Source organism: Amblyomma mixtum, chromosome 2, assembly GCF_055824585.1.
Source record: "Amblyomma mixtum isolate Tamu chromosome 2, ASM5582458v1, whole genome shotgun sequence".
Taxonomy (NCBI): Eukaryota; Metazoa; Arthropoda; class Arachnida; order Ixodida; family Ixodidae; genus Amblyomma; species Amblyomma mixtum.
Window position 1 is genome coordinate 64,065,880 of NC_143013.1, and position 144,179 is coordinate 64,210,058.

At 45.4% G+C, this 144,179-nt stretch overlaps 5 protein-coding genes and 1 pseudogene across 8 annotated transcripts in view; 2 read left to right on the forward strand and 4 right to left on the reverse strand.

Moving 5' to 3' along the window:
* Nucleotides 1-23,222: 23,222 nt before the first annotated feature.
* LOC149359550 (uncharacterized) lies at nt 23,223-36,459 on the reverse strand. Its single transcript, XM_089567701.1, has 5 exons — nt 36,370-36,459; nt 32,543-32,694; nt 29,739-29,821; nt 25,645-25,722; nt 23,223-23,362 (listed from the first exon to the last, which is right to left on the reverse strand). Exons 1-5 carry the CDS (start codon nt 36,457-36,459, stop codon nt 23,223-23,225), a joined length of 543 nt encoding a protein of 180 aa, XP_089423827.1.
* Nucleotides 36,460-43,838: 7,379 nt separating this feature from the next.
* Nucleotides 43,839-48,649, reverse strand: LOC149359551 (tetraspanin-33-like). The gene is made up of 3 exons (XM_089567702.1): nt 48,623-48,649; nt 46,106-46,278; nt 43,839-44,199 (listed from the first exon to the last, which is right to left on the reverse strand). Exons 1-3 carry the CDS (start codon nt 48,647-48,649, stop codon nt 43,839-43,841), a joined length of 561 nt encoding a protein of 186 aa, XP_089423828.1.
* A 21,710-nt stretch (nt 48,650-70,359) lies between these two features.
* Nucleotides 70,360-78,396, reverse strand: LOC149359552 (uncharacterized). Its single transcript, XM_089567703.1, has 3 exons — nt 78,375-78,396; nt 76,874-76,951; nt 70,360-70,499 (listed from the first exon to the last, which is right to left on the reverse strand). Exons 1-3 carry the CDS (start codon nt 78,394-78,396, stop codon nt 70,360-70,362), a joined length of 240 nt encoding a protein of 79 aa, XP_089423829.1.
* Nucleotides 78,397-94,024: 15,628 nt separating this feature from the next.
* LOC149359553 (uncharacterized) lies at nt 94,025-95,998 on the forward strand (annotated as a pseudogene).
* Nucleotides 95,999-106,765: 10,767 nt separating this feature from the next.
* Nucleotides 106,766-116,683, forward strand: LOC149359554 (tudor and KH domain-containing protein homolog). The gene is made up of 4 exons (XM_089571734.1): nt 106,766-107,181; nt 107,536-107,713; nt 109,727-109,979; nt 114,901-116,683. Exons 1-4 carry the CDS (start codon nt 106,923-106,925, stop codon nt 115,573-115,575), a joined length of 1,365 nt encoding a protein of 454 aa, XP_089427860.1. The 5' UTR covers nt 106,766-106,922; the 3' UTR covers nt 115,576-116,683.
* Nucleotides 116,684-127,916: 11,233 nt separating this feature from the next.
* Nucleotides 127,917-144,179, reverse strand: part of LOC149359555 (beta-1,4-N-acetylgalactosaminyltransferase bre-4-like) — a 17,855-nt gene continuing 1,592 nt past the window's right edge. The window contains exons 2-8 of one of the 4 annotated variants that reach the window (XM_089571736.1): nt 142,961-143,150; nt 141,463-141,695; nt 137,369-137,556; nt 134,335-134,457; nt 132,482-132,577; nt 130,893-131,005; nt 130,259-130,328 (exon numbers count right to left, since the gene is read on the reverse strand). In XM_089571736.1, the coding sequence (XP_089427862.1) occupies nt 130,294-130,328; nt 130,893-131,005; nt 132,482-132,577; nt 134,335-134,457; nt 137,369-137,556; nt 141,463-141,695; nt 142,961-143,150 (978 nt within the window). In that variant the 3' untranslated portion in view covers nt 130,259-130,293. Of the gene's footprint in view, nt 129,790-130,218; nt 131,006-132,366; nt 132,578-134,334; nt 134,458-137,368; nt 137,557-141,462; nt 141,696-142,960; nt 143,151-144,179 lie in introns of those variants that run through there. The other 3 variants (XM_089571737.1, XR_016288786.1, XM_089571735.1) reach the window with 3 other exon arrangements.

The following is a 144,179-nucleotide window of genomic DNA, read 5'->3' on the forward strand; positions in this document are numbered from 1 at the left end:
TCTGTGCGACCAGCTGCGAACTCCCTACACCGCTTGCGGAAGTTTTTAACATCCATGCAAGACTCTCCGTACACTTCCGTCAATTGGCAATAATTTTCGATTGGTTGAACGCCATTTGCATGAACGTCGCTCCTGGCGGTAGCGACAAACGGGAGCTCCATTCCAAATGGTTGCCGGGCCAAGACTGACAGTCCTTTCGCGCTGAGTCATGGCTTGTTTGGAAGACGGGGAACAATGAACACAGCAGTATGGCGAGCAGCCACGTATATAGTTTCCCTGCGGCCGCAGCCCTTTGGAGGCCTTACTTTTGGGATTGCCCTCGTAAATATACTGCTGACACAAACAGTTGCAAAAGAAACAACAAAAGACAGCCAGTTCAGCCAGACGCCAGCAGGCTCAGCCGATGTTTTTCGTTTTATTTTGAAGTCACGTGATGCACCGAAGGAATTCAAGCCTATTTTACAAGCGAAGAACTTTCCTCGAAGGCGGTTTATGAGCAAGTATAATATTTTCCACCGTAAGATTGATGTTTTCTACCCAATTGGTCAGCAGCGGTAGTTTCGTTAGGAAGGCTTTGCAGAGGTCCTCAGTGTGACTGCGGTCTTCTCTCTCGCAAATGAACTCCGGACATTGCTGAGAATAGGGAAGAAGGGCTGAAACCACCATGTTGCATAGCTTGCTGCTTCTGCGGGAACTCATGATAACCGGTCTTCGGATCTTTTCTTGCGTTTGTGGTGCACAGCGGCACGCAGCAGTTGCGTGGCATGGTGTCGCATGCGCTTAGGACGCTGTCGACACAGGCACCGATGACAAGCACGCAGAACTAGCAGAGACAAGCGGTCATGCCGAGCAGTTACAGCGAAAACACGAGCCAGCACAGCCAGCGCACTCCTTCCGCGTCGTCTGGCCGTCCTAAAGTCCCTTTATGAGCTTTTCTAAAAAAAGCTAAGTACCGAAAACGTTTGCGGCGCCGCCGACGCACACTATTGGACAGCGCCCACTTCCGGTTGGGAACTAGTTCCGTTCCGCCATGTTCTTCCTAAGTCGTCCGGCTGCATAGTTTGACGGCGCTTGCACGCTACGTTTCTTCGTGACGCGAGAAGCGCCTGGACTAACCTCCACTGATCGCAGTCGTGCAGAGCTGCATCTACGTTTTTCCAGATTACTGTAGATGATCCTGACCTGGTTGTCTCGAAGTTTCCTTGCCGGCTTTAAATTGAGCGATGCCGCGAGCGGCCGGCATTTCGTAGTTCGGCTACTGACGAGCACGTCTGTTGCTTACGGCGCCGCCGAGTGATTCAGTTGTTTTGCGGGCGCAAGTCAGCACAAATAAAGAGCTTCGATTGCAAGTTTTGTTGCTGTCTTCCTGACCGCTGGACTGCCGTCACTACAACGTGACAGTATAGTTGTGCTGGCCACGGACATTCAGTGGAGGTGACTTTATATTTGTCGCTGTTTGCTGGAAGTCACTTTAGTTTATCGGGCTCTTTTTTTGTGTCCGCAGCAGCAGCCGAAATTTCGGGCTGTTGCACCTTCGGGTACTCAACCCAGTCAGGAAAAGGTCTCGCGTTGTTTTCAGTGCCGCTGGCGAAGAACGATATTGTGCGACAGAAAGCGTGGCTCCACAGGATTGGGAGAAAAAATTTCAAGCTGACGAATTCTAGCAAGTTATACGATGTAAGCACAATTCCTGTTTTCCATCGTTGAGATTCGATGCTCTAGTAGCAAACTTTGGCTGGCGAGTCAGAATTGCTAAAGCTCCCAGCTCGCACTATGCTTGACGATTGTTTGATTACGCGCTGCTGTCCGCCTTTGTCATTTCGTAAACATACATGTCAGTGCAAGTATGCGCGCGTATTTCAGCCTACGGCCCCACTCCGGCACCTACTGCAGCTGGTCCATTGAGATCAAGTAGCCAAAACCTTTTCGCTCAGTAATGCGCCCTGAAACCGTAACCTCTTGCGAAGTGTTCTGCGGTACGCCCTGCCAATTCTTTAATAGTACCGCGCGACCGTCGACCAGCCGGCTTGTCAGCGCCTGATGACAGCGCTGAGCGGCAAAACGAGCGAGAACCAGTGCATCTGAAACAAATGCGCTTATTCTCGCTTGATTCGCGCTCCGCGCCATGATAAGGCGTTGTCCAGTCGACGCTCGCGCGGTACTATTAAAGATTGGCGGTGTGTACATAACTCGCGCTCCAATTAGATGAATTTACATGTGTTCACACTCGCGCATAGCATGTCTGATTTATTGGAGTGTCTGCTGCACAAGTGCTCTACGTGTCAAAAGTTTGTGACGCGGGCGCAAAGGAATTTTATTGCTGTGCGAAACCAACGGTCAGTCTCAGCATCCAGTGCCCATAATATTCCTTTCATTCTATTCCCACCATACAAGTAATCCGCGAGGCAGCACCGTAATTATTTCGTGCATACCGGCACCCCGCAGACATCGGCTTCCGTCTGTCCTAGAAATTCATGAAGGGACTTCAGTGTGTTCACCTGCACAGCTAGGTTTTTGTATTTTTCATCTTCATATATATTCCTAATACGACTACCCTTCTTTAAAGCTCAAAATGGAGCTTCAGTCAGTCAATTCGAGCCCATAATTCTGAGGAAGCTTAGCATAAAGAAACAAAGGCACTGCTGTCCCGTCAATATTCTCTCACCGGCCAGCAAAACTGCCCCGCAAACCGCCACAAACCGCCGTTGGTAGTCTTTGCAATAATATGCTATATATAAAGTTGCACGCGTGTCCGTGTTCTCTCGCGAACTGGCCGCCGCACCACAACTGCAGTTTTGCCGCACTCGCTGTCTCCGACAAAACTGAACGCAAATCACATTCGGAGCGCATTACTGGCACGTTTCCCTTCTTCTCATACCAAGCTCATTTACTACATTTTTCACTGCCCCTTACAGCAAAGCCGCGACTCTGCAAGGTCCGCCGTTCCAGTGCATACAACCGCGCCATCGGAGCGCGTCAGGAAGAACATGGCGGACGACGCGAGCCGCAGGGGAAAGGGCGGTAGGAGAGGAGGGACTTGCCGCTACTTAGCAAAGCTGATCTAGGGACTTTAGGCCGTCCGTACCGGCGGCGGCATGTCACGGAGTGGTGGCGCCCCCGCGGAGAATAACGGCGGAAACTTGAACTTCTCCCAATACGCGCTTCCCCAGCCATTGAGGCGCGACGCGGCGGGCCGCACCAAGTGCGCCTCCATTGAGCGGCCGTGCCACAGCACTGCTGCCGAATGGGCCTTCCTTCGGTGTTCTGTGAGTCCTCACTCTGCTTTAAATTCACGACTGTCATGTCGCGAGATGAAACAGAGTTTGCTGGGCGACGAGACGCAGCCGTAGCCGTCAAGGTGTACAAGTTGCGGAAAAAGGCATATCATACAAGAGTAATATTAAGTCGCGTATGGTTGTGTTAATACAGCATTAAGAATATACATTCTAGTGAGAAAAAGTTGTTTTCGTCGTGGTCCCTATGTCTAAGTCATCCGGCTCAGTTTTTGCAAAATATTTTGCGAAAACAGTGAACGCAACATACAGCTATTGAAGGAGCTTTACTTCCGGTTTTATAGCCTTTCATAGCGATTTATTTTTCAAAGGCAAGAAAATTTAGAATTTTAAACTTCGTCAACCCACATCTAAGCAGGGAAAAAAAGTTTCCTACCCCGCGTCCACATTTGGGCACATCGTGACGGGGCAATTCGTTCAAGTTTCGGTTATGCTCGTTAAGAGTCATTTATGTAAGAAGTTTTTATGCCAGAAAATCAGTACATACCGCTCATGCTTGCATGCAAATCAAATGAAGGTAGGCACTCTCCAAAACTTTTGTAAAGGTGGGGCTTACATCTTAAAAGAGATTATCCGTGTTGATCGAGTACCTGATAAAAATAGCGGCACGCTGTTCTTCGCAAAACGGTCCAGATAAAATTCGCTGCTCTATCCGACACAAATGCAGGGCAGGTACTGGGAGCGCACTTCTCTTCGGTGTAATAGTTACGCGGCCGCCATATGAACCACCTCATGGAGCGCCTTTGCCAAAAGTAACCAGGCAACGGGCATGTTCTTTTGCTGTCTAGCGGAGCATTTATCGCATCTCTTAAAGGAAAACTGGGTCACTAGTTAAGAATTCTGCGATATTGAAGAATTGAAAAGAATTGAAATGTATACATGCTGCAGGTAGACCGTGCAATGTTTTTTGGTTTGGTTTGGTTTATTGGGGTTTAACGTCCCAAAGCGACTGAGGCTATGAGAGACGCCGTAGTGAAGGGCTCCGGAAATTTCGACCACATGGGGTTCTTTAACAATGTTTTTTTGAGCTAGAATTTGAAGTGATGAAGTGATTGACGATTAAGGCTTCCCCTCATAGCAATCAAAGTGTGCGGAGAAGCTTGGTCTAACGACACGGACGGCGAGGTTTCAAATTTCCTGCAGCGCCAACCACATCCTGCAAACAAAGCGTTCATGCACTGGTAATGTACTAATACCTTAAATAATAACATGCGCCCTTCACTTGGTGCTGTGTGCTACGGAGAAGTTTCAAGGCAATCGTGATTTAATTTGGTTTTGAGGTGTAGCGCAAGGCTCCACATACGACTGAAGGCCAGTTCTGCTGCCTGGTTACTTTTGGCAGAGGCAGTACCTGCCCCCTCGCCGTAACGCATTGAGAGACGAAGCTGTTCCCTACCGGTAGCTACAGCTAGACACCTTCCCCTCACCCAAAACGAATACTTCAGCCGCAACAAAGAGCCCCACTATCTTGTAGCCTCTGCGCACGCCCCTCTCTATCAAAAAGTCGGGGAATGTGGGAGCCTCGTTGAAGCACTGGCTGTCCCTCCCTTCCTCCTCCGGCCACCACCTCCTGCTGGCCTCCAGCAGTGTGGGCAATCACAGCCAGCGCCCGGCTTCTGAATTAAAAGGAGCATCCTCATTGGAAAAAATTTCAATTCATACTCTCACTATCTTTTCATACGCGTAAATTCCGTTGTGAACATTGTTTTCTAATATTTCTGTAGCTGTATCAATAAATGTTTTGTTCACATGCTTCTGCTATGATTTTACGGGTTCTTTCCTAGTTGTGACTGGATAATTTCTAGCCTCTGTATTGCATATGGTTACGCCGTGCTATATGAAAGGGCCATTGCGGCCATTGCATAGAGAGGGGGTTTATTAATAAAAAACAGAGCAGATTCAGTCGAATGAGTGAATAAATTGCTCACTGATACTCGGCAACAGTTGCTGCGGCATGACTGGAAATATTCGCTTCAGTATTCACTTTTATTACCGTTTGGTCCTGAAACCATCAGTCCATAAAATTGTCATTGATACGATACAAGGCAAAAATAAAAATTAAGACTCCAGAAGAATATTTCGCCTAAACTCTTCCGGCGTTGAAATTTCCTGCTCTTCTTTCTCCATGTCAACGGCAGTTCCGACTCGACTTTTCTGAAGGGACTCTCTGTGTGTTTCTGCAAGTGGCCATCCAGTAAACCCTGTGTGTTGTTCCTCTGCAGATATTTTCGTACATCTTCAAGCACTCTTCAATTGGACCGTCAATAAAATAATCCCACACAAGAAGCTCGCACCCAGTAAACAGTTGAGGCGAAACACCTGCAATCCAAATCAAAAGGGTAAGGTGCGTAAAACAAACTAACCGGAGGAGTACTAAAGGACAGCCACTGAAGAAGAGCGGTGGGGTCGCGATTTACAAACAGCTATCGCGCCGTAGATGTGTTCGCTTTCGATAGCTTCAGTTCAGGGCTCCCAAGCAAATAGCCTTCAGCTCCAATTCGAAACACGACGCCGTTCGCCTTTGTGACCATGCTCTAGAAGTTTCTTAATGAACGTTTACCAGAGAACTGCGTACTTGCTCCTACTCTTCACTCCTGTATGAATACCTGTTAAATACTTCAAAAATAATTATGCGATTTTCCTTCAAGTTACGCAAAGCAGCCTGCTGTAAGTCATGCCGCTCCACATCACGCATCACTTCCGCCGCCGACCTCGCCGACACGCGCACTGAGGCAGACATTGCACATGCGCATGAGCCAACGCCAGCAGCAGTAGCCAAGCACTTAAATAACATTGGCGGCACTGCTCGAGGGCGCGCTCCCTGGATGTCGCTCATTCCGCCGCTCTTTTGTTTTAAGGATTTGAGCCCTCTCTTTTTAAGCGTTATCGACGTGCCATGGGTGACCACGACGCCAGAACAAAGTAGAACACTGAGGCGAACCTAACGAACTTTGGCGAAGCTTTCAGTCCGCCTGGTGCTACGTCCTGAGTGCCACCGGACCACCGCACGCGTCAACAGCGCGATGCGAAAGAGCGTATGTTCTGCCCTGCAGCCTGAGAAGCGCAAGTGCAGTCCTGGTAGCACATGATAAGCTAGGCGAGAGGGCAGCATGAGTTGCCGTCACTGCGTAATACCCGTGAACTCGAGAAAGGGAATTTAAGAACACAGGTCCCGTGGCGCCATCTATCAGCACGGCCAGTAAGCATCTATTTTCTCGTTCTTCGACGCAGTGGCCTGCGGATGCAGGCGGGGACGGCGGCGTAGTAGTAGTAGTGGTTTTATTGTTACATTTCATATGGAAGGTAAAAGAATGTTTGCTGCCCCGGCATCTGCTATCGCGGCTGGAAGCACCTGGACTGGGGCAGCGAAATAAAGGATAGCAGGCAGTGTGTGCAAGTGAAAGGAAAGGAGTGAGGGGATAGTAGAAAGGACAGGGGAAGCCGTACACTGTCAATAAATCTATTTACATATCTACATGATAAATATAAATATATACACAGGTCGCACGCGCGTGAAGATCTGGTAGATTACAGTACAATCACACGCGCACGACACAACGCACAAAACAGCTGAAGTGGGGGCGTCCAGCTGTTCATGCTCCGAGGTAGCACACGCGGTGCGTTCGGTCACTGCACGTAACTACCTGGCGGAGAACAGGCGGGACGTCAAGCCCGCTTGTTCGAGGAATGCACAAAGGCTCACCATTGTTCGCTCACGGGTGCGCGCACTGCCCTGCGGCCACAATAGCGTTGTGAGGGAGTCGGAAGAATGCCCAGCGCCCTGTAGGCCGCAAGCATGTCGCGACGGGCATCAGCGAACGCGGTGCCAACCATGATAAGAGTGCAGATTGCATCTAGTGCTACGTAAATCACGAGGCACGCGCGCCTTATCCGAAACCAATCACCGAACTAATTTTGAAAGCGTGGTCATCAACATGGGCATAAACATGAAACATCTGCGCTGCTCATATGCGCTAAGCTCCGGATTGAAACCCTGCACTTGGAAATTTATGGTTTCAGCACTTTTCGTTTGCCCCCCAAAAGTGTTAATAGGCCTCATATGAAGCATACTAGCTAGCATTATTTGGCCATTTTAAAAGGAAATACAGCGCGAACAGAGACGACGGACGAAGAATAATTGCACAAGTGCACTTCTGCTTCTGTCGTCTCTGTTCGCTCTGCATTTTTATTTTAAAATGCAGGTAACCCAATTAGCCCAACTTGCCATCCTACAACAGCAACATATTTGGCCGTTGTGCACTTCTTGCACTCTATTTCATTTGAGTCCAGAAAACCAATAAAACTCATAGTATGAAATACCGTCTGGCCGATTTTCCAGCACTGCAAAGTCAGTAGTGCAAAGTTAACACTATAAAATTGTCCTATAAGCAAATATCAGATGACTAAAAAATTCCTCACAATATTTCGAACAACCTTCACCGTGCTCTAAACGAAGGTCGCCGACGGCATCTTTGCATGGTTGACGAAGCGCCCGCAGGGGTGACCTACCTAGTGCCACCACCCACACTTGAAAACTGGAACATGACCTAGTGACTGGTCAAGATGCGCTGCACCGGGCCTTGAAACTAATTTTTACCGTCGAACGTACTGTGGCTTCTCTTTGTTAGATTTCGCTCTCGAGAGTGAAGGATAATCCAAAAAACGCACCACTTCGGCTGTAAGCATTGTCCTTGCCTTGGGTGGGAATGGCGTGGATAAATGCGGCCGGTATGACATGTGTCACGCAAAAATTAAAATTTCCGGTAGTGACGCGCCTATTCAGAAATTTGTAACATAAGAAACGTCGTCAAGGTCTATTACCAGCACTCGACGTATGGCCGACTCAAGTGTCAGCAGAAATAAAATGAGCCCCAGTTACTAGTCGGTGTTCTAGATGCCTGACTACACGGATCAGATGACAGCAGAACAAAATGCCAAGAATTGATCAGTCTAAACAAGTGAGCACTTACCTAGTTTATAGAATGTCAAAACACCACAACGATCTTGACGGTACCATGCTCTCAGTGTGTACATTAGCTCCGGTTCTCCTAGAAAGCAAAATATATTTTAAGCCCGGTGGATGGCGTGGGTGTTGCAAGCTAAGATGACCTCGCGATTTACATGGGTGGCTTTGCAGGTTGCATGCTATTCATAGGTACCATAGGGGTCGACGTTTTTTATTTTGATTTCTGGCAATTCGAATGACTTTTCTCGGTGCTTATTTAAGAACGGGATTTCCGGATTTTTTCGGTGATTTTTTCGGAAGGTTCGGTGCGCGCCGGGACAAGGTTGACCAAGAAAACGCCACAGGGGCGTCACGTATGGATGTCCTAGAAAGAGAGCTAGCGGTATGAAAGGCCGAAAAGCGAAAACTCTAGGAAAAGCTTGCTCAAATGGAAGCAAAAATGGCTGACACCACCATCATTGACCGCAACAGTGGAGATTTTTTTTTTAGATAGATAGATATGTTTACTTGAGTGTTCCTCAACAGCCAAGTGGCCTAAACGAGCGCACACTAGGTTAGATACATCAGAATGACCACTTAAAAACATTTAAAACCAGGCATGAAAACAACAATTAGGCAAATATGTGTTGTGTTGGGTTTAATAGCACATAGGCAGCTAAGGCCATCATGCGCGAAGCACAAGGTATAGGAAATGTTTTCTGCACGAATTAATAAAAATGTGAAAAGTGATCAGTGGTGTAAAGCAGGGGCGTAGCCAGGGAGGGGGGGGGGGGGGGGCTTATAGGGCTTGAGCCCCCCCCCCCCCCCCCCCCCCCCCCCCCCGCCGAAATTTTTTCGAACTGTCACGCACAGCTGAACAAAACAACCGCCGGAAGTCATTCTGGATTTCGTCACCTGCGTCTTTTTCAGACCAGACAAGACATTTTCGCGCGAACATGCTAACTCGGTTGGATTTCATGGCAACGACCATGCACCTGCAGTCACGTAACGCAAAGAGCCCTGTCCTAGCGCAAACTTTTCAAGGGCCTATCGACGGCAAGCTATGGCAAGCGAACTCGCCGCGGCATCTCGCGGCGGCCGTGGAGTCTACGCAGCCACGCATTTCAATTCCGAAACATAATGGGCACTAAGTTCCCATAAACTTTTGACGCGAAAGCTGCACTGACACTTGGAAATTCGTGCTTCAGATTTACAAATAGGGAACTTCAATTAATTTAATATTCTTAGAAACTTTTGAGCCAAAGTTGGTTTGGTTTGGTTTAGTTTATGGGGTTTAACGTCCCAAAGCGACTAAGGCTATGAGAGACGCCGTAGTGGAGGGCTCCGGAAATTTCGACCACCTGGGGTTCTTTAACGTGCACTGACATCGCACAGCACACGAGCCTCTAGAATTTCTCCTCCAAAGAAATTCAACCGCCGCGGCCGGGGTCGAACCCGCGTCTTTCGGGCCAGCAGCCGAGCACCATAGCCACTGAGCCACCGCACTGACTTTTTTAATCTCGTACATCGGACCGTACAATGAGACAAGCCAAATGAACACACTATTAAACAAGTTGACAAAGCACGCAGTGAGGTCCGATGAGACGAAGCGTTGCTGTGCCGTCATGCCACAGAAGAGAATATTATTCATTTTATCTTCGCACTTCTAATGTATATTTTCCAAAACTCCTAGTTTATGCATGTGATCGCTGTTGCAATTAAAATGTCGGTGCAATTAATCGCAACACATGACCGGTGACAGCTGCTGCTGCGCAGTACACTGGAACAAAGGACAGCGTCAGTGAGATTTTTCTTTGTACAAAGATGTAAAGGTTCTTGAACGATGAAGATTCATTAAAATATTTGTCCTTTATATTTGCTCATATCATGGCCTTTACGTTTTTCATATCAGCGGCATGCATCGCTTTGCTGGTTTCGGACGGATATAGTTCTAGACTTCAAGTAATATTTCCTTTACATAGCAAATACGCAAAAACATAGAAGCATTGGTATCAGTTATGTCTGCCACAGTTTTTAAGGCATTCGAATATATCCTTTTATTTAAAAAAAAATACATATTTCACTTGTATAGACAGTGCGTAGCGTTAACTGATACACAATAGCATTGTCAATGGCAATGCATTTATTGTTCTTGCGTTTGATCCCTCGACAATTCTATGAGGAGGCCGCGCTGCAACATGAGCTCCCCCCCCCCCCCCCCCCCCGAACAAAATTTCTGGAAACGCCACTGGTGTAAAGGGCCTAAAAGTTTACATGCCTACTAATAACAGAGAAAGAGAGATTTAGGAATGGCTAATGGTAAAAGCTTTAAAGAGGTCAGGTAGCCTCAGCGGCCATCCTTGGCTGGGCAAGACTAATTAGGCAAATATGTCCGTGTCAATAAACGTTTTGACAGGATTTGTAAACGAGTCATTGGACAGATGCATGCAAATCGGGATAAAATGTGTCCAAACATTTTGCGACTTTTGCATGCAGCACACGAAAATTCAGCGATATCAGTAAGGTCCCACAGGTAATGAAACCGCGCACGACTTTTTTCAGAAACTGCATGTCCTGTATGCGTCGTCTGTCGCCAAGGGTACACATATTGAGGTCTGCCAAGAGAGAATCATAGTCGTAGAAACGACGGCGACCAATATATCTATCATAATAGATGCATATGAACTTACGCTGGACATTTTCAATTTTCGTGCAGTAGACGACAGATACGCTATTCCAGGCTACTGACGCGAACTCAAGACGCGGTCTCACAAGGCCACAGTATAGAGTGCGCAGACATTCGTGCCGTCGAAATTTTTTTTTTAGTCTAGAGAGAAGACCAATATGCCTCAATGCGTGTAACACATTGAATTTACATGCAATCTAAAATCAAGCCTTGAATCAACAACAACACCAAGGTCTCGTACACGGGCCACACGAGAAATTTAACCCGCCAAAAGTGTATAATCAAACGTAACTTTGTCGCGTTTCCTAGTTGAAGACAGGACGGAGGTCTTCTTAATATTCAGTTTTAAGCGATTCATCAAACACCAATTCTTGACGTTGTTAATGTCAGCTTGCAATTGGCGGCAATCCTCAGTATCTCCAATATAACGGAATAATTTGAAATCATCTGCGAAGAGCCAAATTCTCGAGTTTTACATGTAACGGTAAATCATTAAAAACACTAAAAACAACAGCGGTCCTAAGTTGGAGCCCTGAGGCACTCCCGAAGGTGATTTCGTTGGACACACAGCCGGAAAATCGGACCATGTTACGGCGGCTGCCAAGATAGCTTTTGAGCCACCTGCAGTACACGGGGCAAAGTCCGTATTTTTTCATGTTCATCAGAAGTACAGTCATAAAATTTATGAGTGTGAACACGGGAGCACGTGCCTGATAGCCTCGAACCCTACTTGTGGCGATACGCGGCGGCCGCTTTCATAAACAAAGTGGAAAGGGAAGCGTGATCTTCCGCTTGTCGAAAGCAGGCAAGGCGGTGTAACCCTTTCCACCGCATTTCGGAAAGCAGCCGCCGCGTATCGCCACTAGTAGGGTTCGAGGCTACCTGCCCCGCGCCTCCGTGTTCACGCTCATAAATTTCATGACTGTACCTAATGGAAAACCATATCGAACGCTTTAGTCATGTTAAAGTAGATTGCATCTACCTGACCGCGATTAAATACATGTGGCCCAGTATAATCAAGAAATCTGCATAAATTCGTTTCGCTGATCGACCTTTTAAAAAACCGTGCTGCAGAATTGAGATCTTCTGTTTGAAGTGTGAGCCCATGCGTTCGTACGCAACCATTTCAAAAATTTTCGCAAAAGAACAAATTAGTGGCACAGGTCGAAAGTTATTTACATCACAAGCATCGCCAGACTTGAATACAGGAACAACTACTGACAACTTCCAATGACAAGGAAAAACACCAGTTCGCAACGATAACTTGAACAAATGCGCCAAAACAGGGCCAAAAATGCCAGCGCATCCTTTGATTACGAAGCTGGGAATTTCATCAATTCCTGTTTAAAGTTTTGGCTTAAGTTTCTGAATCGCCGAAAGAACCTCATGCTCGGTGATAATATCATGAGCTAAACAGTCAGCGCTGTCTTCAAAAGTGGTAATAGCAGTTATGTTATCATGGCGCACAAAACAAGAGCTGAAGTGATCAGCGAAAGCTTGGCACACATCATGAGGTTTAAACAGATACCATCGCGCGTCTTTATCACAGCAGCACTAACCTTATCACGTCTTTGCTTGCGCACAAAATCCTAAAAACTGCTTGGTTCCTTTTTAAAGTTCTGTTCAAGAAGTTTGTGGTACTCGGCTTCATCACGCGCAATCAGTTTTTTTACAATTTTTCGGCACAATGAATATCTTTGGTACCAATATTCACTTTCTGATTTCACGTAAAGCTTGTGATACTTCTGTTTTTTCTTCAAGTAATGTCTCAAATCGCACGAAAACCAGCAAGGAAATCTGCACTTCGATTTATGGCGAGGTATACATTTTTTCATTACACCCTGTAAAATTGATGTTAATAGCTCAACGCCTTTGTTTACATCCTCAATCTCACGCAATTCTGACCATTCGTAGGCCAGAAGATCATCAGAAGTTCGCAGCCCTCTCGTGTTTCGGTAATACTGCTTAATTTCCTGTGCCATTTTCGGATGTAGTTAGAGCACCATTAGGGTCATCAAAGCGCCGTGAGGGCCACAGCTTTCCATAAAAAGGGCGAAATACGCAACCATCAGGCCACAATTCCTGTTTGCTCTCAAGTTCAAATAAGTGCTCATCCAGAGAAACGTGGAAGGAGCAATATGTATCGTACTTGGATTTCAGTTTTGTGCAAGTAACAACCTTGTCACCTACTGTGTCCGACGCCGTTGTTGTCGGGTCCAGACGAGAAACAAATAATATTTTCTTCGCCGGTAGTTTGGGCGCTACTTTAAGAATAGATTGCTTAGCTGTGCGAAACGTTGCTCGAGGCCGAGGGGGTTTGCTCACCGCTTTCGATGGGCGTGGCAGATCAGTACTCTGGTGCTGAGCAGGAGGCTTCGATGGAGAGGCCGGCATTCCAGCAGGCAGATTTGCCGCCACGGCTGAAGCGTAGTTGCGAGATTCCGAGCAGTCAGAATGCGAGCACTCACTCTGGCTGGCGGTACGAACAGATGCACTCAGGCCACTCAAAGCTTCACGCAGGAGCGCGTTTTCCGCACGAAGCTGTCGCACCTCATCAGTTAACGCATCCATTCGACTAGCCATTTTTTGTAGCATTAAAATAACACTCGGGGAAGCACTGACGGAATCTGAGTGTTGAAAATCCAGGGAAGAGCGCTGCACTTCTGGGAGGGGGGGGGGGGGGGGACGTTTCCATGTCGCCGGCTGCGCCGATAAGCTCTGCCGCCGAAGGATCACGCCGCTTCACGCAATGAACACATTTGTACTTGCTGGCCCCGGATTCCATGAGGATTTTGTATTCCTCGGCCTGTATGTTGATGCATTTGCAGTGAAAACACTGACTGCAAGACGCGCACGGCAAAAATTGCTGCCTACCACGAATGGGCTGAGAGCAGCGCGCACATGCGTCCGCATCGGGCGCCATGGTGATGACGTATGGCCCCATCCACGTGGTTGGGGCCTGCACTGGCATGCGCAGCGATCAGAAAGTACCTCAAGCAGGTGTGGACAGGGACAGCTATTCACAGGTCGCACCTAGGAAGCCTGGAGAGTAGGGAGAGGAAGAGAACAGCGTAAATCCCAGAAATGAGGCCACAGTCAGCCATAACAGGAAGCACAAATCGGAAGTTAGGAAGGAAGGAGAGTGTATCCAGGTGCCTATCACTGGTGATTCAAACATGAGGGGTGCAAATGTTGCATAACGGAGCGTGTAAAGGGTAATAGGCGAGTAGTAGTTGGGATTTTCCCAGGGAAGGCAATGAACGCGGTGCTTAGAGAGACGAAGAGCAAAGCAAATGGTAGGAAATTGATACAGGGCACCTTTTTTTTTGATACTGTGCGTCCCATCAGGGACTGTGACCGGAAGTGCTCTGAATGATACATACGACAAATCAGTAAAGTGGTTGCGTAGCACACATTGATAAGTACAACCACTTTAGCAAGAACACATCGCAGATTCCTTAAAACAGCGCAAAAGACAAGGACACAGATAGAAAAGACACACACAGCGCTGACTTACAACTGAATTTATTCATAAAATATACATGTATATATACACAGGGCAAGATGCGCGAGAGGCGGCAAACTGGTAAAATGCGCAAAAATGGCAAAGATAGTTAAAAAAATTGGTTAGGGAATTCAAGAACTAGGTCAACTTTGAGGTACAAATAATAGGCCACAAACATGCCGACAAGGATATCACAAAAGAACATCGGCTGCGGTCAGTGCTGTAATTTAAATCGAGGCACAAACAACATGGCAGAAAAATAAGGTTTGAAAAATGAGATTACTGTGACACGAATAAGTGATCTATAACCAAAGCACTAAACGTATCAAATGATGAGCTATTAGTAACATTTGCGCTTAGATTGCTTCATGCGCGTGTTGCCCGTTGAAAAAATGAGTATGTGAATATGTCAGTACGGGATGGAAACTCGTTTAATTGCGTGTGAGGTTGTGCCGGGTTGATCTAGTCTTTGTGGTCGATGTGTATTTTGTAACGGGTACTTTTAGTTGATTTTGTATTAGCTAATACATAATTTTAGATCCTGCAAATTTTGCTGTGTTCTTCGGGGTTAGGAGCTCTGCGCGTTTGAGTAAATGTGATGGTGAATCTTTAAGAGTGTGTTTATTATATACACATCTTAGTGCTTTTCTCTGCACCCCATCAATTTTTTTAATGCCCTTGTTAGTAAAGGGGAAGCCAAACTGTGTTGGCGTACTCTAAAATCGGTCGGACAATGGTTATATATGCAAGTAATTTTGTCTCAGAGGGTGCTAGTTTAAGGTGTCTGTTAATCGAGAACAATTGTTTTAGTGCAGTACATGTGATGTTAACGCATGAGTTCCATCTGAAGTCAGAAGTTAGTGACACATCGAGGTACTTCTGCTCTAAGACAGATATGCAAGATGACTATTATTAAGCGGGTACTGCAATGCTGGTGTGTGTTTTCCTTAGTTACAGATAAAAGAACACATTTTCATAATTTTGCAACAGCGCAACACAACAAGGATAAGGGCGAGAAGAAACGCTAAGACGGCGACCTTGTCCTTGATGTGTTGCAGTGTTGCAAAATTATGACGCAATACCAACTTGCCCAAACTTGCGTTCTTCTAAAGAAAACATTTATTTACGTTGATATCTATCTGGCACTCCTCGCACCACTGGGACACTGCCGTTAAGGCATTATTTAGAACTCTACGGTCATTAAGAGAGTTAATTTCCTGGTAAAGTACGCAGTCATCTGCGAAAAGTTCTGTGAAATTTTCTGTGAAAGTCAAGCGGGTAGGTCATTTATAAATATTAGGAATAACACTAGGGCTAGGACACTTCCTTGGAATACTCCCGATGTAACTTTAGTCGTCACTGATTTCTCGTTGTTAATTTCAACAAATTGCACTCGATTACTAAGATAGTCTTTAATCCAACTTAGAATAGGGCCAGTTTCTAACATTAGTTGAAGTTTTGTAATAAATTTAATATGGGAGACGCGATCAAATGCTTTCTAGAAGGTTAAAAATATGAGGTCAATTTGTTGCTGGCTATCAGTGCTTTTGGACATGTAATGGGTTATTTCACTTAGTTGAGTGATCGTAGAAATCTCTTTGCGGAAGCCGTGCTGACAAGGGGTTAAAATATGTCATTTACTTCTAGATAAAGGCTAATGTGTTTTAAAACAATATGTTGCATAATGCTCTGAAGTTCGTAGGGTCAGATTTATTTATTGATTTGTGTATCAGTGCTATTTTGGTAATTTTATCATCTGTGGAAGGAAGCAACCGCAGTTTTGTTAGTGTTCAAGGCCATTAGCCATCTACGCACCACTCCTCCGACCTTTAGTAGACCGCATTGAAGACTATTATTTTCTTCGGTACTATTAATACAACGCGCAATGACACAATCGTCGGCGAATAAGCGGATGCTTTTTTGATGAAATATCATTAGACAAGTTGTGGATGTAAATTAAGAAAAGGAGAGGGCCAAGAAGTGTGCCTTCCAGCACACCCGAGAACACGTTAGAGAGCGAAGAATATTTGTTGTAGGCCTCTGCAAATCGCTGTCGGTTAGAGAGGAAATCCTGTATCCAGTTTAATACGAGCGGGTTAAGATGTTTTTGTCTCGCTTCTTGAGGCTTTCTTCCTTCAAAATAAAACCACAATATTTGTCGTCACTGTGAGCCTCAATGCTACTAATAGGACAAAAAAATTAATTTATCCCTAAGAACCGGAAATTACAACAGTGATGTAGTTTGCAAAGGGTCCGTCCTGCAGTGAATTTGCTTTTTGTCTGAATCAAGCTGCGCACCACGCTTTTCACTCCGAAACCAGAATTAACCGCCTCATAGCAAAGATACTGTTAATTCCTTAAAAACTGAAAGTTGACTTACATTACCTAACTAATAGCGTAACAAGTCGCAAACCCGTCCAAATAGCGGCGATATCTATGGGTCGGCCGTTACCAATGCTCATTTTGCGTGGTGAGGGAAAACTTAACCCGCTACATTGCTCCAGCCGCCAAATATGTGGACGTGGAGGATGAATGTACTACCTACACATTATTGATCACAAATGACAATCTTTGTACTGACTTTTGTCCGTTTTCTACTGCGTCAGTTCGGTACGTGCCACCGCACTACGCTTTGAGGCACTCACTACCAGCCTGCACAGTGCAGCCTATTTGTTTTCACTGTTGCCACCTACAATATCCAGAGGTTGGAGTGGTTTGTGCTACTGCTCAAACCGCAAACCTCAGGATGTGAGGCCGGCTGTTCGCCTACGGTGGGCGTTGGAACGGATGTAGCGTGGCGTAGACAGCCTTTTAATGGATAGCGTTAAAAGCCCTGTTCTCCAAAACAAACGGTGTTGTGGTTGTCGGCGTTATGAGGAAAAAATCGCGAGCACGACACTGGCGTGTGGTGTCCAGAGAGCACGGCCTGGACGACACAACCGGCGGCCTGAAGGCCACCCACAGTGCTGCTGCATGATTTTGTTTGTTTGTTTGTTTTTAGGCCTTCAAATAAAATTTGTTCACCACCACCACCCAGAAAGCAGCCTAGGAGGCAGGAGAGCTACCTAGGTCACGTAACCTTGTAGCGTCATCACCACATGGCCACGGGCTAGTGAGCAAACTGCCCACCGTGGCAGGTGGGAGATAAATTAATCATTGGTCGCTCGGGAAGCGCAACCTTGGTCGCACAAGGTCCACCGCTCGGGGGACCTGCCATTACAGGGCAGTGGCACATCGCTTAACCGCTGCACCACAGCGCCAGGAGGTGTATGAGTTCTACTAGGGATCTATAAATTTAAAGTAAAGAATGACATTCTGCATATATGGAAATTGAGCCAACATGCTATCGCGTCATACGCTTAAGGCAGAACTTAAGTGTCCTCTGCACTTGCTTGTGCCTATCTTACATATCAGTCGTGAATTAGTGTCAGTCCCGCCGCGCCTCTGGTGTCTGTATGAAATGCGGAAACCAAACTAATTGAATTTGCTGTTATATTCACACTTTCGTAGTGCTATCTCATGAAGCAACCTGCCTTTTCTTAATGTGTTCTACATTCGACACTTTTAGATGGTCGTATGCTCTCGTACACAGTGCAACTGCGGGTGACGATTCCGAATTCTCAGAACGCTAAGTGCATAACCGCGTCAGGCGTGCTTACGCATGCTACACACAACAGTGAGCGCACTCTATAGGTCTTCTGTGCTGTCCAGGGACCGCCACGAAAAGATTTCTCTTGGTGTTAGCTGAGGAGCACCCAGCCAGGCGTCTGCTACCGAGTGTATAGCTTGCGGTTGTGTTACGGCGGGGACTACCACGAATTTGAGGCACCAGGAGTGTTTTCAATGGGGAGACATTGGGGAAAGGCGGTAAAAAATTCAACGCTGCGGAGGTTTACAGCATGAACAAATTGGATGAAAGCCTCAGTGCGCTGCCAGTCGCAAGTAAGGCAGGGCTTCAAGTGAGACTAGGTTCATTGATGTAAATATACAAAAAGGCTTTAAGTGAAAAAAACTCAACAGTGATAGACAGCAAAAATAACCATTTTCGCGAGCAAACGATCATGCATTTCCAGGTGCATTTCCCGGCGGGTATTCTGTTATAGTTGACTGCATCCCCAAAGCATTGCTTTCATGCAAGTTTTTGCTTTCTGCACCGCTAAGTGAACGGTCACTAGTTTCATACTATTAAGGGTCACATCAGAGCACTGTAGCGCCACCAAAGACGAGGACAAAAATGAACAGAAGGAGCACCACGAGCGCAAACTCTCAATAAGCTGGAAGTGCTAGTTAGCGAAGTTGGAGCGCTAACTTCTTGTTGGAAGTTAGCGCTCGTGGTGTTCCTTCAGATCATTTTTTGTCCTCGTCTTCGGTTGCGCTACTGTGTTCTCAAGCTATCTACTACCAACCAGCCGGAAAAGCCACCCTACTGAACTATTCCCCCCTGTGCCTATAACAAGGAAAAAGTAGTACATAAGATGCATATGAGACGATAGCAGCGTTTGAGTTGCGCCGCAGCACAAAATTAGCCGCTCACCTCTATAAATTAGTTTTGATTGAAAACACACGAGCTCTGTTGTCTTGCCATTCACTTTATGCGCTTTTACCTCTGTAGCCTGAGCTGATGACATAGAGACTTAACATAAATAAATGCCGATCCGATGTTCTCTAGCGTGCACATCAAATATACCGATCCGATGTTCTTTTGCGCGCACTGACTTCTCTAGCATTCCATTGTACTTCTTCATTTCTTACTTGTCAAAATGCTACCGTCACGCGAATGGGTACCAAGTGATGAATGTGCTGAATTCACGCTCATGATCTTTCGGCTTCGAAGTAACTCACAGCTCGCACTGACCTATTGAATGTTAAAAGGGACCTTTACTATCCTGCATACCACTCACTTTTTGTTAATTGATCGGGTAGTTCGTAGTCGCGCAGCTGCTGAATTAGGGCGCCCATGACGTCAACATGTGTCACCAATGCGTGTCAAGAAGCATTAAGAAGCTGTTCACCGAATATTACTGCTTGGAGCTCGATGAAACAACCAGCATTGCGCGAGAAATTTCTCTTAGACTGTGCATGGAGCCACCAGTGCCCGGCGCCCCTGTTACTGCGCTTCAAGCGTCTCTGAAGAAAAACGGTAGATAGCCGAACATTGGGATTGAGATCTAATTCGTGGCAGCCTACAACGCAACAGTAGCGATGATGAGGATGTTATGAGACGGAGGGCTGCTAGGCCTGATCGACGTCGTCGAATCCCTCGGCTGTCAAGATTTCGTCGGAAGTCACGAGCAGCGTCCGTTTTCGAAACGTTATGCTGCAGCCGACTCTCAGCGAGGTCTATGTTGATTACAACATTTTTCGCTCTGACGAAGGCCGAGAAAAAAGTGCCGGTGGACGCACGAAACCAGTGAAACGTGCGCTGCAGCAAAGGCAGGGCTGTCTTTGTACAACTCAAATAACTATACTGCCGCCATGAAGCTGCGCTATTATACAAACAAAACTACAGCGCAAGTGCATTACTGGTTGCGTTCAAAACAAGATGGCGGGCCGCTCGCCCGCTTCGGAACAAGCACAGGTGGCCGCTGCATGTTTCGATGTGCTAGCTCGCTCTAAATGGTGACGTTCGCTTCAGTTCGCACACGCCAGCCTATACGCTCAGAATGAAGTTAAAGCATGCCATTTTCGTTTGATAATGTGGCGATATTTCCGGTTTAAGCCTGGTTTTATGCAGTGGACGGCGAAGAAGTAAAGTAGTCTTGCGTCCGCTTTTGCATTTCCCTCAAGATAATTTTTATGCTTGGAAATGCAGAGTACGAGTGCACCCAGATTTCATTTCCAAATCCTAGAAAAAGTTTTTTTTGAGCCCAGCGCTGATGTCCTTTGACTTAATCTTACTATATCGCGCCACACTGTGTACACTATACTTGAAGGATGCTATGGATCGGCCAACGTTGTAGTCCAGCACACCTGAACTTGTCCTAATGCAGTAACGCTCTAGGTAGGTACTGATATAGCTCAACTCAAACAGGACCTAGATGATTTGGAGCGGCGTAGTCGCCGTCTAAACCTAGAGTCCATGAATTGACTGAAACACAGGATGAGGACTTGCTAAGCAAAGTAAATGAGATCGCAGAAAAACTGCAAGTTTATGCTATTACACAAGACGACATTACCGTAGTGCATAGATTGCCTGCCAAGCAAGGAAAGATACGTCCAGTGATCATACGCTTTGCGCAGAAGTCTGTCAGTGACACATGGCTATCAAAGAGGAAGGTACTGAATGATAATAGAAACCAGTTCATTTGTGAAAACATGACCACACTTGCGCGCAGCCTGATAAACGCCGTGATAGACTGGGATCAGAAATCACACTATGAATACGTGTGGCATACAAACGGACAGGTGTTTGTTCGCAAGAAAACAGGCGATCCAGCCATTGTCATCCGTCGGGTGGATGACCTTGCTCAACTAAAATAAAGGACAGAACATGCGTCAACCCTAAAATGCAGAATTACTCCAAAAGGTTTTAAAATGCCGACCTGGCGAAAAGCCGGTGGTTCTGTGTATTTCATCTAAATGCCAGAAGTCTACGAAATAAGTTCGATGAAATAGTTTTGTTCCTGTCTGACCTGAGGCATGATTTTGATTTGATCTGTTTTAGTGAGACATGGTTCACATCACATAAGGAATGTTATTATCTCCCCAGATATGAGCGTTTATCTGCTTTTCGAACTGGAAAGCGGGGCGGTGACATCCTTATGTATGTACTTTCCACACACAAGTATAGGCCTAACATCATATCTGAATATAGTGTTGTAAATGAAAACATTGAATGTTTAACTTTCCAGTTCTGTGACACATTGTTTACTGTTGTGTATCGGCCCCCTTCTGGATCGATGACCGACTTTTTTCTGTTCATAGAAAATCTGCTTGAATTTAGTTTCATACTTAAAATGGAAATCACCCTCATAGGAGATTTGAATATAAAACCTCTCCACAGAATCCCAACTACCTGCAGTTCATAAAGGTGGTGTTTTTGATGACTTGAACAACTATAGACCAATTTCGGTGCTTTCAGCTTTTTCAAAAGTTACTGAGCACATAATAAATAAAAGAACTGGCGATTTCCTCTCCATGCATAACCTGATAGTAAAAGAGCAGTTTGGATTCAGAAATAACGAGGCAACTAAAACTGTTTCGCGTTATATTAAAGAAAAATTTCTTGAGAACATTGAGTAAAGAAACCTTAGCTTGGGTTCATTTCTTGATTACAGGAAAGCTTTCGATTTTGTCCATCATGATAAGAAAGCTACTGTTCTATGGAATCCGAAGTACAGCACATGCCCTCATAGAAAGCTATTTAACTTTCAGGGAGCAATACAGAGCAATAGATGGCACCAAATCTGATCGAGGCACTATTATATACGGAGTCCCACAGGGATCCATTCAAGGGTCCACATTAGTCTCAATATATATTAATGATACTGTAAACACCTCAGGCTGCCCTGAAATGGTATTATATGCAGATGACACTATATTTCAGGAGCGTAAATTGCTGGGCTAGTTTGTTCATAATGTTGTCAGGGTAGAACCAGCGGAACACAGACGCAGGACAAGAAAAAAGGAGGAACACACGCCATACCGCTGGACTTGCAACTGATTTATTGCCAAGAAAACTGCCACATTTAAATGTTTCCCTGCGCAAGCGCACACTCTAGACGATGGGATCGACGGCATTAAGATAAAAGAAAGTTATATTCTTTATCCGTGAAAAAAATCAAGCGATCCCTCGTTTTTTATCACGGATAAAGAATATAACTTTCTTTTACCTTAATGCAGTCGAAACAACCTCATCCGATAGGGTATTTGCGTCTGCACAAAGGGTCCAAGACCCAATTACCAAGCATTTTATCCCAGATAATCTTATGACCAGGCAAAGGAAGCTTGTGCCCCTTGTGTTCCCTTGGTTCCCAAAAATATATCAACAGAATTTTTTATACACTTGGATTTTAGCTGTTACAATCATTATATCCGCAGATCTCCCATCGGAGGGTTTCAATTTTTTTTTTGCTATTCATGGTTTTGCTATCGTCAAAAACGTTCCCCGTCGCTTTTCTATGGTAACCTTAACTGCTCGATGCGAGCGATGGAAGAACTTAAAGAAAGATTTTGCCTCGCATCTGAAGAATAGACCACCACCTTCAATATTTTCATAACAGTACCTTGAAATATTCCAACCTTCGAAATTTGAGTCCAAGAATGCTAGATGTCTTGCAACATAAACAAACAACCACAAACATTACTACGCGGACCACATTATTGTATTGAAACTGAAAAATTAAAAAGAACTGTGATATTAACGGTATTACCTAAAACATCAGCAGACGAGTTCTTTGGATGAGTTTTCCTCTATATGAGTTGATCCTTGCGAACCGAAATATCTTTCTCTCCTGTTTTGTATTCTCTACATTGACGACCTCTACATTTCCCGTACTTTCGTTCCTCCTCCCTACCCCTTTCAAAGAGTGCATCACGATAAAACAACTATTAGTTGCTGCAATATCTGGGGAGCTCTCACGCCATAATATTTAATATACCAATGCTCTCATAATAATTTGTTCATCTCTTTCTCAAAAGACAGCTACCTTTACTACCTGCTGAAATCGAGTGGGGCTCCAAGAAGTGCTGTTTCCTAACTTTTATTCACCTACATGCCACTCTCAAAACTCCTCACTGGCGCTGTATGCGTGAGACTGAACTTCGAGAATGATGAGTTTCCACAGAACTTTTTCAGTGCATAGGGCAGCTATCATTAAACACTTTGTACGTTTCTCGCTTTCGACACAGGTATTGGTACTCTCTCTTGCAGTTCTCTGAAGGTCCTTTCATAGCCTCTTGTTTCCAGATATGGAGTTCGCATTTTATGCTGCCTGGAAGTAAAAAGATTCAGAGGTAATTTCCACAATTCTGACGCCAATATTTTGTATCTGTCTAGTACTCGTTAATAAAATATCCTTCAAAGTATCATGTGAATCACGAAAATTTTTTCTTGCAAAAAATCTTGCAGTTAAAGAGACAGTTTGCTAGCTTTTATCGCCTAATTTTTTTTCTCGCAATCCAAAGCTCCTTGCCCACATAAACGAGTACCCGGCTGTCACGCCGGAAAACAAGTCAGAACACTTTAAAAATTACTTTATTTTATATGTTGCTCTCGTTTTCTTGTGGTAGAAAGTATCTGCGAACTCAGTCATCTGCACGAAATGCAGTCAATACAGTGACTCTATGCAGCTCTATGGACATAATACATATCTTGTCGAGTAGGTACAGTGCAATGGCAATAATGAGAGCGTCATTAGCTCAGAGGCGTAGGTTTGATTCAAGCTGCAGTTGAGAATGCTTAGGCGGTTTTAAAAATGCTATCAATGAGGCAATTCTGGTGATATCTATCACAGATGCCAGCAATCGTTTTTGCCGGCAGGTCCTCTGTAAGCATAACGACGGCGTCGGCTGCGTGATTTCTTTTTTGAAAACATTGAAAACCATGATCAAGCAAGGTTAAATAGTAAAAGTGCCGGTAATCAGCGAAGAGTACGCCGCCTTAAGTTTATATGAACAAAAGTTAAATGTTTCATGCAGCTGGGGTGTAGTCACGAGATGCAATATATTGTCGTGTAGGTGTGACGGCAGTACGGCAGTGAGGCCGACAGCGAAAAGGGCTTCAAAAAGAAGTTGTTTAAAGACGCAGGTCCAGAGTGCACATGCGTAGAGTTCTACCGGGAAAATTCTCAGAGCGTATAGATTCGCGGGAAAGAAGTTTCTCTGTTCCTTCGCTTGCCTTTCAAGTGTTTTCTCTTTCAACGAATGGAGTTCGCATGTCTCCGCATGCATCTATGCTTTTCATCATACAAATGCGGCATGCGAATTCACACGATTTTGTTCATCCCTGCATGTTCCGAAGATGCACCGTACGCAATATCGCTACAGTAGGTTCATTCTGCATGGAACGAGATAAAACGGGCCAGATTCAGGTTCTGGCACTGGGCTTGTCGTTCTTAGTATTTTTTATCAAAGTTTTCTCCTACGCCTCAAACATTTTTAACTGTCCTTAGTGCACAAGTATTGAAACTTGTGCAAGTTAATATCGGCGTTCCTGGCCTGAGGGGTAGCACAAACCAAGACGATGGACAAAGAACAGATACACGCACTACAGGCGCTAACTTCTGACTGAAAGTTTCCCAGACGACCAAGGAGAACGTGAGATGATAGGACTAACCAGCGCATGCGCCAGAAAAAAAAACGTGAAAAAGAACATGTCAATAACAAGTTGAGCCGCCGGTTTTCGGAACTTAGGAAGGCCGTCTTTCTCTTAGACAGAAAGATAGAAGGCGTGCTAACACATTTATTTTACAGTACAGTGATTTGCTTAGCCTCTATCATTTTACCAGTCAATTTATCTCTGCTTTTAGCCACGATTCAGCATTTTTCAGGAAGGGGCATACAGCCACACTTCTTACAGTGCAAAGCTAGATTACTGCCAATTAATGATTTAATGTTTTGTTTGTGCTCACGAAGACCTTCATTGAGGCACCTTCCGGACTGGCTGACATACTGCTTGTCAAAAAAAAGCCCTCCGCACATCTTATATATCTGGTGGTTGATGGCACACTGCGGCTTTTTCTGTCATTGTACAGCGGGAAAGGTTCTTTTACATAGGTCATTTAGTTTGCGGTTGAAAATAAAAACACGTGAACATCCGCCCTCTTTACGATTTTCTTGAGGTTGAAAGATATATGCAGTGAATAATAGAAGCTCTGCAGAACACTGCCGTGCAAGAAAATTGGGCAGCACGCCTTTTATCTTCCTGCCCAAAAGAGAGATTGCCTTCCTTAGTTCCGAAAACAGGCGATACAGCTTTTTATTCCCAAGAAACTTTCAGTCGGAAATTCGCGCGTGTGGTGTGTGTATCTGTGCTTCGTTCGTCGTCTTGGTTTGCGCTACCCCTCGAGCTTGGTGCACAGCATGGTACACGAAATTCACCGTTATTTGGTGAGTGAATTTTCTTGTGACAGCATATATTTTAAAAACTCAAACTTTTTGTTTTTCCATGTGAGTCATTTTACCATAATTAAATTATATTCAACGACACTCTTATTGTTCAATAAAAATTTAATTGACATATTATGAGGAGAAAAGCTTGCTCTTTCATACTTACAGCCATTGTCCGAGAAAGTAATGCCAGCACATTTTTTTTCGTCGTCATAGTACTGAAAACGGTAGTTCCTCTTCTTTCCTGGTGAAGTATATATTGTTTTGTCGGTTACAACCGTGCCACCTCAGCGCTTTTTCCTGCGATGCATATTGTTCGACTCGCCCTATTTTCTTCTCTAATCCAATTAAATGCTTTCCATGAGAGGACGGCAAAAATTGTTATGCCAGGAAGGCTACCAGGAAGACCATTAGTGAAAACAAAGTGAAATTTTGAGATGAGAAAGTTGCCACCTCAAATTCAGTAATGCCAACGGCGGAATAATCGCAGAGGGGAACGACAATAACTATATGATACATAATTGTTTTTCGAAATTTTTTGTAAACATTTGCAGAGCTTATGATAAAGTTCCATTTAAACTAGTTGCGCTTGAATTCTGTTATTTGGAAATTGCTGTTTGCTGTTCCTTCTCACTATCTAATAATTTTCATGGAATTTTTCAGTTTGAAATTAACACTTTTTGTTATCTCAACATTTGCAAGTTAAAATAAACTACAAAGGACCTACCTAGCTCGCTTATGATTATGTTTGGAAAATTAAATTATGTTTGGAAGATGAAATCATATAAGGCGCTGCCATTCCGACTTTGAAAGGACCCAATTTAATTGGACAAAACGAAGCGAGAAACGCCTAGGTGTGAAATTTTCGAAAAATGTTCTGAGCACCCAAATTATACTGGTATGATTGTATTTATCACGGAGATTAACAGAGCCAGTTTTCTTGTTATTCAGTAGATTGCAAGAGACTGCAGTTTTACCAGCCAAATGAGCACGCGTTCATACATTCACGTTATAGAAGGAAAGGTAACAGGAGAGTAGTTAGAACAAGGCCGCAAGTTCAGTCAGTGATATCTGTGGAAATGGTAACCACTTGCTGTAAAATTGACAGGATTGTTTTTTTTTACATATTCGCTTGCTGGAGTGAATTTGCTTAGCATAAGAAAGATTGAATCAGAGGAATTGGTAAGCAGAGAGTTAGAAATTGATAAATATCAAAATAGGTGTCTCTTTGTAAGTGATTGCTGTTATGGTCAGCGCGTCACGAAAAAACACTGAAGAACTGGCACTTTACTGACAGGACGGCACCAAACACCAACACGCACTTTCGTACAACATGCGGAGCTCAGGAACTACATGCTTTCAAGTGGGCACGGAATGCTTATGCGAGAAGAGCTCGCAGTTCTGTTCCGAATTCGCAGTATTAAGCAGACTGCAACCGCGCCAGGTGTCTGTTGTATCTTGTTGTTGAACATCAACTGAAGAACAAAAACAATAAAGGTCGGATCCAAAATTTCAGCAACGAGAACGCCCAAGATTAACAAAAGCACTAAGAGCTAAGAATAAACGCGTACAAAATATGAGACAATGTCTACGTCATTTTTGCACAAGATATCGAAACCAAGTAGTCAAGGTGCAATCGCAGGGTCTCAAATGATTTAATTGAACCGGGTGGCAATCAGTAAAACGATATTAAACGAAGGTAGGAAAGTTACCGAAGCTGCAAAAAAAACGGTGTTGAGCTATACATCCAGGGATATTCACTGACAAATATATAAAAAGGAAGGGTGAAAATGAGTTTTACATTCTAGTTGACTAGTAGATATTTCCTTTATATCGATTACCTTTTTAGGATAGGGGAAAAATGCATGTATTATATCACATGTCATTCGGATTGTCGCTTGAACAGAGCATTTCACAATGAAAAAAAGTATGTGGTATTTGCGAGCATGGTACGTTTAAGGTGGAAACGCCTCTGCATTACCAAAACCAATGGTTTTCCGTTTACAACAGGATGGTATTATTCGCTCGTTTTCTTTACAATGCCCAAATTAAGAATAGTAGGACACTTCTGGTTTGATAGAAAGTACCTAGCCGACGAGAACACCCATTATCCCGGTAGGAAATGTGTGCAGTGATGATCACTTTCTCGGAATCTGCCACGGAATCATTACCGTTATCTTTCGAGGCATATAGTCTATAAATGCAGTGGCGTGATCGATTCTCTGCATCGTCAATCCAAACACCCAACGTCAAGAAACCCGTGCTCTATTAGTCACGGCCATAATGCTTTCTACTTCAGATTTGATGTCATCAAAGCTAGCACGATTTGTTTCAAATCTTTTCAGCCCGATTTTCAGTTCCTTGAAAGTCATTTAATGATCTCTTAGTCAAAAGCACGCCGGAAGGTTGTCTAGATGGCCCAGCGATCTCAAGCATCGAAAAGTGATGCTTAACTATTTGTGCCTGTGCTGGATCGAGTCCTGCTGCGGCATATGACACGAAAAAGTATTTTTCTGTTTGATATCATTCGGATGGAAAATTTTTGAGTGTTTCTGAACGTTTCAGCTTCTTGTTAAGCCATAGGTTCACCGTGGTTTCCGGAAGAATTGCGCCTCATTGCCAAAAATTTCCCAAAATTTCTCATAAACGGGAGCTAATAGGATTTAGTGTCTAAAAACTTATCTATTAGCCTTCATTGATACTACTGGAGATAAAATGGGGCAGCGATTGCGAACTCAATGTTTTCCAAGGAATCAAACAAAAATGCATCAAAATAATGCATCAAGGGTATAAAAGCTGGTGAGAACGTATTGGCAGCGAAATAACGACTTGTATTCTAGAATAAAGAAACCGCAAATGTGTAAAGGAAGAAAACCATAACAGTACACAGGTTACATATAGTGCATTATTTCAAAAGATCTTTTACAGTGCAATAAAAAAATATGAGAGAGAAAAAAGAAAAAATAGCTATATCAGTTTGAAAAAGATATTGTGTTAGGTTATTAAAGTTTTAAGGCGCAGTGGTAGTTTCGCTAGTTCGCTGTAGCCTAGCAGCCAAAAGTGATCGAACGCTTGATGCATCTTGAAGTGCTGAATGCTTTTTGAAATTCCTAACCCTGTGTTTCCTGTTCCTCTGATGTGCCTTTTGATCATTGTCCACACAGTTTTTTCCATAGAAAAATATTTGTATGCAGCTTCATGTATCTAGCTACAACTATTGGGCTGGCATATTTCAGACTGCAAAATCCAATATAAAGTGTGTGCTCATGTTGAGGTTAAATGTCAGCCATATGAAATCTGCACATTACGTACGGGTACTCCGCTATGCTTCATAAACTGGAATCGCTCCGCTGCAGTTAACACATCATTAACTGACATTGAAAGAACTGAAAACTGGGCTCAAAAAATATAAAATTGATTGCGTTTTATTCGGTGACATTAAACCCAAAGTAGAAAGTATTAAGGCCCCGACTAATTATAGCATGTGTTCCTTTTTGACGTTGGCTGCTCGGGTTGACGACACGCAGGATGTGTTATGCCGCTCTATTTTAGTATTATGTTTTGAAAAACAACGGCAATGAATCCTGAGAAGCAGCTGAGAAACGGGTCATCGCTCACTGCTGCTGTTCAGTACCAGATAATCAGCGTTCTCTTCGGTTAGCTTTTTTTCTGCCACAACAAGGCGAAGCCTATTATTTTTAAATTCGCGCATTTTAAAAAAAAAATAGCGACTTCTTCATCATTCATCAGTGTTCTGCGCCTCTAAATGGTTTATGGCAGTAGCGCTGCCGCTGCGGCCTTAAAATGGAGGCGGATAAGTAAAAATATATTAAGACTTGACTGGCATCTTTGCGTAGCAGCACCCAGATATTAGAAAGTGGCCTAGACACGTTAACCCGTCGCTAAGAACGGAGGGCCAGGGAAAAGACGCGTCCAGCAGCGTAAGCAACAATGGACGCTGAGCTCAATGTCTAGTGCGAAGATATGCGGCTGAATGCGGTGTCACAAACACCACCAGCCTGCTGGAAGAGAAGCCCTGGTGGCGGCGGCTCCTTAGGCCATCGAAGGTTTCCCAGTTCAAAGACTAGTGGCTTGAGAAAGTGGTAACAGGTCCGGCTGCGAAAGTACCTGGCCAGAACCCGTGCGTGCCTAGCGACCTTCTGTGAGCCGAACCAAAATGCGACACACCTTTCCTGCAATACATTTGCACTTACACTTACTCTCGACGACAAGGTAGCCTACAACATTTTTTAAACTCACCTCCAGGGCCAGTTGCTTTCATCAAAGGCGCTTCATCAGAAAGTGTCGTCTCTGGCAAAGCAAAATTTACAAAATAGTTGTTGCTGCAAAGAAATTCACTTGGAAATGAATATCGCACGAAACTCACCACAAAATAGACCGTGTCTTCAAGCTCGGTTCTTTTGATTGTTTGCGCCCTTTGCAATATGTTTATACTCGAAGATAAGCAACTCTTTCCAAGGAAAGTGCTTACACGCTGACCATGCCTAACACATAAGACGGCATAGCTAAGCCTACGTCTGTTAAGAAAGATAACTTAGGATATATTTCTCGGGATGGCTTAGGCAAAAAGTCACCCGTCTTACTCGTTTACTCAGTGCAGCAACTTGCTAAAGCGCAATCTGCACTTTTTGCGTATCAATAACATGTTCTTTGTCTTTCGAAATACGTGCCAACTCCCTAAAATGAGGAAATTAAGATTGCATTCTGTTTTGGTGGAGGCGAACAGCGAGATTTAGGCACGAACTTGAATTCGTCAATAAACATATCCTATAAAAACTGTTAGAGCTGCGAACCGCTCTTGTTTAAGTTACGAATTGCATGAAACGTGCATAATCGATGATAAGAGAGCAGTCACATAGAGGAACCTTGAATAATACGCCAGGACATGTAATCAATACGACCACAAAGTGTCAGCATTGGTTGCGTGCTTGACAATCTGTATTTTAGACTCAGAAAAGCGCACTATGCACTGTGCAAGGGTGGTTCGTCTGATTGTGTAGGCGACAGGCGGCAGCGGCGCGGCGCCATCTCTTGGAGCACAGCTGAAACGGTTGCTAGGAAACGGCGACTCAAGGTCATTTTGTAGCCGCACCGCCACGAGCATACGCGACGAGCCGAGCTGGGCCCCAGTAGTGTTGCTTTCGCAACAAAAATGCTAATCTTGACTCTTATTAATGCGTTAGCGTTATAAAGGTCTGCACAAGAGCTAATGGCGACCGCCGTATGTCAGTACCCAGCAGCAGGTGTCCTACCTGCAACACTGGGCAGGTGCTAACCTGCCCATCGGGCAACGAACGATCTTAGTGCGTTACCTATTGGAACTCAGTATACTCCCTCGGGTACAACGTGCCTTAGTTTGCCACCTCTGATATAGCGAACTATGGCATTTTAACCTAGTACATCAACATCATCAGCAACCTAACTACGCCCACTGCAGGGCAAAGGCCTCTCCCATGTCTCTCCAATTAACCCTGTCATTTGCCAGTTGCGGCCACTGTATATGCGCAAACCTCTTAATCTCATCCGCCCACCTAACTTTCTGCCGTCCCCTACTACGTTTGCCTTCTCTTGGAATCCACTCCGTTACCCTTAAGGAGCAGAGGTTACCTTGCCTTCGGATTACGTGCCCTGCCAATGCCCATTTTTTCTTCTTGATATCGACTAGGATGTCATCAACCCGCGTTTATTCCCTCACCCACTCCGCCCGCTTCCGAGCTGGTAACGTTGCACCTATCATTTTTCTTTCCATAGCTCACTGTGTTGTTCTTAACTCAAGCTGAACCCTCTTTGTTAGCCTCCACATTTCTCACCTATAGGCGAGTACCGGTAAGATACAGCTGTTGTATATTTTTCTCCTGAGGGATATCGGTAACCTGCCATTCGTGATCTGAGAGAACCTGCCATATGCGCTCCAGCCCATTCGTATTCTTCGAGTTATTTCCCTCTCATGATCCGGATCAGCGGTCACTACCTGCCCTAAGTAGACATATTTTCTTACTACTTCCAGCACCTGGCTACCACTTGCGAACTGCTGCTCTCTTGCTAGACTGTTGAACATTGCTAGTGTGTTGAACATTACTTTGATTTTCTGCATGTTAATTTTTAGACCCATCGTTCAGCTCTGCCTGTCTAACTCATTGATCATGCTTTGCAGTTCATGTCCTCAGTGACTTAGCAAGGCAATGCCATCAGAGAATCACAGATTACTTAAGTATTTTCCATTAACTCTTATCCCCAACTGTTCTTAATTCAGGCCTCGGAATACCTCCCGTAAAGAGGCAGTGAATAGCTTTGGCGAGATCGTGTCTCCCTGCCTGACACCCTTCCTTTTTGTAATTTTATAGCGGACCTTATGGAAGACTATGGTAGCTGTGCTGAAGTAGTTATAGATATCTTCCAATATTTGCACACAACACAGTTCTACACCTTGAATGCACAATGCCTGCAAGAAAGCTGAGGTTGCCACAGAGTCGAATGCTTTCTTGCAATCAATGAAAGCTATATATAGAGTTTGATTATATTCTACGCATTTCTCTTTCACCTTATTGATAATGTGAATATGGTCTATTGTCAAGTATCTTTTACGAAAGCCTTCCAGATCATCTGGTTGATTGAAGTCTAAGGATGTCCTATTCTATTTACGATTACCTTAGTAAATACCTTGTAATAATTACCTCATAATAAATACCTTGTAGATACCTTACAATTTACCTTGTAGGCAACCGACAGTATGCTGCTCGGACTGTAATTTTTCAAGTCATCGGCGTCTCCTTTCTAATGAATTAAGATAATGTTAGCGTTCTTCCAAGCTTCTGCTAGGAACCTGGGAAATAAAGTACCCTATTATGCCACCTGGGATGCAACTATCCTAGTGTGTTTTCCTCGAAAAGAACGCAACTAAGTGTACCACCTCGCAGATAACAAACTTCAGTGTGTCCACCTCGGATGTAATGACTGTTTTGCCTCTAATGTATTCAAGCAATGCTCCGAGGATCGCCTAAGAGTTTCTTAGAATACAAATGCAGATAAACCCAAGGGCTCACCTTCCTTCAGAAGACAAGTAAACTTGGGCAACCTGAAGATACGTCGAATTGATAAATACTTTGTCATTAAAAACGCATCTTGGGTCACTGCCCTTAATGAGACGAGAATAACTTCTCGTGTGAAGAAATATTCTTTCAGAAGTGTTAAAGAACTGAAAAAGATGAAAACATGTTTTCTTTCTTTAATAGTGATTCGAAAGCATGTGGCAGGCAATAAGGTATTACAGCTGATGAAATATATCATCAGGCTGTCTTGTGGCCTTCTTTCATGACTTAAGTTGCGTTGCAAACTCAACTAAGCGACTATCAGTTCAAGAGCACAAACATCTTGGTGTATGTTTCACCCCTGTTCTGTCTTGGCGCCCACACTTCGACCATATCACAAGTAAAGCATGCGGAGTTCTGTATTTCTTGTGCAGAAATGCAAGAAAGGTAATATTTCAGGCAAAGGGGTCAATGTACAAATCAAATGTGCGACCTGTTCTGGATCACGCCAGTGCTTTGAGTGATGCGTGGTTGACGCGTGACGTATACAGTTTAGAAAGAATTCAAAACATAACGATTCGTCTTGTATTCTTTTTTCAGACTTTACCAGAAATTTCACTGTTTCAAAAGTGAAAGAAAGCCTTGGTTGAGAACCACTTCAGAAAAGTATGGAATATCTTAGACAAACTTTTTGCATAACATATTTCACTCTCGCACAGGTATAGGCCCTTACAGGCATTTTTACAGGCCTGATTACGTTTCACTACTGCTGGACCGTGCAAATAAGGTCAGTGCACACTGAAAAATTTCGGTAAAAACATGATTGCATAGTAACGAAGCTTTCTTAAGTACAGAGCTTTGGACTATTACACCTTGGACTACCTGGCGAGAGTGACCTGCATCCGCGTTATGCACCACACCATTTGACCCGCATCGCACCGCATCCAGTTCATCTTACTGAATCAGAAGCAAAAGCTAATTAGAAAACAAGCCTTCGCAGACATTTATCACCTCACTTAAATGTACGCAAATATCATGCTCTCTGATGTTCTGCGCTGCGTAGCACGCGCAAATGAAAGCTTAACACAGCCAGTCTTGATGCCGACACGCTGGTCGTTTCCCCATTGAATCCACTTCCTCTATACGGTGTTTTTTTGAAAATGTTACACTAAAGGTGTCGACTGAAGATTTTGGAAGCGACAGTAAAGGCACTCGGTGCAGCGTGTCCATAAGCCGATTGACTGTATCGTATAAGTTACTAGAGAGATGGAACTTTATTATAATAGATTTGCGTCTTACCTACGAGCCAAAACCATCCACCTCCCACATACCAACCGCTACTCTCGAAAGGGCTCCACCCAACTCTATCCAAACTCTAGAAGGCTCCACCCACCACCAATCCAGACATCTCCAATTGCCTTCCGATACCGCAAACACATGACGAAAGCAAAATTCAAAGACGGAGCTAAAGCTGAGTACAGGAGACGCAAACGGCAGGCGTACTCTAATGCTGGCGCCTACACCGTCGCATAAATCGCATTGATCGTCTGTAACTCTTTCATTCTAGTTTTGTCACTCTCTCTCCACAATACAAAAATAATAGCACGCTAGTCTGGAGCAGGACTCGCAGATGGGCGTCGAGTTGGTGGCGCGCGGTGAACACTGCGCAAATGATATATTTTTAAGGCCCATATGGCTCTAAGGGCTCCACCAGCGCGTTCTGTGCACGAATTTTGTTAGAATTCTCAGCGCAGTTTTCGGCACCACACAGCGCATGAAATTACAGGTTTGTATTAGCGAAAAGTGCATGGTTAGAGAGGTCGTTTGGTTTAGCATGTGTAATGATATGATAAGGTCGGACAACATTCATTCCAAACACTAATTATGCTTTATAACCCGGTAGGGCATCCAAGGGCAACTCAGCTGCCAAAATGCCACATGCGACAAGCAAGGATCGAAGATTTAGTTTTCACAGGTGCAATGGGGTCATTTTGTCAAATCATTCTTTGATTTGAGTGATTTATCCATACCTTCCTCCTCTAATAACGCCGCGAACAATAATAGCCATATTGCTCAGGGGGCTTCCTGGTGCCGAAGAACGCAAGCTTTCGCATTCAGAGTGTTTCACCTGAGATTTTACAGAGTTCTTTTTAAAAAAAGCCTTTTTAAATCAGAGTAATGCTTTGTTTTGCATATTATTGTCAATGGTGTACTACATCATAATACAGCTAAGATGTGCTAACAGATTGGTTAAATAATATTTAATTCTTAACTTTTAACTATTATACTATTAGGCTCCATAATTAGTGAGAGACGCGTAGCCCACAGTAAGCAATATCCAAATCAGTTTTTAGAATTTCAAAAACGCGGTTACCCTCGGCGCTGTGGCCCAACATATTTTGGCTACATCGCGCTAATATACATGGGCTTTGAGAAGCTTGCAGGTAGAGCAAACCCTCCAGACCATGCAAGTCATCGAATTAGCCAAAATTTGATGGGTCACAGCGACAAGGCTAACCGCGTTTTCGAAATTCTCAAAACTGGTATCGGTACTACTCCCGGCGGACTACACGCCTCTCAGTCATTACGGAGCCTAAGGGTAATAGTTCAAAAGTTAACTACTCAATATTAGGTAAGCAGCCTGCTAGTTACCAGGTCATAGCTGTATTCTGATGTGCTACACCGCTGACAATGCTACGCAGAAAAAAAAAGCGCTCTTCTAAATCAAAAAGCCTATTTTTTAAAGCTGTGTTAAACCTTAGGGGAACACCTTGTATATATCGTAATAATCCCTTAATTTACCCTTTTCTTCTCTGATTGTTAATGCGCAATAAAGTCTGGTTTACCATTCACGTGTAACATCCGCAACACGTTCCAGGCTTAAAAATATTATTATTTCGAATTATTATTTCGAATTTCTTTTTTCTTTCTTTCACTATCTGAGCTATATATACAGGTGCGGCGAAGTCATACACAGCATGTTCTGGCTTTTGAAGTTATCTCAGGTTTTCCGTAGAGAAAATATGAAGGTTGCTCGAGGCTATACAGAGCGCATCAGCAGCATCTGAGTGCCTGCGTATTTTGTACCTCAATATTTCACCTAGGTAGGGTGTCGCGGAGACTGATTCCTGAAGCGCGCCAGGTACTACATTACTTAGGAGGGTAGATGTGTAGGCCAGTTGGTGAGACATGAAGGAGCTAGACACCGCAGCGGACACGGGACAGAGAAAGAAGACGACACAGGGCGGTGTCGTCACACCGCCCTGTGTCGTCTTCTTTCTCTGCCCCGTGTCCGCTGCGGTGTCTAGCTCCTTCAGGTACTACATTATACTGCCGCTGATGTGATACAACTGAGCTGCAGACACTAGCCACTAAATATGCATGCGTGCAACTGACAAGAGAGCGTTGAGATGGCGCAGATTATTAGCGAGTCCTGTTCACGACTGGCAGTTGCTTTTCTTTCAACACCGCCGCTGCCCTTTTGGCGCAAAACAACAAACGAACATCTTAAAACCATGGAAGGGTTCCTTTTTCAGGTATCGTAGAGAAGTATTCAAAGCAGGTACACTGCAGTTTCAAAAACATTGTCAAGAGGAGGAGTAGAAAAGGCAGGGAGGTTAACTGGAAGAATAAACCGGGGAAAGGGATGAGGGGATAAAAAGATAAAGGAGAAAAGAGAGTAGCTGGAAATTTAAGACAGTGGGCAAAGTGAGCAAGCGTTAGCAATAAAGTCCCAGCCGATCGTGCAGGCCAGAAGTTCCAGTGATTCTGCAAATGTTCCTAGAGCATCTTCTTCTGTTAGCAGAAAAGGGCGCCACGAAGCCCAAAGTTTCTTCACTTACGGTGTGAAGGTCCTTGATTGTGGCCCTTCCACTGTAATCGAAACTACCTGTGGAAAGTACGACAAGAGAAAGAACCAAGAGGCAAAGCATCTTCTCAGCCAAGGCAGTGCAAGAACCGCACGGATTTATGCTGAGACGAATTCAAAGCGAGAGTAGCAAACTCTTGCAAAACGCCCGTTAAATACCGCTGGAGGCAACCCTTCTTGTGTGATGTTTCTTGCTTTTTCAGGACGCGTTTGAAACATAAGTCATTATACAAAGGCGCAACTTGCTGAAAATAAAAGACGTTTGAAACGATTTTTTCCAGTGATGAAGTCTGGGGTGAACGATGCTTGCTGAGCGCGACATACAGACGAGGTAGCAAGCCATTACTGCAAAAATCGCTGGTTGGTAAAAAAGATGCGCCCATTTGTCTCCCTCCCAATCTATCGGCGGCAATAAATTCATGGATCATCAGGACGATATACGGCGCTGAGAAGGTTACGAAATGTGCCCTTTTTGCTGAGCACAAAAACGTGCGAGAATGTTATCCTTATTAGCGCATTTCTCGGAAAAGTACAGGAAATTTTTCTCCGGCTCTTTCTATATACTGCACAGAAGCAGAAGTTGCTCATTATGAAAGGGGGTCGTGGTAGAGACAACAAAAGAAGCTAGTCCCTGAAAATCAGTTTCCAGCCGACATGCTTATAACAGAAAAAAAAACAAAAAGAAACGTATTTTTCACGACGTCTGAATACCGCCAGCACCAATAAAGGCGCAATTTTAGAACAGTTCGCAAGCGTTCATTTACAAGAAGCAGAAGTGGCATGCCCCTTTGTTTTCACATCTTCGTAAGAGTGCAATATTAGAGGCGCTGCAAACTTAGAAATATGTCTCTGCTCTGCATGGTGCCCTGTCCTCGCGGCCCCGGCTGTAGCAGGAGTAGTTAAGGAGAAAACACACTAACGATGGTTCCGGAAAGCACATACTTTTTTTGCATTTAGCCGCGAAGTCATTTCCCGAAAAACGTACCGCAAACGCCACATTTTTTTTTTGCCAAATATTTGTATGGAATTTTGATTCTGAAAATATATTACTTTGCTGGTTGCTGGCTAGAATTAACACAACAATTTTAAAAACAAAAGGCTGCTCTTGAGGGCAGCTTTCCCTGAGTGTATGCCATAGTAATGGGTTACAGTGTACTGATATGCATCGTATTTACATGATCCGATAGACTGTAACACACTGCAAAGTGCATAGACGCTGGCACAAACAAGGTTTCGTCATTTGTAGTCAACGCGCACTAAACCTCGCGTCACCATCGTCGTCGCCACCGTCGCTGTTGTCATCTGAAACCGTCTGCAGCTCGGAAAAGAGGTGAGAGTCACTGTCGGAAATAAATTCTAGATCGTCAGCAACACTGCTTTCAGAACTGCTCCAAGAAGCAGCTCTTTTTCTCGGGATGTCAACGCCACCAGCATTGTTCATGAGTAACTCCATCATGAAATTACTGTTGTCAGGCCTAAAGAACGTGCTAGAGGCACGAAACGCGTCTTTTGTTGGACCACTACCGCTCTCCAGACTTATACAATTGCCAAAAACAGAAATGCCGCCGTAACTAGTCTTTTGTGGTAGCAGCAGCGCAACATCGTGACAAAGGAGTGCGAACCGTCACTGGCAATATTGGTACAATCTCCCATGACGAGTACGGCTAGGGGTTGGCGTTTAAAGGGTTAATAGGTTGGAATACTTCTGCATCCCCAGCCAGCACCCCAATTTCAACGTCTTTCCTGCTCTGAAGCCATGCTGGCGCGCGCACTGAGCGCTGAGAAAACGGTGCCCACACGGGTTACTATGATTATCAACTACCGCTTTATTCGTTTTGTCACCGGCTCCTTCATTTGGGCCGGTTTCTTTCTCTCTAGTTTTTGTCTCATTCGCCTTCTATTTCGCAGCAGGGGATGAGAGGAGAGGGCCCGGTCGATCGGCGCGATAGCAGCGCGTCTTCCCTGTTCGCTACAAGCTGAATCTGACTCGCAAAGCTGTCGCAAGTTCTGACGCCTTTCCTGCTCGTCCCTGAGTTCCAGAAATTTCCCAGAGTAGAGGCGCTTAACATGGAGAAGCAAAAGGGCACAAAGCGAAGAAACCAAACGCAGGTGCTGAATGATATTCTGTTTGAGCTTTAAGCACTTCCTTTTCAGCACTTAATGAACGGGTCAGCCGAGTACTGAGAAAAGCTAGGACAGTGGTTTCTAGAAACTGCTGTGCATTCTCTTTAATAAAAGAACGAGACCAGGGCCAACCTCGCCATATTTGGCTGTTGCGCGGAACATTGACGTTTATTTTGGTATGTTTACATTTTGTTCAAATTATTCACGGCACACATTTTTTGCAACTTGAATACGATTTGCAAAAAAAAAAGTGAACATTAGGACTTTAAGAAAATTGGGAAGTTTATATTACAACTGTCGGGAAATACTGCACTGATCTTAGCCAACATCAACAACAGGCAAGTGTACCCAACGTCACATAAATCCCTTAAGTCGGAAAAGAACACACTTAAGAGATTACAAACTAACATCTATCCAATACCATCCGGGTTAGACCAGTGGTATCTTACACCGTACTGCGCGTTCTGTCACAAGGAAGGTCATGTTGTGCTGTCTTGCCTGCTCCGCAGTTCCCCCAGTGTGGAGAGGTAGCTCACGCATACCACATGGTGTGGGAACGTCAATTTAAACCTATAGTTGATCTCTGTCCAAACCCCTCGTAGGAGCAGTCGAAGGTCATTCTGCTCAGCGATGACCCTCTGCGAGAAATTTTTCTTCTTTAAATTTATTACAGTTTCTTCTTCTTTTAATCCTACATTACTTGTAAATGGCTCGTATCTGATTCATGACTGCCACTGCTTAAATATTTTTTGCGATTTTTATAGGTGTACGATCATTTTCTACGGAGTGTTTTTGAAAATCGGCAACGTTTACCTCTTGAAATCAACTATAAGTGAGACAAACACTGTATTTTGGGGTTTACGTGCCTACATATCGCCGCTAAGAACACAGTCACTGCAATCGCTTCCACCACCCGGATTGCATGCAGGTGAAATAATTTACAACAATAGAACTTATAATCTGAACTATTCAATGCGGCTTGCAATCCTTAGCAATAAAACACCTGTGCGCTTTTTGCCTCGGGCGTAGGTATTTATATTCTCGCTGGCATTTCGCTGAACGTCTCCACTTTGCCTTCTCTTCCCAGATATGAAGTTCGAATTTTATGCTTCCTGAAAGCAAGAGAGATTGAGCCATTGCATGCAACTAGCAGCCTAATACAGAATGTATGGCCATATTTGTCAGGAAACATCCGTATCACAAAATGTTCACTTGTCGAACTTTGTAATCACAGCCCTTCCTGTGTGAGGTTTTGGCATATCTTTCTCTCCGACGCAAATTATGCAAAGCGTAAGCTAACAGTAAGCAGGCTGACGTTTTGAACGTTTGCAAATGTGTATTTTGAAAACTGTGCACTATATGTCGCAGCAGTCTCTGCAGGTGGATTGTACAGCAAGGTGGTCATTATGTACTACCTGATAGAGCTGAAGCGTCCACTCAGTCACACCCCAAGATCCTCACCCCCCTTCTTCCCTTTTCTTTCCTAGTCGTCAGGCCCCAATCTTCAATAAAGGGTGTCAGCTATGTGCTTCGGCTTTTGAAAATGCGCACTCCAGCAGAAACTGCAACTGCTGCGGCTGAACAGCGCGATTGGCGTCCCTTGTCAATTTCGATGATGTATGTATACATACGCGAAACACGGTTCAGCGATTTCTCTTACAGCGAATGGCATGCTTATGCCACGTGCCCCGAAACACGCGCGAAAGTTTGTCCGCACACCGCGCCTAGCGAGGGAGAAGCACTGCTGAAGCTACAGGGGAAGTGGATCCGCATGGGAACTAGGGGAGCACGCGGGCACAACTTGGTCCACCGGTAGGAATGATAGGTTTGGTTTATGGGGTTTAACGTCCCAAAGCAATTCAGGCTATGAAGGACGCCGTAGTGAAGGGCTCCGGAAATTTCGACCACCTGGGGTTCTTTGACGTGCACTGACATCGCACAGTACGTGGGACTCCAGAATATCGCCTCCATCGAAATTCGACCGCCGCAGCCGGGATCGAACCCGCGTCTTTCGGGTCAGCAGCCGAGCATCGTTTGCGTCGTTTCCTTTCCGTCCCTTGTGTTCCTTTTGCGCTATTGTTACATCATGAACGTTATCCAACTTGCCCAACTTTCGGCTTTGCTTTGTTTGAGCATCATAACCACTGAGCCGCCGCGGCGGCTCCCCGGCAGGGATGAGGAGAAGCGCAGAGAGGGTGACATGACGAAGAGAGGGCGACATAGTGTGTATTTGGCGCAGCGTTGCGAGATGGCACTATGTTGCCTAGTGGATTAAATGACACATCTTGTTAGTAATGCGTCGGCTGCGCCAAGGCGACCAAGGCCTATATCAATGAGTTACGGAAACAGTCGCCACGTGGTAAATAGGTGGCGCCATCTGTTGCGAACTCCATAAGTTACAAACTTTTTTTTTTCAATAATCGGCAAGCACTTGATAAAATTGCGTGTCATTGATAAGAAAACATCTATTCAGTGAACATGTTCACTCGGTCAAAAAGAAATGCGGCAAAGCACGAGTACAGTAGGTGTACGAATTGACTGCCAGCAGCGGTCTAGTGCTAAACGACGCAAATTAGTTGACAGTCACACACAACCACTTTTTACTGAATTAAACTTACTTCCTATCCCGGACATGTACGATGCTAACTTGTTCAGGCGCTATGAAGCTGGCATAAAAAAGAATAATACCGCATTAGTTAAGATTGCAAACCTAAAGCTAAAAACTAGTATTCGTACTACACGACAAGCTGAAACCTGGGAAATTCCATACTCACGAACAAATTATGGACTTCAAATGTTGCGTCATCTCCTTCCCTCATACTTAAACAAATGTAGGTAGAAGTTTCTTTTTTTTTTCGGTTTTCTTTTTGTTACGAATTTTATATTTCTTTAGTCATTGTTTAGTTTTTATTGCAGTCATTCTCTTGTTGACATTTCATGCAATATTTCTATGCTATTAAGAACTGCCTTCATAGTAGATTTGTTTCATACATGCCTGTATTTATATTTATAAATATTCCTAACAACTGTACCAAGTCGCTTACCTTCTGTGAACTTCCATTTGTGTTCCTTTTCTTTCTTTTTTTTTCTTTTTTCTCTTTTTTTCTGGGAGCTGTGTACAATTAACTTGGAACAATTTTCTCTTGCTGTATGCCATGCTGCCATGTAGAAAAGGGCCGTGGGCCTAGTCAAGCCCATAAAGAGGCTTTTTGTCCACGACCCTCAGCATTTTTGCGGTGCTGAAATAAAGATTTGATTTGATTTGACTTCTCCGCAAAGCATGGATTTTTTTCAACCTTGTGATCACGTTTATATGGTAGTCCAGAGGCTTTCCGAGGCCCGCGGGTGAAGTACACTTGGGGCGCCCTAGCAGCGACATGGATGAAAAAGGGCCATGGTGTCTGTTGAGAAGAAAAATTACTGAGTGCTTATTTACTTATTTCTGGCGTCTGGCATCGCTGCATGCCCCCCCCCCCCCCCCCCCCGAGAAAAATTATAATGCTGCTTTTTTTTTTCGACTCTTGCCCGAAACATCTCGGAAATGAATGAATCCCGGAGTTAAAATCTTTCCAATGGTTTATTGATAAACCACCACTTACTACTTTTTTGCAGGCGCGGAATTGAATAAAGCTCATTAGTAGATGGACTCTAATCGGCTTCACTCACTGTGCTATGTCCGAGTAATTTCGGATACGCCGAAATATGCAAGAGAAGATGTTTGAGAGACGGAAAGCTTTTAACTAGCACAGAGCGCTTATAAGTTGACGCGCGCAATGAAATTGATGCGACCCAGGTCCGTTCAACGAGGCAGCATTAGGGTATTGATTTTTATTCGAAACATATGCAGACCCACTAAGTTTAAAAATATCACGTGAAAGCATGCTCCGCGCATCCGACTGCGCCGCGACTACAGGGCTCTCATCCGCAGCCTGCTAAAGTGCTGCAAGGCTCGCTCTTTAAGCGCTGCCCACGAGATCTACGCCTTGCTGCTGCTTCCGAGATAAATGCAAGCAGCTGTTAACAGCGCCTCGAAAACGCGCTCAGCGTACCCAAACATGACGAAAGTGGCGGAAGAGACGTGCATAGCCGCGTGCTGACCGCTTCTAAGTTTGGTTTTGATTCCCCCTCCGTCGCTGCACTGAGCCCTAGATGTAGTGGTAATTATGAACGGTCGCGATTAGCCTTACAGTAGCATGCAAGAAATTCCTCCGCCTGAATAACTTATAAAAAAATGCCTCTCTACCACTCTCCCATAAGCTAAGTGTATTTTACTAGTGTTCACTTGTCAATTCATGAGCTCTCAGGGTACACGATGCGAGAGGCTTTGTACAACGCACCGTCCATTGTCATGTCGCACAGGAGCGTCAAACGCTCGTCACAAAAACGTAGACACGCTTAAAAAAGGATGAATTTTTCTTTACTTAGATCATCACGTGCGTCCAACTTATATATACATGTTAATATGTAAATAAATTTCTTGTACAGTGTACCTCTCCCCCCTATCCTTTTCTGTCCCCTAACCTCTTTCATTTTATTTATACATCCTGCCTGCTATCCTGTTTCCACTGCCCCATCTCAGGTTCTTCCCGTAGTGATGGCAGATGCCAGGGCTAGCAAAAAATCTTTTCCTTTCTTTTTTTATTATTTTTATTAAAAACACTACTACTTAAAAAAAGTAAATGATTGAAATCCCCCCGGACAGTATTCTTGACGCACAGAGGTGAGATAACGTGATCCGCCTACGACACAAGCTGTGATAAACCAGCCATGTAGAAGGACCACGGATCCTTTGGAGGGACCCGCTGTGGCTCCTCGGTGGTTAGCGCGCTCGGCTACCTCGCCGGCAGAACCGGATTCAACCCAGGTTCGGCGGCCGCGTTTCGATGAAGGCACAATGCAGACACCCGTGTGCTCTGCGATGTCAGCGCACGTTACAGAATTACAGAACCCGACGCAGTCTAAATTAGCGTGGAGACCTGCAATGCGGTTTCCTCATCATCCATACATAACTTCGGGACGTTAAAACCCGCAATTTGCAATTTACAACCTTCTAGAGGGGGCCAGAAAGCCAGATAAAGCTATCCGTGCAAGTCTTCGGTGCAGTTCTTTTCTGTAGAAGCTCTACACCACGTGACTTGAGGTGAATATCTAAAATCTGCCATAACTACCTTGTACCAATGAAGTGAAAAGCTTATGCGAGAAATATTAGTGGATAATCATAAGGATAACAGAGAATATTCAAAATTGGATTGTTATTCAACATTATCCATCTTCTACGATGTCTGCCGTCTTCCATATCGTTTATCGCATACCAGATGCTTATGTGCGTTCCAAAGGAGGTCCTTGTGGTGCCGCGGCCACTGCACATCTGACCTGATCGTATATCTTTCGAATTATGTGGATTTCATCAATTACGGCGTTGGTGATCATGTCAACGAAAGCCAGCACGATGACGGCGATTAAGCAGATCCCTCCGAAGACCATCACGTGCTCCTTGACGTAGTGGTTCATCGCATCCGGGCAGCTCCCGGTGTAGACGTGGAACCAAGCCTCGTGGTCGGAAAGGTTGAGCACGTTTCTTCCACAGAAGATGCCCGCGTTTCCAGAGCCCCTCCGGCAGCACGACGCAGGAACCGAACAGCGCTCGTAGCTAGGGTTTTTAATGTCGCAGTGGAAGTATCTGTAACGATACAGAGAAATGACCGATTTTTAGGGCCCCTTACTGAAATCAAATCCACTGTTAATGCCACCTAGCCACTGTTTCATCGATATAAATATACTGGCCGTGAAATGGCCATGCGCTAGAATTAACTGCATTACTTTTGCAAGGCAGTTTTGCGGGAGTGTTTGTAAATTTTCAGTCCAACGGTAGTCTCCCTCATAAGTTCTAAATTCGAAAGATTACTACATCCCAATCTCGATTTGTTTCGAGTGACGCTACCACACTGGTACCAGCGCTGCCGTCATTTCATTACTACCTTGGCATTCTATGGACCGCAGCCGCTTCAAAGGCTTGCAAAGAATGGCCTTCGCCGCTGAGCAAAGTCCTGCTCTGCGCTCTCGTACAGGGAGACACCCTGAATGATTCCTACGAATTCGGGGCAGCGCCCAGCAAGTTCCGCGTACCCTAACGACCTATAACATTCTGTTGAGCAAGCATTCACTCTGTCATTCGATTTCTCTACACGTCACAGATGATGTAAGTGCATTAATTCAACGCGATAGCGCTAAAAACCCCGTTCTCCAGAAAATCTGGTGCAGGAGTTGTCGGCGTTGAGCGAAAAATCGCGGGCATGGCTCTGGCAGGTGGTCCCCGGAGAGCACCTAGGAGGCAGGTGTACGCCACCTAGGTCACGTGACCTTACGGCGTCATCACAACGTGCCCATCGGATAGTGAGCAAACTGCCCACAATGGCAGGCAGCACTTCCATTAATGAATGACCGCTCGGGAAGAGCGACCTGGGCCGTACAATACCCATCGCTGTTAGCACCTGGCATCGGAGGGCAGTCGCGCATCGCTTAACTGCTACACCATTGCGCCAGGAGGGGTATGGGGATACCAAATAGAGAATGGCGTTCTCCATATATGGTCGCTATCGCGTCATTCCCTTAAGGCGGAGCTCAAGCGTCACCTGAAATTTTTTTCAAGTTGGAACCCATGCGCCACGTTGTCGCAGCCAAGGGAGTTTTTGAAACACTCGTCCCGAATTCCTGGTGACGAAAAGAAAACTTCGCAGGACGAGCATAATATCGCATGCGAAGTGACGCTCTGGCATTATTCATGACTATGATTATTACAAATGATTATTAATCATACTTCGAATTATATTATGAGCAAGGTGCCAGTCTATCATTAAGAGTTGAATTGTGGCAGTCAGATTGAGATTATCATTCCCTTATGTGTTGGCGCGAGCAGTGGCTTCAGTATATTAAAAGTGTAAAGAGTGAACAGTTAAGTGAGACAATTTATAATATGTCTCACTGTTTGGCCGGATTGTCAACATTAGTCACGCTTATAGACAGTATATAAATGGCAGGCGATTTTGAAATTGGGCACCGGACTATCACAGCTACTGAAATGACGGGAACTGGCTAGTCGCGAAGCATTTTGTTGCGGAAGCAATTCTACGCTAGGTGTGAGCGATTTCGCTTAGACCGGGAGAGCCCCAACTGCACATGCGCGAGGAGCGGATGACGTCAGAGCAGCGCGGAGCTGCCGCCGACTCCTCCGCTGCACGGGTGACTCAGAGGCGCCGTCGCCGCTACGCCAGCAGTGCATTCTCCAGGAGGAGTGACGTCACACGGCACACAGCTGCGGAGCTGGGGCCACCGCCGACACCTCCGCTACGCGGGTGACTCGGAGGTGCCGCCGCCGCTGCAATTGCCGTGCCGTTTCTTCCGCAATTCTACTCGGGATGGCCATTGGCCAAATCACAGCCATTTTTTTTTAGATAGCATAGTTAGATAGCTTCGAAATCCTGCCCTTGGTGTCCAGAAGCCTGCTGTAGCTTGCAGTGGATTGCTAAAAAATCGCCAGACAATGCATAGCCAAAGTCGCTGCTCAGCAGTGTGTAAAGGATCCTCACATGTTCTTGTCCCAGTCGCGGAAATGTCGGTTCGTCATGCCGCAGCATTTCAGGAATCGCTGCATTGCGTCCACCAGCTCCTGAACATCGGGCGAGTCGCGGTAGTTGACGACGAGGTTCAGGGACATTGTTTGCTTTATCACGCTCTTGACACCGCCTGCGAAGGACAGCCGCTAGGAGGATTAGTGGCGGCGAAATGACTGTGATGACATGCTTTGAGTCCTGATTATTATTGGAAACCCATGCAGATGTAAATGTTCGGATTATACAAATATACAGCGATACGAACCGCCGCTGATTCTAAACTAAAAGCAGATAATTTCTATAGAACGTCTTTTTCTTTCCTTGCGGAGCATCAAAGATTGCAAAGTGGAGATCGTTATATATTACTGGCTACGAGCGTGTGTGTGTGTGTGTAGGGAGGGGGAGATGGCTTCAGAACAGGATAGTAGCTCCATCTGTGAGTGGCAAGAGCGTAGCTGCTGCACGGGAGCTTTAATCACTTCCCAGCTCCTAAGCAAGGCGAACATTGGTGTTACCGGTCCGATCCGCGGTCTTTTCGTTTTTCATCAGACAAAACTTATTGATTGTAGAGCGTCGCATTGCAAGCGCTCCATATTTTTGCGGCAAGCTAATAAGAACAAGTGAACAACAAACAAAGGTTTGAAGTTGTTCACAGTCACAAATATTTCGTATTTTGTGCGCAGCGACGCCAGAACATGACGCGGGGAGAGCCGGATGCACTGTTCCCTCATGTTCATAAAATATATACCTTCATGAGAGGGAAACCAACTCCCCGGTTATGCAAGAAAATTGCCGTCCTGGCCTTTTACCCTTGAGAGTTTAAAGAGACACTGAGGGTCACTGCATTCAATCTTTGTTCCTAAAGAAATTGTCGGGGGTCATGCGTATAGCAGGGGGCAGCAGAAAGTTAGGCGGGTGGATGAGATTGAGAAGTTTTCGGGGACATGGTGGCCGCAGCTGGCACAGGAGAGGATTAATTGGCAAGATATGGGAGAGGCCTCTGCCCTGCACTGTGTGCATTGAGGCTAACGATGATAGTGAAGCACCATAATCAATAAAAGCAACCTGCATCGCCTTGGTGGCACTGGAATTGTCCCAATGTGCGCTTGAAAACTGCTGTCGGCAGCCGCTTGGGGCGAGACAAACGCCATACCACATTCTGGACAATTCGAGGCGCGCATTTGGCTGGTGCCATTCCTTGCTTAGATGCTCTCGATGCAGTCCAGTTGGCTGACGCACGGCACGTGTGGCCTCCACACAGTACAGTCGGGGACAAAAGTCTCCGGACCACGTGTTCCTCTAACGAAGCCCATAGCTCTGCTATTAGTCGGCGGCTGGAGACCACACTTTTGGAGGTACAAGTTAAATTTTTGTTCTTTCATCTCCACAAGTGCGGTCTCCAGCCGCTGTCTGATAGTAGAGCAATAAGCTTCGTTTGAGGAACACGTGGTACGGAGACTTTTGTCCCCAACTGTACATACATATACATACATATAAGCGTAGGTAGGTTGGAATGGAATATCACTAAGGATCCGCCTATACTGCTTGCTCATCTCACTAAGCCGCAATCGACCCGGCAAACATCATTGCAGGTCGCCTATACCCGCAGATCCTTCTTTAGCACGCTGTAAATTCCCGTCATTTATTGTCAAAACTCACCGCATTGGTTTTCTATGCCAGTCTTAACTACTCGATGGGACAGCGTAACTGACTTTAAAGTCAAAATTTTTATACGCATGTCACGATTAAACCATTACTATCAATATGTTCATGGCAGCATCTTACAGTATACGGGGATTAATCTAGCCTCATTACCATAAATTCGGGACCAGTTCACCCAGTTCTCTTGACTGCCACTACGTGGTTCCTGGCTTTGAACTTTCAAAAATGGCGCGTTGACATCTTCCTTGACGTAAGAAAGAAAGAGAATGACGATTAGGTGCAAAACATAGCGCGATAGGCCACTCCGCTTACAGGTACCGGTTGGGCACTGCCCCTCACTCCTGGTGATGGACGAAGAAATAACCACTAAATAACCATGACTTCATACAAATCAGCCGACACCATTGACAGGAGGGTCATCTTTGATTTTCGCTCCTTAGTTCATGTGTTGCATCCGACTAGAATCTTCCAAGCCTTAAAAAACTGAAGTTCCTGTGCTTTACTTGGTTTTGATGGCTGTTGGCTGCCTTCAAACGATAGAGCAATAGTTTGTCATTAATCAACACCAAAAATTGAGAAAAAGGACTGCGCTTAAGTTACCCTTAAGAGTACAATGCTTGTCGGTGGTGTAGAGCGCACTTCCGAGTCGCATAGCGGTTGCGGCGTACCCTCCTCTGTTTAATGCTCCCTGCGGGAGCGCGTTGCAACTTGCTTGTCTCACTGTTTTAAGGTCGAAGGCTCAAGCTACAAAATGCGAGTCTTTGTGTGCCACGTGCCACAAAGCGCGTGGCCCGTCCATTCATAGTACAGCGCGCCCGTTGCCATGATAACCGGGGTGGACGCCAGACCGGACCCCATAGACGCCCATGCATGTGCCAAGTTGCGATTAGCAGTTTTGTGGTAGATCTTACGCTGATACAAATGCATTTAGCCACGCCTCTGTGCGACATTTTAGCAATCCATTTTTTTTTTACGCTAGGAACGACTCACTTGCAAGGCTGGCCATCGTTTTCATAAACCCCGTAATGTGTGCCGCGTGACAGGGTGAGAGGGAAAGGGGTTGCTGGGGTATGTCTGCAACCGTAAACACCATATAGGAGCCCACATTCTCCATGCATGTCTTAAAGACCTCCTTCCTACGGACCTCCAGCTCTGAAGCCCCGAACAGTGAGAGGCTGCATTTCGCAGCTCCAGGCCTGGACGTTGATCTCAGGGCCATGAAACAAGCCACCGAGGTCGCCGAGCGCCAAGGGCTCAACGCCACTTGAGGGGCTACCACTTCACGCGCGATAATTACGCTGGTCGACGAATAATTTCCTCATGATCTTTGCATAAAAAATATGCTTCCATATTAGTTATTTGTGTTGAATGACTACTGCTTTATTCATATCTGACGTAACGGGTCCCTATTCATCTAACCTTGTCTGCTCAGTAGCTTAACGCGCGCCCCGGTCTGGCAATCTTCGATCCGTAGGTGGCGTAAGCAGATTTTGTTGGTTTTTTTCCTGATCAGTCAACTTTCAGGCAAAAATATTCTTTGCACTGCCCGTTTCCGATTGATAAATACCACATATTAAATAGAAAAAAATGCATTTTCCAAATGCTCTCGATGGTTTCAATTTCTTCTGGCGTCCTTATTACCCTTGTGGAGAAATTTCGAGTTGAAATATATTTTTTTCTTGCCACCGCAATCCAACTCCTGGCGTTGGTAATGATGGCGACTTCACTAGGGTCTCCGTGATCGCTGGGTGCAAGTTGATGGCGGTGTGGTCTGGCCTAAGAGATACGCCACAAAAATCGCCCTTGTCGTCGTCGTAGTCTGGTTGTGAAAACAGCCTGTGCGGCTATACCTGTAATATTTTTTTTATTTCCAACGATATAAAAGCTCCGTTAGCGGAAATGTGCAGTTTGTGTCAGGAAACAATATTAAATCAATATACAACAACTTCAATTTCTCCTAGACGTCCTGTAACCTGCCGCTGTGGGCGGGGTCCCGTCAACTGTTGCCTTTCGACAGCGAAGCCGCTTTGCTAGGTGAAGTGGAGCAGTGATTATTACCCTTCTCACTCCCTTGAGAAAGCCAAAGGGTTTCGAGCCGAAACTGAAGCGACAGCTAAGACGCTTCGGCAATGTAGGCAGCGCTGTGACATTCTTCTGTAGGCCGCGGGTGAAGGCAACCATTTCCAAGCCACGCGCCGATCTTTTTTTATCAGCATCCCGAGAAAAACAGTTCTAGTGGTTTGTGCGACACGTTCATTTCACCACCATGCAGAAATATTTTCGAAGCATGTCTAGACTATAGTTTATTCACGTAAGGCTCGTTGAATTAGCCTTGCCTACAGCAACTTTACTTCGAGGCTGACACTGATGTACTGTCCTTATAAGTTTTCTTGCGAGCGTGTCCCCCCAACTCCTGCCAAGAAATGAAGGCATGAGATATAAGCCGAAAAAACCAGTAGGGTCGATAAAAATCTCGAAATGAATCATTCTCCAGAGCGGTTGGAGCCTTTTCACTCACCAGGCATGAAGAAAACCATGACGCCCAGTATGAGATTGACAACGATGAGGACTGTTAGGGCGAGTGAGTACAGCCTCAGCAGGCAGGTGTTCTCACGCAGGGCTCCTACGCAGCCGCACGAGCTGACCGTGAACAGCATGAGGCCGAGTATGAAGAGGAGCGACTCCATGTGCGAAAGCAGCAGGCCCGACAAGTCCAGGCGTGCCAGGATCTGCTCATCTCCCTCGGAGTCCCACGAGTCCACGATCATCATCACCGAACCCAGCATGAGGAATGCGCCCACGCCCCAGAGCGCCAGGTTGAGTCCCAGGAGAGGGAAGCGGACCTGATCGGCGCAGTGTTCATGTACTTCTTAAAAGCCATGGAGGTCACTAGTATTTTTCACAGAGAGCCGTAGTGAGTGAGTGAGTGAGTGAGTGAGTGAGTGAGTGAGTGAGTGAGTGAGTGAGTGAGTGAGTGAGTGAGTGAGTGAGTGAGTGAGTGAGTGAGTGAGTGAGTGAGTGAGTGAGTGAGTGAGTGAGTGAGTGAGTGAGTGAGTGAGTGAGTGAGTGAGTGAGTGAGTGAGCGAGCGAGCGAGCGAGCGAGTGAGTGAGTGAGTGAGTGAGTGAGTGAGTGAGTGAGTGAGTGAGTGAGTGAGTGAGTGAGTGAGTGAGTGAGTGAGCGAGCGAGCGAGCGAGCGAGCGCGCACAGTTGTTCATCTAGTCCGTTTACGTATAGCATCTTGTTTAAAAGCCCGGATTCACTACGAAACGATGGACAGGCATTAGACAGCAAAATCTGAACATGCGGATGCGTGCAGTAGCGAGCATGAGGGCACAAAAGATTCACTAGACTCCTCAAGCTACATTAGAACATCAATTCACTATGACAAAGATAAGCACATAATAAAAATAGCTACGAAAAAGACGCTTTCGAATAGTTTCCAAAACACCAGGCAGCTCCTGAGATTACGCTTGTGAAGGAAATCGATTTCCAGCTCGCTGCTAAGTGCTCCGGACCACGGTGTAAGAATATGTTGGGTGTTGACACTGAACGCCGGCCGCGATGGAGAGCGCGGTTCGCCCTGTAGTACATGCGCCCACCGCGGCGTCGCGGGGGCGCTGCGGAGTAGCGGCCATTCGCTTGCGGAGCGGCGGACGCGGCTAAGCGGTTTGCGCGGCTTTCAGTGACGTTTTAGGCAGTATTGGTCCCTGTTTTTGCGCTGCCAGAGTGCATCACAAGGTGTGGACGTTAGGTTCTCGCCTTCCACGTTGTGGTACCCACCGTGCACGAACATAATTTGCTAGAACTAGCTTTTTGTGTCGCGGCTTGTGACCAGCCGCAGTGATCGTTGTGCAAATGCACGTAGTGGCGCTGGCCGATGCCGTGGACGGTCGTTGAGGCCTATGTACATAGTGGCCCTGATGTGTTGTTTGTTGCTGTGGCACACCTGAGGGGTCCAGAAGCCGACCAGACGCGATTATGCTTCGTACCCAACTGCAGCTCGGGCTACCAGAATTGTGCGGGCCAAGTACCTCTTTTTAAAGCTGCGTCGGAGCCTGCTCGCCTCCATGTTTCGCGCCATACAATCCCAGACCAGATAGGATATTGCAACTGAGAGACCACGTATACGCAAAGAACTTTCCCAAGCATACGACATAGAATCGTACTACGCCGAGTTTAGTGGCAAGGCACTTTTAAATGCGCTCAAGAAACCGTTGCTGTTGGCGAATGGTGTGCTCAGTATTTTTCCCGGATGTTCCAAATGTCTGACATAAGAGGCAAGTTCAGAAAAACCTCCTAGAAAACGACAGACTGCCGCCAGTGTGCCAAGCAGGCAAGCAAGCGGTCCGCTTCCGCACTGCCCCCGGGGACGGCCTGTGAACAACAAAAAGACGCCGATCCATCATGGAGCCCTCAAAATAAACAGAGGACAGGTGGCTGGAGTACATCATGCGTGTCAACTGGTGAAGGAGCATGCCCTTCTTCCACCATGAAACTTGGAGGCGCCTCCTCAGACGGCGCAAGCTCCGTCTCCATCGGCATTCATGGGGCTAAGGTTTGTTCTCTTGTGCTTAACATTATCGTGCAGGGCACTTAACATTCTCGGTGTTCAGCGTTCCATATGGCAGCGGAACAATTAATTTCGATTGGCGATTTCGTGCCCTTTGCAGTGAACGCATTTCGATAACGAGCTCGGAAGGATCGTAGGGCAGCGTCCTCGCTCCTGTTCCACCGATTCATACAGTCCCAGCAAGTAAAACACGAAGCAGCCCGAAATTATTTGGTGTCGACAGCAGTTTCAATCCTTCTATGCCTTGCTGCACTTAAGAAAGCGCGCGTGCACGCCGCGGCACCAAACGATCGCGCAACACCTGCATTACGGCCGCTTCAGCTCAGGACAAGCTCCCATCGTGTGGCGCCATCTGTCCGCGTTCGAGAGAAGCGCAAGGAGCAGCGAACAAGGTCTGATCGCGCCGCAGGCCACAGTCATTATCATGATCAGCCTGACTACGCGCACTACAGTACAAAGACCTCTCCCTTGTCTCCCCAATAAACCCTGTCCTTTGCCAGTTGCGGCCACTGTATCCCCGCAAACTTCATAATCTCATCCGCCCACCTAACTTTCTTCCGCCCCCTGCTACGCTTGCTTTCTCTTGGAATCCACTCCGTTACCCTTAAGGACCTGCGGTTATCTTGCCTTCGCATTACATTCTTTGCCCAAGCTCATTTCTTCCTCTTTATTTTGACAAGATGCCATTAACCCATGTTTATTCTCTCGCCCACTCCGCCCACTTCCGATCTCTTAACGTTACACCTATCACAATAATATAGCGGCACTGAAAAAAAGCTCATATTGACCTCATATCGATGGATTACCACGTTGTAGTGACAAGAACGAAACTTTCACTAGACACTAAGCTTTTGTAAGCACGAAAACGTCACAAAAAAATTAATATAGACGTCGTCATCCCGAGCGACTTTGCATGCAAACTACAGTGGCACCGAATGAGTGCTTCTTTCACACAGATTCCTAAGATTCACTGCACCGCCACTCACTTCCAAACGGTTACCCCGCAGTCCTAATCAGTATCGACATGACTCGCGTGTACCTAAGGGCGGGAAGTTTTCAAAATCCAATTCCCTCAACAACATATGCGTGTTTTCCTTCCGAAGAAATACCGGCATACTAAGAAAGATATTTAGGATTGATTTTTACTGAGAATAATAATTGTACGGTACACCGCTCACTTACCTTTCAACGTTTGCAGTACTGTAGGCTTGTGATGGTTGATGCATGATTAAAGGAAATACATCGTAAAAAAAAAGGAACAGAAAGAAGTGATAGATGGCCAACAACACAGCTCAGTGCAATGCTCCTCGTTGCACTAGCCATTGTCCCCTTTTCACAGAGTTTTTCCCTTTAATATTTGGGCCACCGTTCTTCACATATAGACCATGAAACATTTTCCCACCCTTGTGGCTCAGATGTTAAGGTGCTTGGCTGCTGTCCCGAAAAACGCCAGTTCCGACGGAGGCGAAGTGATAGAGGCCCGTGTTTTGTGCGATGTCAGTGCACAATGAAGATCTCCAGATAAAAAAAATCCGCAACCCTCCACTATGGCATCCCCTATTGCCCAAGTCGATTTGGGACGTTAAACCACGTAAAACCAAAACCATGACAGATGTTCGACTTCGCTTTCATGCTTGTAAAGCCATTCCGTAACCAGTGTATTTAAGGGTAAATTACAATTATTGTATTTATCAACTACTCCAGCTTCTCAGTGCTATAATTGCACCTATGCACATATGCTTGTCGGGGGCAATCAGTGGCCTGGCTACCAGGTTACAGCGGCCCACCCATTCTCCTACAGCAGATATCCTAGCTTCCACAGGGTAGGCATATATGCCCTCTTCGCAGTTATTTTTAGTAATTAGGGGTGTGCGAATATCAAATTTTTCGAATACGAATCGAATACGAATACTTGATTCCGAATATCGAAACGAATATCGAATAATCAAGGACAGATGCATTTAACCACTACAAAACATTTATTTGAGCACCCAAGAACATCACAATTCAACTATCGATGATTAAATGAACACAAAAGGTGTGTGTGGCTGCACAAAAAGTATCAAAGTCTCGAACATTATTCTTAGAAGAGTGGAAATATCAGAGAGGATGGCTAGTACACAGCATTGATTAAGGCTAGCTTGCCATCAGCACAAAAGCGCGTTGCTGGGATGAACATAAAAGGTTATCGTGAAGGAAAACCAGCTGCTCCACATGGTCAGACAGAAGTAGCTCCCTTCTAGCTGAAACGACTCCTCCAGCCACAGAAAATGCCCTCTGACTTGGCACTGACCTGGCACTTATTGCGAGGTACTTCGTGCACAGCTCTGTACCAGCTTTGCAGGTATAGCCACAAAAAAGCCAACCAGTGCAGTTAGCTACGGCATGGCCCTTGGAAAAATTCAAAGGAAAAATTTTCCTTCATCCATGCGCATTGCTCTGGGCGCCGCCATGTTGTTATGTCTCTGTCGATAGGGCTTGCGGACCGAAATGAACGCCGGTGCTCACAATGAATATTCGGCTAGATACGAATAATCGCGTCGGGTCGAATATTCGAAACAACACGAATACTTTTTTTCAATTCAATTTCATTTTATTTCGGACAACAATACATGGTGTCCGCGGGGAGAGGCTAAAGCAGACTGTAGTGCCTCCTGACGAGACTTGGATTTCGAATCGAATACGAATACTAAAAATATAATATTCGAAATATATTCGAAAATTTCGAATATTCGCACACCCCTATAGTAATGCAACTTGCATCTCACGACAGGCTTTTTACAATGGCAGAATGATCAAGTTAGCAGATTTGCTGGTACTGATGTGTGAAACAGGTTTTGCTACAGCTCGGTCGCGTGTGACCTAAAATAAAGTATCCTGAAATTTTTTGTTATATCCATGAGATCGTGCAAGCGAATGACTCAGCAATACAGACATTGTAGCAGGTATGCCCTGGAAGACCGCCTGAAGAACAGACATAACTTGACGCCTTCGCTACTAAAAATCATCCCAAGACAAGTGCCTTGTTTTGCTGCTCCCGCATCAAAAGTTCCTAACATTTTCCCTCCACAGCCAAAATGTGGTTTAAGAAAGGACCCGCATAGGCAGCCTAGCCACCGCCTCACTTCGAGACCAATCTGATTGCGCGAGTAACCTTTATTATTCTCAAACATTATCTTCGAGAATTCTTGGGCCGGTCGAAACGCAATAGCTAGCCACCATACATAGCTATGTTTTGGTCGTCTTCAATCTGTTAACATTTTGGCGCTTTTAAGACGTCGATATCTCATCATGTTTTTTATGGCACTCGTGCACTGTGCTACAAATTTGCCCCAAGTGCTGGCCTTAGGTGATGCTACCATAACAACAATTGCCTGCATTTCCTGTAGAATAGTCGAACTGAAAAAAAACAGCAAGGCACACTCATCAGCTATAAAGTGAAATTATTACAAACAGGCACCTCTGGATTAGATACATTGTCTCAAAAGGAACACTCCCTTGTGCTTTACTTCGTTACGATTACCGTTGGCTTTTTTTTTCATACACACATCGTGGCGAGCTCCTGATTTCATTGCCATTAGCTGCTCAATGTAAAATTACCAAATATACACCGAAATTCCATAAAAGAAAATTATATGCCACACGAGTCAACTAGCGTCGTAAATTAACTGTGATGACTACTCACAATGATTGGTGTATCTGGACTTCGCACGCCTGAGGAATGTGTTCGTTCCGAACCCCTTTGTCGCCTCTCTACAATTCAGAAAAACATCTCTCTTTATGTTCAAAGGGCCACATACATAGCCACCAAGTATGAACAGATTACTCGTCAAATAAAGCTGGAACTGCTTCAAATATTGCTTCCGTAGCTGTCACAAAATTCGGCGCATTTTAAAAACAAACAAAGAAAAACCGCCGCGCGCACGGCGTCTCGCCGGCGCGAGCCCAACGGGAGAGAGGGAAAGCCCCCGCCGAGCGCGTGCCTCTCTCTCCATCGCCACGGCGTGCGCCGAAGGAATGAGTCATCCACGCCGAAGATTCTCGAACATGCGAGTCGGTTCTACTGCTGACCGGAGGAAAAGGGCGTAGCCTTGCGTGCACTAAGTCACGTCCCCCTCCTCTGCACTCGGACATCGGCTACGCCGCCACGACGGCGCCACGCTAGAACACGCTGGAACCTTCGCGAAACGACTCCTGACTTTAACCAATGAGGACGCGCGGCCGGCGAGAGAAAGGAAGGGAAACTACACGGGAGATACTGCGTGTATGTGCGCGCCTACTTTGGCACATACAACAAACAGACGTGAGAGCGAGCCTATAAAAGAAGGACGCTGACAGCTATCAGTCAGTCCGGACCGCCGTTTAAGCTTCATCGAAGCGCGCCCGTTCGACTCCCGGGAAAACACCACTCGGCCAGCATCGGACCAATGAGGCAACGGTCGCCAGTCTGCGGGACGGCATCGTCGTGGAACTCTGGTCGTCGGACTGCCGCAGTGCCCGGTGAACAAATTGTGTTTTGTTTGTTTACCTCTCTCTCTTGTGTTAGTGCACTTTAGGTGCAATATTGCCTGTGTATTGTATTCTCTCTCGAGTTTAACCTTGCACGAGTTGCATTGTTCTGTTAATCACTTTGTATGTGTCTGTACTAGTGATTGTGAAACCCTCTGTATCATCTCATCGCTGTATAAACCTTGTTTTGTTTTGTAAACCTTTGGCTCCGACCCATTCTCTGGCTTGCGACCAGCGAAAGCTGGGCACCGAACGCCCAAAAACCTCTTGTCACTTGGTGGCTGGTCTCCGCTGAGTTTGCCACGCTGAGTCGAGGGCATCTCCTTCGAGTCCGAGACCGCTACCCCCATACGCTCTAAGGGTGTCAGGGAGCTTCCCACGTAAACGTGCGCGAAGTGTGGGTGACAGTAGCGCCAGTGGCGAGCAAGTATTATATCCGCATGCTATTTTACAGCTTCGCTTCTCTCATGTGACCAGTTCGCATGCAAACAATGAAGTTTCCGATATGGAACTGCTTGAGGAAGAGATACGTGCTTTTCTCCTGTTTAATAATGCGCACCAAGTTTAGGATCTAGCAGTTAATAACAGTCGGTGAAGACATAAGCCGAGCTTTAACCCTACTCAACATATCTTGTACTATGTAACGATGTACTACCAAGAGATCAGGCGACCAAGGAATGCGTTATTGCTTTGTGGTTATGATGACCCCTATTCGCGATGCTTTGAAGAATAACCACTTAATCGGTACTGGTCAACTGCTCATCTGCGCACCCTTTCCAGCCGCTGCCACAAGACAACCTATTTAGAGAATTGGAGCTTATTGGAAACATCAGACTGTGGGTGAGTACAACCCGGCTCCTGACGTGTAGAATTTGACGGCTGGAAGGGTCACATGGGTTGTAAGGTACGCATTAGTGTAGAGTTCAGGATTCATTTCAAACGCTGAATGCAATTCCATATGAAACCACTTGAGCGATTTTGGTTAAGCATATAGTAGAGTATGGTATGGTATGGTATGGTATGGTATGGTATGGTATGGTATGGTATGGTACGGTACGGTACGGTACGGTACGGTACGGTACGATACGGTATGGTATGGTATGGTATGGTATGGTATGGTATGGTATGGTATGGTATGGTATGGTACGTTTGGTGTGGTGTGGTGTGGTGTGGTGTGGTGTGGTGTGGTGTGGTACGGTACGGTACGGTACGGTACGGTACGGTATGGTATGGTATGGTATGGCATGGCATAGTACGTTTGGTCTGGTATGTAGGTATGGTATGGTAGGACATGTCACTCAAGATGAGGTTTAATGGCAATGTATGGTATGGTATGGCATGGCAGGTAGGTTATAACGTCCAGAGCTGCAGATGGGCAGTGAAAGACGCGGTAATGGAAGGCTTTCTAGTTGATGGTGGTCATTAACGAGCGTTGACAGCACACAGAGCACCGGCTATTTTTACGCTTCACATCCATCGAAATGCGGCCGTCGTGAGCGGCATTCGATCGGCGACCTTGGGCTCAGCAGATTTACGCCTAACCGCTGACCCACCGTATAGATTAGCGCAAGCCGGGCGCACATCAGCGGCACATAATTTTCCGCTGAACAGGGAGACGCAGGACCGCTATCCGTAAACTTCAGTGGCACAGAGCATGTTACACGGCTATCTTAATTTAAACTTCCTATGCACTAACCTCAGGTGAACACTTCCCTTTCCCGCGATCTCACCGCTGGATTGACGTCGAGCAGTAGTGTCTTGTCCCTCTGTGGACTGCGGCCATGGTCTGACCCGTGTGACAAGCCGGATTCCGCTCTCCCTTTCTCCTCCTTCGCTTTGGTTTCAGACATCGAGCGTGTCTGCCTCCAGCTGCCACTTTCGGGAACACGGGATCAATGATCTTCCTGGACAGCCGCCAATCTTCTTCTTCTTCTTCACCATAAGAAAATGGCACATACCCACGCGGGGGGATTGGCCAAGGTGCGGTGGTGAATGCCAAGGAGGTATGAGTGCGGGAAAAAAGCTAAGTAAAATAGCAGAATGTTTGAAATCAGAAAATATGTATGAATTGTTAGAAATGTTAATAATAAGCAAATTAGATACATCAGGAAACAAACTAAAATACGCTTTTGGACATTCAGTGGAATTTTATATGGATTTAACAGGGTAAGCGCCCAGTTGCAATGATGTAATCATGAAGGTAGCCGCAAATAGTGCTTAACGAAAATCCCGTGGCGCTCGCACCAAACGAGAGCAGAACTGGTAAAGACAAAGGGAGTCCTAACCTCGAAAGAGGGTCTTCCAAATACTGTTTTCTCTGAAAAGCGAACCGCCGGCAAGAGAGGAGATAATGGTCAATTGATTCAACTTCTCCGCATGTGTTACAAAGGTTACTCGTAGCGAACCCGCATCTGCATAAGTACAAGTTGAGGTGGGGGATTCTGCATCGCAGAAGCGTCATGGACACCTCACACCGCCTTGTCTTACATGATCGAACATTCCATGGGAACTTTAAATGTTGAAAGTCCACGGTATTCAGCAACGGATCACCCAAGCTGGCTGAGATATGTTGGAACCGCTGGAAACGGGAGGTCTCCAACATAATAAGGTGCGGTACGGGATATATTACAGGGGCAGTTAGAGCTGACCTTGCCAAAAAATCGGCCACCTCGTTGAAATAGATTCCCGAATGACCAGGTACCCAGACAAAGCGGACCTCCCTTACTGTTCGCGGAACAAAAAACCTAAGGGAACGCATCAATAGAGAGGAGCCGGAAGTTTGGAGAGCGACTAAAACTGAAAGGCAGTCTGCAAGGATAAGTACCTGTGCTACATGCGTCGGAATTTTAAGAAGAGCCAAACCGAGTGCCAAAAACTCTGCAAAGAATACAGAAGTGTAATCCGGGATACGAACGGAATAGCTGAAAGCCAGATCCTGTGAATATATCCCAATTGCCGCCTTCTCACAGCACCCGGAAGCATCGGTGGAGAGAACAGCATGATCAGGAAAATGCTGTAAGTGCTCAGCCAGAAGACCATTTAGGATATTTGCGGGCATGTGTTTTGCATGGGATGGAAAGATATGGTCGTAACAGAAGACGGGATCAGCCAGCGTGTCAGCAACTCGTTGCAAGGAGGTCAGATCGACCTGAAGCGTGGCCAACAGGTTCTGCGTAAACCGAACTTGCGGGAGCTGATAACGTGGCCAATGAGCAGAGAAAAACAGGTGAGGGTGGGATAGAAAAATGGGAGCATTGACACCGGGGGCCGGGTCAAAGGACCTGAGGAAAGTGCGCACCGTGAGTAGTTGGAAGCGGGAATATAGATCGGGAATACGGGCTTCCAGATAAAGGAGAGCATTGGAAGCCGATCTTGGGAGCCCTAGGCATAGCCGTAGGGCACGCCTTTCCAGTAAGGCTAAAGGCTGCAGCTTATAGTTTGCGCTGCCAGAGAATAAGACGCAGCCGAATTCCAGAATTGGTCTCATATAAGCCTTATAGAGTAACAGTAAGGTGTCGCGACGCATGCCAAAATTTTTATTGCCTATCCGTGTCAGCCGGCCTAGAGCACGTTCGCCTTTAATAACATTATTCTTAATATGCTGGCGCCAGTCCAATCTTGGGTCGTAAATAATACCTAGGTATTTAACCGACTCCACCTGCGGAATTGGGGTGTTACGGTAGACTAGCGAGATGTACAAAGGGGTGTCTGGAGGAAATACCAGCACGCCGCACTTGCTCACATTAAGTGATAAACTAATTTGGTCCAACCAATCTTCAAGAGCAGTCAGGTATGCCTGCAAAGACTGGTAAAGCGCATGAATATCCTTTTCTGAGGCGAAAAAAGCTATATCGTCTGCGTATACAAATACTGTAATGTTGGGATGAATGGGGATGTCTCGAACCAATATGTTAAATAGCAGCGGTGACAGAACAGATCCTTGCGGCACACCTCTGGATTGAACATAAGTATTAGAACAGAAAGATCCGTCTGTACAGAAGAACATTCTGTCTTTTAGAAATTCACAAATCCAGGCATAAATGTAGTGCGGTGGATGTAGCTGTGCAAGTTTGTTAAGAAGGACCGTGTGTTCCACGCTGTCATAAGCCTTAGCAACATCAAGTGTCACCAAGGCCGAAACTTCCCTCTTGCGCATCGAAAGTCTGATTCGGCTTTCTAGATCCACATGCGCGGTCCAAATGGAACATCCCCGACGAAAGCCAATCTGCGCAGAGCTAAGGCCATTTACGGCATTAACGTGCTTTGAGAGACGACTATGCACTACTCTTTCGATCAACTTGACTAAATTTGAGGTTAAAGCAATTGGCCGTATATTGTCTAATTGGAATCCATTCTCTGCATTCTTCAAAAGCAAAATTATTTTCGCAATCTTCCATCTCTGAGGAATCCACGTGTTTTCTAATGACGCGTTGACGATATCTAGAAGATGAGTGGTGAAGTCTTCCGCTAAAATCTTCAACATACCCACAGTAACCCCATCAGATCCAGGGGCAGCAGAATGCATCGAAGAAACAATTGGTTGGAGCTCCGACAGAGCAACCTCAGTATAGTCCGAGCTTAGGGCGAGTGTGAGTAATGGTTCTGTTTTCTGCATCTGAAAACGCAAAGCCAGCCCCTGAGCGATTTGTTCAAGGTTTTTCTTAGCCTCCTGAGGAGACAACACTATTGACTTAGTGCAGTTGGCGGCCAGAGAGTTCTTATTGCGCGCCATGAACCTATACAGAGCCTTCCTATTTTGGGGACTTGAGAGATACGTGTTTAAATTTTGATTATATTCCTCTTTGGCTTTTTTGACAGTTCGTTTGAAAGATGCAGAGAAGAACTTATAATTTATCCAATTAGCTGGGCTCTGATTATAGGAAAGGCTTTTCCAGGCAGCTTTGCGACGACGATATGCCTTCTCACACTCCTCCGTCCACCATGGAGACGGCTGTCTGTCAGGAGTTGAAGTGCACACAGAAAATATAGAATGCTCGGCAGCATCTTGCAGAAAGGAAAAGGACTGCTGAGCTCTTTCTGCTCGACTCGAGCTAACTATAGATGGAAGTGAGGCAGACATTAATTTTTTGTATGAAATGTGATTTACAAATTTCATTGTCGCCCCACTTTTTCTGAGGGGAGATGTTAGAATGTTAAAAGTTATTGGAAAGTGGTCACTAGATGAACCCGAGTCCTCTGTGGACCATGCAGATACCCCAACCCCACGAGTAACTAATGTTAAATCTATGACTGAACGGTAAGCTCCTCGCATAAAGGTTACAGCTCCGGAATTGCAGCAGCGCACTGCATGCGTGGCCATCCATGACCAAAGAAGCTGGCCGCAGGAGTCTGAACTACTACCCCAGGTACTGTGGTGCGAATTAAAATCTCCTGCGATGACTATACTGTTTGCGCTGCTAAGTAAGCTATCCAAACTGTCAGTCCTGTGTACGCCTACAGGGAAGTAGACGTTTGCAATAGTAACTTTTGCGCACTGTGGAAGTGAGATGTCGACTGCCAACAGTTCACAGTCAGGAAGCATAATTTTGTTCGAAATAGAGGCCCGGTGACACATTTTGGTAGAGACCATAGTTACTAACCCGCCGCCCCTGCCGGTAACGCGATCAACTCGGAAAACACGGAAGTTTTTCATTGAAAATGATTTAAGTGGAGAGAGCCACGTTTCTTGCAAAATAACTATATCTGGGTTATGTTTACGAAGAAGTAGATCAAGATCAGGAAGGGAAGAAAGTAGAGAGCGGCAATTCCACTGAATAACTTTGAGACCCGCCATGATTACTGACTGAGGAAAGAGGCAGCAACAGCCTCTTTCAGCACATCAGACTTGGGAATTACTTTTGAAGGTCCTTTCTTTGCTTTGGGATGCGGAGCAACTGTCTTCGAGGGTGAGGAAGGAGCTCGACGCTTTTGGGTAGGGCATAGCATTTCAACATCCGTGGTGCAAATATCGGCGCTAGACACACTGCCTGGGGCGGTGGTGGGAGGCGGGACTTGGGATGCGTCCGGAGGCGACATGGAGTGACTAATACTAGCAGCACAAGTTGGGAGAGATGCAGGCGTCGCCGCCTGAACAGATGATTGAGTAAGCGCAGATTGACCTGTAACTAGCTGTGATAAAGCCTCAGCAAAAGTGCTCAGCATTCGCTCTACGACCTCAGAAAGAGCCTTTTCTACTGTGGACACTATAGAAGCAGTCACACTAGACTCGAGTTCTCCAACAGAAGATCGCGCACGGCTAGCGTATGAGTTATTCTTGCGGTCAAGGTGTGCATAAGCATCAGCTCTCGAGCATCGCTTCACCTGGATTATATCTAACAGGCTTTGCTCATCAGCGCGTTTCAAACAGTAGGCATCATCAGCTGGGTGGTTGGAGTTGCAGAGGCAACACAGGGGCTGATCAGAGGCGCAGTTGTCAGCTGAATGACCTTGACCACAAAGGCGGCAGCGCGTCGCTGATTTGCACGCTTTTCCACTGTGACCGAATCGCCAGCAGTTAGAACATTGGAGAGGACGGGGCTGCAGAGGGTCCACACGGTACACAATCGGCCAGACCTTGAGCTCAGAAGGACAGGAGGAGCCAGCAAAAGTTGTTATGACTGATTCTGTCGGTACGCGCGAACCATTTACTTCTCTACTGCACCTGTAGACAGCCAAAACCCCCACACCGGCATCTTGAAACTCTTCAAGTATTTCCTGCGGGGAAGATGCTGGGTCGACGCCACGAACAATGCCTTTGGAGCAAGCGAGCTGTTCCGGGATGAAGGCTTTCACCGGCAAAGAGTCAAAAATTTTGCACTGTAGCAGGTCTGTGGCGCAAGCAATGTCAGAGGACTTGCAGACAATGCCTCTACGACCGAACGGTCGCACCTCAGAGATCTGTAAATAGTGCTTGGTTAGAGACTTGAGCTCCTGTTGAAGAATTTTAGAGCTTTTCATCTTGATCACGCCCTCACCGATCGGTACGAGAGCCACAGGGATGACGTCAATTCCATTTTTCTTAAAAGATTCCAGCGGCAAGCTTTGGGTGGGCAAGCTGGCAAACCAGGCTGCCGACCCTCCGCCCGGGGAGGTCAGCGACATACCTGAGCCAAACGCGCCCTCAAATGCGCATTTACCACGCCTACAGACCTAACCTTAGACCTGGCCAAATCCCCCACGTAGAAAGGCCTCACCAGTGACGAACACGCAGGCACCACCAAGAAACCACAGTTGATTTCACAGCCAAGCCCACTTCAGGTGTTGCGCTTCCAATAGCAAGCCTTCTTCTTCTTCTTCTTCACCATATGAAAATGGCACATACCCACGCGGGGGATTGGCCAAGGTACGGCCAAAAAAAGCGGAACGCCTTCTTCTTAATTTCCGACTCGAGGAATGTCACTTTGGGCGACACTTCATTCTTTTCCACAAATTGAGCCGAGAATTTCCCAACAGTGAAAATGCAGCAAAAAACTGACGGTGAGAAAATGTCAATAGAATGGCTACCAATAAACCCATCTCGGCTTGATATTTGCCCGAGTGTACGTGAGCTGTGCAATCAGCTGCCTAGTCGTGATATTTCAAACGATCGAATGTCATAATAAGTTCGTTCTGTCTTATAAATGCATGCATAATATTCAACTAGTAACGTGTCAGGACTTTGTCTCCCTGAGATGGATTGCTCTATCGCTGCCACCGTATTCTTACCTTTCCGCACAACCATGAAAGAGCTTTTGAGACATATATCTGCCATGACTGCGAAGCACAGTCTGCCTGATCGTAATACAGGGTGTGTACTCCTGCAGTCAATGAACAATTAGAGTATTCTTCACTGAAGAGACTATTCACCTGCAAAGCAAGCTTTCCCACTGCTCTCTTTGTTAACGCGGAGCGGAGGGGCTGCAGTGCCGCTTTTATGACTTTTTCCCTGAAAGCCCTTCTCCTCTTACACATTTATGCCTTGTGCTATATTAACAGTGACTTGCCAGTGACCGTCCTGCCAGATTCAAGCGCGCCCTACCTTGGTGGTTTTGGACACCACAGCTGTCGGATGGAAGCTCCTTACCAGATCAGTGCGTCTGCTCTGCTTGAAGTTCAAGACGGTCATGTCGAGGTACGATGCAGACTTCACTGGGGGAGGCGCAACTCTAGTCGCCAAGGTAAAAGTTGCGGAGAAAAAGCATTGTACCAGAAAAGAGCAATTTTGAATGGCATATGACACCGATAAAACAGAACGCAAAAAGGAAATTCGGATGAGAAAAGGTTCTTTCCGCAGTGGCCTCTATTCCCAAGACATCCAGATTAATTCCACCAAAATGGTCTGAGAAAAGAGCTAAGGCACCGATTAGCTCTTGAAAGCGTTTTTATTTGCAACTTTGTCACTTTCTGGCGAAAGCTTAGTTTTCAAACGACACTAAATTTTTAAAGTTATATTTTGTAGGAGCACGTCTAAATAGCAACGAAACGCTTCTACCGCCGCGTCAATATTTGTGCACACCGTGACGGCGTAATGCTTTCAGGGCTTCGATTAATCTTGTTATGACTCATTTATGTCATAACTAGTTCTTATGGCAGAAAATCAGTACATCGCACTCATGGCTGCATATCAGTCAAATGAAAACAGAGGGCGGGGGGGGGGGGGGGGGGGGGGGGTACTTCTTATAAGAGATTGTCAGTGTTCATTTCGAATACCCGCCTACAAATGGCGCCACGCGGCTTATGACAAAACGTTCCAGATAGCATCCGCTGCTTTTCCTGTCATATTTCAGGCCAGTTAGAACCGATACACTACCAAACAACTGCTGTGTGTACGTGAAAACGTTGCGACGGAGAGGCTTTTATCGGGAGAAAAAAGGCGAAAGCGTATCATTTTGCATCTTTTCATCTGAAGCTACGAAATCCTGAATATAATTTTCTTAATATGAAATAACTGAACGCTAAATACATTGTTTAACAAGAAAAATTACCGAGTTCACATAAGACTGCTTACGCGCTGTGAATTCGAAAGCATTTTTGTGTGATCGTAGGCTACTAGTCCGCTATATTTGTTTACTACTTGAAGCGAAAAGCATACAACAGCTGTGTCTTACTGGTACTCACCTATGCGGCAGAAACATGGAGGCTAACGAAGAGGGTTCAACTTAAATTGAGGACAACGCAGCGAGCTATGGAAAGGAAAATGATAAGTGTACGTCAAGAGACAAGAAGAAAGCAGAAAGCAGAGTGGGTGAGAGAACAGACGCATGTTAATGACATCGTAGTCGAAATCAAAAGGATGAAATGGGCTTGGGCAGGGCGTGTAATGCGAAGGCAAGATAACCGCTGGTCCTTAAGGGTAACGGACTGTATTTCAAGAGATGGTAATCGTAGCAGGGGGCGGCAGAAAGTTAGGTGGGTGGATAAGATTAAGAAGTTTGCCAGGATAAGGTACTGCAGCTGGCACAGGACAGGGTTTGGGAGAGGCCTTTGTCCCGCAATGGGCGAAGTCAGGCTGATGATGATGATGATGTTTACTATTTAGTACTGGTTTGAAACTAGTATTAATGCCTCAAAGACTTGTCGGGTAAAGACGTTTAGGTCAAATCCTTTAGAGAAGAGCACGTGACATACGCATACGTATAAAGTGCCGCTTCAACGAAGCCATGACGCCCCTTTTAGCTTCTTTGACGTCCCTTCCGGTCTGATGGCAAAGCAATGACGTCCGACAAGACAAAACGGCGAGTAACAGTATTTTATTTTATAAACGGCCGCTTACCACCCGCTGATAAAAAAAAGTGTTATGCCTCGGTTGTTGTGAGGCATCGGTCCCGGAAAATGCAACCGCAAAAATTATTTGCAAGGTCTCATTAATGGCGAAGTCAGCTTGAAACTCACCATCCTCATCTCCTTCCGGTTCCATTCCGGGCTTTTCCTTTCTGCTGCCTTTTCGATTACTGTCCCCAAACGAAATTTTCTCTCCTCCTCCGGCCTCTGCAGCAGGCGAGGAGTACATCAGATGCCTACCTAATTGGCCGGCTTTATACATAGCGTTGTTGCGCGCTTTTTGCTACCCGTAGTATTTCCTGCGCGCTCTCGGCGCTGTTTCCATCTGCAGTGCGCTTTGTTTGCTTTGCAGCCAAAAGTTCTGACGGAGGCATTGTTCATCCTTTGGGTTGCGAATATCCCTGTTATCGCCCTATTAAAATGGGCCCGGCGGTGTGTGCCAGATTGGAAATACCTCCGCTAATCATCTGGCATGTGGTGGCAGCGCTGTATTGTTGCTGACACTTCCTGCAAAGCACGATTATAAACAATGCAGTGGAGAGAGCAAGGAGTCGTGCGAAAGCAGAGGTCACGAAATGGAGTTATGCATTACCTTTCCCCGAAGATAGCGGCAAAACAGCAGCGCGCGCTGCAGCAAAGAACGCTTGCAATTATTATGAAATGAGCATGCTTGCTGCTAAGAGCGCGAGAGCAAGGCCTGGTTGTACACAATGCTTGCAAGATCTTAGGAACTGCGCAAACTATATAGAGTGTTGCAAGCAGCATTTTGTTAGCCAGCAATGAAGGGCACAACGTAACACATTTAAAACAGCGACGCAGGAAAAAGGATCTGCTATTTGGTGACAAGTTCTTGCAGATTTACACGGATCGGGCTGGTGCTGCTGCTTTTCAAATGACTGAAACTCTGGCTTCTTTTTTCCAGAAAACATTGGCGCGCATATGCGTGGCAGTAGTGCCCGGACCGTTCTCTGCATTTCAGCGACTTTGCCGAAACTGTCTGAGGTTATCCCAAAGCGGACCTTTCTGTATCGCCTTGCACGGGTGCTCGCGCTGCTCTCTGCTGTTTTTTATTTCATTCTCTTGTGTATAACTGGCAGACTTTTTCTCAATTTTCTTTTAAAGATGCAACTTGTAGAATGATGCCGAATGCATGTTAATTTCTTCCGCTTCAGGTTTGTGCAACGTTAAGTGAGTTCGCAGTTCACGCTGCCTTTCTTTTTTCTCGGAATCTCGAAGGGAACTTGAAGCACAAGACAGCGTCTTTCCATGTTTCCAGCAGTTCAGCGACAATCTAGAACAGAAAACGTACCAACGTGAAAAGCTGCCCACCGTTGTTCTTTTTCGTTGATATTTAACACTCAGGGCAGTAAAGAGCTATCAATCGATTATAAAATCAGCCTTCTGTCTCTTTTAAACTTTGCAGCTGAAATAGGGCGAGAATACACATTTACTGCAAAAATTCTTGCGAAAATTACATCCGCGCCAAGTCAGCCGTTTTGTTAGGTCTGCTGTGACACTGAAAGAACAGATGTTGCGGGAACGATGACTCACCTACTGGGGTACAATTTTTATAGAAATTGCTTCAGCTGTATACATCACAAAAGCTGTAATTTTGCAGAAAAAGACAATATGCATCCTTCAGGAGGTCAAACTAGAGTTAACCTTTCTTCTGCTATTTTCAAACATGCCATAATTGTTAATACTTTCATGTAGCGCCACCCACGTGCTCTCGGTTCATTTTTCTGGAAGGTTTTTTGGGGCCCTATGCACAAAACAGACAGTAATCTCATCGCTTTTAGACAAGTATAAAAGGCAATAAGGTCATGGGACTTCTACTAAAGTGTCCATACGCTGTTCGAAGGCAAAATAACCGCTGGTCCTTAAGAGTAACGGAGTGAATTTCAAGAGATGGCAAGCGTAGTAGGGGACGGTAGAAAGTTAGGTGGGTGGATGAGATTAAGAACTTTGCGGGAATAAGGTGGCCGCAGCTGGCAAAGGAGAGGGTTAATTTTAGAGATACGGGAGAGGCCTTCGCCCTGCAGTGACCGTATTCAGCATGATGAAGGTGGTGACGATGATAACGATGTTCGGTGCAAAAGCTGGAAATGTTGAAAGAGATGATGGTAAATGCGAATTTAAAAACCATGTTTCTTTGGTATTCTCAACGGAAGGTTGGTCTGGATTGCTATGACGATAGGGGTTTCGGTTTAATGACACAAGGGCAACCGGCTAAAGAGCACCTTGGCTATTGCTTGTAGATTGCACAAGCTTGTGTCAAACACCGATATTTTAAGAATTTTCTCTAGTGCTGCCGAGCTTTACAGGAGGGGAAAGTTTGAGCGAATGCGAATGCCATGGGTGCCAGCAGCACTGGTGGTCCAATCTCGACCACCCGTATACGAGGTAGATGTCCAAACCGCTGTGGTTTCAAGTGATTTCTAACTCAAATTTTCTTCATATAGGGAGTTTCATAAACGAAGTTTAATGGGACAAGCTGGCGTAGATTATGGTTCACTGGAGAGCAATAAGAGAGACTTTTGTCTTGCAGTGCAGGCTAATCTTGATTACATTATGCTTTGTCATTTCAATATATTCAGTATGGGCACGTGCATGCGGCTAGAAGGCAAGTTTCTTTAAGAGGAAATCTCAGTCGCCGGTAGTTGGAACACAAACAGCCAAAATATTTTAGCATCAGGTGCGCCTAAAATAACATTGTTTTTTTTTTTAATTTGAGGGCCATCATAAGTGGTTCGGTCTCATTATTAAAGCCAATATAAACCTATTATCTCAGCTCTGGTGGTTCGTTTCGAAAGCTGGCTGCCTGCTAAACGAATTTGCAAGATGCGGGCAGAGCTTGCTGTAGCGGGTTATTATCTTTTTAGCGTAATTATAGGGCTGGTGATAAATCCCGCTTATTTGCTTCAGAAACTTACCCGTGTTCAGCTGACCGTAATATGCTTCAGTGGATGAAAAACCATACGTACGGAGATGAGCCACTGAGTCTCTTGAGTTTTTATTGCGGCATACATATAAATCTCTTTTCAAGCGTGAACCGCCAAATAAAGCATCCTTAAAGAACGCAACAGCGCAACTAAAACAAAAGACCTTGGAAAGGAAAGACACGTACAAGTCCTTCCTTTCCCTGGTCCTTTGTTTTAGACGTGCTGTTTCGTTCTTTCAAGATGCAATACCAACTCGCCCGCTATGCTATGTTGCTCAAGCATCTCTACTGTAATCATTTTATTGTCTGTAACTGAAAATTGAAACGCAGCTTTCATGTCATTGGTACTAACCCAAGAATAAGCAGAGAAGTTGTTTCCTTCACTTCATCCTGTATGTTCGCTGACCCTTGCTGAAGAAATCAGCATATCCCTATCTGTATTTTTCATGGTCTCTATGCGCGCCCTACCCATTATCCTTAATTTTTTCGTACCCTCCGGCCAGCTTTGAAACCTTAGACCATGATTAAGCCACCAGTGTTTATTGAAAAATGTTCCATTCTTTCACGCTGTAGTTTCTGCAACTTCAGCATAATGACGGCCATTTCTTCCTTTCTTTCCTCGACAATCGACCACGTTGACTACCTCTCAAAATGAAGTGTTGCTCACACAAGCGTCATAACAAATTTTATTCATTTCCACTGATAAAGACCCGTCACTGCAAATAATTCTACAGCTGGAAGAGTATGTGGGAGACAGAACTTCGGGAAAAAAATTTGGGAAAATTTATTCAATACGGACTGCATTCAGAGTTATAAACTTTGTACGTTTTTCGCTTTGGACACAGGTATCTGTACTCTCTGTCACAGTTCTCCGAAACTTCGTTTTTTGCATTGTCTTTCCAGACATGAATTTCACATTTTATGCTGCCTGAAAATTAACGAGTATTATTAGATATAAATGCAAAAGCATTACATGTCCAATTAGCACAAAAGTTGTCCGCCGCCATCTATGACGTGAAATTCGCATGATGCAGTACGCCGGTGTACGATATCATAACGTATGAAAGCTAACACGCATAGTCATGAATGATGAACGTAGCTTAGCACGACTTATGAAAGTCATGACTCATAGTACTACAACGCATCATGACTCAGCACTTTAAAAGTAACATAATGCAAAGTGTATAGAGTTTGTGCGATGTATCCGTAGTGATGACGCGCAGTTATAGTCATGACTTATATTTATTCTGCCGTGTAGGATGACTCAACATTTTCACAAGTACGCACTCTTAAGTGTCTCTGCCGAATATTTTTCCACAGTACAAACAATAAAAATAAAACTATGAGGATGCGTAAGTCGCAATAAGAGCCAAATCTGAGAGCATTCAATTTCATATTTCTCGTAGCTTTCGCTCCAACTTCTGCGTGCGTTTTGGTCAGTTTGCAATATTCGGTCCATCAACAGGCATAATCTGACTGCTAAAATGCGGTTGCAGGTGTCCACTATGCTGTGACGCTGCCGGAGTTTGGATATATCACAACTGTTATCGAATTTTTTATTTCGATTCTGTATTTATGGTGCTGTCTAGAAACTAGGTTGCTCACAATCAGCTGGGCAGGTAGTGATGGCAAAAAAGGTCACGTGACCCTACAGCGAATATTGTGACACCGGACATCGGCAGGGCTTGGCTGCGACACCTCCAATGCTGTCGCACTAATATGCCGTCTGATATTAAAATATTCCCTCTAGAATCACATTAATCTAACACAATGTTCCCTTGAATAAGTGACTGTCATGAAGCAAAACATAAACTTTGACAATGTTCCTGTCACCGTAGTTCCCTTTATTAAACCTTGTTACTCTAAGCTGCTGCTGCACGACGTTTCTTTTACGCACATAAATATCTATCAATCAGTGGTCTAACATGGGAAACAGCGCAAAAGCCAGGCACATGACACGACTACACTTCACACCTTTTGCACTGTTCCTTCTTAAACTTTATGCGCTAAACAGCCCGCCAAAATTTCTTCTTACAGCTATTGTTTGCAATAACTTATCCTTTTAATAAAGGAATTTCTCGTTCTCGCTGTTTCTGTTCAGTTTCTACAAACATATAGCAATTTAACACAAAAAGTGATAATACTTTATTTTGATTAGGATACGATCAGTCCTACTCAACGAACTGGCTCCCAGTGGCCACCTTGAATTTAAGTGCTCTACAAGTTCCAGCTGCACTTTTTCTACTGTATTGTGTGTAGTCTTGTATAAGGTGACCACAAGCGTAGAATTATTGCTCCCTCAGTGCTGTATAAAAAATTACCTGTGGTTTAGTTCTGGTTAAACCTGGTAGATTAGCGAGAGTCTAGCTTCTTTCAGAAACGCAGAACCCGATTCATCGTCATCTGTCGTCGTGATTGCACTGTCGTCGGCTAAGCGGGCCAGTCTAGCCGCGTCGTCCTTACGTCGCTTATCGAGACGCTTAGCGCGCTCTTAATCGGTCTCCTCGGCTCGCCGCCTCCTCTTGCTTTCGTTCCCACGACGAGCCCTAGCTTCCTCCGAGCTGTCCATTTCTACCACAGGCTCCGTCTAATTGTTATATATGTACCCGCCGCATCTCTGACGATACTCCGCGCATGAGCACAACTGACGAGGCGGGCGGCTAGAATTTCGATGGAGGCTAAATTCTAGAGGCCCGTGTACTGTGCGATGTGACTGCACGTTAAAGAACCCCAGGTGATCGAATTTTCGGGAGCCCTTCTCAACGGCGTTCCTCATAGCATGAGTCGCTTTGGGACGTTAAACCCTCATAAACCATAAACCATTTATTTGATCGCACTGTTTATCCCTTCCTCTATGGCGCGGTTCAGATGTCCATAGAGATACGTTAGACGGTTACTGCGTATTCCTTTTCTTCAAAAAACAATTTTCAATTTTACGAAGGAACGCCATCGCCCGTTCGACGCGACGCCTTACCCGTGGTGCCACGGCTCAGCGCGCAGCCACGCTGACCTTGCGAAGCGGCTGGCGTAGTGTAGCTGTCGCTACAAGACTATACGGCTGGAAAAGAAACGCTGTTACGAGATAGTAATATTGTCCAGAGTTACCACAAGGCTTGCTGAATCTGCTCGCCAGCTGCTAAGGAAGACCGCTTCTTAGCCGAAGACCTGTCGTTTTTATGCTGTGCAAAAGCATTTCCGGTGAACGAAGTTTCCCCAGCATTACCAGTCCAACCTGCTAGTTACCCTCAATTTCTGGGTTAAGGTTGCCCCTTCAATGTTTTGCAAACAGCATTCGGAGCAGAAAGGCAGCTGTTAAGGATGAAATGAGGCGATACTTTGCGCGTGGTTTGAGGTTAGCCTGACGAACATCTAGTCTTGCCGCAGTGCTGCGTCGGGGTTACAGGCGTAACCGACCGCGAGGGCGCAGTGGAGCAGCGGGTAAGCGGTGCGCCGCTGCCCCGACAGGCTGATGTTTCAAACACAGCCGCCACCACGGTGGGGTTTGTGCTACCCGGGTTGCTCTTCACGAGCTCCCGTAAGACTCATGCACAGCGCTGTAGCGGGCAGGTAGAAACTGCATTGAATTTGTCAATAATGGGCAGTTTTCTCACAATCCGGTGTACAAGTTGCCACTTGCCTTGGTACGCAGGTTGTGACGACGTTGCAAGGTCAAGTGACCTTTCTCGACGAAACAGAGAATTTCGAGACGAATTTCAAATTCTGATGTCTCTCTGATTGGTCAAGTCGGGCCACGTGACCTGATAACGTGATCAGTGATTTGACCAGTCAGAGAATTTCGTTATGGAGAAGCCAGAACTTTTTTCTGAGACGACAGCCTAAAGGCTATAGCATTAATTAGAGAGCGTTCGCTAGGACTGCGGTCGTTGTAAGGTGCGTGTCTATTTCAACGACAACGCCACCGAGTTGAGCTTTCTAACGCAAATCTCAGAACCGGTTCTTGCCGTATTGAGCGGGAGCGCCACACTTTAAGCAAAGCTCACAGTGCGCTAGAAAGCCTTAAGGTAAGGACCAGTGGTGCTGGCTAAAAAAAAAAATGAAGGTACATTAGTACCAGATTAGCAGCAGAAGTAGCGCAGTGGCTGAGGCTCTATTTTTTAAATTGTGCTCGCGAAAATCAAGAGATCTTCCCCAGTATTAAGAAAGCATAATGAAAAAATTGCGTAGAAAGAACGAGGACAAGGCAGAGACAAGACAAGGACGAGCGCTAACTCACAACTGAAGATTTATTCCAAAACACACATAAATATTAAAAAAACAAAGCGAACAACTCTAAGCTGACATCAAGAACATCACATGTCACCCCCTGTGTACCCAAGTGATTTTGCCAAAAAGCGGAACTGGCTATCAGAGAAGCGGACGGAAGTCTGGCTGATGGATTTTTTCCCGCTGATACGCATAGGAACCGCTTCCATGAGTTCCCGCACAAGTTGATCCCTATGCCTGAACAGAATTGTTGCTTTGTCAAAGAGTGGTTTACACTGCATCTTCTTGTCGCTCGCATCACAAGTGCGGCAATGTTTTGAGAGGTTGTAAAGGGAATCTCCCCTGAGTAATCTTCGGTGTTCACCTAATCTTTCGTTGACGCATCGCCCTGTTTGGCCGATGTACACTGCCCCACAGGATAGCGGCAGCTTATACACAACTCCCCTGGCACAAGGAACGAAGGGCTGTGTGCTGCAGAAGGTGCAGTGTAAACCACTCTTTGACAAAGCAACAATAGACCGATTTCACAAGCAGTTGCGCTACGCCACCGCCGCCGCGATGCACTCTGGGAGTTGTGGTACTCCGGCCGGCGGCCGCGTCGGCGCGGTGCGTGGCGCACGCGCAAGAAGCAGCCCTGTTAGCGTCGCCACACGATGTTTCTCTGCATGAATGCTGCATTTGCGGCACAAGTATGGACACCTAACGAGTGTCATGAGCTCCGACAACTGTGCGAAGCAGAGGGTCCCGGATTTTCCGTTTTATAGAAGAGAAAAAGTACCCAAGACATTGCGTAGAAGCTGTTCACGAAAGACAGGTGAAGAAGTCCTGTTCAGTGCATTTGGTTTGGTTTGGTTTGGTTTATGGGGTTTAACGTCCCAAAGCGACTAAGGCTATGAGAGACGCCGTAGTGGAGGGCTCCGGAAATTTCGACCACCTGGGGTTCTTTAACGTGCACTGACATCGCACAGTACACGGCGCTCGTGAACGTCTCAGTGTGTCTCTCTTTGTCCCTTGTCTGTATTTTTGCGCTGAATTCAATTTAACAATTTAACACAGTACACGGGCCTCTAGAATTTCACCTCCAAAGAAATTCAACCGCCGCAGCCGTGTTCAGTGCATTTAGCCGTATTGTCCCTGTTGATCAGTGGACATTGACAAATGGCAAATTGTCAAGTTCTGAAGCTGCATGAAATGCCTTTTACGTGCCTCTCAGCTTTGAGGCGGTCCCTTAAATTGTTAAAAAGAAGGCGATAGGATTTACCTTCGTGCTGTGTCGTTAAGCCATCTCTGCAGAGATTTCTGCCCGGTGCAAGGTTGTGAGGGAACAAGTGTTCTCAGATTTATTGTTATATTCAGGAATCAACAATGTTCGTTTGATACATGTGTTCACTCGTGATGTCTCGAGCGGCCATACCAGCGATAATGCTTTCTCTATTTCACGGAATGAGAAAGCGAGGCTATAAAACTGTAGAAATGTGGAATAATTCCTAACGTTTTGTTGCTCACTGGTACTTGAGCATAAGTGGGATTCCAGTATCAGCCACATGCCATTTATGCCGGGATATCACCCACATTTTGCCCGTTGTTTTCGAAAAAAAAAATGGGCGATCTACTGTACTCGTACTGCGAAAATAGCGAAAGTGAGTCGTACTGGAGACGCCCTGGCAAAAGATTATATTAACCTAAATAAAAAAGTAATCAGTGTAGCAATAATCAAAATAAAACTGTTGGTCACGAAATTAAAAACCCCTAAACCCTAATTAGACGTACTCAAAAGCTCCCCAATTGGCTTTTCTTTTTCTCATTTTGCACTGAACACAAGCATTTGTCACATCTCCATTTAGAAAAACGGCATAGCTCGCTCGAATGCTGACCTTTCCTGCTGGTGACCCGCCGAGCACGTCGTGAATACACTTATGTGCTTACGTGAATAAAAAAAAACTATCTCATGGCCAGTTTTCAGCAAGGGCTATGATGAAAACATAAAGACAACAAACGCTGTGCACAACGTGTACAGCGAATGCCTCGATGAATACAGCGAATACTGAAACAGCTAAATGAGGTGGCAAGAAATGTAAATACTGTCCGAAGACGTTAATTAAATCGCGTGCATCGCTATTCGTTGAAATATTCTGCTGACAAAAATAACGAAAGCGGCGGTCAAGCGCGTTTGCATCGTTACCTGCAGCATTTTCCAAAGCAAGGTTCTAGTAACAAGCGCAGCGTCGCCACCGCGTTCACTCCACTTCAAGGGGCAACTGACCACCCTCTCTGCGCTGCTCCAACCGCGATCAGCATTGCACCCCTCGAAACTCCGCCGTGGAGCCTCTGTTTCCTTTATAGAGCTCAACACAATAAACGAAACTGCGGAAAGTGTGGCCGGGTATAATGCTTGTCAAAGCGCAAAGTAATGTGGGCTGTCGTGCAGACGACGCCACGAAGGACTACAACCAAGATGGCGGCTGGCTACTTCCGGTAAACGCGCGCATGCGCAGTAGGCTTTGTGAAATCGGTCTATTCTGTTCAGGCATAAGAATCAACTTGTGCGGGAACTCATGGAAGCGTTTCATATGCGTATCAGCGGGAAAAAATCCATCAGCCAGACTTCCGTCCGCTTCTCTGATAGGCAGTTCCGCTTTTTGGCAAAATCACTCGGGTACACAGGAGGTGACATGTGATGTTCTTGATGTCAGCTTGGTGTGGTTCGTTTTGTTTTTTTCCTATTTATATGTGTTTTGGAATAAATCTTCAGTTGTGAGTTAGCGCTCGTCCTTGTCTTGTCTCTGCCTTGTCCTCGTTTTTTTCTGCGCATTTTTTTTTTTTCAGTATGCATTTCAACCAACTCGCCCAGCTTTCTGCTCTCTTAAGAAAGCACGCATATCGGATGACGTACTAGCTCAACCGAACCAATATGGTGACCTCAAACTGAAGGCGCAATGTTTCCAGATATACAAACATTTTCGCTAATCATCTGTCGACTTTTGTAAATCATAATTTATTGTTTTCAAGAAATTTTCAGCGTTCGATAAAAGCCAAAATATCATGTATATGGACTAAACCTTGCAGCTTCGTACTTACAGGCGTTGTCAGTGAAAGTAATGACAGCACATTTTCCTTCCTCATCGTAATATTCGAAACGATAATTTCTTTTCTTTCCTGGGGAAGAAAAACGCGCAGTAAGCTTACACTGTGTTATCGCCTACAAGCGCGCCTACATTGGCCTATATTGGCTAAACCAATCTCACTTCGAGTTGCCCCACACCTAGCAACCTCAGAAAAGGCCGGCAGTTTTAGTGCATGGCGGATATTGAATGGCTACTGCGGTTACGAACGGAGATTCGAATGTATTCGAGTAAGAATCTTGTCTTGAATTATATCAGGATCTTGTTTGCAAAATTCGTAACTTGTAATTGGCCTGTTCCATTAATAATACCAAGAACACGCCATTTTTTCATTGTGAACACATTTCAGTGCGACGTAGAAATGCTGACTAGAAACAATATAAGCGCGAATGTAGAGTATACACACCGCGGAAAGGTAAGCATAAATCAAGCCCAAGAGGCGTTTATGTTAAAAATCGTAGGAAAACAAAGCTTTTGCTAGTTTGCAGCGGAAAGCTATAGATGCGAGTTACAAGTGCATTGATCTCATGTGAGAGGGGTTGAATTTCGGTTTCAAACTTAGCGTGTGATGAAACCACTCGAGGCTCTCTTTTTATTGTTTTTTTATAAATTATCTTATTCAAGCATACAAAAAACCTTAAGTTAGGCACCAGTGTACCTTACTTCGCAACGCAGGAAGTGCTGTATTTCTGAAAACAATTTGCTGGGCTGACCAAATAACCGTTCTTAAACCAACGTTGTCATCGTTTGTGAAAAGTGCATAAGGATGGCAGCTTCTTTTCGCTTTCCCATTTTATTTCACCCAAAACAAAACTGGAATTTTCTTAAAATCTGCCAAGTTTATATGGACCCTTCGAGCCGCATTTTACCGTTGTTTTTTTTTTTTTAGGAGGGCAGTGCGTGGGCTCCGACTAGATTTGTTATGAGCATCACTTTTCTATGACAACAACTGCCTGGACACTAGCTAAAAGAGGCTTAAAAGGAGCAGCGGATAGCACATCGCCTGGAGAATTACAAAACGTTCAGGAATTGTAACACATCATGCCTTCCATGATTTTTAGTCTCCACAGGCACAGTCGTTAACCCTCCGTCTAAAACATGGTCGTTACGCAGCAAAATATATTGATTCTTTCTTTGTGTGTTATTGTGGTGACTTATTTTCGAATTACAGCGTTTTCATTGCTGTACTTTATAAAATGTTATTGCACTGCTTCGATATGATTCTTCATACACTTGTTAGTTCTATCTGCTTGAATTTAAAGGTGATTACATCGTTGATAAAATGTGCTCGATTCTTATTCTGATACATTTTCCCATTGCTATTGTCATTTTATGGCTTTTAACTGTTAAGTTTCAAAGCATTATTTACTTCCATCTTCGCTCAGCTTTACACGAGAACCCAATTTCTGGCGCGGCTATATTAACGGAAGGGAATGTGACATGGTATTTAAGCTCACCTCTTGGGCCAGTAGCTTCCATCAGTGGCGCTTCATCCGGAAGTGTCGCCTGCGAAAACGCATAATTCACCTCATAGTATCTGCGACTATGAGGTGAAATAATATAAATTAAATAAATATCGTCAAAAATCTCTAACGAAACAACGTTCCGAGACATGGCTCTCGGCAAAGCCAGTGAAAACGTTTTTAGACATACTTCGTTCTTGAAGTATACTAGCGCAGTGCGTCGCAGTGCGTTAAGTTTTTCATAATGAAAAATTAGCAAATGTTTCCAGAAAAGAAAGCGACAATCCAGCTTTCTAAACTTTTCGGTGCTTAGTCGTATGTGTTTTGTTGTTGCTGCTGTTTCTAGGCCCACGCATTTGTACTAATTCCGCCAAAAGGCGTGCAAGCCTTGCAGTCATGAATGACGCAGTCACGTGAAAACGTGTTAAAACACAGACCGCATCTAATGCCGGAGACGCTCTAGTCGAGCTCATATATGTTTAGATAACGAACATTGGACTCATTTCTAAGAGCAGTGATTTATAAAGCGCCATTCGTGCTTTGTGTGTTTTGATAACTGATCGTTTTACTGTGCAATACGTGCCAATTCACGAAAAAAATTCCCAGTGTTATGTAAACTGTGTTTATTCTACCAGCAAGCGAACTTCAACAGGCTTTCAAGCATGAATTCGAATTTTTCATTGTGTTTCTCGTCTTAGCAGCGCTATGATCTCAGCTCCTCTTGGTTAGCATAAGCATAGAATGGAAAGTTCTGAATGAATGGTAAGCAAGCTATAAAATAGAGAAACTTGGAATAGCACACCACCGCTTTTGCCCCGCCGCTGTGGCTCAGTGGTTACTGCGCTTGGCTGCTGACCCGAAAGACGCGGGTGCGATCCCGGTCGCGGCGGTCGAATTTTGATGGAGGCGAAATTCTAGAGGCCGGTGCAGTGTGCGATGTCAGCGCACGTTAAAGGACCCCAGGTGGTCGAAATTTCCGGAGCCCTTCACTACGGCCTCCCTCATAGCCTGAGTCGCTTTGGGACGTTAAACCCCAACAAACCAAACACCACCGCATTTAAATCATAGGACTGAAAAACGTTGGCTGCAGTTATGAGCTCGACGACGCGTAGCATTCTATTTCGTGTTGTCCCTTCAAGAGTCGCACTGGAGCACAGCCCCGTCTTGAGGAGCAGTTGCATACAAACAGGGGCAGAGATCAACGGTGAATTACAGTTGCAGACTAGTTTACAAATGGTGCTATGTTTAATTTCTGCGGAGAGCACTAAACAAAAATTTGCGTTTGCGATAATTCTGCTGCGACCGAAGTCAGCCGGGGCACTCGCGGGCTGTTCGGGTTGAAAGCAACCGGCATCTCGCACGCTTGCCTACGTGACTTGTTTCGTTGAAGACCACAGCTATGAGCTTTTTGCTTGACAACAGAAAGCCACTAACGAACGTTCGCGCTCATTTGTTTTCCTTCACATTGGTCTAGCTCAGCTAGTCAGTGCAGAACCCTACTACGGCCTCAGGGAGAGCTGGGAGCGTCGACAGCTTTTCGCCACTGTAGACGGGAGTCAATATTGACGCCCAGAAAACGCGTGTGATTTAATTGGCAGATGCAAGAGTGACCAAGGTATATCCCCAACCGCGCTTGACGTCTTCCTACACCTGGAAACAGAATAAAGCCGGATTTTTCTACTGATAGAAACAATCCCACACCTTGAAGGTAGGCTTGCACCTAAAGTAGAGCCTGATTGTCTCATCCCCATCTTCGCGTCTAAATGTGATCCGTAGAATTGCTAGTGAGCAATGGGGAACCATCCTTCTTCTATGGTCAAACTTCATGAAGCGCTGGTGGTCAGTCGCATAATGTATCAATTACCTTTAATTTCCCCCTCGGCCTTACAGCTTGAACGCCTCAAAGTTTTCCATAGAAAGGGCCCAAGAAGAGCCATTGGAGTTCCTCAGGCGGCTTCGAGCAAGGCAGTACTTCATGAGTCACTATCGAAACCTCTTAACCTTGTCGCTTCACAGAGACTACTAATGCATCTTGGCCGCCTAAGAGAGACGGTAGCTGGGCAATCCCTTCTCCAGCGGCTCTGCATGAGATATGAGTGGAAGGCCTACTTGGCACTTAGAGAGAGAGAAAGGAATTTTAATGAGGGAAAGGTGGAGAGGTCGGCCGGTGGTAACATGGCCCTGGCCTGCTACTCCACACAGGGGAAAGGGAAGAGGAGGAAAAGGAAAGTGCGAATGAAGGCTGATGATGGCATAATACAATGAGTTTCACGGGTGATGTCTACACACACACACACACACACACCACACTGGCTGACACTCGCATCGCGGTTAGTAGACGCACATAAAACTCATAAAACTGGTGTCTGCAACACAAACACCGACACATGTAATTAACCATGTAGGTTGTGCACAGGCAGTCACAGACGAGTATCCAGGCCTGTTTCACACAAAAAAATGAGCAGGGCCTTTATCACACGCCACCAATCAGAACGTCTCGTCCTGGCGCCCAGAAGAGTTTCCTCAGAGAGAGGGCGAGAGTCCAGTTGTTTCACGGTCACCTCCAATGCTCTCCTTGCAGCAGTATAGTTCGGGCACTCGCAAAGAAGGTGTCCAATAGTCTCTGGAGTGTGGCACTGTGCGCAATTTGGGTTACTTTCGATGCCGATCTTGTGAAGATAGTGTTTGGTGTAGGCAACGCCAAGCCGTAGCCGGTGGAGTAAAGTCCCATGACGTCGCACCACCATAGTTGGCAAGCGCGTCTGTAAGCTTGACGCTGGCTCACGATTACTTGGCACTTAATACTCTTAGCTCTTTATGCCTTAATGTTCTAAGGCAAAGGAAACGGTTGCAACCACTGTGGTCTTTTCCGACCCTCGACCACAATTCCCCATGTGAGCGCAAAGCGCAGCTCTCCTTTGGCAGCAACGCGTTCGCTCGTACTTGTACGTTTGGAAAAAGAGTATGTCCGCCATCTTCAAATTTTCACGGATGTTTCTGTGTACAAGGTCAAACAAGCTAGCGTTGCTGATTTTTACATTCCTTCTTTGGCCTGTAAGTGGTCTGTACGCATTTCTGTTGTCGTATCCTCCGCAATGGCCGAAACTGTTGCTATTGACGCGGCTTTACGGAAGTTAGGGTCTTGTCCGGCTCAACCTGTTGTCATCCTAACTGATTCAGAATCTGCCCTTCAGAGGTAAAAGCGCGGGTTCCCTACTGACACCTTGTCTATAAGCTCTCTACGCTTGATAGAGAGTCTGCACAACAGAGGCTTTACTCTATATTTCCAATGGGTGCCCTCTCACATAGGAGTCAGGGGCAATGCAGTGGCAGACAGTCTCGCCCATAAAGCTCTGTCAAGAAATTAATCAAAAAAAGTCCCTCCAGATGCAAAACATCTACTCAGAAAAAAGGTGCTCGATTATTTCAGTACCCTGTGGAGTGCGCCCCACAAGCGATGTGTGACCAAGGGTCTGAGAAGATCCCAGGCCACTCTACTTCATCGAATTCGAACGGGATCTGCTCGTACTCCTGCCTGGATCCATAAGACGGACATGGCATCGTCTCCGCTATGTTCTATATGTGGTGTGTGCGGGAATATAGAACTGCCCAGAGTACAACGCGGAATTCTCTACCCGAGTGGAAACCAGACCTGCAAAGAGAGGCTTCACGCCTTCTTTTAACATTCCTGCCGGACACTGATCTTGACTCTAAATGGTGACAGCAGGTACGGCCTATGGTCTTCTGTGATTTAATGTGTGCATGGATGGTGCCGTCTGGAGTGGTCTATGTTATTCTGTGAGTGAATGTGTGGATGGATGGTGGCTCTGCAATGGACTAGGTTCTACTGTGACTGAATATGTGTATAGATGGTGACTTCTGGAGTGGATACTGTTGTGCTGTGAGTGAATGTGTGCATAGATGGTGAATGCGGGAGTGGCCTATGTTCTATTATAAGCGACTGTGTGCATAGCGGGGCAGATCTGATCGGTTTTAGGACATTATTATCATATAAGCGACGCTACGGTGGAGCAATTGCCGGCAGAATAAGCAAGGCTAATTCCACCTGTAGCATACACAACTCAACTCAAGCTGGGAGTGTTTGCTGACGGCATCAGTGCCGAAGGAAGCGGAGGAGGAGGGTAATGTAGGCAGGAACAAGAGGGACGACGTTCCGAACTTGGAACGCTGGACAAAATACTTCACCCAGATTTAAAGTCGGAACCGCGGAATTCAGCCCAGTGGTCTACACTGCTCCACAAAGTAACCTTGGCTCGGCTACAGCTCTAAATGCGCCTTTGGAACACGCGGCCGACGCTCCCGAACTTCCCCTAACGACAAATCGCCCACTCACGCCGGAGAAAGTGCGAGAACAGCGGAGAAGAATCAGTGTTGACCGGCGGAGAACGCTTAGCTTTGCGCGTGTGAAGTGCTACCCTCTCCACTCCGGTCGGAAGCGGCGGCTTCCTCGAAAATTCGTGCTTTCAGAGAATTCCTTGCCGCTTGACCGATGCCAACGCCTTATCCGGCGGGAGGGCGAGAGAACGTTTCTGGGGCCTGGCCACGTTACGTGCGCGTGCGCGCCTGCCTTGTTGCGAAGTATCTCACAGATGCGGTGAGGCGTTTAGCTGCGCCGGCATGCCAGTTCCGTAGTTTGGTTTTCTTAGAAGAGCAACCACACGACTCCAAAAATTCAACACCGCTGACGCCCAGCCATCGAACTACCGCGGAAGTGTGCGCCAGTCTTGTTTGTTTTCCTCTTTGAAGAATTTGTGCATCGTTGTTGCAAAATTTCTTTCGATATTCTATTGTAGAACACTTTGCATGTGTTCTTGTGAGTGACTGGTAATTGCTCTCAATCGCCTGTTTCGTGCATACAGTTTGATGTTCATCGAACTTTAAACTCCGAATCCTTCACTGCCTTGCGACCGCTGAGAGGCGCGCACCGAACAACCACTCCCTTATTCACTTAGAAGGTGGGTTCCGGCTGAGTTTTTTATGCTAAGCCGAGGACATCTCCTCCGAAACCGGAACAACTGCCCCAGCACATTCCAAGAGTGCCTGGGCAAACACTCCACCAATGAAATTTCAGTAATCTTCGACTGGGATTCATCGCAACTCGAAATAGAGGCGTCAGATGTGACCAGAAAAGGCTGCAGCTGCTCAGCTGACAGCTAGCGCGTTTCCTATAAGCTAAATGATGTGCGAATGTAATGGAAGAAAACGAGTCAAGCGATGAGAAAAACATTGGCCATTTCGAGTTGATGTGTCGCCGCACGTACAGCAATCGGTTTGGTTTGAGCCACATACACTATCATTTTCTTTAGCATCTCTTTTTGAAGGGCCGAAATCTCAGTCATAGTTATCAGAATGTCACAGTAATACATGTTTGAGTGCAAGAGAAAGTGCTTAAGTGAAAAAAAATGTATCGGGACCTCCATTACGAACAAAAAGACTACATAATAGGTAACTACAGAATAGGTAGAAAGTAAATACCTAAACTGCGACTAAAAACACACCAGCTGAAATCAACAACACTGTTCAGAAGAAAATAGAGAAAATCCTATAAGAATGCTATAAAGATTTCGAGGACACTTTTGCAGCTAAAGTGTTGAGAGGCGAAAACCTTTTTGGCATGCTGCTTTTACGAATGATTGCGATTAACTACACTTAATTCACAATTACTCCACTTGAACCACCTCGCTCTATCTACGCACTCTTCTAAACATTCAAATTTTGCACCACACGCCGACTGCGCCTACACTTCCGGTCGCATGGTACTGCACTTCCTGTGATTCAAATTTCGCGCCACTCCCGCCCGACCACGGCCACTTTTGGTCGGTTTTTGCCTATAATTAATTAACTAATTAATGTACAGTCATCAAACGTGGCTTCTAGGTTCATGTTTTTCTCTTCTATCTGATTCAACCATTGGTTTTCTTCTATCTTCTTTAGTTCCCGAGTTAAACGCGTCTGACACGCTGTGTTGAAGGGACTATGCAACGAATTAAAAGTCGTTTGTAAATGTTTTCAATGTTTAGAAATGATGCTCAGAAGCATTCACACCAAGTATGAGTCTTCAGAACTGAGCCGTAAATTTACTATGAATTTTTAAAAACCGTTGTTTTTGAAATTCGCAGGCCGATTGGTGTCCTCGTAGTGACCGATTTTGAAAGTAAAATCGTGAAAATATACGTCACTAGTCCCGTGACGTCGGCAGGCCACCCCACGCTGTCATTCGCTGGAGCCACGGCAGCCACGACGTCACGCGGGCACACTTCCGGTAACCGTGAAAATCGTCTGCTCGTGCCGCTGCGCGACCCCCTTGGGCAATGGCGAGCCAAGGCATTGCCTTCGCGCATATGGTTTCAATTTACCTCTGCCGCCTCTTTCTGTCGGGAGTTCGGGAGCCACTCGCAGTGCCTTTGTCGCAGTGATAAGCAAAGAAAGAAAAGTTGTTCGTTTCTGTGTCCTGTGTTAGGGCTGTTCCCTCTTAAGAAAGAAATCCGACGCGCGCCGCAATCCAGGAAGGCGGAGAGAGACCGGAGAGGTACTGCCGACGCTGCTGCTGGGGTGCTGGGTGCGACAACCGGAAGTCACAAACCGAACGTCAGCGAATGACGTATTCATAGGGGGGGCCCAGTCCCAGAGCTGTTATCTTTTCTTTTTTTCTGGTGCCCTGCGTGTACGAGTTGAGGGGGGAGAGGAGGAGCGTAATTTTTAAGCGTCTATAACTTCGTTGTTATTGATGCTAGCTGAAAAATTTTTGCGCTGGGGTAACGAGTGATGGAATGCCTACCTCTCGTCTTCTTTACGCAATCTAAATTAATTTTTTGCATAGTCTCTTTAACGGACGGACGGCAGTATGGGCCATTGAAGTCTTTTGCCTTAATAGGCGCGCTATAGAGTGATAAGAATACACAAAAAGGGAGCAGGCTATACATCTGAAGCATCGGTTGAAATTAGAAAATAAAGACGCGCAGCAAAAGTTGTAGAAAGGCAGATGAAAACTTAGTAGTAGCAGAGTGCAAAATCTTTAAGCTTCTCTCCGCTTTTATCTCTGTTTTTTTTTAACCTCTTCCACACTGCTCTCCTTCTGTCTTTATCTCCCAAATTCCCCTCCCTACGCAGAGTAGCATGCCAGCGATTTTTAAACGCCGGCTAAATTCCCTGTATTTCATTAAAGAGTATCTCTCTCTCTTTAAGCTTCTCTTTCAGTTCTTCAATCTTCAATGAGTTAATAGCCATGTTCCAGAATCGGACAGATCAAAAACGAAGTATGTGTATAGCACGTGCGAATCATAGGTAACAGATACTTTTATTTTAAGCAAATCTAGCGACATTGCACTTGCTAAAACGGAGTCAGGTATTAAGCTTTCGCGGAAAGGGTTTTTTATTTGTTTGAGGTCAAATTTAGCATGCCGCTGCCGCCGCCGCTCTGTCCCAATCTGCTTACCAGCAGCACTCTAATAAATGTGGCCGCGGTCGCCTCCTGGGCGACCTCCACACCTCAATACACAATAAAAAGAAGCAAGTCCTTCATAGAACCGGTATGAAATCTCATCCCATGTTTGAAGAGTGTTAAGTCTGTTTTGGGGGTTAACAGAAATACAAGTAAAACAAAAGACTCACGTTCCTGTGCCAAGAGTGTAACTTTGAAAAAGTTGCAGATAGGTGTCATTTGAAAATAATTTCTTATTGGCAATGCATGTTGGATCACTGCCACCAATACGACGAGAATAACTCCTCGAGTGAAGAAATATTTTTTCACTTGTATCAAAGAACTGAAAAAAGATGAGAAAATAATAAATATTTCGTAAATACAGAGAAAAAGAAAGTAGCAAAAATATTTTTTGGTTCAAAACTAATGTCACTTGGCTGCGAGTTAGGTGCACACTCTGAATAACAGGAGCTCTAGATATTTCCTAAATTTCAGTTTCCGCCTGCTGCACGTTGTGGGAGTTCATTCGCCCGTCTACGGAACCACTTCAAGCCGACAGAAATTATAAGACGCCGATGGCCTAATAAAATCGTTTTCAACGGCAACTTTTTATGCTGAGACGCATCGCGTCATTTGGTTTGGTTTGGTTTATATAGGGTTTAACGTCCCAAAGCGACTAAGGCTATGAGAGACGCCATAGTGGAGGGCTCCGGAAATTTAGACCACCTGGGGTTCTTTAACGTGCACTGACATCGCACAGTACACGGGCCTCTAGAATTTCTCCTCCAAAGAAATTCAACCGCCGCGGCCGGGATCGAACCCGCGTCTTTCGGGTCAGTAGCCGAGCACCATAACCACTGAGCCACCGCGGCGGCTCTCATCGCGTCATTTGAACCTGCGCTGGATACATAGGCCTTAAGTTCTTTAGGCGCACTGGGGATTGGAGCCGTACGCGATCGTAAACACTCGACTTGATCGTCTACTACAAACAACCCTCAAAGCTCTTTTTGCGTTTCAGAAAGCAACCTCGATTGGAGTAGTATCGTTTGCTCGCATTGCGGACTTCGTTCTAGACTTGGAAGAAGTCTTGTACAAATGTGCATGCGATGTGGATGCGGAGAGTCATCTGCTGTAGCGTCGGCTGCGTAACAGTCTCGATCTGTTCGGCATGGAATTTCTGGCAAGACACGGTATCGCCATGAAGACCGTGTCTTGTCTATAGGACACGAATAGTCGCGGTCAATCGCTGTCTCTGAAGCTGCATCCTCTCATCGCACTGCACTTCGACGGTGCCGGCAAATTTCAACACATCAGTATAAACCTAAGCAGCGTTACACGCATTACCGTGTGCTCGTTTGAAGAGCACATCGCACAGCTAATCGCGAGCTGCCTCATTGCCCGCGCTTTTTTCTGCTGACGGCGACAGACTAGTGCTGAACGGCGCATTGCCTAGCCGAACCTGCGGGAGACTGGGGGTTGCTGTGGAGACGCGAGCCTGAGCATGCGCATTCAGCATTAAATATCACATTCACTATCCGTTCATTGGCTGCCCTGCGCCTCAAGGTACAAGTGCGGTCGAAAGTAGATAAAGCACGCTGTCTAATAAAAATGCTAACAGTTTTTAAGCTTCACCTGTTGATATTGCCAGTTATGGTACGTGCATGTTGGTAGTGGGCGCTTGTGGGCTTTCTTGCAGACAATCACTGTTTCTTCATTTCGGATAAGGAAGGCGTCTTTTACTTTGCTCAAGTCTTTGGGAATGGTCTTTTACTTTTGCTCAAGTGCGTCTTCGAACACACTCGACGTTGACGAGGAAACGCGTGGTTTCCCCCATCTCGCGGAAGGGATATTTGTGGTCGGAGGAAGGGCGAGACTTTTCAAGTGCGTTTACAATTCCGGCTCATACCTGGCTTCCCAACCGCAGGCGGCTTCGGCTTCTGGGGAGTCCAATTCGCAAGCACAATCTCCTCCGCAAGTTTCATCTTCGCAAGTTTCACATCTCCTCCGGCTCGCTTAGCTACGTAAGCTTTACGTGAGCGTCGGTGAAAGTTGCCTGACTCAGAAGCGCTTCCAGCCGTTGTCCGCTGCCGCTTCATTCATGTAGCATGTAAAGGATGCTTTATTACTAAGCTGGGAGTGTGGAGGTTTATTATAAACGTTTTTCAGAAGGACCGAAGTCAAAATACAGGCGTAATAGACACTGAGATCTCTCTTTCGGGCCAACGTTTTTCCTAAATTTCGTACGGCATTTGCGCCACTTCTGGCAAGGCGCGTAAGATAGAAGTTTCCAGGGGAAGGCATCATTCGAGGAAACACTAAAGGGCGTTCCTGAATTGTAACTGTTCCTAGAGTGGAGGAGTGACTCTTTTATCTAGGTTTAGTTTATGGGGGACTTAACGTCCCAAAGCGACTCAGGCTATGAAGGACGCCGTAGTGAAGGGCTCCGGAAATTTCGACCACCTGGGGTTCTTTAACGTCCACTGACATTGCACAGTACACGGGCCTCTAAAATTTCGCCCTGTTATGACTCAAGGTAGCAGCACCCCACCGCTGCCACCAGTTGTTGCGGCTCGAGGTAGCGTGGCCATTTGTTGCATCACCAAGGGGTGTTTTCGTATCCTCATCCTGTACGAGCCCCCATGGTGATGCAACAACTGGCCACGATACCTCGAGTCGCAACAACCCCCAGCGAAATTCGACCCCCGCGGCCGGGATCGAACCCGCGTCTTTCGGGTCAGCATTTGAGCGCCATAAACACGGAGCCACCGCGACGGCATCTCTACGCGATGGAGTGGATGTGGAGTGTCAAGTCAAGGATCGTTTGTGAATTCAGGGGTAAGAATGGCCGTTGCATACACACCATCATACTTGCAGCTGGCCCGACGTTCTTGCCAACAACGTTCTTGAACAGTTTCAGTTCCGCAGGTCCCTATACTCGCCGCTTGCTGGCGTGCGTTTCGTGGACGTCGCTGGAACTAACGGCGCTGCAGTCGCGCTTTTCTACACATCTCGCGCGTCGTCCGCTACACACTCGTAAAGAGGGGCGGCGCCGCTCCCATACCTACAGGTGAATTATTTTTTTCCGGCGTGAGCAAACAAGAATATGGCATAACTGGTGTTGGTACGTGGCGAAAAGATGTTTCGCTTGGAGGGCACAACGGTACAACCACTGGGGTTGGGACGAATGATATCTGAACCAACGTTACTAGATTACTTTTTCAGTTTGCAAACTCCGACGCCGCGAATGTCGCCCTTGCCTGTACTGCAGAGCTGGGGCGCTCTCGTCGCTGTTTGACCGGCTTCTCGATACAGTAAGCGCGGCAGCGAAGACTACAGTGAAGCGTTTTTGTGCCAGGCGTTTCTTTGTTGGGTTAAATTGCGCTGCAAGTTGATCGCTGCTCCTCTGTGTCCTTGTCAGATTTATATAAGTGCGTTTCGAGCGACGCAGGTCGTGCTGCGTTGGCTCCGGCTGCAACTCAACACAGAAGCGCAACGTCGGTGCACCCGAGCTATGCGTCCGTGAGTCGGTGCGACCGAGCTGTCGACCTGTCTACTCCCAAACCAATGCAAGATAAGCGTTCTACGTAATGTGCGACCGCAATTCACACTGACCACCGCCAAGGCTGCAAACATTTTCTGGAAAGTGCTGGGAGAGCTAGAGAGGTGCAGCCTTGCTCGCTTGGGTTGTGCTGAGCACGTGTCGGTATTCACTTGTCAGATACTGAATTTTGTTATTTCTACAAGAATGCACTTTTTCCCTAGCACGTCTCTTGTCTCTTGTAAAAGCACGTCTCTTTTTAACTGTTTGGCCCATTAAAAGTGGCTCCCATTAAGATGTATATGTTTTTTTCTTATTGAATTGAATAAACTTCTTTCAATCTGACCTGTGCTATTGCCGTCATTTTTCGCGTTTTATGACCTTAATAACGTCGAAGTTTCACGGTGGCAGTCCTGTATATCCCTTTAAAAAGCACGTATGCATCGTTGACTGTCTTGCTTCAAACCGATGGTACTTGGCCTTAGGTTTCGATATTTTCGGCAACATGCGACTCGTTTACCGTGTCGTGGCTCGCCGTAAGCAAAGAGTCATTTAGTTTGCAGGGAAGTAAATGAAACAAAAAACTTTACCCGACCATGAACCAGATGTCTCGTCGAAATAGCTAATGATTCAGACATCCCGATCGTACCTCTGCCGCCCAGGACCGTTCGCGCAGCCTTAATTCCACTGTAGTTGCACATTCAGAATAATATTTGTGCCCTATCTTGGAAATATCTTCGTTAAACAGGAATTACCGGCGTAAAGTGGCCTGAAACACGGCGCGCTCGTCTCGTAGTGATAGTTCGTGCGACGAGAGACGGGCTGGAGCGGGCCAACAGCGTCGAAAGCGCCACCTCACGAAAGGGAGCTGAATGGGGCCACGTTTGGCTGACGAACTGCAGCGAAGTTTGCAAACTGTCCAGGTAATCTATTAACGTTGATCTGAACGAGGCACGGCACGAGGCGCGCTGTCGTTTTCTTCTCGATAGAACCTGTCTTCGCAAACGCAAGCAACGAGCACAGATCAGCTGCTTCGAAAAAAAAATATAACAGTGTTTGTGATGAACACCTTCCGACTTCGTCGGCTGTTCATGAATGTTTGTATTTACTCCTGCACAGATATTTATAAGCCGTCTGTTTCCAGCAGAATGTTTTCAAGGTCAGTGACAGAAGGTACAGTTTTGAACAGCTGCTTGCGCAGCTTGCTGCATCCGTTCACGAAGTAGCAATCATCTTCTTCCACAACAACTGCTTTTGGAATCACTAGACGGCTTGCCGCTAGCTTTCTGCAGTAGAAAACTGCACACACCTTCCCAGTTATTTCTTCCTGTATAGATTCATGTTACCACTCCGTAGATGGTAGAGTCGCAGTCGCCAGGTCATCGATCGTGAGTGCGGTCGACGTAGTACTGGTTTCCGCCGAGCGTGGGAGAGGCATCAGCTCATTCGGGCTGACTGCCTCTACGCAAGGCTCGCCTGAGGAGGACGTATACGGCCGCTTCAAGGTTCTTCACACTCATCAGTTTACATGACTGCATGCGTTTTTTGTGACTTTCGCCTGCATTTCCCAATTTTTGGCTTTGAAAATTGATCTGGAAGGCTGGGAAAGAGTCGAGGGCTGGCACCGGGCACTACCGACCAGTTCCCGCGGTGAATTCAGACCTATTGCCCGTTTACAACGTGTTTGTACTCCTCGATAATATCTTTATGCTCAAAATGACGCTCACATATCTTAGACGTGTGAGGGAGCCGTCTGTCCTTACGATGCAACATCTGCTCCCACTTCTTAAATTCGCTTTCATCGCGAGGTGGTTTGAAAAAATAATGATCGGTGGCCTCGTTTCTGCTGCCACTCGTGCATCCGGGCGCAAAGCAGGATGACATGTGTACCTCTCGCTTGAAGTCACCAAGTGCACATATTTCATCACAAACACGTTTTCACAGCACTAACAGCACCATCACATGAAAAACCAGCTTGAAAATCTGACTAGCCTGCCGTAACTGCAGCTAGCGAAACTCCCACGACAGCAGACGATGTACAAAAGCTTGACTGCAGCGCCACTAGTTCCCGTGACCGCCACTATAGCCACCTCCTGAGAGGAGCTGCGAAACTGAAACTGTCTGAAACGTTGCTTGCCAAAGTGTAGTCGGTGTACAGATATTCATCAATCAATTTCCAGCTTTTTTTTTTTTTGCACATCATTCCGAAACGAGGCGCTCCACGTGCGCCCAGTTCTCGCATATGCTGAGCGCGTAGTTTCGGAATGACGTGAAAAATGCTGGCAATTAAAATATGAACATCTCCAATCCTATTTCAGTTTAGAAAGTTCTGTAAATTGCATTTTTTTAATCAATACATTCGTCTAACCAGCGGTTGCAACATACAGCACAGAGTGCGTTATCTGAAATTTTTCTAGTAAACTTCATAAATTTGTCCCTCAACCGCGACCTCTATCTGTCCGTCCAGACCGAGATACACTCAGTGACGCAGCATCCACGTGATCATCAGCGTAATTTACTGATAAAGATGTAAAGATAAAAAAAAATCCACCCCATGTACCAGAGCTGTCTCGGTCGTGTATTAAACTTCATTAGAATGTTCACTGTTCTCTCTTCTTTCCTCTGTTTCCGTGTTTTTAGCCCTGGTTTAGCTTAAGTATGAACCCTTATCGGGGCTAGGATCTTGTCGCTTTCGCTTATTGCGCCCAGTACTCCTGACCACGTGGGCTTATCTGTTGCTTCGGCGGATGAGGCGACGAACATCTCCTCTTTAAATATTTCCTCTCACATCTTTCAACTCTCAACTGTCTGCACGTGGCAGTGATTGCGGTTCCGCTCGAGTCTGTGAAAACGCCTGTGCACTTTTCGATTTTTTTCTTCAGTCGCAACGTCAACAAATGCGCGTTATTCCGCCAATAAAAAAGTGGCAGATGAGAGACGCTCCTGAAAAACTAGAATGCAGCTGTCGCCGTCTATAAGCCGCCCTAGAATAAGCGACGCTTTTGCTGCAGTCGGTTCCACGCTTACATTGTTAGTGAGCCCCTGATTTTACCGTTTCTGTCAACGCGGACTGCTGTAGATGTTGCGAACTTATTTGTGGTTGCATCTGTGAATCTTGCCAAATAGTTGAATCTAGATTTTTTCTCATATATTCAGTTCTGGCCCTTCTTTTTCCCTTGTTTATGGTGGGATTCATGCATTTAGGTATGGGGGCCAGGTTATATAGCTCCCTATGGCTGCCATTTATTTCTTCTTCGTCGTTGTCTTCATCTTTAAGGGTTGTTCTATATCCCGGCGTGCTCAGGAATTTTCGTCCGGTTTCGCCAAAAGCACGACCCATGAGGGACAGGAAGTGGCAATCGCTCTGGCGATCAGAGAGAGCCACCAAACTCAAACCCACACCAAAATTTATAACGATTCTAAAACAGCCTGTAGAAGCTAGGTACTTTACCGTGGACATCTGCAAACAACCGAAGACAATCATAAAAGACTGCGGGAAGCACTACACAGCGCGCGCATCCAGTAGCCCACGACCGACAATAATATGGGTACCCGGACATGAAGGGTCACGGGCAATCTACACGCGGACGAGGCCGCCCGAGTGCTCTCCCCCCGGGAGGCCAACGGCCTGCGTGCGGAACACCTGACCCACCTTGACATGCCCTGAAATAACAAGCAAATACAGAGGGGACAGGAGAACCCGCCTTCCCCAGACAGAAGCCTGGACATCCCCACTTCAACCACATGGAGAAGATTACAGACAAGCACGGACCCCAACCTAAACATACTGAACAAGGTGCGATGCACATATTCAATTTCAAGCATGCCCATGGTGCGGCGGTAAACCCACGCTAGCACATATAACATGGATGTGCAGCAGACAAACAATACTCTCAGACCCCACACCAAAACCGACATGGCAGAAGATGCTGGACCGCGATGACCCTGCCGCCCAGGACTGCCTAGCGGACAGAGCAGAGCGGCTGGCAATCTCCAGTGGAGCCCTGGAAGGGGGCCTACCCCTTAATAATAAAAATTTTCTCTCTCTCTCTCTCTCTCTCCATGCTCGCATCTACTCTTGAATGTGGCTTACGCGTTCAAACGGAAGTAATTTTTTCACGCGCTGTACTAGACCACTACGTTTCCCTGCTTAAATTTTCATTTCTTTTCCTCTCGCGTTCCCGGTAACAAAAAAAAAAATTGCCTCGAGCATAAAGTTCGGTTACTTACAGCATTAAGTTCAAGCATTGTAGCTCTTCCGCTGTAATCGAAACTACTATTGGCCAGTCCGAAAACACAAAGCAATAAGAGGCAAAGCATGTTTTCGCCGCGAGCACAGCTTCAGGACTAAACGCAAGAACTTCAAGTCTGATCCCACGTTCTTAGCGACCGGACTATTGTGGAGAAAGCACAACTGTGAAAAGAATTCACATCGCTCTAAGGAAACCTTCTTAAATGCTGTTTCTTGATTCTCATTGCATGTTCGAGGCATATGTCTCCTAACACTAGGCATAATTCGCTGCATATAAATGAGGTTTGAGACTGCCTGTTGTGTGAACTCTGTCCTTCAATGCACTTGCTGAACTTTGGGAATAAAGTAAAGCGAAACTCGATAGACGGAAAAATATTGGCTGCATTCAACTCCCCCTCACTGTACACGCTACAATGAATGCATGCACAGTGAGGACGAGGCGCGAACACCAAAAAGCTAGACTGTTTTGCGATGAAACCTTCCTGTCACCTATACCCGCTCAAATTCACGCACTTGTGACCGTCGATGTTCGCAAGGCCTTCGACGGTGTTCGCCACGATCACATCCTTTCTCAACTCGCCTCTTTGGACTGTGGCTCCCGCATGTACTCTTATTTCCGCTCATTCCTCTCTAAACGTGTGGCTCGCTTTCGAGTACACACCCACTTGTTTGGCCCACACCACCTCACCCATGGCACTCCTCAGGGTGCTGTTCTCTATCCTACCCTTTTCAATCTCGCTATGGCCCCTCTCGCCTCCCAGCTAGCTGAAATTCCCGACCTGCATCATATATTTTACGCCGATGACAACACTCTCTGGTGTTCATATCGCTCTCCCGGTCACGTACAGGACACCCTGCAACGTGGCCTACATCTCATCGACTCCTTCCTCACCGCCGCTGGCCTCTCTCCTGCTCCTGAGAAATCCGAGCTTCTCCTTCTCAACCATTCCTCCTACCAGCGCTCACACAACCACTTCGTCTCTCTCCACCTTTCTGGCTCTCCCATTCCTGTCGTCAAAAAGTGCAAAGTTCTTGGCTTCCCTTTGCATGCGGCCAAGAAAGTGCAAGCCCTCCACCGCGCTGTCACCACCTGCCACTCGGTAACTCACCTTCTGCGGCGCGTGGTCACTCGACGCTCAGGTCTCCACGAGGCTCACGCGTGCCGAGTTGCCCACGCGCTGGCCCTCAACAAGGTCTTGTACTTTACACCCTACGCTTCCTTCACTCAGACTCAACTTAACGTTTTCGAGACTGCCCTTGTGGGCCTCTACAAGACAGCTCTCAACCTCCCTATCACTACCTCTACCGCTAAGCTATTTGCCACAGGCCTTTTCCATCCTCTTCGTTCTCTTCTCAGTCTCCATCGTGACTCGCAGCTTGCCCGGCTTTCCCTAACCCCTCAGGGTCAGTGGTTATTGACTCAAGCGGGTATCTCGCCCATTCCAATCTCTCCGTTTACCTCTCCTATTCCCACCCCCGCTCCCAATCTTCGTATCCTTCCCCTCCCGACCAACATGTCCCCCGCCCTGCACGCCGGCCGTCGTCATGCGGCCGCGCAGCACCATTCCCCTATCTTTGATATCCAGGGTGTAGCCTGCACGGATGCCTCCTTCGTGGCTCCTCGAGGTTCCTGCGGCTACGCCCTGTACCATCCACACCTCCCTGCTCCTGAAACCCACACCAGCGGGCCGTATCTACACCCTCCAGACGCATTGTCCCTCGAGGTCCTCGCCATTGCGCATGCCCTCCAGTCATTTCCCCTCCTTCCCTCTCTCTAAGAGTACACAGTCTATTCAGACTCACAAGTCGCTACACACCACACACATAAACGCACCCTGATCCCTTCTCTCCAACAGGAGGTCGAACGAGTGGTCTCCGCACTGCAGCCTTCCATCGTTTTCCTCCGCTCACCCTGGGCATTCAGGGATTGACGGCAATGAGATGGCCCATCAGCTCGCCCGCGACTTTTCCGGTCACCGTTGATCCCCTAGCCCAAGCCCTCAGAGGACGGTGGGAGACTCACCCTTCGCCACACCATGAAAGAGTTCTACCTTGAATTCCGCCTCGACAAACGCCTTTACCCTCCCCCTCATCCATCACTCACGGTGCCGGAGTCTGGCCTTCTTCGGCACATCCAAATGAATGCAGTCATCACCCCGTCTGGCCTCTTTCTCTATCGCTATCGATCGGACCCTTCCTGTCCCAACTGCCCCTGTATCTATGCGGACCTTGCCCATTGCCTCTTCTATTGCCCGGCTGCTCAGCAGTCGGGTTCCTACCCCCCACCTTCTTTATTTATCACCACCTGGATCGACTGGCTTGGCCCTGAAGGGGAGGAAGAACAGCGACTTCTGGTCGCCCAGGCGGTCGACATGCTCAGCCTATAAATTATGGTCGAATAAAGGCGGAATTACAGTTAGTATTACTAACTAAAGGCTATTGCTGTTACTGAATCTGTCGCATATCTGAAAACCGGAAGCCCGAATTTCGCTGCCTCTTTCTGTACATTTCATATTTGTGCATGTCATCGGAGATGGAAGAGCGAAGTTTTTTCTATCAAAAATAAAAAAATTTTAGCGTGTGCGTGCGTAGCCGCGACATCCTATTCCACGCAACGGATAGAGACGCCATGAGGAAAGGCGATAGAAGAGGAGTGCGGTTAATACTGGAAATAAAAGAAACTTAGAAGTGTCTGTACTTTGTCAAGGTAATCCTCTGGAGACAAGCACACAAAAAGTGCAGCGTACCACGTAGCTGCTATGTGCAGGGAAAGGAACCTAATATAAGTTTCACTATCAGCGGCATTTCAGTATGTCTCCCTTTAAATCTGGAAACGTATTTTTTTTTCATGATAGGCCGCAAATTAATGCACAGTTTCAAGTTAACGACGGTTGTCACATTCAAGAGTAAGGGCTTATTCAAAACGGTGCAGAGTGCTCATCATAAATGCTTAATTCAGACCGAGTCGATGACATATTTTCCAGGTGGCAGAAAAATTCGGTTACAGCCTTTATTTTATAGGTGCCTGTCTGTCTGATTCAAAGATCTGTAATCATATGATGGTATGCTCAGTAGCGGTGGATTTTTTTTTGCAAACATTATGGGAACTGTTTACTAACATCAGTTAATACGCTTATACGATTTTTGCCAAATGTCGGCAGCTCACAAATCACTTAAAAGTTTACTCCGGCCTGCGCTAAGCAAAGAAGCGCCGACGCGTCGCCCCGAAGTTCTTCCACCTTCCTTCTCTTTAAATGCTGGTTAACAACGCCCTCAATATTAACTGCGGCATTGGCAAAAAGTCATCCTGTTATTTTTTTAATAACTGGCAAGTATAACAAAATAACATTTTGAAATATTTGAAGTCCAAGAAAAGCACACATTTAGTCAACTTTCAGGAAGAATCAGCATGCACTGAATCATCTTTTCGGTGGCCGCTAGTCATATAGTCAGAATTAGTAGCCATGTTTGCTCCGCTGTTTCAAACCTTGTTTCTATGGCCTTCCTCATGATGTATTCGCAGCTTTCTGCGTAAAGTACTTTCGACGACGGTCCACATCAATCAATCATATAACGATGTAGCGCCTCAGGCATATCCCACATGCCTTGAAATATCAACTTGAACACTACTGGACGTTAACTAAGGTTATGCTACCATCACTGAATGTGACCTCGGTGTCGAAGATGGCAATTCTGGGACGCGAATTCGCAGACAAGAATATATTTGTGCGCATTCCCAGACGACGTGGTTAAATGACACTTTGGTATTTCAGCTTCGCCCGTGGAGACAATTGTTGGGAAGTTCCAGCTGTGCTGTCTCCTGGAAAACAATTTTTTTTTATCAATCAATCAATCATTCTTTATTTTCCCCAGAAAGAACTGGAATGGTCTCCTGGGCTAAAAGATGGGTGAGCAGCTTGACGGGGCCCAGGAGACCGTTACATGGCAGAACAGTGAAGTTGAGAAAAAAAATAATGTGAATATATACCAATGTACACCATACGCAAACAAAAACTACAGTATGTGATGCATCATATTCGCCAAAATGAGCTAAAATAGTTAAATATAGTACAAGTTGACATAAATAACAGCACGAAATTGTAAACAAAGGAAGCACACTAGAAAAAACAAAGTATAACATCCAATGTGGTTCACAATGTTATGAAGTATGTGCGCAATTTCTTGGGGTTTAGACGAGTTGTGTTTTGATACATATTAAGCATTGATAGCAGGTTATGTGCTAATGATTGATGTTTATAATATGTGCGGAAGGTGGGATTTCCCAGACATCTTTACTTCTTGTGTGTATATCCGTGCTACGTAGTGTTAAAAATGCCAGAGATGAGAGTAAGTTCTTGACTTCAGTAGAGGAAAAAAAGAATGTTTGGAGTAATCGATATTTGTATAAGTTATCAACCCTTATGATGTTAAAGGAAACAAACGCATCTTTAGTACTGGCTGCTGGTTCAATATTTCCAATGTAGCGGATAACCTTCTTTTGTAACAAATGGAGTTTGTCTAAGTTTGTCTGTGTTGTTGTGGCCCATACCAACGAATAGTAGTTTAAATAGGAATTGAATAAAGCATTATATACTTGAAGTTTCGCTTTTACTGGAAGCAGTCTCCGACAACGCGATATCATGCCTGCAACTGAGAATAGTGTTTTCCTAAGATAGTGAGTGTGTGCATCCCAGCTTAACTTCTGAGAAAAATGTACACCGAGGATTTTATCAACGGCCACAATTTCTATGTTCTGGCACTGAAAATTAATAGACTGATGTATTTCAACAGGCTTATTACGGGCTCGGAATATAATTTCTTTTGTTTTCATTGTATTTATTTTAATTACGTTGAGTTGAGAACATATGGATAACTTCTGGAGGACTTCATTGCATTTTATTATTAGCCGGTCCACATTGTACTCGGGAATAAGTATGGTACTGTCGTCAGCATATATTATAAATTGAACCGTGGCATCTATGTTTACTAGATCATTTATATAAGTATTAAATAATAACGGTCCTAATATGCTACCTTGTGGAACGCCGTGAGTAATTGGTATTAGGGAGGACATATAACCGTTTACATATACACACTGAGTCCTGTGGCTGAGGTAGGACTACAGCAGGGCCAAACAATTACCGCGAATGCCATATGACTGCAGCTTACTAAGGAGCACTTTATGATGTAAGCAATCAAATGCCTTGCTGAAATCTACAAAAATGGCAGCAGTTAACAAATTATTTTCAATATTCCGCAAGATATTTTCTTTGAGTGCTAACAGAGCTGATTCCGTTGATCTGCCTTTCCTAAATCCGTATTGTGCAGCTGTGACAACGTTTTCTTTGTCGAAAAATTTTGTTATCCGAGTGAAAATGATTTTTTCAATTCCCTTGGAGAAGATAGGCAGCACAGATATTGAGCGGTAGTTAGTGGACAAGTTGCGTTCGCCACCTTTAAAAATAACAGATACCCTGAGGCGCGTGTTTGAGGCCGAGTGCGCGATTTGCTGATGCTAAGATTGTGTTATAAGGGAGTAATTACTCATTGGCATCCACCCGAGCGCAGCCATACGGCTACAAAGAAAAAATATACGGCTTTCTCAGAAACTTCGTAGTTAAAGAAAAATTCGTCCTGGTCCGGGGTTCGAACCCAGGACCACCGCTACACCGGAGCAGTCGCCCCTAATCATTTGACTAAGATTGTGTTAATATGGTAATGACAAGTTAGGTCAGACTGAAAGTGAACTCCTAGGTACTTGTAAGTTGTAAGTTCTACTCTATCGTTATTGAGGAAGTAGGCTGCAGGAATTCGAGTGGAACGGTTAGTAAACGACATTAACTTTGTTTTAGATGCATTTAGAGACATTAGCCAGGAGGAACACCAAGCCGTTACAGCGTCAAGATCAGTTTGAAGGAATTGGCGGTCGGTTTCATTAGTAATATTACGATATATTACACAATCATCCGCGAATAACCTAATTTGAGATGATACACATTTGGGTAGATCGTTAATAAAAATTAAAAAAGCAGAGGGCCAAGTACACTTCCCTGGGGGACTCCAGATGTTACGGGGACAGAAGACGACTTAAAGCCGTTGACAAAGGTGAATTGTTTTCTATTATAGAGAAATTTTTTTATCCATGAATTAACGTTGGGATGGAGTTTTAGGTTTGTCAATTTGGTTAGGAGCCTGTGATGGGGAACGCGATCAAAAGCTTTAGAATAGTCTAAAAATACTGCGTAAACCTGTAAGCCAGAGTCTACTGCGGAAAATACGTCGTTAGTAAATCCAGCGAGTTGGGTGTCGCATGAATAACCCCTGCGAAAACCGTGCTGGTATTTGAAAATGATATCGTGCTCCTCTAGATAATTAATTACTTGAGTATGAATTATGTGTTCCAGCAGTTTACAGATGTTGCTAGTTAATGAGATCGGGCGATAGTTAAGTGGAATAGTGCGGTCTCCGGATTTGAAAATGGGTATTACTTTCGCTGTACGCCAGTCATCAGGAATTGTACCAGATAATGATTGTGAAAAAAGGGATGTCAATACTTGATAGAGGTTTAGAGAGGCATTCTTTCGTATTTGGTATTAAATCCAAGGTGATCTGAGCTAGTAGTAATTTTGAGGTTATTCAAAAGGGCAAGAATGCCTGATTCACTAATGATAATTTCTGGCGTGGAAGTGACGGAAGATGGCTGCAAAATGGGCGAGGAAGCGGTGTCTTCATGGGTGAACACTGGAAAGAATGCGTCGTTAAGAAGCTGTGCACACTCAGTTTCATTTACTGGATCACCGTCAGGACTGATTAGTACGATTTCGGGGTGGGAACTCTGATTGATGACGCGCCATAATCTATGAGAGTTATTGGTTAACATGGTGGACAGGTCGTGACTGAAGAAATGATGAGTTGTTTTAAGCAGTGACTGATATGCGTGATCGCAATGCCTGTACTTTGTCCATGACGATAAAAGACCTGTTTGACTGCTTGGCGGTACAAGCGCTTTTTCTTATTATTAAGACGACGAAGGCGATTTGTGAACCATAGTGCATTTTTATGATATCTGATGGTGATGACTGGCACAAACTTGTCAACAAGATTAGTCAATGTGTCTTTAAGCGATTGCCCATTTGTTTCGACTGAGCGAGATGAACAGTGAGCTAGGAAGTCCTCCGAAAATGACTGCAGTGCACAGTTAATCCCATCGAAATTAGCGCGGTTGTAGCAACGAATTCGCTTAGTGGATGTTTTCTTTCTACCGAATGGACGAGTGATGTACCCGGCAATTATGTCATGATCGGATGGGCCTTGTAAATGCAAGATATCGGAACAAACCCCAGGGTTATTTGTTAGGACGAGATCAAGAACATTTGCCGTTGTAGCGGAGCGCCGGGTAGGATCAGTGATAAGTTGAACAAGCGAAAAATCTAACCAGGTATGAAGGAACATGTGGGCTTCCTGATCACTGGGGTTAACCGCAAGATTAGGCCAATCAATGTTTGGGAAGTTAAAATCACCAAATACAAGGAAAAAGGAGTTAGGAAAACGCACATATAAGTCACTCAATAATCTATGAAACTCACCTGAAAATGTGGCAGTCATATCTGGCGGTCGGTAGAAGGCAGCAATAACAACATCAGCAACAACGATTTTGCACCGTATCCAAACACATTCAAGAAAAGTAGTGACAGCGATGGGGACAGCAGATATTTGTTTCTTTCTAGCAATAAGGACGCGACTCCCTTTTCTATTTTTCCTATCCCAACGAAAAAATCAAAATTCGGATTCACTGAGAAGAATGTTAGCATCCGGAATAGAATCATCCAACCAAGTTTCAGTTAATATCAGAAGTGAAGCGCACGTTGAATCGACGAGGGATGAAAAGGCAACAGATTTTGAAAGTACACTTCGGATATTAATGAAAAGGAAATTACTGCTATTCTCTGAATTACGACGAGTGTTCAACGAGGATTATGAAGATGCTGGAAAAGATGAGGTGGCTGTTGGAACTGGTGAGTCGGTCGTGGAAAGACTAACTGGCACCGCTCGGCCACTGGCGACATCCCACAGATAAGTATCCTTATTGATATGCAATTTATCGAAAGTCAAGCACACGCGGTCACCATCCTTTTTAATCGTTTTCGAGAACTGAAGCAGCTGGCGGCGTTTGTTACGGACAGCAAGCGAATAATCACGTCCGATCCTAAAATCTGTTTCCTTTAGCTTGCGGCCGTTACTTAGAATGGCTTTAATTTCTTTATCGTTGATGAACTTCGATATAATTGGCCGTGCCTTCTCGGTCGAGAAACGGCCCACATGATGCGCCCTAGCAACGGAAGTGACAGTGACGCCAAGCTTATAGCGGCAGAAGTCGTTGACAAGTTGCTCTGACGTCTCCCAACTTTCAGACGAGTCACTATCGGCGATACCATAAAACAGAACATGTGAACGTCGCGACCTGTTTTCTAGGCCATCAATTTTATTGACGATGTTAGATAACCCAGTTTCGGGATTTGCCGAAGTACTAACAGATAAAGCCAATTCAAACTTTGTTTCAAGTTCTTGAACATGTTTGGTTAGATTTTCAAGGTCTGTTTTTAGTGCGGCATATTTAGCACTTTCGTTACCGCTTCAATAAGAGGGGTTTTTCTTGCTTCAAGTCGCAATACGGTTTCTGCCACGGTGTCTAATTTCTCTTCCTGCGCCTTTGTCATGGACCCTGGGTTTACTTCTACGTTCCCACTGAGAAGCAACAAGCGCAAAACATAAACAATAGCAGAGCAAGCACGGTTGAAAGGGCTGGGCGGCCACGACACTGCCAAAAGGCAAACATCATTGCTTCGGTAACACCGAGTTTCAAGATTAGATTAGATATTAGATAGATCTTTATTTAGACAACAAGGTCTCGGATGCAGGGGCAAAAGGCAGATGCACTCTGCCTGACGGGGCCCAAGCACCCGACACAATGATCACGACAAGCGGCAAAAGAAGCAAGAGCTTCATACACTCTCATTAGAAAAAACAACACACAATTATACAAGGTAAAAGTAGGAGGAAGGTGCATACTTTTGCAATGACATAATTAAAGTAAATATTTACAAGACACATCACAACAAGAAAAACACGAGAATTCAAAGAGTTGACGGAAAAACAGGGACATCAAGAATTTTAATCATTCGGGCGAGAAAGGAGGTAAGCTTTAGCATTTATATTGAATGACTTTTGGGAAACAGATTTCTGAATAATTTCTATGGCCTGTGTATGTTTATTTAGAAGACTGGGAATTAAATATGAAAGCATTTCGGTTCCATAGTTAGTCCTTACAAATGGTACTCTGTTAGATTTTAGATAACTAACCTGTAGAAATACAGATGATGAGCGACGAGACATTGTGGCAGCATCGTGGCCCAGAGCGTCGTCCAAATGTGCGCGCTTTTGAAGGGGCGGAGTAGGTAGCATTGTCCCACGTAACGTTGCCCGACGAGCAAAGTGAACGTGTCCAGAAACGGCGGTGGTCGAAGCAGTAGACTCGAAGATAAGTCGCAGCAGATTGGCGGTTCGTCCAGGCCAGGGAATTTGCTCACACATGGTCCTTCGTCCCGGGTATCAGCTAGCTGTACTGCGGGCAGCGACAACAGCTGTGCCAGGAGTGGCAGCAGCAAAACCTGTAGAAAAACAGATGATGAGCGACGAGACATTGTGGCAGCGTCGTGGTTCACTGTTCTTGCCGCGGTACCTTTCCTCCTTGTACAATAATGCGTAGTAATTGATCAAGTATTCCATAGCCAGTCAAACACGGTCTTAACAGAGAGAGAAAGAGAGGACTTAATTCACACCGACATGGGCCTCGGGGCAGGGGCTCAGCCAGAGGGAGGGTCTCCCCCTTGCCGGCCCTCCTGCGCCGTGACCGCAGAGAAGGACTTGGAGTAAAGCCTCCTCCGCCAGGCGTAGGACCATCTTTTGTACATCCGCATTTGGGCTGCGGATGTAGGACTCCCAGGCAATTTGATCACGGGGATCAGTCTGTTTAGCTCCCGGAGATTCGTGGCATTGCCAGATTAGGTGATTTTGACTCAGAGGTACGTTGCAGAGATTACAAGCCTCTGGGTTGCCTGTAAGCTCATTATGCAGAGTAACATAAGGGAAGAAGCGATTGGCCTGAATTTTTCGCCAGGCCCTACATTCTGAGGGTGTTAGGGACCTATCTGGTGATGGATAGATCCTTCGGCCTGGTCTGGGAGTCTCAAGCTCCTTGTAGGTGTTGATGGGGTCTTTTTCTCCGGGTAGCGGGGTTTCTGCGGCCGCTCGGGTGTATAAATCTCGAGCGAGGCGATGGGCAGCCTCATTGCCTGGTAGACCCTCATGAGCTGGAACCCAGATGACTGAAACCTCCCGGTTTAGCGGGTGCTTCCTCAGTAGACTGGCCGCCTGCTTGGGAATTAGGCTTTTGCCGAAGTTCCTAACATCCGCCTTATTATCTGTGAGAATAGTTTTGGCTCCGGTATCTGTACATGCTAGCGCTATCGCAGCCTCTTCAGCTATTAAAGCGGTACGCGTATAATGGATCCAATTACCTTCTGGCAGCGGTTCCCATCTACCACAGCTGTGACTGCTGCCCCTTCTAGCCCGCAGACAGCATCGCAATAGGCTAAATGCTGAGGAGGGTCTTTCATTAGTTTACTTTGAATAAATTTTGCTCTATGCCCCCTTCGTTCCTTGTCATAGATAGGGTGCATACTCTTAGGAATCGGTGCAATTTTGAATAGTTTCCGTGTTTCAAGCTCCAGGGGTTCAGCGACATAAGGTGGTACTCCTGGCAGAAGCCGTAGTTCTTGTAGTATTTTTCGGCCAGCTACAGTGGAGTTGAGCCGCCAGGTCTGCGCCTCCCTGTCCGCTTTGGCAATCTTTTCCCAGGTATTATGCATTCCCATAGCTAGAAGCTTCTCCGTCGAGGAGTTGAGGGGGATGCCTAAAGCCCTTTTGAATGAAGTTCTGATCATTATGTCTAACTTCTCCGCTTCGGCAGGATAGAAATTGAGAAAGGGCGTGGCATAGGCTATCCTGCTGATTATGAAGGCACGAGCCAGCCTTATTAGGCAATGTTCTCTGAGGCCTTTGTTCCTGAGGGAGATTCGCCTGAATATTCCCGTTACTTGGTCGATATACGTCTGAAGCTTTTTAAGGATAGTGGTGTTTTTTTCCATTCTGCTGTAGGAAATACCCCAGAATCCTAATGGTGCTGACTATAGTGTACTAGATTAGGTGTAGTGGGCCGAGGGAAGGCCCTGGTAGGCTGCGCGCGTGAAGCTCAAATCCCAGAAATCTCAAGCGGCCGCGAGGTGGCGCAGCTGCGCCTTTCACCTGGGGATTCCGGCGCGGCGCAGCGGCTGCTTGCCGGCTTCAGGGCTGTGGCATGTTGCAAGTTGCGCGTCCGCGCCGAGGGTGGCGCCGCGGTCGAAACAATCGCAGCGATCCTGGTATCGGCGGTAAACGCGGCTGCAGTTAAGCCTAATAAAAGTGAAATTTTTAGACCACTATCTATAATAAAAACATGCTTATGAACTAAATTATAACCGGCCATAGGTATTAAAAATAAGACATCAAAGAAATTAGTTGCGAAGATGACGACGCGGGAAACGCGGCAGCAGACGACAAGCAGACGACGCCCGGTAAGCCGCTCAAGCGAAAACGGCGACGTCGGCGACATTCGCACTGCAGCAGCGTCATTGGCGTCATGTCGAGTCACACAGTGAGCTTTTCTTGGAGTCTTTATACTAAGAACTAGCACTGCAGCATATTATGTTGTCCCTAGCCCAACGCACTGTGATTTCTTCTACACGAGTCAAAGGTTGAAAATTTTCTCTGCCTTTCTCTGCGTGTGTTTATTCATATCCACAGACTGATGCGTTTCAATACATGTCAGATGTTTTACTTCCCTGCTATTTACCTAAATCTCTTACAAAGTCGCGTACAAACCTATATTCACTCATGTAGCATTTTATTATGTATACTGTACCTTGAAACCTTTTTTTATCCACCATATATACTCTGTGCGCTCATGTCTTCTAGGTTTACATAATGGCGTTTTTATATTTTGATTTTTAGGATGCCTGTTACTCATACTGCAATGTCACTGATACTTAAAATCACTTTTTGAACATCGATTGTCACTGCTGATGTTCTTTTAATAAATTGTTCTCTGTACAAACCAATTTACGCTTTTCGTTCTCGATCGAGCGCAGCTGCTAAGCAGGCGCGCCGCTCGCCACCATACACCATGCTACATCAACAGACACATCGAAATACAAAAGCGAGTGAGCAGATTCCGTAAGTACTTAGTAAATCAAGCGTGAATGCTGCGCGGGATCAGTTAATCACCAGTATTTACAAAGCTTGGATCGAGCTAGCGGCCGCCAGCACCAGGAACGCGCGAGTACAGTGCACTGTAGCGCGAGCAACCGGCCACAACCAGCCGCCTAAACGCGCGCCGCCATATTTGATTTTTGATTCGTTTACCGCCTCTCCCAGGTGCCGCCACCATCGCCTTCGAAAAAAAACGTCCACATTGGCTCTATGAGAGTGTCACTCCCTTGCCGGCTTGCCTGTCTCGACGTCCTTCTTGTGTGTTGACGCTTCGCTGTGCTCCGATGTTCGTGGTGTACTGTGTTTTTTCTTCACGATGAAGCCTCGACGCAGGAACTACTGCTTCGCGCCTGGTTGCAGGACGGGGTATAGTGGCGCTAAAAACTCGCCAAAACTTTCTTTGTTTGGAGTCCCCGATGACGAATGCAAGCGCCGGAATCTAGTACACTATAGTGCTGACTCTTGGTACCGTACTCCCTCCCACGTATATCTCCACTGGTTTATGTAGGTGCGGTAGGCGGGATTCTCGGGTTAGTTGTGCCATGGTTGTGCTTTGCTGCACATTCTCAACAATCACCGGCATTCGAAAAGACCGCGTAAGAACGAAACAGTCTCAGCGTGTAAAACAAGCCTCACCCACCGAGATTCACGAACATGTCTAACTTGAAAAAAAAAAATCTTTTTTTTTTTTACATCAACAGCACCTGTGAAGTTTATCTTCGTTTAACACTACTTTTCCTTCCTTCAAGAACCGCAGAAACTAAAAAGCTGTCTGGCTACCATGTTATTGGAGCGCTTTTTTTTTTTCTTGTCTCGTTCAGCGCGTCCGCTGGTGCTGCATTGAGAGAAACCGTAGTGACTTTCGAAAGCAGGGAAGACCCTTTGAGGCTTAATTAAACCGTTTTTGTAATGTGCAGCTAATAGCGCGTGAGGCAAGCTTGTGCCATGGACTCCAAGCTAAAAACAATAGCTCTATGGGCCGGCGTAGGGGCCAGTGTGACAGTATCGTCGATCTTAATTTATTTGATGCTAAAACAGGAGGAAGAATATGAGGTAAAACGGCGGAAAACGGAAACGACAAAACATTGTGTCGTAAAAGTTTCTGTCCCCAAGGATATCGTTGGCGGTGTGATCGGTCGACAGGGCGGGAACATCAAGAAAATTCAAGAAAAGACGAAAACGAAGATCAGCTTTGACGACCACGGTAAATTAAAACTCAACGTGTTCGCCTTGTCAAACGTGTTTTTCATTCCAAATCCCAAGTACTGGATTTTGTTCGGCGTCCCCGAACGCTGCTGACTTGGTGTAGCGTTCCATATTTTTAACTTTGGTCACTGTTCGGAAGTTGAACACGTGCGGTTATAGCACGGTATAGTCGCTTTTTCACGATGAAGAAGAAAAACTAGTTATTCCTCGCTGTGGATTCCATTGTTTATTTGTTTTTGCGCCACGCATGTAATTTTTTTCTGCATTGAAGTTTTCCGCACACTAAAGGCATTGTCAACGAATTAAGACGCGAGTCGTGCAGGGCTCAAAAGCGATTTCTCTCATTTTTCAGATCGTTCTGAAGAGTGCGACAGGGTCGCCGTGATCCGTGGAGCGCCAGGTGATGTGGAAGAGGCGGAAGAGCTGCTCAAGGCGTGCATAGAGGAGCAGTCGAACATTGTTACGGAGACTGTGTTCGTGCCTGGCAAGGCATGTGGTCGTATCATTGGAAGAAACGGAGAAAGCGTTCGGTAAGGCTGCCATACCAGCACTATGGTTATCTCGCGATAATACCTCTTTCTGAGTTACCGGAGAAGCGACTGCGAAGACGGTGCGTTAACAATAGCAGAAGGGGGTATACCTTTCCGTTCACTTAACTGTGTGTAACTAGGAAAAGCATCAGTTTGTTCGCTACTGCAACAAACGTGTTAATTTTAGACAGGAAAATCAGGTTGAACATTACATGCCAGAAGGTTCAACAGCACATGACAAAAATGTAACCTGTGATTCACACATATGTATCTTATGTAACTTGCATTTTTTTTCTCTGTGAAAGCTGTTTTTCAGGAGCAGCCTATAATACTTATTTAACGCGGGATGAGTCTTATGTGCAACTTTCAGACATGCCACAACAGTGCACGAAAGTTGTGTATTTGTGTTCCACAAGGTTGTGGAATGTGTCTTTTCATATATAGTTAGAAGCATTGTTGGGAACTCCATTCCTTGTTTGAAGTAAGCCTGTCGGCATTATTTTACACACAAAAGAAATTTTTTTTTAGTAATTGTTCAACTTCTGAATGATCGAGAGATGGGCTCATCGCAGATTTGTGTAGAAGGGTACAGACAAAACTGCACCTCTTTGGTCACAGCACATAAGGGATTTAGCAGGAATGTTTGGCACCTCTGAGGATGTTTTTTCATAATAAAACAGCGCAAAAGATGACGGACCAGAGTAAGTAAAACATAGAATAAGCACTGTCCTTCCGTGCCTATCATCACTCGTCCTGTGTTCTCCTTTCTCTGGTATGTCTTTGAGCTGTTTTATTATGAATCCGTAGCGTGTTGCCCAATTCAACGTTTTGGATGTTTTTTCGCATTCAACGGTGCTGAGTGTTCCTGTGAAATCCCTTTTCATGTCAATTTTTCATGATTATTTGGTTGAAAAGATGACCAATTTGCAGCATCTGAAATGGGTTTAACTCACTGCAGTATTTCGCATCAGCTCCGACAGTCTAATTGCTGTGCAGAGCAGTGTACTGTTTGCACAGCTTGTCAGTGTTTATGCCATTGCTGACATTATAAGTAATGTGTCGTAACCATCGTTGTCTTGCCACATAAAGTTTCCAGTCTTATCGTTTGTGTTTTCTATATTGTAAATTGGGGGGTTTAATGTCCTGAACAGACACGGTACTATGGAGGGCACTGTAATTGAGGGCTTTGAATTGATTTCAATCGTCTTATCGCACAGCACAAGGTGCCTTTTACGTTATGGCTCTATAAAAACATGGCCACCAAAGCTGGGATTGAACATGGGTTCTCCAGCTCAGTAGCCGAGCGCCCTAACCACTGAGCCATGACAGCGGGTATTCTGTGTTTTCTCTCTTCCTTATTGTGCCCTTACGCACTTAACTCTAATGACTTTCACTTACTGTCTATTGGCTGTCTTTTATTTTGGCAAGGCTTGTCGCAATTGTATACCAGACTCCACCAAAGTTTTTACAGAACTGTCCTTCAAGTGTGTGTGACTGTACCATGTTGAATTGGTGGTATTAAGGTATTGTTGCCTACATTTTGCTAACCAGTTTTGTTTGCTTTGTGTGACAAACAGTTGTGTAGTGCATGAGATGATGTTAGCTTGGTGGTTCTCAAACTGGGTTCCATGGATCCCTTGGTTTCCTTGGAGTGCTTTTATAGGTTCCCCAGGCACTTTACTTCATCTGCACCTCAGCCCCAATGTGGCGCGTTCGGTGATTACGTGAGGTTATCAGCGAGACATGGAATTGGTTGGGGGGTGGCCATTTGATGTCCTCTAAAAGGAGTGGGGACCTTTGTGTTAGCCAAACATTTTTGCACATAATGCTGCTACCGTTGCCCGTCGTTCTCTGCATGGCAGTGCTGCACAGATTGATATAGTGTATTTCATGCTAGTGCTCTTTTGTCTCTGAACTTAGGCACGTGTGCTGTATAACCTTGGCAGCGGTGTCATGAGTATGTTAAGCCATCCATGCCTGACTGTTCTTGCTCTCTGACGTCCACGCACGCAGGCACATGAGCCGTATCACCTCAGCCAAGATCCTGGTTGACCGGTCGGGGGACGACCGTGAACGGGACAACCTCAAGGCCATCACCATCACAGGCACCAGGGAGCAGATTCGAATGGCTGTCTCTCTGATTGACGAGAAGTTGGCTGAAGAGGAGGCCTTCCAGCAGAAGATGGCACTTGCCTCATCGGCAGGGCGAGCAGCGCTTTACCGAAGCCGCCCCTTGGCCATCAAGAACGCACAGTCGCCTCTTAAGGTAATGGCTTTATGTCTCATCCGAAATCTTTGAGATCTTTTTAGTGCAGTAGCACTAAAACCCCCAATCTCAGATTTCGCCGGTGTTTTTCTGTCCAAAGCCTCTGTCAAGTGGCCCACTTGCCAAGGTGGGCCTTTATGGCCAACTATTCTAAACACTTTATGGCAAATCTCTATGGCCACGAGTGGGTTTCGAACCTGTGGTGACACAAACAGATCAGCTTCACTGGTCAATGCATTAGACCACTACTTCATTGCTGCAGTCGAACATCTCGTGTGTTTAACTGCTAGTCTCTCGCGCTTTGCTTTGAATGTCGGTGCCTTCATCAACTTCCATCTACGTGCAGTTAATCTGCAACACACCGCTATCGCATTTCCCTCTTAAACCAAAGCTCTAGCTGAAATCGAAGTGAAAACCAAAGTGCGAGTGCACCTAATTCGTATTTGACCTAACCACACTAATTTGTCTGTCATTTTTGGATTTTGTTTTGTTACTCCAGTGGACGGAAAGCATCTTCTTGCTTTCCATGAACCGCTGCATAAAATTAGTCAATCGTAATATTGCATTTTTGCATTGATTATTGCTTAGTGGTCCTGCTTATCTAGGAATCGGTCATCTAAGGAACTCGAAAAGCAGCTTATTTTTTTTACTGTTTACCAGAGATTCACTCTAGTATTAAAGGGGCACTGGGTACAGCTCGGCATAAAAATTGTTCGCCATAAAAATTGATTCTTTGGTTCTTTCTATCTATGTTGATGTTTGCAGGGCAGCAAGACTCATTTATCAGTGAGAAACTTATGCATAAAAATCTTCCCGCCAGTCGATTCAAACTTCTGTTGTTACCAGAAAGAATGGGTTGCCACCATTTTCCAGCTGCTAGACACACTAGCTGCTAGTGGATAGCTAGACACCCTGGTCTAGGTCAAATGTTTAGGGGATTCCCCCAAGGTGGAGTAGATTTGTAATAAGGGAGTAATTACTCATTGGCATCCACCCGAGCGCAGCCATACATCTACAAAGGAAAGCTATACAGCTTTCTCAGAAACTTTGCAGTTAAAGAAAAATTCGTCCTGGCCCGGGGTTCGAACCCAGGACCACCGCTTCACCGGAGCAGTCGCTCTACCAATTGAGCTAACCAGGACGGCTAGCTTATGGTAGGGCGAGAGCGAATTGATCAATAACTCGAAGTGGGAACTGTGTTGGTCAAATGTTTAAGGGAATCCCCCAAGGATTCCCCTACTCCACCTTGGGGGATTCCCCTAAACATTTGACCAACACAGTTCCCACTTCGAGTTATTGATCAATTCGCTCTCGCCCTACCATAAGCTTGCCGTCCCGGTTAGCTCAATTGGTAGAGCGACTGCTCCGGTGAAGCGGTGGTCCTGGGTTCGAACCCCGGACCAGGACGAATTTTTCTTTAACCGCAAAGTTTCTGAGAAAGCTGTATAGCTTTCCTTTGTAGATGTATGGCTGCGCTCGGGTGGATGCCAATGAGTAATTACTCCCTTATTACACCCTGGTCTAACTGTCCACTTCCAATGAGAGATGCCTCAGAAAAGGGATGCATTCCGTCAGTGATATGGAGTGTCGATCCATTGAAACCAGGTGTGTGGTGTTGCCTGTTGCCGCTGAACTATGAGCACAAGTGAGGGTAGTCTAATCACGCTGCAACCATACTAGAAAGCCCCGTGAAGTGACAAGGCAGTAAGTACCTTATCTGAACGGGAGTTGGCCACTCTGGTGTCATACTTATCTGATGTTGACTTGTGATTAAAAAAGCTCCAGCCCTCTGTCCATAGCAACTGCTGACCGGTTGACCAAACCAGGAGTTGACCTGACACATGGTAGAGGGTGCCAAGGATCTCCGGGTCCAGACAAGTTTCCTTTGGAAAAGGAACCTGTCAACTTATGATGTTAGAACCTCGTCAGGCGACACTAGTCCAGTTGTACTGCTGGAAGAGTTATCAGAGAATAATTTGGATATCACAGGACTCTGAAGTGGTTATGAGGGCTGCTGAGGATTAGTGGATTCCTTAACGTACCTTACAAGAGAGTGCACAGAGTGGTATTTTTGACCCATGAATAGTAAGAATTTCTTCAGTATTAACAAGAGAGTAGTAGCAGTTATTGTAAAGGAACACGATGTTCAAAATAGCCCAAACCTGTTTACTAGCATCCAGTTACAAGAATGGGATGGTTAAAAGGATGGCCAGTAGGCAGTGTACAAAGCAAAATATTTTACTGTTCTTATTGGCAGCTTCACTCAAAAGGTAAGGAAGAAGCAGGTTTGCAAACATTCAAGCAAGAACTGTGGCGGAGCTTGCAGAATCGCAGAGGAGGATCATGGCTTTTACATACTGTAGTTCACTTATTTTTTGCAAGCTCCAAATTTTGTGAATGATATTGAAATTTAGTCCACGGGCAGTAAGTTTTGCAAAGCAGAAGTGGTAGGCCCCTTGGTGTTCCCTTTTTGCACGAGAGACAGTTCAGCGCTGGTATGGTGCACTTATACACCGGTCATTGAAGCAAGGACAAACTGCAGTGGGCGTAGTGGTGGACTTAAGAGCAGATATGATGAAACCCATCTGTGTGGCATGACTCACTGCAGTGCATAGGGGACTCAAAGGGTAGAAAGGCGGTGTACTAAATGAATGCCCTGAGCCAGATATTATGAAATGAATACATTTGCACCGACCACCATCATTCTCTTGCATCCTTGAACACCATACATAGGCACAGGTGTTGGGGCAGAGCATTCCCTTTCCCATTTCACCCAACAAAAATATACAAAACCATTACACATATGCAATCGTGAGCAAAAGTCAAGAGACTACAGAAATGGTGACAGAACTGCATGTCAGCACTATCTGACAGCATGCACCTGTTGTCGAGATATGTGCCGTGTGCCCTTCCCTATATGCTGGCCTGTTTATCTGCATGTATTTTCTTTAGGCACGGCTTTTTAGGCAGAAAATCTGCACTGGACTGCCCTTCACTCCTGTGGTGGTAGACTGGTGAGCCGTTTTGGCCGGTCAGTCTTTGTCTCAAGTTGCTATCGTAGCACAACTTTTCTCATTGGTTGCTGATGTGTTGAGCAAATTTCTTTTCATGCTTTCCAGCGCAAGTTTCCACAATAGGCTAACTGTACAATAGGTGTAACTAGCTACATAGATATCATTCTACAGCATGGTCGATTGATCACTGTCAAGTGGAAGCCGCGAGTTTGTTTAGACAGAATGCAAGACCTACAGGCGTAGTTGTACTGCAGTAGCAACCTGCGATACAGAATGGTGACACACAGTGGCAGGCATGATAATCTTGACAGCAGGTGCATGCTGTTGGATAGCGCTGATATGCAGTTCTCTCACCATTCCCATGGGTCCTCCACTTGTGCTTACATATTTATTTATTTATTTATTTATTTATTTATTTATTTTGTGTACCCTCAGGGCCAGAGTCATTATAGAGGGGAGTGGTTACAAAAATTTCAGAAAAAAAATGTACAGTGCATGTATGTAATGTATGTAATGTATGTATGTATGTATGTATGTATGTATAAATGTATGTATGTATGTATGTATAAATGTATGTATGTATGTATGTACGTACGTACGTACGTACGTACGTACGTACGTATGTATGTATGTATGTATGTATGTATGTATGTATGTATGTATGTAAAGCGTTTGACTCAGGGCCCAATCTCCCATAGGCTACTGTGGCTGTCGAGTTAGTTCAGTGGTAGTGGCAAGAGTGCGTGGTATCATCATTATATTAATTGATTATTTTGACAGCCAGCTAGCATTGATTAGTCATCATACCCTGATGGTAAGCAGCTGTTAGTCTTCATATGTTTTGCTGTGCAGTATTAATTTCCTTTTTCATTTTTGCTGTGTACTCCGGCTTTATGTTTTGTTACTATAATGCCCGAGGAGTGCTCATAATAAATAAATAAATAAAAAAGAATGTTTGCTGACGACTGTGTGGTCTACAGGGTGATTGATAATGCACGTGATCATGAGCGCTTGCAAAATGATCTGGATACAGTAGAGGAATGGTGCACTAAATGGAAGATGTCTCTTAATGTGGAGAAGTGTGTACACGTCACTTTTACAAGAAAGAGGTCATATCAAATAAACACTTATACATTAGGTAGCACAGATTTAAAAAGCGTTTCAGAACATAAATACCTGGGAGTTCTTTTTACTTCAGATCTTAGATGGGCAAAACACATTAACTGCATAAAGACTAAAGCTGCTCGGGTGTTGGGATTCTTAAGACGCAATTTTAGTCAGCTGCCAAGTAGTCTCAAAGAAAAGTTATATTTTACTAATGCCCGCTCGTTATTAGAATACGCTTGCGTGTGCTGGGATCCGTATACTGCCGAACTTGTTGATGCAATTGGGAAGATACAAAACAGGGCAGTGAGGTTTGTTCACGGTAATTGGAGCAGAAATCTTAGTGTGCGAGAAATTAAAACCAAACTGAAATGGCAGGAGCTGAAGGAGCGCAGGAAAGTTTTGAGGTTAAAATTTTTTCGTAATATATGCCACTGTAAAACCGGTATAAGTAAAGGTCTGTTCATAAAACCTCCATCTTATATATCAAAAAGGCGTGACCACACTCTGAAAGTTTGTGAACTTTCTTTTAAAAGTGACGTCTTGCGTTATTCTTTTACGATTAGAGACTGGAATGCTTTGCCACCGAATGTTGTTTCAGTGCTAGCAAATGATGCTCTTTAGCACGTTTTGCGCATGTGATTTCGAAGTGTTTTTGTTGCAATGATGTCCCCCCCTGCTGTAATGCCTAAAACAGGTGATGCAGCTAATAAATAAATAAATAATATTGTTACTAGCTTATGCACGTCATGTCTCTGACCTTGCTCTGCTTCTTTTTTTGCTCTTGCCGTGCCCTCCCCAAGGACGACGAGAAAGAGCCGGACTACGTGCAGGAAGAGCTGGTCGCCACCTCCGCCGACGGCTACATGGAGGTCTTCGTCTCGAGCGTGGAGAGCCCCAGCCGATTCTGGGTGCAGCTGGTGGGCGCCCAGTCCACCACTCTGGACAAGCTCGTCTCGGACATGACCAGCTACTACTCCCACACCCCGAACCAGGAGGCCAACGCGCTCACCTCGGTCTCAGTCGGAGACCTCGTGGCATCCCCCTTCGACCAGGACGAATGCTGGTACCGCAGCCGCGTAACCGCAATCCAAGAGAGTGACTACTCGGCGGCCGAGACCGTAGTCGAGCTCCACTACATGGACTTTGGAGAGAAAGGAGAGTATAAGATCAAGGAGCTGTGCGCGCTCCGCGATGAGTACCGGTATCTGCCGCTGCAGGCCATCGAGTGTTCGCTGGCTGGCGTGCAACCGCGTGACGGAACCAAGTGGACGGATGAAGCGGTGGACACGTTCGAGACGCTGACGCATGCGTCCCAGTGGAAGGTGGTCATGGCCAAGGTTGTGAGCAAGGCAAAGAGAGAAGACGGGTTCCCCGGTTTCAAGTACGCAGTGGAGCTTGTCGACACCAACAACAAGAAGGACACGAATGCGGCCACCGAATTGATTGCACAGAACCTTGCGGTGCAGGCCATCTGAACAGGTTTTTTTTTTTTTTTCCTTCCCGATTTCTTTTTCCTCAATAGACTGGGTGGGGTGCGCTGAACAGTTGTTTTTCTCTGAGAGTTTTGGGGTTTCTTTTGTTGACAGTGGCACAGAACAAAACGACTATGAAACGACTATGACCGAGTTTGCCTCAGGTTTCATTGTACCTTTGCTGCTGCGCAGAATGTTGATATTTCCAGTTATTATATTGGGTGCTGAATGGTATTTGGGGTCCAAAAGGCAGATTTCAAAGCATCAATTAGTTTAATGACCAGTGATAGTTTATCTCTAATTATCTGGTTTCGTGGTGCGTGCAGTGACTTTTTGAATTTGAGCTGAAGATAATATCCGTAAGCTCTTGCCTTATTTCGTTGATGCAAAGTAAAGCAGTTGAGGTCACTTTTCCTTAACGGCAGTCCTTCAGGAACCTCTGACACGAAACGCACATTTGACATATGGTGGCAAGTGAAAGCCTGTTCTATAAACCATGGTGTGCCTAGTCTTGGCATTTTTCTCAGTGCTGCCACAAGGCCTAAGATTTATGGTTCAGATGTGCACTTCCCATTTGTGCTCTTTCATTCTATTGTGAAGTTGATTGCTCAGATTTTCACGTGCACACTTGTCACGAAAAGCTGGAAGGTACATTACGGTTAGGCACGCAGGGAGACTGCCGAGGTAAACCAGCTGTGACACCTGCATTTTGCCCGAGGTGGTGAAGACACCCAGCACGTCAATTCCATTTCAATGATTCTTGCATGGATGTCTTTCAGCGCTTTCTCTGTGTAAGTAGGTTGTCAAAGAGGGTTTGAAGAAGCGAGAGCAGCTTGTGCTGCTGTTGATGTTGTTTCTGTCTTTAATGAGCGTGTTGTCAAGTCAGGTGTAGTTGATGCATTTATTCTTTTCACTGTCGCAAACCGACTTTGTCATTGAAGTCAGCTTGAGGTTTTTAAGCACGCACAAGGGAAAGCAATATACTGTAGCCTTTTCGGCTGCAAGCCAGAGCAGGTAGTTCTGTAGGCACCGACTGCAGATCATTATGCGCCGGCAGCTAGTCTGATTTAATACTGTAGAGACAATAAATACTCTGCCTTCATTGCTTGAAGCTTTTATGACTTTATTGTGTGTAGGAAAAGAAACCGCGAAATATTAGAAACGCTTTCTTCAAAACCTACTGCAAAGTTTAGTGTGTGTACTAGTAGCAACCAAATGTAAAATGGTGAACAACGCTTCATTTTCTATTCATTTTATTTTACGATGTGGAAACTACTGCCAAAGGAACTGTACAGTTCAAAATCTAGCAAAAATCATGCCATCTTCAATTCATGGTGCTTGTAGTTCGCCATTTGTGAGACACCTTGCCAAGGTTATGAGGATTAGTGTAGAATTAGTTGTGATACTACTGTACGTTGTTCTTGGCACAATATTCTGATGCGCACAAGTTGCCTACTTTTGCTTGGGAGGGAACAGAGCCAGAGTCAAATCTTCCCGCAACAGAAGGTTCTCATTTTGAAGGCTGATAAATGTTCAAAGTGTTCATAAAAATGTGATGGGTGATTGACTTGTCAGCACCATAAGCATTAGACAGTGTGAGAGATGACGTATGTTGCAGATTGAAGTTCGTCATGGTGACTGCGCACAATGCACGTAAGGTGGCGAATATAATACTTGCAGGGGAATTGTACATAAGTAGTTTATTGTTTTTCTTCGATTATAGTGCTCTCTTGCGTGCGGGACAGTATCGTAGAGGTTCCCAACATCTCAGCTACGCACATGAACATCATTTCAGCTGAACCTTTCTTGGGCAAGTGTTAGCAGGCTTTAGTAAATTTGTAAACACAATTCAACACCGACGAAGACGGAACGTTCCCCAGAATAATAAAAGATCGCAGATGGCTTAAGGCACAACATGTAAAGCAATAGCAAAGGCTTGTCCAGTTTTCTGAAATATATGAATTTTAACGTGGATTATTTAAAACCTCACTTAGCATCATGCCACATCTCAGTTCCTGATGTGTTTTGTTTTAAGATCCGGAGTATGACTTTGGTGCCGTCTTGAATCATCTTGCAGTGTTGGAAAACTGATTTTTATGCTGTGATCACTCCTACAGTAGTGTTCTTGAATAGTTCCCCCCCCCCCCCCCCCCCATGTAAATTGCATTTGCTATAGCATCGCCACCTTAATGGTGTTCTATCTGCTGATGTGTGCAGATCCAGGGCTTTCATCGTGACTGTGCATTTTTTGTGTCAACAGAGCGTTGATTTCTTCACCACATTTATGCCTGAATAAGGCGCAGCCACGTCTCTCTGTGTTCTGTACTTGTCTGTGGTGTGGCATCTTATTAAAACAGCAATATTAAAAGGTCAAAAGTGGTGTATTTGGTCACTTGTCCATCACATGAAATTTGTGATAGTTTTAAAATGTATGAATCTAGTAAACAACAAACTTCTTAGAATGAGGAACTAGCTCAGATGGTCTCCTTATTTTTATCTTCTGGCATGCTTACTGCATTAAATTAATAGCAGTGCTAAATTAATCTGTGCTAAATTAATAGCAGAGCTAAATTAATCTCTGCTAAATTAGCAGAGCATCTCATCTAGATTGGTCATCTAAGTTTTTGGAGTTCGTGTCAGTTGCATGGTGGAAGAGGACGTATGCAGCAAGTGCAAACCCCGGGATGCATATGTGAGTGCACTCTGGGCCCAGAAACAGAAAGGAGACTTATGTTTCACTTGATGAGAATAGCCCTGGAACATTATCACCCTTACTCATTGTTATGTTAATATGGTCAAAGGTTTGGTTTGGTTTATGGGGTTTAAAGGGACACTGAGGAGAGCACTATTAATATTTTTTTTAATAGTAAAATCCGATAGTTCGGCATGTCATGGCTTTGTTGCCACTTGGCCGGCAGCGAAAGATGCATTTATTTCTAAGAAATTTGGATTCGAAGTTGAAAAAGTTTTTCCCGCTGCTCTGATTCAAACTTGGGATTCTCCTATGACGACACAGGACTAAGCGACGTGAAACATGACGTGCGCATGACGTAGCGCAGACTCCGTGATTTCTGGCGGCCAGCAGTGCGGCCTAGCAGCAGCTGAAAAGAAAGCTACCGCCGGCCGCATGTTGAAGGCATCTATCGGCTATTGCGGCCGTCGCTACAGTCGCTTCGATTACGTTTGCACTGGCGTTTTGCCAGCGTTACGATGGATCTTGCTCTCGAAGTCGTCAACGAAGTTCTCGCAAATAGACACCTTTAGCATACCGTGTACCTTGTTACCGCTAGCGGAATACCGGGAGCCCGCCTACCGCCGGAAAACAGGCGCTGATTTGTCCCAATGCTTCACGAGCGCGTGTAGCTGCCGGGTACGTGGCGCTATCTGGCGACGTCAAGGAGATTTGCGCATGCATTGGCTGCGCCTCAGTGATTGATGGCTTCTCGGTTCCTGGTGTTGCTAAAACCATTCGTTCTAGCAACACTGTTTTGTCCTATGACCTCACCACGCTTGTACTTGCGAGTTTGGCCTGTGGCGGCGATACCTGTATTTTGGTTCTTGCTCTTTTCTACGTTACAGGAGCTTTGTTGTCAGTATGAGTGGCGTTTTTGTAATCAGGAGCTGGTATTCTGTTGATACAAGCCAACTTCAATTTCTCCTCAGTGCCCCTTTAACGTCCCAAGGCAAAGATCTTGCATGGGTGAGCCAGTGGTCAGCACGACTGATGGTGCAGTACAGCAGAGAAGTTCCACTGGGGAGAAAAAAAATGTTCAGGAACTGCAGCATTAAATTCTGCACAGCCTCGGCTAAATGAGCTTGGGATGGAAAGGTCAACGATTCTCTGTTTTGTAGGATGATGGAAACGCAGTTTGTGATGTCACAATCACATGAGAACAGCTTGCAGTGATTGCAAACTGGGCGAGACGCTTGGCATGCATGGTAAGAAAAGAGCGCACAGAGAAGAAAGTGAAGACTGAACCCGCAGAGAGTGCTTTGTGTTCCTTTTCCATTTCTTCTCCCTGCACTGGATTTTCTGTCACAAACTGGAATGGCTACCCGTTCTGTATGCACAGTAGATGATGTCCTTGAAGTGAACACAATGTACAGTAAATCCTTGTTACAGCAAAGCACTTTGAGCAGTTTTTAGTAGTCCTGCTTAAAATGCTTATGTTTAAAGGTGCACTGAAGAGGAATCTGAACTTGTCTTTTTGCCCCGGGAACTCGATCGACACGTTCCGAGCTTTCTTAAAAACCCTGATTTATTGCCCTGTGTGGCCAATTTCCCTAATTAAATCGAATTAACGTCCGGCTCCCGCCTTTTTTTTTAAATTCTGCCGCGTACGGTGGGCGGAGTCGACCAACGCGTGCAGCGCCTTTCACCCAGTCCCGTGGCGGCTTGCCGCTCTGCCATCGGCGGAGTAATACGTAGTAGTCCGTAGTAGCAAATAGTCCGCGCGTATTTTTTTTTCTGCGGGCTTATTTTGCGGCTATATTATCTGCGAATGAAACTATTTATTCATAGAAACCTAAAAAACAAAATAAAGCGAAAGCAAAGCCTTCGCGGAGCTGGCTGAAAGGCACTTCACACGTTGGTCGACTCCGCCCACCGTACGCGGCAGAATTTTAAAAAAAAGGCGGGAGCCTGACGTTAATTCGATTTAATTAGGGAAATCGGCCACACAGGGCAATAAATTGAAGTTTCTAAGAAAGCTAGGGACATGAAGATCGAGTTTCCGCGGCAAAAAGAGAAGTTCGGAATCCTCTTCAGTGCACCTTTAAGACCAAATTATTCAGACCACTGCATCCGTGCTTGTGTTGTCCTAGTGGGCTGTGGACTGGAAGCTTTCTTTTGGTGCGCAGCACGGTTAATACAGAGATTTAGTTGGTGAGGACAGATGGTGCAAAGCCCATGTTTTTGCTCTTTCCACTTGGGTAACGGGAAACGGTGGTACTGATACAATGCTGCTGCTGTGCTTTGTCAGCTTCTTCCATATGCGCAGATTTTTGCAGAGGAAGTGGGGCAAGAAAGGTTGCGACCATCGCATTCCAATACCACCAATTTGTGGCTGCCATCATAATTTTAACTTCGTCCAGTCAACCTCAGATACAACTGTCAGAAAAATAAAAAAGGTCAATTTCAAGAGCCAAAGCAACTGAAGGAAGTACACGCTATGAGATGATGGGCAATTACGGTTGTAGGGAAAGACAATTACCCGTATTGTATTGTAAATGCTTTGGGACCAAAGAGTCACTAAAATGAATGCAGAAGAATGTTCAAAACCCTTGGCAAAAATGTCAAAGTTTAATAAGGGCATTGTAGTACTGAAACTCTAGTGAGGGAATGAAGCCTGTCACATGTTGAAACTGCTGTTATGAAGGACATTGGCTGAAGAACACGAATGGGTTAGAGCTCATTTGGCTGGCTACCTGAACAAATGGCAGCTTGTGGATATCTCTCTAAAGAAACAAATTATGACCAATATATTCTGCCAGTACTCAGCCACGGTGATGAAACTTTGAAGTGAAACAAAGAAGCCTGGAATGAGACTAAAGACAGCTCAGCTAGTGAAAAAAAGCTAGCGATTCCAAAAGAGAAAAAGAAAAGATATGGATTAGGGTGTATACGAGGTAGTAGTGCTAATGCAGTAGCTGAAATTAAAAGCAGTGAAAACAAATACATGGTGGGTGGCTAGAATACCAGAGCAGATACTGAGAGAAGAGAAATGTACTTGAGTGTGGATGTGAACAAGATAAAGTGAAGAGCTGAGAAAATCAGCTGGGAAGTTGCCATATGGCACAGAGCAGGGGTTAATTCGGACCACAGGGAAAAACCTTTGTCATGCAGGTCTTCATCCATGTGGTGAAGAAGTGTACAATGGTGGACTTTTGGCTTTTGACTTTTGCAGCTGCCCTTCTAGAAAATTGCTCATGCTAAGCTTAAAGGGACAGTGAGGAGAGCTCTTAATATTTTTTTTAAAGCAAAATCCGATAGTTCAGCATTTCATGGCTTTGTTGCCACTGGCCGGCAGCGAAAGATGCATTTATTTCTAAGAAATTCGGATTCGAAGTTGGAAAAGTTTTTCCGCCGCTCTGATTCAAACTTGGGATTCTCTTATGACGACACAGGACTAAGTGACGTTAAACATGACGTGCACATGACGTAACACAGACTCCGTGATTTCTGGCGGCCAGCAGTGTGGCCTAGCAGCAGCCGAAAAGAAAGCTACCGCCGGCCGCACGTTGAAGGCATTTATCAGCTATTGCGGCCGTCGCTAGCGACGATTCGTTTACGTTTGCGCCGGCGTTTTGCCAGCGTTACAATGGATCCCGTTCTCGAAGTCATCAACTAAGCTCTCGCAAATAGACACCTTTAGCATACCGTGTACCTTATCACCGTTAGCGGAATACCTGCAGCCCGCCTACCACCAGTGAGCAGGCGCTGATTAGTCCCGATGCTACAGGCGCGCGTAGCTGCCGGGTACGTGGCGCCATCTGGCGACATCAAGGAGATTTGCGCATGCATTGGCTGCGCTTCAGTGATTCGTGGCTTCTCGTGTCCTAGTGTTGTTAGAACCATTGGTTCTAGCAACACTGTTTTGTCCTATGACATCATCACGCTTGTACTTGCGAGTTTGGCCTGTGGCGGCGATACCTGTATATTGGTTCGTGCTCTTTTCTGCGTTACAAGAGCTTTGTTGTCAGTACGAGTGGCGTTTTTGTAATCAGGAGCTGGTATTCTGTCGATACAAGCCAACTTCAATTTCTCCTCAGTGTCCCTTTAAGTTGGGTACCTGCGCATATTCAGGGTGCAGTTCACAATGCAGCTCACTCTGAAAGCACCAAGCAGTTTAAAACTTGTACTGATGGCCTGCAGGTAGGAAGCCTAAAGAGGGTGGCAAATATGCGCTTAACTTGCGATCGGAAACAAAGAATATCTGCATCATGGCCCCCAAAACACCTAGACTACTTTTTGTCTGCTTCCGATATACACTGTTCTGGTCAGTGCTCAAACCAAGGGCACACATGTGAAAGAAAACATTGAGCTACATACTTCTTGCTTGTAGTCATAGATGTCATGAAGAGATATGAGCTCCTTGCAGGGTAGAAGGGTATATGCACCTATATGCTTAAATTACCTCTGCACGCTTACAGCAACACACAAATGTTTCCCCAAGTGCAGGGTACTAGAAGATTGCTTAAAACCCCTTTGACATACCATCTTTGTTTCCATAAAAATCAAATCTATTTTTGCCTAAATTTATTTATTTCAAAATACTGCAGGCCTATGTGGCCCAAGCAGGAGGGGCAAACAACCTAACAACACACAAAAGAAACGAAAAACAACACAGCATCATTCGGCGATAACAAAGGAAAGATAAAAACAACAGCATTAAAAAATACAAAATGAGATAACTTAACCAAGGAAATGTTCTTCCAATGCGTTGCTAAAATTGCTATTTTGAAAAAGGGATTCTGGGAGCATGTTCCAATCGGAGATGGTTCGGGGGAGAAGCTATACTTAAATGAATTTGTTCGTGCGAAGATAGGCTGCAGTCTGTGTTCCTTAGTGTGTCGTGTACGTCTGGTGGTAGAAGGTTGAACATAGTTAGGTATTGGAATGTTTACCTCGCGTGAAAGAATCTTACGGAGGAACAAAATTCGGTTTAGTTTTCGGCTGTCTGAAAGAAGTGGGATATTATTTTCTGCCATTAGCTTTGTGGGAGAATCAAATCTGCTGTATTTGTGGAAAATAAACCTTACTGCTTTCCTTTGAATGATTTCAAGGGAGTTAATGTTCTTTTTCGTATACGGGTCCCAAATAATTGATGCGTATTTGAGCTTCGTCCGAAGAAAACTGTTATATGCCAAAAGCCTTATATTAGAGGGAGCGGAACTGAGTTTTCGTTTTAGGAAACACAATGTTGAGAATGCTGAAGAGCAAGTTTGGGATATGTGCACTGACCAGTTTAATTGATTGGTAAGTATTAGTCCTAAATACCTATGGCTGGCGACTTAGACAATGATAATAGTATATTCCAGCACAAAATTTTGTACAAAGTGTCATAACTGATGAAAGTAGCAACATCAACATGCTGCGACTTATCAAGTAAACACCAGAAGGATCATGGAAAGAACTTTCCAAACATGCACATTACTTTGAAATAGAAAAAAAAAATGACGCTACTACTGGCAGCGAAATATGTCTGCACAAAAATAGTGTGAACGATGTGCTAACCCACTCACTGTTTCGCGTACTACTACTACTATTAACTGTGTTCGCTATGAAGAAATGAAGAAATCACTACTAGGTGCAGCACACTGTCAGAGAAAGCTGATAGTTTAACACACGTGTACACATAGCATGTCAAACGGATAAGCAGGCTGCAAAATTTCACATATTACATATATTTCATGTTGCACATTTGTGCCTCATGATGAGTGTCATGCTCTAATCAGCAGGATCAGTACGCAGTTATGCTGCAATCATAGCAGAAAATGTATATTTTATGTATTAGTGGTTTGGTTTATGGTTTGGTTTATGGGGTTTAACGTCCCAAAGCGACTATGGCTATGAGAGACGCCGTAGTGGAGGGCTCCGGAAATTTCGACCACCTGGGGTTCTTTAACGTGCACTGACATCGCACAGTACACGGGCCTCTAGAATTTCTCCTCCAAAGAAATTCTAGCCGCCGCGGCCAGGATCGAACCCGCGTATTTTGGGTCAGCAGCCGAGCACCATAACCGCTGAGCCACCGCGGCGGCTTATTTATTACTACCTCAAAGGCCCACTAGGGGCATTACATGAGGGGTGGGCATACATATCATTGAAATAAATCAGTGATGAATGATTTGAAGTATTCCAGGCCAGGATGGATGAAAGCTTCAGCGGGGAGGTCATTCCAATCTCTTGCAGTCTGGGCGAAGAATGATTTTAGGTGCGCAGAAGTGGATGCTCGAGGTGTATGAACAGCTTTTGGATGACTGATGCGAAGTGAAAGGCGGTGTGCAGGGGTGATAACGGAATGGCTCAAATGCGAATGATAAAACCTGTGGAAAAGGCAGAGTCTGGCTATTTTTCGGCGGGATTCAAGGCTGGGGAGGTTAGCTTTTGTTTTCAATGCTGTTAGGCTCGTATGATATGAATAATCAGAATTTACGAATCTTATTGCGCGGCTCTGGTCTTACTCAAGGGTTTTAGCTAGGTTAATCTGTTGGGGGTCCCAGATTGAGCATGAATATTGAAGTTTAGGACGGACAAGTTAAATAGGTGGACAGTTTTACGGAAGCAGGTGCCAAACGCAAGTTACGCTTTAGATAACCAAGAACACGGTTAGCTTCGTTGGTTATGTTCATTATGTGGGTGGTCCAAGAGAAATCCTGTGTTAGGCTAATACCTAAATATTTATATGAAGATGCGCGTGATATCATGGAACCGCGAAGGGTGTAATTAGGAGTAGGATACGTTTGACGACGACGAAATGATACTAGCATTGTTTTATTAACGTTTAAAGACATTAGCCAGTTTGCTCACCACTATTCCACAAGTTTTATGTCGCACTGCAGATGGTAAGTGTCTGTTACAAGTGATGCTCCGGTAGATGACACAGTCGTCGGCGAACAAACGAACAGTGGAAGATAGATTACTTGGGAGGCCATTGATATAAATTAAAAATAATAGAGGCCCTAAAACCGTGCCTTGTAGTACGCCGGAGGTAACGGGGGAGATGGAAGATGCGTGATTGTTAACCCATACACACTGTTGGCGGTTAGACAAAAAATTCCGCAGCCAATCATATACTAGTATGCTGGAATGTGTGGCACAAAACTCTAGTCACCAAGTGTATTCGTATTACCTCATTTGGTTAAGAATTGTGTGCCATGTCCTTAACAAATATGAAAAAAAATTCAGGACAGCAGTGCTTACCACTCTCAGCTACCATCACTTTAAAGCAAATTAAAGGCAACTTAATTTGGCTGCATTTCTCAACTGCTGTTCATAAAGTGCCGCATTTTCTATGCACAGAATGGCATCTGATGTTTAGGGGGCGGCAGAAAGTTAGGTGGGCGGATGAGATTAACCGTTTCAGGCGCCATTTTTTGTTTTGACTGAAATCAATTATTTTTTTCACCTCAGTAGCATATTCAGGCCTCAAGAAACGGAATTCGTTAGTTTTTCGAACGTTGAATGACCAGCAGGTAAATTTTTACAACGATGTTGAGAATTCCGTACAACGTGTCAGATTTGTTAGAAATAATAACATGGAAATGTTCTCGTGTGTCAGGTAAAAACCCTGGGGATTGTGGAATCACTTTGTGTTTCGAAGATTCACATTACGCTCGAAATTGAGCAAAAACCATCTATTTTTTACTTGCGGCAAAATCTGTCTGCATAAAACCGGCGGACAAAGTGCTACCAAGCTCACTCTTATGTGAAATATTATTTACTGCATTCGCTACATGGTACAAAAAAGCAACTTATTTGCAATAAGAAGGGTGTTCAATTTGACTGAAATAATGAAATCACTGTTAAGTGCTCCAGTTTCTCAGAAAAAGCTGTAAGTTTGCCACTTACACAATTGTGTACAAAGCGCCTGGAAGGGTCAAGAAGTTTGCGGGGATAAGGCTGTCATGCCTCGCACAGGACAGGGTTAATTGGAAAGGTTTGGTTTATGGGGTTTAACGTCCCAAAGCGACTAAGGCTATGAGAGACGCCGTAGTGGAGGGCTCTGGAAATTTCGACCACCTGGGGTTCTTTAACGTGCACTGACATCGCACAGTACACGGGCCTCTAGAATTTCTCCTCCAAAGAAATTCCAGCCGCCGCGGCCTGGATCGAACCCGCGTCTTTTGGGTCAGCAGCCGAGCACCATAACCACCGAGCCACCGCGGCGGCGGTTAATTGGAAAGATATTTCAGGGGTCTTTGTCCTGCAGTGGGCGTAGTCATAGTGGTGATGAATACCAAACTGAATTGAGAGTTGTGTGTGCAAACTATTTTGTGAACTCCATCCCCATTTTGATGACAAGCGAATATCCATAAGGCTTTGGCAGGACAGCCCTGGTGATTACTTGCCATGTCATGGAACTAAAATACACCGAGGCTGAATGTCAACTTCACTTTCGAGCCTCATGGCAGTTCTTTGCGTCAAGAACGTAAACTAGGGCTCACAGTGCAAGCGTATGCACTATCCACTGGTTTTCTAAATATGTACACACTTTTCCCTGACCTGGTGCTAGGCTTCACTGGAGCGAAATACTTGAGAGAATTGGTCTTTGACCAAACCTTGTGCAAATCAAAACCACATTAGCCATTGTGCTCTTCAGATAAGCTGCTCTTGCTCCATTTAAATTAGATCAGCATAATCACCAACATCACTCACCCGCTGTGTGCTTGCAAATGCAAGTACAAAACGCAACTGTAAAAAATTTCAAATGAGTAGGCTTAGTTTAGAAGAACTTTTTGTTGGGCTAGATGGTGCATATTGTAAGGAAAGAACTTTACTTCATCTTCTTTTATTCACTAACAGCACAGCAAATATAAGGAAAACCAGGACACGTGCTGAGAGATACCAGTTTCCACACCACACTATCTACAGAACCGTTCAAGATACGCCATTTCCGATTTGAAGCGGTTCACCGACGTATCGCTAACACAAGATACACCTCTCTTCCTTATATGAATTGCTTCCAATAGTTGCCTTGCCCTTGTGTCTTTGCTTCTACCTAAAATCTTGATCTCATGAAACCGTGGTTGACACTTTTTGCAGTAGTACTTACATCTAGCCTGTGGCTAATGTTCTGCCGCTCGAGGGCATTCATAACACTCAGCACAGTGCTGAGAAAGGTGTGCACCACTTACGTCCTTCACTGACCGGGCGTGCTCACCTGCCCTTTCATTGATGCACCCCCCTGTTTGGCCCACATAGGCCTTCCCGCATCATGTCAGTGGTATTTCATACACCACCCCGATGCAGCAATTCACGAACTTCTTTGCATGTCTGATGCGGCACCCACTCTTGTCTTTGCTCGCGATGCGCGCACAGAGCTGTGCCAGCTTGCGTGGGGCCGAGAAAACAACCGGTACGCCATGTTTGTTGGCCACTTCTTTCTTACAGTAGGCTTACAGTAGGCTTACAGTAGGCTTACAGGAGGCTTACAGTTCTTTTCTTACAGTAGGCTTAGCGCATGCGGATGGCACGCATGACATGCTGACGATTATCAGTCAAGGACAGTTTGCATCACTGTTGAGTCACTTTGTGCCCGGGCATGTACAGTATGAAGACATCTCTATCAATACTCAGCCATACAGCAAGAGGAATTTGGATGACCAGAGACAGAGAACTGTGTAATTTAAGATTCCCCACTTGAGAGTTTCTTTTATTCTTGAAAATGTTGTGGCAATTTGCCAGCAGCAAGTCGTGCTTCATCACGTGAATAATCTTTCTTTCTCAACAATGCAATAAATATGCAGTAGCAATTGATACTTGCTTGTCACAATCTCGAAACTTTAAAAGGAAACAAGAAAAAAAAACAACATGCAGAGCCCCTCTTGAAAGACCAGTTCACACTGAAAAGGCCACAGGGCACACAACGTGAAGAAAACGAAAACTTTAAAACATTTCCGCTTCAAGTTCTGAAAGCTGGCAACATAGCGAACATCTAAAAGAACAGCGTCGCTTAACATCACAGACACTGAACAAGATTAAGCAGAACTAGATGACACAAGGGAACATACTTTTGCTTGCATGTGTGGAACATACGATGAGATGTCTCACGCAGCTGTTCTTCAGGCAGGTCATCGACACACCAGCTAACAAAACAAATGGGCAACAGACGAAGCACATGACGTGGTGCTTACGTATACAACACCCTCTATGCTTCTAGTTAGCCAGGCTATGGCTTCTGACGCATGGGGGCACTTATCAAAAGAGAATGAACAAAAATATAATCTGCACAGTGCAGTTTTTAACTCTTGCATATTCTTGAAAAGGAAACAACATCTAAAAGAAAAGCAAAACAATACTGGCACTAGCACTTGGATCACGGCTGCTTGCTCCTCACTCCTTAAATGTTGAGGCTAGCAAGGAATAAAGTGACATCACGAGCTCCCTTCCATTCCTTCACTGGCTTTGGACATGAACAGTTTGTTTCAGTTTAAACAGAGACAACTAAAACATGCAGCCGCTGCTTGGAAAAAAAATATACAAGCAGAAGGAAAGTGCACAACATGATAACCGCATGATTCTAGCAGGTCTCCACGTAAACTTGAAAACGGGTACAGTCCGTAAACAACAGTCGCACAAGACAACAAAAATGATGTAAGGGAACGGTTTCCTTTCTCTGGTCGAACTGGCATGGGCACAGGCACGGCCATGACTGCAGCACCAAACTTGAGACCACGTCATGGAAATGCACGCGAGGAGAGCACATACCGCTGCAAGGAAAACAAACGATCAACAGACATCATTGCGAGCACCGGTGCAATGACCAAACTAAAACATATGTGTTCAACTAAGATACTAAAACGGAGAAGAAATATGGCTTGACATGTTGCTCTGCAGTGCGATGACGGAGAGCACTGCTGGTTCCTCAAGGAATGAAAAAGTTTGCAGAAAAAGAGACAAGAATGTTACGTGGATGGAGATTTGTCGTGTGGATTGTGAAAAACAGTCCTAAGTGTTTGCATATCAGCCGCCAAACAGTCTTGCACACACACACACACACACTCACAAGCACACACACACACAATTGTGCAGTTGTGGCGTTAAAAAGAGGAAATGAGAGAGCACACCGGCCACAGTTGCCGCGCAGTCACGAAGCACTCCCGTCTTTCGCACCATCCCGGCACAAGATGGCGCTTCCTGTCACCACAACATGGCTCTTGCTGCCAGACTTGCTTGCTGGTGCTGCACAGAGCACTAGCAGCCTTTTGTTCACAGTGTGACACACTACTGTGGTTGCGGACTTGTGCAGTGACGTACAACTCGCAGAAGGGCGGTGACGATGATACCCTTGGAGGAATCGGCAAAAGGATGTGCGTGGCGGCGGCAACGTCTCTCGCAAAAACACCTATGAGCACAGCCAAGGTCATTTCCCTTTCAAGTCCACTAGAATCCACGTGTACAGTTTCTTGAACACAATGTCCAGCCGCTCGTAATTTACACTGTTGATGCCATCCTTCTTGTAGCGTAGCTTCCCCTTGTACAGAAGCTTGTACCTGAGAGAAAAACAAAATATTTACGCACAAGCTAAAGTCTAACTCAAGGAAAGAAGACAAACATCTTTAGAAGACTAATAACAAAAAAATACTCAACGAAAGTCAAATGAGAAGCTTCTGTTTGTGTGTTTATTAGGTGAAGCATATTTACAAGCCTAAAAACTAGCCAATGTAACTAGAATATTTAACTAGAACATTTGGTTTGCCAGGCACAGGCTCAATACAAATTCACTTAAAGGGTCAGTCTACTCACCGAGATGAGTGTATAAATAATGGCATATTCTGGTAGTTGGCACCCTATAACATCAATAACGAGGGGTCTGCGCCCGGTTTAGGCAGGAATTTATATTTTATTTCGGCGTTAAAAGTCGCGTAAAAAAGCATGGTGGCGACCCCAAACGTTCATTTTGTTCAAGAAAGTGGTAGTCTTTTTTTGTAGAAGCATAAGTGAATATACTACGTACCATTTTTATGCCGCAATGTCAGAGAAACGCACGTTTTGTTCTAGTAAACTGTAGAAGGCGTACCGCTCGCTTTTTCTGTAAATCACATGAATATTTATAGTTACACGTACGCAAAATGCAGGCACATTCCCACTTTTAGTTCCGCGTATGCTAGCAGAGAAGCAAAAATAAACTCAGCTTATAGTGGCGCCATCTGGTCGTCAGGACGGGAACCATTGCTGTAAACAAACCGACTCTCCACTTAAGCCTAGGAGCGGCAGAATCGTCACTGTAATTATTAAAATAAAGCAAATTTATCTCTTATATGTTTTCTTATAGGAGAGATGAGACGAAGCGAAAGACAGGCGCCCCATTTATGGCCAGTGAATGCACTGAAAAAGGCAGCAACAACGAGAATTCAGTCCGAAGCGAGAGGTCCGGCTTCGACGGGCGCCGCCATGTTTGTCGCCGCGCTGCGGACCTCCAGATGGTTGCCAGATGAGACTACCATCTCATACAGATGTGCTCCCACATTAATAAATCCTATTTTAAAATGTTCTACCGCACTCCTTGGCACCACAGCTGGCTAAACGGTAATTTGAGTAAAGAGCTATCGGTTGCCGCAAAGAAAATATGGTCGATAAAATTCAGTAGACTGACCCTTTAAGACAAACCAGTTTGCATGTTCTTCCATTAGGACGAAGCTTTGCAACGAATGCAAAGACTTTGTCAACGGTACTCGCATAGCGTCTGCATGGCATTCTTCATGTAAGCTAGAAAAAAAAAAAAAGAGTCAGCCGAGACAGTTAAGACACGTGTGAGAAGGCGTAAGCCCGCCCACTCACTCTGTGGACACAGTCGCCGCGCGCTGCCGCATGATGTAACCCGCTGCCACGCAGCTGGCAGTTATACCTCTGCATGTCTCTATGCAGCCGCTGCCGTGACGCTGATCTGCCTTAAGGTATGACGCAATAGCTAATCGGTTAATGCCCATATACCGTATTTTCCGGTGTATAAGACACGGTTTTTTTTTTTCAAAACCTTGCTGGTGCGTCCTATACAAGGGTGCGTCTTATATGCGAATTTTCCGGTTTTTTTTTTGCGAGTTCAGAAATTACTCAGGTTCATGTTGAAGCTTTTTCACCGAAAAAATATTACTACCAATAACGCGGTTGTAACATGGTTAATACTTCAATACAGAGACCGCCGTGCGCAACTTTTTTAGGTGAACTTTATCATGAAACGGCGGGGTTGACCACTTCCGGGATCTTAAACACGCGGCCGTTTCGGAGGCCCCAAGCAAAGGTAATGTGAAATGCCAAAAGATGGCGACAGTCGCGCTTCTCGCCATTGTCAAGACAAGCCAAGAGAAGCCGATGTTTTTTTTTAGTCACCCTTTGCAAATACGTAGTGTGAAGAGAATGCTTCAGACGTGTTGCCTTTTCGATAGCGCATCCGAAGGTGAAGACTTTGAAGGTTTTATGTAAAAATAAATTGTTATGGACATAAAGAGAGTTCTTTCGCTTTTTTTTCTTTTGTGCTAAAACGTGGGCTGGTATGGTGTGAGTGTTGCCTTTTTCGATCACTTAGCGTTGCTTAAGAACTTCTCACACATACGGTGCATTTTGCGATGGTCGCATAAGCATGTTTTATTAAGCCTCACTAGCCTAACTGGGTAAATTGGGGTGCGTCTTATACACGGGTGCGTCTTATATACCAATTTTTTCAATGACAGCCTGCATATATGGCGGGTGCGTCTTATACACAGGAAAATATGGTACATCTGCCAGCCAGCCAAGCCTCACTTTGCTCCACTCAGACGCTGAACGGCACGTTATTGGCCTTCTCCTTTTGAAAAGACATCTTGCTGTTCTGGAGCCAAAGCAGTAGTTTTCGCTCGTCTTCATCCTTACGGCTTTTCCATTCTTTCAGCGTGCCCAAACTTCATGCTTGTCACATGCCCTTTACTGAGTGCAGTGGACTCTCCTCACAGATACGCGCCGCCATTTTCGTGTCATGGAAGACGCTGCGCGAGGACTTCACCATTTTGAGGCACTTGTGCTTTGGCAACTGACAGTGTGCACACAGGAAAGCACTTGAATGAACCACAAAAAAATCAATGAAGTAAATTTACCATGGTGCAGACAGGTAACAGGAGATTTCTTCTAAGTAATTCGACTGGACGATACCTTTTTCCGGTACCTGGGAGTCCAGATTAATGTTTCAGTGCACAAGTGTGGTGTGCTCACCTCTCCGGACTTGGCGTGTCCTTGGCATGCTTCAGCATTGTGTACCTGGCAATGTTGGCAGGATACCTGGAAATCTTTAAGTGATAGTGCTGCAGCCTGCGCAAAGAAATAAATGATGAGGATGATGATAATGTACGCATTGCAGTTTCACAAGAAATCACGAAAACAAAGCAGTCCATGGCAAAGAATACAGCAGCATTAAGCATTTATGATTGCTGCCTTAAAACCTGCAAGAACTAGCCAATACTTCATTCAGATAGCAGAGACTGGTCAACATGATCAGTTCCTGGAGTAGCATGCTAGGCTCATAACCAGGCAGACCTTTCCTTTTATTCATTAAAGTCTCTCTCTCTCTCTCATGATTAGTTCACTGAATAGAAAAACTTGACACTTCCTCGAAAATCCCATGTCAATGCCACAACCAACTTTTCACATTTTCCGCTTTTTTTTTTTCAGCACATAGATAAACAACCTGTCCCAGCTGGATATCATAAGCTTCCACTGCAATGGTAACGCCTATTTGCAGCACATCTATACAAGCTTTACAGAGAAAGTATTTCAGATTTCTGGCCTACTTTTCCTAAGAAGCCAGGGCTAGAAACTTTTTTTCAGTGCTGACTAATCACAGATGGTCAGCACCAAAAGGATGCATACATCGACTTTACCAAACAGCAAATTTCCTCTCCTTCTCTGCTCTGTTCACTCCATCATTTCCCTCATTGCAAGGTTCAGGCATCCATGACCCTTAAAGGGAAACTGCATAGGTTTTAGAATTCAACGAGCTTAAGAGGGTTGAATGTGTGAAACTCGCAGGTAAAGCATGCGAAGTATTTTTGGGCTAGCACTTGAAATAGTGAAGTAATCGCCGATTAAAATCCGGACACCCTTCAAGCTTCTCTGCAGTGCACAACGGCAAGTGGGGGGCGCATGATGACGTCATCGAAGGTATCGGTACATTTCCAACGCACAAACGCCTGCTTTGAAGGAAAAAAACCAACGCCATCGAAGGCAAACCCTGCCGAGAGTTGTTTGGCAGCGTCTAAAGAGTCAGGGCAGGGTGTGGCTGGCGCCAGCGGTAATTTGAAATCATACCTTCCGTGACGTCACGCTGAGTTTCTCTGCACCCCTCTGGTGCATTGAGGAGAAGCGCAAAATTCAATTGTCGATTACGTTACTATTTTAAATGTTAATGCAAAAACACTTGGCATGCTTTACCTACAGCCTATATAAATTTTAGTTCTTGAATATCCCGAAATTCTCAAAAAAGTGCTGCAGTTGCCCTTTAATCAAGACAGTTGCACTACCTTTCCTTCCCTCACAACCTCTGAAATGATGTTGTTAATGACGACTGCACCCTTTATAGCAGGTTACTTTCTTCCCTAATGCTTCCACAAAAATGCGCGAAAAGAATGGAAAGTACAAAGGACTTCTACACCTTATCTATAATGCACATGGATGATCGATCCTTCCAAACCCATTTTTTAGTACTGCAAATCTCTTTGCTGTGCAACTCTTTTAAGCTACAAATAAATGAACACAGTTGCCTTGAAGGCAAGGCAGTCTTCATCTGTCCCTCCAAAAAGGAGAAGGGAATGGTGTTCTTGCTACACTGACAATGTGCGCAACCAGGGCTGGGAGAGGCCTCTGTGCAGTCATCACTCACAGTCCATTTGTACAGCAAGGAATAAAGACAGACAGATAAAGATGACCAGTCACCCATCTCACTCTATGCACCTGTACTGCACTATTCAAGATCATTCTCAGCAAACGTTAACTGTTCCAGCAACAAGTGCACAAGCCTCTGCCCTAGGCAGTGGATAGGCTACTGCAGAAAAACCAAACAGATTGCTCACCTATACGACATGTCGTCGTCCTCTCCTCCCCAGCCCCAGTACTCGTTTGAGAAGCCATTGACGAGCTGCATGTGCTCCTTCTTGAGAGCACTGACACCACCAAATATCAAGGCATAGGGAAGCCTGCAAAAGCAAGCAGAAAGGAAAGCGGGCACATTACACAGCTGCAGCACACTTGTTTATGAACAAAACCACCTGTTAGAAAGGCTACATGGAGGAGAATAAATAACGCATATGGGACACATATATACAGTAGACTCCATTTAAAGAGATACTCCAGTGGGTTTGCTAACATTTTAAGTTGATAGTAATATCACAATCCAACTCCCCGCTCTCTTTGTTACAACAAATTGCCTTTAAAAGTGGCAAGAGAAACAATTTTAAAATGCTGAAAGCAGAAACAGACATAAAAACTCCATCCATGGCCAGAGACAATGCTTCGCCTGACACTGTGATGATATCACGAACATCATCAGAAAGACACTCGTATGTGCGTTGAATGGCTGACTGAAAACAGTGAATGCTTTTATCAAGCGCCCAAGATGACCTGACAAAAGCTCAAAATTTTATTAGTGATGTGGGGTGTTAGCATTAACATGCGGGCAATGTTTGCAATGAATCAAGGCCCCAGAAATGGGACACTTTAAAATTGATTTGTGCCGGAATGAAATGCCACATGGCTGCGAAAGTTGGTAGAAATAATCAGGAACGAGAGAAAAAGCTGAAGTGCAAGTTTCATTACAGAACAGCGACCTCGAAAAACCCCTAGAGCTGCCCTTCAAGACGAATTTGAAGTGACCATGAAAACTTGTTTGCCTTTCAGTGCCCCCGGAAAGACATGTGAGCACGCTAAGTGCGTCCAAATACATGTTACATGACAACAGTAAATGAAACAGCCATTCAGCAAGAAGACAACTGCAAACAGGGCATTTATTGCACGCATGAAGTGAGCTGAAGTGTGATATCGTAAATCAAGATCACATAATCCTATTTGAAAACAGCACTCGTCAAGTTTCACTTCTTTACAGAGTTTTTCCTCTTCCACAACAACCACTATTTGTGTTTATTTTTTTTTTATTTCTGAATTTTGAGTTTCCTCCGGTTCTGAGCGCAACCAAGGGTGCCTATACTCCATCTCAGTAGTTCCTTGCCGCACAGCCAAAGCTACGATGAGTGCAGAGGCAAAGTTCTGAGGCTGCGGAATGTAGTGCCAGTATAAAATGGGCATATGGGCATATCGGATAGCGTGCTTTAAAGTGCGCATGCACCATAGACTATTTCAAATAGACCCTTTAGCGTACACTCGCATCACATGCACTCCTTCCCGAGTTTCGGGTGCATGGCACTTGCGTGAGCGAAGTTATTGCTTCTAAAATGGCGCCACCCTTCAAATGAGGACCCCTCACTTCGGACTGGATTCGTCTTCGTTATTGCTGTTTTTAGTACGTTCACTGGCCATAAACGGGACACCGGGCTTTTGCTTCACCTCATCTTGCCTACAACAATACATATGAGTGATGCGAGTTAGTAGTGGGCTGGGCAAGTTGGTAGTGATCCATTACAACAAACAGCGCAAAGAACGCACAGACGCAAGAAGACTTGCTATGCCACTGCTCTGCTCCAAGTATCCAAGCTGCCATCCTTAGAAAAAACTATGCAAATGTTCTATACTAAGATACACGCCCATTAAACATGTTGAAAAGGCTGCATAGCTTGTAAGAAACACCACAAACAACATTAACTAAGACCTCATCAATGACCTCCTTTCTAGTGCCATTTGACTACAACAAAACATCAGGCAGGGTGGACCTATGAGCATTTGACAACTGGACTTCTGTCCTAACTTGTCTTCCCTTCTGCCAATGAGAATGGCGTAGTTTTTTTATTCTTTTTGTTCCTTTTTGGGGACAATCCTAAGAGCGGAATAGGTGGAATTCTAATACCAGTCACTGAGGAATGACTGCTTCGATGCTGTATGTGACAAAAGTATCGGGAGGCCTTCCAAATAAAGAATATCAGGAAATACGGAAGGGGTGACAACTGTCGTCAATGAAAATCAGAAACTGGTCGTCATAAGAGCGCACTGGCATTGCATAGATTATTTGTTTGGAAATTTCAGCTCAAAATTTAAGCAAGAGATGCATATGGAACGGATGTAGCTGATGCAGGACAGCATTACAAGAAGATCAATGAGAGACGCCTCTGTCCTGCTCTGGCTGATGATGATAATGATGACAAAAGGATGACAAAATGCCAGAGTTTCTAAAATTTTTTATTTTCCGTAACAAAGGGTCCTCGAGAACAAATGAACGTGACCTGTCTCATTTGTAGGCGGCAGCTCTGAACTCCAGAGAGAGAAGAGGACGGGCCCCACCCTCATCCAGGCCTGTTCAACGACCACTAGACCAGTCTAGCCGCTTTATGGCACCAGAAGAGTGATAAAGGTCCACATTAATATAAACAAAGAGAAAAACAGAGATAAAACTTTGCTCCTCTGCTATTACTGGAGCAAAACCAACAACTAGGAATCCATCCAACCCTACCTGCACATGAATCGAAAGGAATGGCTAGCATGTATTACTTGCAGCTGTCCTTTTGGCGACTGCAGGCTGCCAGCATTCAAGCAAGTCCGAGCTGCTCGAGAAGACACTTCCAGCACTTGAGTGGGTGGCGCTGCTGAACACTCTCAAGGTTAGGTTATTTGTAAACATAAATACCCCAAAAAGCAGAAGATTTGACAGCCGTCGCCGTAGCTCAGAGGTAGAGCACCGGACGCGTAATTCGGAGGTCGTGGGTTCGGATCCCACCGGCGGCATGTGGTTGTTTTTTCTTCTGCTTTTCTAATCAATTAGCTAAGCGATAACATGTAATATTATAAATTGATCAACACCACAAAATAAAGAAAATAAGTAAAAAATTCCCTGTGCCCCTTGGTTTCTGTGGCTGTTGGCTTCTCTCAAACAATGGACAGCAGAGTTAAGCCTTCTGTACATCTCTGCTCCATGTTATGATGGTGGATCATGCCTGCCCTCACCTGTACTTCATGGTGTCTATGGCCACCGACATGTGGCGTGGCTGCTCGGGGCACGTGTACAGGTTCCGGTCATCCTCCGGGATGAGGTCCACATCGTGGAAGATGAAGCACTGGTAGTCGTACAGTGCCAGCGCCTCCAGGTAGCCCACGTTGAAGAGCTTGGCGCGGTTGAACCTCCCCTGGCCAGCCTGCGAAGGAAGAACATCACGGAGGCATAGTAGCATTCACTATTTGCATGCAAAGTTAAAGGGACACTGAGGAGAGCTCTATTAATATTTTTTTAATAGCAAAATCCGATAGTTCGGCATTTCATGGCTTTGTTGCCACTTGGCCGGCAGCGAAAGATGCATTTATTTCTAAGAAATTTGGATTCGAAGTAGAAAAAGTTTTTCCCGCCGCTCAGATTCAAACTTGGGATTCTGCTATGACGACACAGAACTAAGTGACGTGAAACATGACATTCACATGACGTAACGCAGACTCCGTGATTTCTGGCGGCCAGCAGTGCGGCCCAGCAGCAGCCGAAAAGAAAGCTACCACCAGCCGCACGTTGAAGGCATCTATCGGCTATTGCGGCCGTCGCTTCGTTTACATTTGCACCGGCGTTTTGCCAGCGTTACAATGGATCCCGTTCTCGAAGTCGTCAACGAAGTTCTCGCAAATAGACGCCTTTAGCATACCGTGTACCTTGTTACCGTTAGCGGAATACCGGGAGCCCCCATACCGCTGAGAGCAAGCGCTGATTGGTCCCGGCGCTGCAGGAGCGCGCGTAGCTATCGGGTACGTGGCGCCATCTGGCAACGTCAAGGAGATTTGCGCATGCATTGGCTGCGCCTCAGTGATTTGTGGCCTCTCGGGTCCTAGAGTTGCTAGAACCATTGGTTCTAGCAACACTGTTTTGTCCTATGACGTCACCATGCTTGTACTTGCGAGTTTGGCCTGTGGCGGCGATACCTGTATTTTGGTTCTTGCTCTTTTCTACGTTACGAGAGCTTTGTTGTCAGTATGAATGGCGTTTTTGTAATCAGAAGCTGGTATTCTGTCGATGCAAGTCAACTTCAATTTCTCCTCAGTGTCCCTTTAGGTAGCTACAATCAAGTGTTGTCTAGCTTTCCGCGCCATTACCAATGCAGTGAATGAAAAGCTTGAGGCAGGTCTGAGAATTGATGCTAGAACAAGTCTGAACAAACAGCAGCTTTAACAACTCTGCTAACTATAGTCGGATACAACTTAAGTCTGCAGTGAAGCTCCACCCACGTTCAGCCTCTGCGCACAGAATTCCTCCACGACGAAAAATTATTCCGCTGCTTAAACGTTTATTGTTGCCTAAACGAGAAGCTTATCACAAGAAAAAGACTACGAGCTCTATAATTTTTATACGTGGATTGTTTGATACAGTGAAACATTAAAAGGCTGATTTCGTTTACTGTTGCGATTGGCCAGCGGAGTAATACAGGATGCCGCGGACCGCAGCCCGGCGTTAGCAACTGCTGTTTTTTTAAGTTGTATCATACTATAGATGTCGATACTAGACATGAGAATTAAGCCAATTCTGTAAAGAACAACAAGTGAAAGCACTTTCAGTTCATTGTGAACAGAAAAAATTCTTAGAGCAGAACAGAGTTAAGAAAATTACTGCAAGTAGAAAGCAATGACAACTATTAACAATTACAGTGAGTATGTTATAGGAAGACTACCCAGGGGGTTTTTTCTAACTAGACGAGTGGAAATAAAGAACAACGCCATCATTTCGAAGAGCCATCAGGTTCAACTTCACAAGTGTTTCTGAACATAGAGAATAGAACAAAGTGCTCTGTGGCCCAACTTACGTCATCCTCTCTCTGAAATGAAACAAATATACATTGCAGAGTTAGGGCTAAATAAGACATCACTATTAAAGGTGCATTGAAGAGGAATCTGAACTCGTCTTTTTGCCGCGGGAACTCGATCTACACGTTCAGAGCATGCTCAGAAACTGCGACTTATTGCCCTGTGTGGCCGATTTCCCTAATTAAATCGAATTAACGCCCGGCTCCCGCCTTTTTTTTTTTAATTCTGCCTCATACGGTGGGCGGAGTCGACCAACGCGGGGAGTGCCTTTCAGCCAGCTCCGTGGAGGCTTTGCTTTCGCTTTATGTTGTTTTTTAGGTTTCCGTGAATAAATAGTTTCATTTGCAGATAATATAACCGCAAAATAAGCCCGCAGAAATAAAAATACGCGCGGACTATTTGCTTCTACGGACTACTACGTGTTACTCCGCCGATGGCAGAGCGGCAAGCCGCCACGGGACTGGGTGAAAGGCACTCCCCGCGTTGGTCGACTCCGCCCACCGTACGAGGCAGAATTAAAAAAAGAAAGGCAGGAGCCGGGCGTTAATTCGATTTAATTAGGGAAATCGGCCACACAGGGCAGTAAATTGAAGTTTCTAAGAATGCTGGGAACGTGCAGATCGAGTTCCCGTGGCAAAAAGACGAGTTCAGATTCCTCATTAGTGCACCTTTAAGGGACGCTTTTAACAACTGTCAAATAATTGCACATGCCTCCTTTCAGCCGAGTAGATGGCATGCTCTATACTTATTATACAAAAAAAGCCATACAATCAGGCCACAAAAAAGCCCCACTTATGATCTTCTGCCGAAAGAAGTTTAATCCTTATCAGATCATCTTTTAGATTAATAAAAGCACTCTGCTCCCTCTCCTCCAAACATGTACTCCACCTGAAAGTAAGTGTTTGTGCATAAATAGCATGGGCAGAGAAAATTGAGGACCGTACTAGCATACTGCTAATAATGTCATTTTGCTCCGCTAATGTCGTTATGCAGGAAATTATGGCAAGCAGCACCGACTAATATTGTAAGGTGAAGTACTTTCAATTCGAACTTTTAGAGAGATCTAGTGTTATCAAAAAAAGATGAAAAAAAAAAGAAAAACATCGTCACTCTTGGCTGGTAGCATTGTTATCTTGCCAAATTGATCTTACACCAATGTGTGCTCACGCACAATATTTTGGATGCAAATCAGCGTAGGGTCAGCAGGTTTCAAAACAGGAAGGGAATGCCTGCGAATATTATGGCTGGCAAATTAAAGGATTCTCGAGTTCCAAAGTAATGCCAAGACAAGGTGTACCTTTAAACAAACAAGGCAGTGTTACTCTCTGCACATTGTAAATCTCTCGTTTGAGCAAAAATATGATGCCTTCTACTTCACAAGGCATGAAACTGTGATACCATCCAGTCACGAACATTGTAGAGATACACAAATATACTTGCATACCTATCCAAGCCATGACATTTCGTCAGCAAGGTAAGCATTGCAATGCGAGGACTGATAGGCACTGACAGCAAAACAAATGCTCCTGCCATATGAGCACATGCATGTGTGCAAGAGACTTCTCACTCATTGAAAACAGCATTTCCACCTCAGCAGCGTTCCTGTTTCCCTCTGCCATTTTTGTGAAAATCATTTTAGGAAGTAAATTGTACTATACAAAAGGGGAAAAGGGAAACAAGATTATAATCACTCTCACTGTAAATGCAGTTTAAATGAAAGAAGTTTTGGTTTGGTCTATGGGATTTAACGTCCCAAAGCAACTCAGGCTATATGAGGGACGCCGTAGTGGAGGGCTCTGGATAATTTCGGCCACCTGGGGTTCTTTAACGTGAACCGACGTCGCTCAGAACATGGGCACATTTCGCCTACATCGATATGCAACCGCCGCAGGCGGGATCGAACCCGCGTGTTTCGGGTCAGCAGCCGAGCACCATAACCACTGAGCCACTGTGGCAGCTGAATAAAAGAAGTGAGCCGCAATGTTGCTCACCACTGAGAATGCGCTACATTAGAGAAAACCTTGCGAATTTCTTTTATGCCATCTGAAATCTTGCAGCACCCTCAAATTCTGATTTCACAAAGAGATCACGTAATTACAATTGCACAGCTCATCACAAAAGCAGCGCCATAAAAAAGGGTAAAATAAATGATAGGCACACTGCCACCTCAAGAAGCAAGGATAAAGTTTTAGACAGCCATGAAGCTGTCGAAGAAAAGTACAAGTGCAGAATAGAAAAATTCGGCAGAATGCACTGCTACTCACCTGCTCAATAACAAAGATGGCATAGTCTATCTGCTGGCGGGGCAGCATTTGATGCATGTTGTAGAGGAAGACCCGGAGGTGCTCCTCACGGTCCCGGTACGGGACCAGGATGGCCACCCGGTGCCTAGGCGTGCAGTCCTTGGGCTTGTACCGGCCGCCAGGCAGGATGTGCAGGAACTCCTTCTCCATGGTCTCAAAGGACGGGGCGTCCTTGAGGACTTTTAGGCGGCCAACTTGCAAAACGAGGATCATACACAATCTAATTGTGGTGCGAGCCGATAAAAGCTAGACAAAGCTTTGACAGAATCGCACGTTGGACTGCACTTGGAAAACCACGGAATCCCTTCAAGGTGAACTTGATGGGATCTTGCCAATCAGTTCAGGTTAAAAAATATTGCCGGAACCTCAAGTTGTGTAAAAGGACATAAGCACATGCAGTAAATTGGTAATGAGGGAAGCACAATGTGAAAATGTGATGTGTGATGTGCTTTCCAGAGAACATTAAACACTTAAAGAAAAACGCACTAGGGTATATTATTAGAACGAACACAAAGTTCCTGCGGTCAGCTAATTGTTGTAAATTTTATAGCCTTTTATACAACACTTCCTTTGACATAAAAGAGGACATATTCTCAATGCCTCCTAAACGCTACTCACAGCCTTTGGTTCTTACAAAAAAAAATAGTGCCTGAAGAGTATAATGTGCTTTATTACATGTCACATGAGCACATGACAACCAATGGTTTAGTTTTAATGGGTTTATTAACATCCTAAAATGACTAAGGCTAGGAGGGATGCCGTAGTGGAGGGCTGCGGATAATTTCGATCACTTGGGGTTCTTTAAAGTGCATTGACATTGCATAGTACACGGGCCTCTAGCATTTTGCCTCCATTAAAATGTGACAACCGTGGTCGGGACCCAACCCGCGTCTTTTGGGTTGGTAGCCAAGCACCATAACCACTGAGCCACTGCGGCAGCTCACACACCAACCAATGCTTGCTTGTTAATGATTCCTCTTAGCCAGATCTTTTTCTGCATGGGATCTACGAAAACTAAAGAATGTCTCCTAGCTGAACCATCCAGCTTATCGGAGAACTCAATTTAATGAAATTTACTTCGAAGAATTCACTCTGTAGTAGAAAACTAGGTTTCATAACAGTCTCATCAGTTAGCGGACAGCCCTAGTTAAAAATATACCCAACTCATCCACTGACATCAACACTGATTCAACACGAACGAACTGGTCTTAGGTTCATAAAGCCTGCCAAACATGAGCATGAGCCATCCGTTTCTTTCTGTGTATGTGCTCACTCGTCAGTATAAAAATTATGGAGCGCACTGCTCCTGAAAAGTGGCCACCAACATACGTGTGCATCAGAAACACATAGAAATTCCATCCTACAAGCACATCACAAGCTTCAGTCGCAAGAAGTGCCCATGTAAAGTTTCTGTGTGGACATCAAGTAAGCCTTGGTTACATGCAAAACCCAAACTCACCCAAGTTTGGTGGTACGAGTGGACATAGTTCCATGGCAGGAGTGGTGGTGTTGTTGCTGTCACGGTGCACAGCAGTGGAAAAAATCTTGTCGGAACGAGATTTGTTCACAGAGTATGGACTGGCGGACTCTGGGATTGAAACGTCACCAGGGAGTGGCCGGAAAATCCAAGAGAGCCCTGGTGAGACCACCTGCGAGCAAAAAAAAAATGCCATTAGGTGTGTAGAACATTGTTTTCCAGATGAAGTATCAAAATGGAAATGGTGGCACTGTGTAAAAATTCCCCTCTCGCCCAAAAAAATAGAAGACAGTGGACTGAATTATATCTGAAATAAAGGTTTGGTTTGGTTTATGGGGTTTAACATCCCAAAGCGACTAAGGCTATGAGAGACGCTGTAGTGGAGGGCTCCAGAAATTTCGACCACCTGGGGTTCTTTAACGTGCACTGACATCGCACAGTACTCAGAAATTTTGTGGCTGCATAGCTTGAAAAATTCCAAAGTGAACAGTTACTAATAAATGGGTACTAATAAAGGGCTACTAATACATAGGGGAGTACAAATGATGTCAAATACAAATTTAATATGAATATGAAGAAACAAATGCCTTCAAAAATGAAATCGAATGTTTGCTGAGTGTAAAAAAAAAAAATTCAGAATAATATAAATAGGCAAACATTGTTGTCCTTTTGTCCTTGTATTATTCAAAACATATGGTCTTTGCAACCCAAACTCAGCACCATAGAAAAAAAATGGCGTACAGAGAAATGTATACTGCTTGATTAGACAGCATAATAGCATGCAACCTGTAGTAAGTTGTCATGAAAATGAGTGACACAAGTGGCAATTGAAATGAAATAACACCACGGGCAGAAAAACTTCTTAACCCTTTTAAAAAACCACCAACCCTGAGCTGTTACTCGTAATGGGAGATTGCACCAATATCTCAAATGACGAGTCACACTCGTCCGGCCTGATGTTGCGCTACTTCCACTGCCAAAGACGAGTTACGGTCAGCAACTGCGTTGGTTGCAGTTTTCAACGCTAGAGGGCAGTAGTTGTCCATGAAGAATGCGTTTCACGCCTTTAGTGTGTGTTTTAAGTGCAACAACAGTCATTTTCTCCAAAGAAAATAATTTGAGAGTTTGGCAAGTCTTTCGTGAATTAATTTGGTGGTTAACGGGTTAACTAGACCTCAATGGAACAGAAAGAAATGCTCGA

Bases quoted from the DNA above. Each gene is read 5' to 3' on its own strand.
- LOC149359550 (XM_089567701.1), bottom strand. From the start codon at position 36,459: ATGCTTTGCCTCTTGGTTCTTTCTCTTGTCGTACTTTCCACAGGTAGT. The intron at 32,695-36,369 runs GTAAGTGAAGAA...CATCTTTTTCAG, and splicing joins CAATCAAGGACCTTCACACC to TTCTTTAACACTTCTGAAAG. The intron at 29,822-32,542 runs GTGAGCCCTTGG...ATTTCTTTGCAG, and splicing joins TACTTGTCTTCTGAAGGAAG to CAACAACTATTTTGTAAATT.
- LOC149359551 (XM_089567702.1), bottom strand. From the start codon at position 48,649: ATGGGGTCCGGTCTGGCGTCCACCCCG. The intron at 46,279-48,622 runs GTTATCATGGCA...TAATCCTCCTAG, and splicing joins CCGGTCTGGCGTCCACCCCG to CGGCTGTCCTTCGCAGGCGG. The intron at 44,200-46,105 runs GTGAGGATCCTT...GTATCGTTACAG, and splicing joins CGCGACTGGGACAAGAACAT to ATACTTCCACTGCGACATTA.
- LOC149359552 (XM_089567703.1), bottom strand. From the start codon at position 78,396: ATGGAAGCTACTGGCCCAAGAG. The intron at 76,952-78,374 runs GTGAGCTTAAAT...TTTCTTCCCCAG, and splicing joins GGAAGCTACTGGCCCAAGAG to GAAAGAAAAGAAATTATCGT. The intron at 70,500-76,873 runs GTAAGTACGAAG...GTTAATTTTCAG, and splicing joins TACTTTCACTGACAACGCCT to GCAGCATAAAATGTGAAATT.
- LOC149359554 (XM_089571734.1), top strand. From the start codon at position 106,923: ATGGACTCCAAGCTAAAAACAATAGCTCTATGGGCCGGCGTAGGGGCC. The intron at 107,714-109,726 runs GTAAGGCTGCCA...CCACGCACGCAG, and splicing joins AGAAACGGAGAAAGCGTTCG to GCACATGAGCCGTATCACCT. The intron at 109,980-114,900 runs GTAATGGCTTTA...GCCCTCCCCAAG, and splicing joins ACGCACAGTCGCCTCTTAAG to GACGACGAGAAAGAGCCGGA.